The sequence below is a fragment of the Homalodisca vitripennis genome, chromosome 4, assembly GCF_021130785.1.
Source record: "Homalodisca vitripennis isolate AUS2020 chromosome 4, UT_GWSS_2.1, whole genome shotgun sequence".
NCBI lineage: Eukaryota > Metazoa > Arthropoda > Insecta > Hemiptera > Cicadellidae > Homalodisca > Homalodisca vitripennis.
Window position 1 is genome coordinate 30,965,542 of NC_060210.1, and position 113,469 is coordinate 31,079,010.

Genomic DNA, 113,469 nt, shown 5'->3' on the forward strand with positions numbered 1-113,469 from the left:
ATTTGACAGGACAAAATCTTTTATATAGTGCAGGACAAATGTGTATCAGATGAGTTGAATATAATATTTATAATGAGAAGTTTCTTCAATGGAAGGAGACAATGCCAGGTTTTTACTGTGTTTTGTAAGTACCACTTCTTGTATGACATGCAATCAATCTAACTTATGTAGAGTAAAGCAAAAGTACGTATACTCCATATTAACACTTTTTCTGTCAAGCTGTACACACTTAAACTGACAGCCAGAAGTGTAATCTAACAAATGTTGCCAGAACCACACTGTCAGCGTATACACCTGATTCAACCTGTAAAACCAAACACAGTATACTTTGTAGTGTAGAAAACTATACTATTTAGTTAATATCACAATTCTGCCTATGTCGAAATCCCCAATTTCGAGGAAACTCTACATCTATAAATTAAACCTTTTATTAAATGACAAATTGTTTTAAAATCTTCATGAAATAAAATGAATAGATAAAGTCTTACTTATTATCTAGGTTATTTTCATCGGTTACTATTCCATTACTTAACGAAATGGTGGCAAATAAAAATTGTAAAATATTTTTAAACAGTTTTTAACATAGAAGAAGAATAAAACATTTAGGATACATTATTTTTAATAAAAAAAACATAAAAGAGTTTATATCTTATTACTAGGTCCTGTAATAAAAATTAATTGACATAGTACATGACTAGTGAGTTCTGTTATTGTTCTGGTCATGATAATAATCTCAGTGAGCATGGACTATTTTTGATATGCAATATCCTGAAAAGTTAAAATTTTAGCTTGTTACGAGGGGTATTAGAAAAATAAGGTTCCCATGATTTTTTTAAATAGACAGCTCTATATTTCTACTTAGTGTTATACATCAATTTAAAACTTTAAAGTTAAGCTATTTTTCCACATAATCACCGTATCTGTCCAAACACTTTTGTAGGCAATGCTCCAACTTTTCTATCCCCATGTTGTAGAATTCTGCCACCAATCTTTTGAGGAATCGAGTAACCTCTTCCTTGACTTCATCATCGGTACTGAAGCGTTGGCCACCCAAGTGCTCCTTTAATTTTGTGAATAAGTGATAATCACTTGGAGGCAGGCAATTTGAAAACAATTTGTAGATTACTTACTTTTATATTATTCTTTTTTGTAACTGTTCTTTATGTGTTTATCCTGTGTTTGATTTATTATTGAATTAAACACAATTTTGACTGCTTATTTGGCACCGTGATATTTTAAGTAGACCTTGTTTTCCAATACTGATTCTTTAATAACCAGTAGAAGATGAAAATAAAAGTAACGTTGCATTATGTCATTTTAAAGCCCACAAAATGGGCAAGTTTTTTGTGGTATTAGCCTCTCTTCAGAATTAACTTCATTTAATTCCTCGGGTCTAATATCTTTTTAATGTTTTTTCCGAAAACTTAAGAATTTGATTTATTAGCAATTTGTTTGTATCAAACTTATTTTCAAAACAGTTTTTCTCCATTATTCCCATGTAAAACTTTGTGTAGATTTCAAAAATGGATTCATAATTAAAAAATACATTAAAAATAATGGAGGAAATTGAGTTTTATTGAAACAAAACATGATTTTTTAACAAAATAGCGAAATTGGTCGTAGTTAAAAGATAGATAGGCTAGGGATTTTTTATTTTCATATTTTGGTCTATAATACTAAGTAGTATCACCCAAAACATTTTTTGACACTAACTTAAATTCACCCTGTATGAATCACTTTGTTCTTTTGTATAGGAGTAATTTTAATACTAAATATTATCTAGCAATACTGCAACAGTGGATTATTCCAGCTGTGGAACTAGAAATTTCAATCAAGGATTCCTGCAAGATGGAGCACTTTCATACTATGGTTGGTATGTTTGCATATGTTTGAACAACACTTTTCTTAATCTTTGGATTGCTATAAGATAAGGTATTAACACGTTGACTGTAGCAGATACCTTACACAACTTACCCAAGATTACTCACTGAGACTATAATCAGAACCAGTCAACGTAACTATGTTACGTCAATGAGAGTTCCTAGGTCTGATAGTGCTCAAGTGAGACTTTCCTATGTTCCTATATTTGTGTAATCTGTAGTACTGATTTAGGAAACAAATTATTGTAATTGTTATGGTTTTAATTTCATGGACCAGAATAACTATAATACACTATAATACTATATCTACTGAATCAAAAATATCAATCGTAACAAAAGATTATTTTTACAAGTATATAATACCAACTGAAATGATTATACTGTATATAAATTGGTTTAAGCATAATTGACACTGTAGAAGAGATTAACCAGCCTCTCCCGAAAGGAAACAAGTTTGATACCATAACTTTGTCTTTATTTGTGCTGGTGAGTGGCATTTACTTTTATCATAATAATTCCTTCACCTTAATCACTCTTCTGTGAGTTTATACGTAATACTAAATTCTAAATGTGTGCTGCTTCAAAATGTCTAATCAACGTGAAACCACTGAAATAAAATTATAATATCCATGACCAATTAGTGATATACAACTCAAAATCAATAAGCGTTTATACTGAATCTGAGCTGATAAGTGACACCAATTACCAATTTTAAAATATATGATACATCAGAATTAGTCTTAAAAAACTAGTAACAAATGTATAAGTGCTGATTATTGAATGAATTATTAATTCTAAACCTTAACTTTAACCCTTAAGAAGCAATATGTTTCTAAGTATTTTGTTACTGAATGATCCAGGTCCAAAACGTCATAGGGTGCAATATTGTACTAAAATTGTCAACCTATGTAACCACTAATATTTTTGTCTAGCTTTACTAAAATAGCAGGTGGATTTTTTAAAAGTTATTTTGCAAAATTTATTTTAGTAAATCACTGATCATCTGTTTTCATAATTTTTAGTTTGAATATTTGTAATAAGTCCAAAACTCTTACTACCCTATAGACTTAATCAAAAACTCAAATAGTTCAAATATTGATGAGGGAGAATTTATTTATTTGACGGAAAACCTTCTTTACTACTATTACAATCGTGATAAATAACAACACTATAATTGGCAACAAACTTCAAAATGCTCTAACACAATATCAAAAATTAAACATCACAACAATATATACAGTGTGAGTTAAAAGTATGGATACACTCTGTGTAGTTTTTTATGGATAAAGATGGAGGGATGAAACTCGGGACATCTTTCTAGGAAATGGAAGTGAACTTGTCACTGTTACAACTTTGCCTCTTTCCCCATTATTGGGAAAATTTTTAAATGTAAAGGCCCATTAGGTGACATCTCATTTGATAAGTTTTGATTAAAGTAGAACAGCGGAAACTAGAGCTTTACATCTCAACCCAGTGGCAGCTCATTGAAATTAATTGATTTAAAACTTGAACATCCACATAGAGAAGGTAAATAACTTCAATAGACAACCACTTTCCTAACAAACTGAAACCTGTTTTACAGTTATTACCTGCTGCAGGGCAGACTCCCTTATCTTATCAGTTTTGAGGAAGTTCAGTATTATGTTCAGTTTATGGTTGAATTAACAAAGTTAAGACGTTTTTTTGTGATACTTTACGTTGAAATGGAGAGTTTAAGTGAACAAGAACGTATTATGATCATCCTGATGATGCGAGGCTACAGAGACCAGGTGAGATCTTATGATGAAGTAAGGAATTTATTGAATGATACTTATCACAATCAAAATCCTGTATCTAAATCAGGAATTCAAAGAACAATCTAAAATTTCCAGGAAACAGGCAGCGTTAAAGACCGCCCCAAACCTGAACTGCCAAAATTGGTTACAAACGATGCATTGTCACTTGACAGAAAAAACATTCTGTTTTCAGTCTGAAACAAGAAACGTTTCTCAAATATTAGGTACGGCATATCTCAAACTCCAGTTTGTAAACTTTTATATAACAGTGGTTATGAAGCGTGCAAAATTTGTTTAGTTCGTGAGATAAGTGAGGACGATTTTGATTGTCGAGTAGAATTTTGTGAAATAATGATGCGGAACATTGATAATAATACAATTAGATTAAACATTGCTTTCTCAGATGAAGCAACTTTCATGTTAAATGGTAATGTTAACAGACTTAATGCTTATTATTGGGCTGATGTTAAGCTTTACTGGATGAAAGAGAACATATTCAGAACCCTAAAAAATTAAAACGTTTGGCTTGGCATTTTGAGGGATCTGTTTGTTGGGTCCTTTTCACTGATGGAAACATTAATGCCGTGGTATACCAGGAAATGTTACAAAATCAGGTTAATCCAGCCATCCAAGTAGCAACCAATAACTGTATTGAAGTTTGGTTCCAGCAGGATAGAGCACCTCCACACTATGGCTTGCATGTCCGCGAGTATTTAAACAATGCTTTTCCAAATCACTGGATAGCCAGAAGAGGAAGTATCAAGTGGCCACCAAGGTCGCCAGATCTATCTTCTCTTGACTAATTTGCGTGGTGTCACATTAAAAACGTCTATGAAACTAAACTCCAGTGCACTAATGACATTAGGGACAGAATAGTAGCGGAAATGTAAAAAATTCCCAAAGTAAAATTCCCATTGTATGACAATGTTCCAAGTTTCTACAACAGGTTTGAACATTGTCAAACTATCCTGGGACAGCAGTTTGAACATCTGATATACAAATCACAGGTTAGTAAATGTAGCCGTTTTATTGTTTAACGTAATTGTAATTACTAGTGCTACTGTAACTTTACATTTAAAAACCTTAAACTGCCCCCCAAAAAGTCCATTTTGGGGAAATGGTTTGCTAGAGGGGTATCCTCAGTTTAATTTTCCTATCCTTGTCCATTTAGGGTTGAGCAGGATCCATCCAAGCTTTTAACTTAATTAATTTCAATGAGCTGCCATTTTGAACTGGGTTGAGATAGAAAGCTCTAGTTTCCACTTTTTCTTCTCTTTTTTATCAAGGCCTTTCAAATGAGGTGTCACCTAATGGGTCTTTACATTTAAAAATTTCCTCAAAAATGGGCAAAGTTGTAACAGTGACTAAAATGTTCACTTCTATTTCCTAGAAAGGGAGTTCCATCCCTCCATCTTTATCCATTAAAAACTAAACAAAGTGTATACATATATTTAACTCACACTGTATGTATTAGAATAGAATACATTTTATTACGTTGACAATATATATTACATTGTATTGCAATAGTCAATAATACTAATTTTTTACAGTATCTATCTTAAAAACTAAATCCATTCACTCGACTTTCCATACAGTTACACACAGGCACACATTCATACACATACAAAGAAACAAAATTCATAATTCGTGAGATTAACCCCCAGGATTGCAACACCGCCGTGAATCCCAAGTGTGCTCCATGAACTCGCCAACTGAGTATAAAGCACAAGACACCAGGTTATATTACATTAGATAGATTTATTATATTGTTTAATTTTATGTATTTCAATTTAAACATAAAATTAAAAAACTATAATAAATCTATCTATATATTATAAAAAACAGTCTAAAAATTATACAATATTAAGAATAAAATATACAAGAATAACAGCTGTGAAAATAAATCATTATAACTACTAACTACATGATGGATAATAAATGCTAATAAAAATATTAATCGTATGACTTAAAATAGAATATACAATCAATAGATGATATATGATAATAAATAGATTCTTAATCAGTTGTCATGAAATGAGAATTGTTTAACAATATGTGTGCTTGTTTATATATACTTTTTAGACAATTAGTACTTTTAAGGCAGGTAGATGCTTACGTAAATTGATTTCTCACTGTTATCATTGCACTTGAAATGGGTTCTGATATGATATGGAGTGACAAGTGCTTTTGCAACACATACCTTGGCAGTATACGTGTAAACATGGGTGTGAGTATATCATCACCCAAAATAAATTCAGTAGTATTAGTGTTTATAAGTTTCATCAGTGGTGTTTTTGGTATGTATTACAATGCTGAGTCTAGACTGTCTTCCTTCACAAAACCTTACGCTATCATAAACTGAAGCATTAAAAACCTCTTTACATTATATTGACACTGTACAAATTTAAATAGGAATAATAAAATTCTCATAAGATTAATTGGGCATTCCAAATTGAACAATCTATGGATATGGTCATTTTGTTATATAATAAGAATTTTGTACAGTAAAAATCCTTAAAATATTATTTTCCATGAAGAAAACTTCATGCTAAATGACAATAAGGTACTAAAACAACAGATTCATTGCATTTAATTTTGAAAGAAAGTCCTTTTGTTAATGGTGTCATGCACATAAATGCATACAAAATTTATTCTGATGAATTCCACGCCATCCAAACATTTCCCTTATTGCATTCAATATTTAACTAATATACTTCTTGATTTTATCTTAAAACTAATGGCAATTATGATGTACATAATAAAATGTAATTTATGTAGAGAGATAAAATGTTTTACTTATTACTCATTCCAGTACTTGAAACTGTGTTTCTAGACACATTCTGTCCTACGACAAGCTAATTTGCTCACACTTACTTTTTTTATTATTGTGATTTTCCTCCTACCTTCCAGAAAAACTGTGTAATTAATTTTTGAATAATTGCCTAGAATATACAAATTACAATAAACTGTTTATAACATTCTGTCTATAGAGAGCATAATAAAAGCACAGTACAATTTAACATAAAATGTTACTATATAGCAGGTTAACATGAGCAAGTTGTGCTATTTGAATATAAATTAAAAATGTATTTATATTTCAAAATGAAATGTGTCTAATAAAAGAAAAACAGCATTTCAATCAGAAAATTAGAGCATAGCCTATTAAAAAAACCTACAAACACAGTCTACAATTATTCAAATTATCCATCCACTTTGACACACTGATAACAGCGCTTAACAAATTAATCATAAGCTCTTACAAAGAAATTATGCAGTATCCGGAGAAGTTCCTCTTCAATTAATTGTTTTAATTCCTCATTGAGTATAAACTTGTTCCTTTAAGTAAGCCGATAGAAAGAAATCACACACAGTTAAATTAAATCTGGGAATCGGGGTGGCCAAACTAAAAAATCACTTCCACGGCCAATCCAACGGCCATGAAGGTTGTCATTTAGTAATCGCTTGACAGGATTTGCGAAATGAGGAGGAGCACCATCTTGTTGGAAGATTGCTGATCCATTTCTGGAACCGTAAAATGAGGCAAGACTTGTTCATTTAAAACCTGTTCATACATATTCCCAGTCATTGTACTGTCTGAAATTTCGTAAGATAGCACCCCACTACAACTGACATCTGCACAAAGAGTAATTCTTTTTGATTTGAGTAAATTTGAGATGCATTTTGTTTCAACAAATGCTAGAGAACTGACATTTTCACAGAATATTTTAAAAATCTATTTGATGAATTGTGTAGAGTTTGAAAATATTCTGTGCATAAATGGGCGAGTAATATAAAATCAAATGTTTAAACCACTTTGTCGGACATGCAGTATATTAAATGAATTATAAACATCACAGCTTGAAAAATCTTTTAATTTTCTTTCATTCTTACAGGTGATCCATTTGATGATGATATGTAAGTATTATAATCATAATTAATTTCAGATTAATATATTTAATTTAGATGCTAATTTCACACCTATTCACGCATTTATGAAAATTTAATAAAAAAAATTATTGGTGATTTCTAGTAGATACAATAAGAAAATATGTTCTTGTGGAAATATTCTTTATGTGATTATTGCATATTAGAAACTAAATCGATTAACTAATCTAAACAATTTTATTATTAGTGATTTCTGATATAATATGGAAAATATGTCCTTGTGAATATACTATTTGTGACCATTGAATTTATAACCTTATTAAATTAACTAATTGGCTGAATGATAGCAAAGCTGGTGGGGCGGGAAACATTTCATTTCTGCCTTACTATCCTCATTTTTATAAGAGGAATACTGAGTTTGATTGTGGTACATGTCACGCCACGAAATTTGGTTGCTGAGCAATATAGAATATTTTTACACTGGTCTTTTGGGCAGTGGTGCACCCAGAAATCTTCTGGGGTGTCCCGTACACCATTGAGTTGGGGGTATGGAAACACCCCCAGACCAGCGGGGGGCCCCAGGATATCTTTGATATGTTAGGTGCTAAAATGGTTGTTTTACAGTACTTTTGAAAATATTAATAAAAAGAGAAAGTGGTGCAAAGTGGAGGGTCAGGGTATATAAAGTTTGAAGTAAAACTACTCTACCACCAATCACCAGTATGCATATAATGGGATAATTAAAATGTTCTGCAATAAATTCAGTTTATATGACGTTTGTCTGTCGGCACATTTAACTTAATGTTAAATTTGTCATATATCGGTACCAGTAATTTAAAAATTAATATATCCAAGAAAGCCAAACTTGTTGTAATGATTCTTAAACTAATTGTTATAACTCAAATTTAAGTTTTTATACCTTGAGAATTAAAAAAAAAATATATATATATATATATATATATATATATATATATATATATATACGTTATGAATTAAAATAACATTAAAAAACTTGAATATTTTTGAAATTATACTTTTTAATGGTTGTTATTGAGTAAATTCAGGTATATCATACAAAGGAGATTAAAAGAAATATGTGGTAAAAAAAGCACATTTATAAAGAAACTGTACTTAAAGTTTAAATTTTGAAGTTTTCGGGTAATCAAGCCCAAGAAGAATTAGTGTCTTTATTCAGACATCATCAATACCAGGCCGATAAAGCCCTTATTATTCTTCCAGTGTTCTACCTTCTTCTTATTACCTATATCTTGCTGCTACTCTGACCTTTTTAGTCATTTCTCAGCTGTTTTATAGAGTTCTTGCAACACCTTTACCCTACCTAAGTAACCAGAGCTATCAATTACTAACAGAATCCTGCAGCTCTCTGTAGATAGGCTTGATTTTATTCACAACTACCAAAGCTAGTAAAGAGCAATATATCCATAAAGTATGGAGCAAAAACTTGATATGTCAAAAGTTACTTTATTAAACACATAAGCCATAGAATATCCATGCCAAATTTGGATAATATATGCCATAATAATAAGAAAGTCAGACCAGTCACTTAATCACTGAATGTATTGATATGTAAACATACTGTCTACATAATAACTACATTCTGTATTCATTAGGATAATCTCTTGCTCAAGTCATTCCACAAGTGTTTTATCAGATAAAGCATTAATTAGTTTACACAGCTTACCTGACTAATGCAATAAATTTTACTGAAGATCAAGTAGAAGAAACATTTCTTGAATATAAAAGTTTTGGAAACTATCTTAGCATTAATTAGAAGATGTTTTATTGATAGTCATTCTCGCTCTGTTACACAACCTTAAGAAAGGAATCTGAAATTATATTGATTCAGAAAATAATATCTACAGATTTGTGTTTCATTTTATCTTATTATTCTCCTTAAAAGTATTGCACATTGATCACCAATCTACATGGATAATGAAAAAAACATGAATTTTGTTGTGTTTTGTAAAAAATTTGTTTTATTTCCAGGATAACAAGTAGAAACATAATGATGGTGCTCTTCGCAGTGGTAGCATTTGTATTTCTTCTCACATTCATAGTTATTCTCTGCAGGGTGTGCACAGCTTTCAGACAGGTTGAAAGATGTCACCACCATGCTGGTATGTTAACATATGATCCAATACTGTATAATTAAACTATATTAGGACTACCTAATTATATCAGATGTTTGTGCAATTACTAACATTTTCCCCTAAAAATCGTTTCTTGAATCAAATGTGTTTAATTATTTCAGACCATCACACACCGGCCCCTGTGGTGATTTCTTTGCCTCCCCAGAACACAGTGTCAGGAGGATATCCCAAGCCTCCCCCCTACTCAGCAGCTCTACCTTCAGCTCCCCCACGTAAGTTAACTGTTTATCAAAGATCGGAACAGATGACCAAATCCAATTACTTTAAGTTGACCAAGTTGAATAGAGTGCACTGAAATCAATCTTTCTGTGTCACATGACATCCAAATTAATCCCTTGCACAACATGGAGACTCAAAAAGGTGTACAGGTGACCTTGAATATTGTACAATAAAACAGAATATAACACAGGAAATCCAAATCCAGAATCCTAACCACAGACCAACATTATAATCCTTGTAAGCATGACTTAATACAAGACAACAAACAATTTATCTGCTCCATATTCTGGGTACATATCGGCTATATGTACTAGTATACTAACACTTTAAATGTACTAGTACACTAATACTTTAATCTGTATAACCCTATGGGATAAATATCAACCCTCTACAAGTACAACCGTATGTTAGAGTACCAGTTTATCTGCTCCATGGGTACATATCGGTTATATGTACTAGTACATTAATACTTTAACTTGTATAAGCCCCTGGGGTCAGTATCTTCTCTCTACTAGTAAAACCGTGTATTAGACAGGCAAACAATAAAAACAGAATAAGGAAATGTATAGCATCTCCATCGGGACGCTTTACAAAAGTGTACATTTACAACGCGCTTTATGAAAGCTCGTTGTGTACCCAATTAGGTACACAACGGCAGTTGTGTAAGATCACGTGTATCCGATGGGATACACATAGTCATGAATACGTTAAAAGGCTGTCTTGATGTATTGTTATATTCTCCTTGCATAAAGAGTTGAATTATTTATTTGCTTCCAAGGAGAGTTGTTTAGCCATATCACTGTTAATCTTCTTATAAATAAAAATGAATCGCAAAATGTGTTGGTAAGCGCTAATCTCGAGAAAGGCTGGACCAATTCGGTTGATTCTTTTTGTAAAATGTCCATTGAAATCAAAGGAAGGTTTTTTATCAAGAAAAAGTTAAGAAAAGTTAACTGGAATATTTTGGAATTCAGAATAAATTGTAGGTTTTACGTTTCATAATTCAAATTAAACTGGCACTAAATAGCAGTTGACAGCTATAGTTCGACAAACTTACTGAAACATCTGTTTACATTTAAATTTTATCAATAATAAGTAAACAGTGCTTTATCGGTAGTGTAATGCAGATAGTAAATAAAACATTAATATATAAATTTTACTCCAGATTGCGCCAGTGACGAATTAAAATCATCTAATGCATTAAATACTGTAATAAAACTAACCTTAATGAACAAAGTTATGAATTTTTTCACATAAGTTACTTTAAACTGGTGGGCTTCCTTGACATTATGATATTACATTTTAACAATGGCTTATGGAAAAACAGAGAAATGAATTCTAACATGCCTCAACGATTCATTCTTTCCCTGGCTAGAGTCCAAAAAACAAGTGTAACACAAAACTTTAATAACGATTACTTTGGAATGTTGCAAAACCTTAATAAGGATTTCCCTCTTATACCGAAAGTACATAGTAAGTAGGTAGGACTTCCCCCTAGGTCATATTAGGCTTTTCAGTCCTACTTATGTGTGTATTTTCTTCATCAGGACAAGGCAAACTCAGTTTGGTCAAAATCATGTTGACATAGTTATGTCAACACGATTTTGACCAAAATAGATTCCCAAGAACTATATAATCGAATGTATTTACTGTTTTGATCGAGGTAATATGGCAAGCTAAACTGTGACATAGTAGGTAAGTGAATTTAAACGGTCTTAAGTAGGCACTTTTTAACTGAAGTAAGCATCTCGGTCCTACGTAAGTATATTTTTTTTTCTTCGTCAGAACAACAAGGCAAACTCTACTATGGTACTGGAAATATCTTAGACATGAAATATATGACAAGGACTGGAAATATACGCTTTTTGACCTAAGTAAGTTTCCGAGACCTGTGTGATCCGAGATTTTTGTTTTCTTGATCGGGATGACAAGGCAGATTCAGCTGTGACGTTATGTATATAATTAATTAGAACTATAAATACTCCTACACGTGCTAAACATGATATAATAATTAAGTTAAACTCTGACACTATTTACCATGAACTTAAATATCTACCTGATGTATGACTTTACGTTTTAAAATTTGTATACAATTTCCATCATATAACATCATAATTGCTTTTACTAAGTAATATAAGGACTTCGGTTCTAAAGATTGTGAGCGAAGCCGAGGGTAATAGCTAGTTTTCCTATAAATTAATAATCGAAACAATTTACACCTAAAAGCAAGACAGTAAAAATCAAACCAAGGCTGTTTTCTTTTTATTTTGACAGTACAACTTTTTCTGCTTATAGCTGTATATGTATATAAATGTGTTTTGACTCATTATGTCTAAAAAGTTTAAGGCAGTAATTCTAAGTAGCATACTCAAATTTATAAGCTTTGTCAAATCAAAATGTATACTTTTTCTCTGAAAGCTAATTAAAACCAATAATACCAGTTCTTTGAATGCATATCTTATCTTATATTTTATGTTCCAGCTTACGGCTTCAATCCAGAGATCAACCCACAGAGTGGCAAAACCAACTATTTTTAACAAGCATTTACCTAGTGGATTAATACAAACTCCATCATGACTCCATTAAATTAGGAGTCCTAATCTTCTATGTCTGATCCTATAATGGTTCTAGGTTATTGAGGGCAAACGTTGAAGTAAAATGTAAAACTTGCATTAAATATAAGGCAGACATACACTTCACTAGTAAACAATTGTAACAATATCATGGTTGCAATCTGGCCTCTTTTCTTGTTTTGTCTGAAAAGTTATGCTTGAATGTACTTGTTTCTTAAAAACTTTACCAAGTGTAGAGGCATTAGAATTGCCCTAATATTTCATTGTGTTTGAAAATGACACATATATCACATGATTGTTGATACTTCAAACAATATTTTATAAACATTTAAAATATATACTATTCCTTACTTAATTCTAAAGAAAACAAAAGCTCAATATTCTAAGACTTACATTTTGTACTTTAAAATTTGTATGCATGTGTGTCTGGTGGTGATGGTTTTAATTTAAAGATAACAGAGCTAACCTTTCTGAAATAGAGAATGTTAAACTATTAGAAAACAAACTATTCTAAATAATAATTATTCTCAGAAACTTATTTAATGCTATTTTTGTAACTTGAATAGTCATGATGAAGATAGAATAAGTATTTTCTTATTGGAAAAACAAATAAAATTACTAAAACACATTTAAAAATAAAAACACACACCATTACAATTTTGTAATCTTTCCTTTATAAATGATGGATTAAATCATTCCTAAAAAATCATGAGGGCTAGTTTTAAATAAATAAAATACCTGTCTCCGAGTACTTAATTTCATACTTAAATAACATGCAATTGAGCTAAAACTGTGAAGAAAGTACTATGGAAGCTGTAGATCTTTGCAGTTCCCATTGTAAGCTTTGGAACCCATGACAATGCATAACAATGAGTACTTTCCAATATAACTAAAATACTTGTATCCTATGTAGCCTAACTATTATTCTTACGACCACTTAGATGATCCAGGAACTACACATGACTGTGAGAAAAGGCAGAGTGGACAAGCTATAGTAAAATTCTTTAATTTCTTTTACCAAACTAATGATTGTAAACCTGCAGAAAAAATATTGCTCACAACACTTATACATATAGTCTTTGACATAATAACCACCTGACAATACTGAGTCTTGAAAATAAACATCCAAATATAATTATTAAATCAAATAATTAATCATTGATTCAGACTTTAACACGTTTATGACGACAACTTATTTCCAGACTTTTTATTTGTCGTCAAATTCTTCAATAATAATGACCAAAAACCGTAATAGATTTTTAACGTTAAACGTCTAAGTATAACGTATGTAGGGTCTTTTTTTACACAAAAAAAATTATTTGAATGTGTTTTTTCTGTGTACCCCAAGTAGTACCTAAAAAATTAATTTACCTTAATAATAAATTAAGCAACCATGCGCCCGATGCTGTACATGATAGTCTAAGTCATTTATTTAAGCATGAGATCACATTTAATAAACCACCAAGACAGGCAAACAATAAAAACACAATAATGAAATGCCTAGTAAAGTGTACCCCATAAGGCGCACTACGCACTTAACAAAAACCTGATTGGTTTTAACCAGTTGTGAAAGATTGCATTTACCCAGTGGGGTACACGTCGTCATGTGTACATGTTCATCCTCTAACTGCTGGTTATTCCCCTAAAAAACTAGACTGTTTCTATGGTTACAAGCATACTTTTTTTACATTTATGAAAATGTGAATATTTATTGAAATATGAAGTCTGGAAGCGCCTCTAAAGTGTGTGCTGATTTTTGGAAGATTTACACAGTCTCTTTGTAAATTTCATAATAAATTGTATAATACTATTTGTATAAATTGTTACTTATCATTTTTATTGTTAAGAATTACAGAGTAAAACTCCAAAAGTTTGAAGTAAAAAAGTAATAATTTTACAGCATATATTGTATTTACTATTTGAAAATGATAAGCATTAGCATTAAGTATCAGTATTATAATAAAAAATAGAATGTTTAAAAAGTCCAAACCAAATTATACAAAATTTACACAAAAATATTAGAATTATGTGCTGTTCAGAAATAAAAAATGGTAACCATTTTTATATTTACAGAGAAAAGCATAAATTTTACCAATTTTTAGTAGCTAAGTGACACAATGAAATAGGTATAATAAAATTCTCCCTCATGCAAATTAAGTCTTTGACCGCCAAGCAAATAACGGGTACGAGTGTCAGAGTGCAAGCCATTCCAGTGCTATGCGTCGGCTACACACCGGCCATATACTGTAGCCAGTGCACTAGAACACCAAACATTTTGTGCCGTTTTTGTACCTTTACACATAAACTATTGCCATTCTCATATTTTTGTTTCATAGAACAATGTTTTTGGTACCATTTTTTAATCTTTTTTAATTATTTTTTTGTGATAAAAGCGGCAACATTGAGAAGCACGTTTCTTCTAAAATTATTACATAAAATTAAATAAAGCAAAAAAGAATTCATAAAAAATCTATTTTTAAGTTTGAGGTAATTTTATGCTACTAACCTATATTACTACTTTGTCATAAAGCAAAAATAACCAAACGACTAACATTGTAAACAAATGATACCGTGTAAGACAGACCAGCATTCACAACGTGTTGGCCACTGCCTTATGGATATCGTGAATGTTTAGAACTTGTATACTATATTAAAAAATGAAAAGGACCAAAGAAATTTGTTGTATTATAATATCAATAATATTAATTTTATCCAGAATTTTATGAATGATTTGTATCAATGTAACTAAAATAGGATTAGAGTATTTGTTCTAGGTTATTTTATTTTGATCCAAATTTGTAGTAACTTTGTATTTGTTAGAACTCTATCTGTAATTACAATTTTCTACTAGTACACTACTATAACATTAAAAATAATCAAACAATATCTTGTTAGTGTATTTTTATATTTTATGATTTTAGGGATTTTTTCCAAAATGTTTGCATGTTTATAATGTGCTACATGACTTATTAAAATTAGTCACCATACAAAACTTCCAACAATTTTTCTTGTCATAAATGGGTTGTTGTGCAATAAAATATTTATTAATAAAGTAAACAAACAAAAATTAAAATATTTAAAAATATTAGGTTTTTTATACAACTTTACCATTTCTTACAAGTTTTAATTCCTTTGCTGGTTTTCTTTGACATAATAATGTAGAAGAGAATATACTTGTAAATATGTAATATAATGCTTACTATGTTTTAATAAAATTGTATGAAATCAAATAATGTTTTAACAAATTAGTTAGACCCCAACATGGATGTATCCAACAAGGAGCATGAGAGCAGCTTCTCCCCCCTCCCCACCACAGAAGCAAAGAAATAATTAAGCCTTTATAAAGTAGCCTAATGGTATGAAACAAAATTAGGTATTATGACAATGAATAATCAGTTTAATGAATATTACATTTTTTATGTTGGTTTCATTTACCTTTTCCGTTTTACAATATTAGAAAATGAACTACCATGGCTTGCTTACCCTCCAACACCTCCAATTTTGATTCTGAATACGCCTACGTCTACTATATTAATTCACCTGGTTAATGAGGAATGCCAAGAATTTCATCTTTTCATTGAGAATATCTGAGTAGGGAAACGCATCTTCTGTACCCGTATCTAGACAAGCAATTGCTCAGTCCTTTTCTCTATCAAATCAAGTTTAATGGTACTGTCATTTTTGACCGTAGGTAATAAACAAGAAATTTGTTTGAAACTACCAGGTGAAATTTTGTTTAGCTACTTTTTCTAAACACTGTCAAGAGACAGTGTCATAGCTATGAACTTTGTACAACAGAAATAACCCTAGAACTAGCAAAGTTGTAATTTATGACATTTTTTACCACCATGAGTATAGGCTTGTGCATATTGAAATAAATTGTTTCAATGGAATAAATGGTTTTAACTCTTACAAGCTATTATTATGTATGGTCTTAATTCAATAATAATAGACAAAAAACAAACTTTCATCTGCAGAGAGCTCACTTGGGACATCTGTTGTTGCTGTTTGTTTCAACCAGATTGCACGCCAGTTTTTTAGGGTTAATATACAAGATGAGATTAAAAAAGTCCCAGAATAATATTCTATATTCAGGCGCAGTTTACAAAAATTATAATTCCTCTTAGTCCACAGCAATGTTTGTGAGCACTAAGAATTCTGTTGCTTATTTCCACTACAAACATAAAAGCTACAAATTATTTCTGGCAAGAGCTGTATTTATTCTTTTGATTTTGAAATTTTGGCTTTAGAGCAGCTTTTTAACATCAAGTGCGTTTTACTTAAAAATATTTTTTAATGTTCTAAAAACATAATAATTTTTATAATAAGAGTTGTTTAAATTTTAATTAAATTTGAATTACATTTTCCTACATTAACCCTAGTAGCGACAGTTATTTTAAAAGTACATACAGGCTTGTTTGGGATGCCATATAAGTTTTTTTTTATCACAAAAAAAATATACATTGACAATTATGCATCATTACACATCATGATACATAATACAAAATCTTTTTAAGAATAACATAGATAATAATAATATAATAACATTATTTGCATATTACACTGGATGAAATAAATTAAATGTTATATATAATTTTTAAACATGTTTCTACACAAAATAAAGTTGTTACTATTATAATTTTCATTGCTATTAATAATATTAATAACACAAAAACATAAGAGAGTAGTAGCTTAGAAATATATGAATATAAGACATGTATAAAGTTTTCATGAATACACTTCTGTATTTGAAAATACAACTCAAACTGTTTACCAAATATGTGTATACCTTACAAGACCTGACATTTTTGTATATGATTGAATGTTGACATAAAACAAGAGATTCTCCTTATAGAAATGTAACTTGATACTCAAGGGTTATTAACCTTTAACCGTGTAAGTGCTGTAGGCATATATCTACGTGGACAGCCAAGAATCGCATAAGTACTATCAACATATATATATATATATATATATATATATATATATATATATATCGTAACAAGTGACTCATAACGTGGAGGGCGGCAGCGTATGGTGTATGGTAGGACAGTCTCTTCCCTCTCCTCACAAATACCCTGGCACAATAACAAAGGACTAGTTGGCGTGAAACATTAGACAAGAATGTCAGAATCTCTTCATATATCAAGCACAATGATACAATCTTTCGTTTTTATTGGGAAAATATGAGGAGTATATATATATATATATATATATATATATATATACACATACACCTCAGGTTCTGTTACTGTGTTGTAAACAAGCGTGTCATTGACTTTTGAATTTATTACCTGATGTTATCATAGTATAAGTGTTTCTGTGTATTATCATTTTCATAATTATATTATATAAAATATAGTATATTGCTCACCAGTAACTGTTAGTAGACCTTCCACCCCTACACTCCCTCCCCCCCCAAAATAAATCTTCAACATACAGAGTATTTGTAATTTGTATGGTTATACAACCTATACTTAGGTATAATGCCTTGGTCATAAGTTTAAAAAATTATACGAATTTTAAAATTAGATAGTACATGAAGACATTTTAAACCAAAGAACTCCAGCCAGGACATAGTACAGGTCTGAAATAAGCAAACACTTAAGGTATTAAAGTGCTGTATACAGAGATGACCTAACTATTGGAATCACATTAATCACACTATATGAAAATATAGTATTGTCTTACTTTAGTTTATGGTGAACATTACAATTCACGTAAATGCTGCGAATGTATAGCAATGCTTAAATGTAAAGATTTATGACAATCAGGAAACAAACTGGAATGTGTGTCATGCAAAAAAATCAATAACCAATGCTATTCAATTATCCTCATTTTTTCGGACATAATTTGATGATGTTTTTAAACTACTGTCATAAATATAAATATTACATACTGAATTTTAAAATCTTTGATAAGATACTGTTATAAACAAAGCCTTGTATTCAACAAAAAGAGTTAAACAGTTTTTGACAATTTTATTATTAATTTACACAAAGTTATTTTGTAAAAAACTATAATAATTCAATATTTTACAGCAATTTCCTAATAATTAACTGTTATTATTATGTAACAATAGCATATTCTGTCAACTATAAGACTAGTAAACTCCAACTATAACAAAGAACACTGGAGCTTATGAAGAAATCTACATATTTAGAATAACCTATTTTTATTTGAAAACACAGCTAGCTTAGTTATATTCTTCCATTTATCACTTCGGTCTGTGGAAAAGATGTCAATAAATACTAAATGTTAACACACCTAGAGTCCTCTACTGTTCCACACTCTGGTGGCGGCCCTATGAACTATTGTATGACGCAGAGCCAGCTGGTCAATGTCCTCACTGTAACCTCCACCAATCACAGTCGCAACAGGAATGCCTCGTTTCAGCACCTGGTCCAGGACGTACTCGTCTCTCTTAAAAAGCCCTAAAATATATAAAAATTATCACTTTTTTCTTTCACATAAGGTTATTTAAATGTATATTCATAGTTCTTATTTTTATGTACACTTTTTAATGTTTTTCAACTCTCTGTGATCAGGACTCCACTGATTTAGCCAAAACTTATCTCTTGCTCAGTTTGGATTTAATCTTAGATGGTCGTCATCTCAGCTCGCCAGGTCATGCATAGTGACCGGCTGTGTTCTGCATCAACATTTGGGGTTTGAGTCATCATATATGTCACTTTTACCAAGATTTAAATGGCAGTATTTGACCTTTGGCTCTTTAAATTACTGAGATTTAAATTAACTTCTCAATTAATTTACAAAGTTTATTAGCTTCAAGGTTGAAACTTTATCAACTGGTTATTTATTATTTGCTTTTATATGAACCAAGTAATATGTAATTAAGGTTGACCTGTTCCAAAAGTATTTTTATTTGCAGACTAGTATTCAATGACGGGATACACTATAGCAGCTATAGTGACACTGACACTTACATAAAAAATAATTTTGAACAATTTTTACTATACTATTATTACTATATATGCTGCAAATAGAGAAATATTAATTCATTTTTTTTATTTTATCAAGAGAGTGTAGCAATTTCCAGCCACAACTGGGTAAGTATTAAATGTTATAACTGCGCAATACAGTGGGCCACATGTAGTGGCCTGATGAGCTGAACAGCAAAACAACGAGGGCCACTAGGTGTGACCCACCAAGCTGAGGGACAGGACACGGTCATTAATCACAGACCGATCTGAGACAGAAAACAGTTGTGGCCTGGCGAAATGAGAGGCCAATTATATGAATTTAATGCTGATCCAAAAGGGGTAATATAAGTTTCCATTATATTATCGTGAGAGTTTTAATGGTATAGGCGTTTTAATGTAACACTGGACACTTCAAACTCTTTCTTTGCTTGACAAAATGCCCACTCAGCCTGACCCAACTATCTTCATTATTGAAGAATAATTTCTAAAATTCACCATTTGATTATTGTGGTAATGATAAACACAAAAATCATATAACACAGCTCCTAGTCATATTACTATCAAGGGTGGGAGAGTTAATTACCTGCATCAGTGAGGTTTAATCTTCCCAGTTCATCATCTATGTGCGGGTCAACACCTGCATCGTACAACACCAGTCCTGGGCGGAAAGTGTCCAGGATATGAGGCAAGTGCTCCTAAAATTAGGCATTACAGCTATTAACGCAAAATGAGCCACATGGTGGTTTGACCAACCCAGTGATAACAAACATACATTCCCTATGTGACACTAAATCAGGAACCACAAATTATAAATATATTTTCATATATGCTCAACGTTCTTGGTCAGGTTATTTTGGTTTAGTGGAATCAAGGATGAGAAATGGCACCATATCCTGGTGTTCATCGCCTCCAATAATAATTATGTTCTTTTCAACATGTTCTATCTTCAGAATAGACTAAGTGTTTTGGAGTATTTGGTAGTGAAACAGCTAGAGCACTTCTGAATTAGTGGTATTCCAAAATGTGCAGGCGTACTAATTGATCAAACATGAATATTTGTTTTAACATAATTTATTTATTGTATTTAGACCACTCACACAATACTAGGCAAAGGAAACCTATTGTTTCAAATAAATTCAAGCTATTACTTGAACAAAATTGTAATACATTGTTATAGACTCAAAGTTTAACCCTTGTTAAAAATAATTATAAAATAAAAAAAAACATTCTTATGATAAAAATAAGAAAATATCTATTGAAAGATAGTGTGCATGAGGACTTCAGTAGACAGAAGTGAGTTCAGCAGTGCTAAAATTAATAATTTTATAAATTGTAAAATTAGTTCTGAACAATCCTATAAAGTATAATATTGTTAGAAGTATTTATTTTGTGATTTTTATTTTAGTTTAGGATTTTAATGTATGAAAATTAGTTGATGTGCACATAAAATGTGCTTGACATATGTTCAAAAAAATTAAGTTCGTAAAAGATTATTTATTCATTAAAATGTTTTAACAAACAAGAAATGATTTGTTTACTACAAATACTTATTCCAGGTTGCTGCCAATTTTAGAAGCAAATATTAAGGCCTCTTTCAGAATAGACTTCTGTAAAAGCCATTGCATTATGCCATTCCTAGCCTCAATTTGGAACCCTTTAAGGGCCAACTTTAAATGAGAGGACAACAAGAAATCTCAAGGTGCCATATCAGGGTAGTAGGAAGCCTAATATAATAAAAATATGCTATTTTTGCCAAGAAGTTTTGAACAAGATAGGAAGAGTCCTGATGAAGAGCAATATAATTATGAATCTGCCAATATCTGTCGTCGACAAGTCAGGACATTGTGCCACACTGAAATCATATAGGCAATATAATTCTAAGTAGTTCTTCTTCTAGGTAGTACTCCTTAGTGATATTCCAACTCTCGGATACATACTCATGATGATTCCACTGCTGTCAAAAAAGACAATCAGCATAATTTTGAATTTGCTCTGAAAATATCATTTTTTTCAGATGGAGCACTAGGAAAGACCTGCACTTTTGGATCTGTGTCCTGGATCACATGCATATGCCACAATTCATCACCTGTTATGAGTGTTTGGGAAAACTAAGGTCATTCTGAGTGCATTTTCAAATCACAACTGCTTTTGTTCCGATAAAAGTTTTTAGAACAAATTTTACAGCTGTGTGCATGGTCTCTTCAGTTAAAATTGAACAAATATTTATTTTAACTAGTTGCTTGTCTTCCCGAACAAAATTCAATACCTGCTAAAAAAGCAATGATCTTGGAATCTATTATACTACTCATTTATCAATCACGCTCAAAGTGTCTTCTCCGAAATCATATTGAACTTTTTTAATTATTTACATTTGAGAATCCCCTAGTTTGTGACAAAATCTGATGCAATATCACACAATCTATACTGCACAAACAAAAATTGCAATAATTACTCAGTACAAATTGTGATGCCTGGAGCCGACTGACACAATGTCAAGGTCATTTAATTAGCCTGTAAATGCGGATTATAATTGGCTGCCTTCATTATGCATGTGTGTACACTCCAATTAATAAGGTCAGGTACTTTAGATTTTGTGTTCTACTTAGTAAATAAATTATATATTGCATCAAATTCTGCAACTTTCCATCTTAATCTGTAAAGAAGAAGAGGTTAGCCCCCTTAAGTGCAGGCTTATTTCAGATCTATACTGCTTGGATTGTTTATGGTTCCAAATATTCTTGTACTATAGAACAAGAAATATCATTGAAAGCCTGGGTTGTGACAACAAACTGTTGTTTAATACACTTACGCCTAAGATATTGTTTAAATTTCGCATAATTATAGAAGATTAGTTTCTTGTGATACACTAGTATTAATTACATTCGATGGACGGAACACGTTCTTGATATCCGATCCTACGAAAGCAGCGGGTGGCTTGGAAATTCCTCGAAAGGAATGGGTTTTATTGAATCGTTTTTGAACTGGGGTTGGGAGAAGCAATCACTGGAAATTTAAGTGGGGTATTACTGACGACCAGACGTGTGATTGTGGTGCAAACTCTCAGACAATGGAGCACATTGTAAACGACTGCCCTTTGCGATTGTTTTCTGGTGGTCTGGCTGGTCTAAGTGGTTTAGAGGATGGGTCTCTAAACTGGCTCAGTAATTTGGATTTAGCTTTGTGACTGGAGATCTTAATATTATTTTTAATTTATGACTCAAGAACTTTGTTCTTACGTACTTTTTAATAATTGTAATTTTTAATTTATTTATTTATGGATAGCTGCCTTTGTCCCCCATACGATATATATATATACTAGTATTAATATTATTAATCAAAATCCCTTTACATTATTAATATCATAAATAATAAAACCAAACATCCAGGCTTGCAGTGGTATCTCTTTTACAATAGCTCATTTAACAAATTATAAATAATTTTTAACTTATGATAAAGGCATTACATAATTAGACAACTGTATTTGCAGGTTTTGAGAGAGTTGGAAGAGGGTAATTTTGGAAAGTTTTATTTTGTTAATAACTATTTATCTGAGGAAATTTACGATGTTTTGAAACTCCTGAAAACTGCAACTACTGAACCACTAAAATGGTGACGGGTAGGGAATGTGAAAGGGAACAAGGTCTAAAGAAGTTTTTGTAAAATACAAAAATAGAGTGCAATGCTATTTTATTAGGACTTGTGGTTATAAGATAATAATAATTATGTTACATGGTAACAAATAAAGCACAAATAGTATTGTGTTAGACTTAAAAAAATATATATTACAATGAAAAAGTAGTTCTAAAGATAATGTTTTTCAGACTTGGTCTGAGTTCATAAGTGCTTGAGAAAGAAAGATGATAATAAGGAAAACAATTCATAATTATACCAACAGATAATAATTCCCGAACAATGAAACAAATTTTTACAATACAGTATCAGAACATGCAAGGCAGTAGCAGATAGCACATGGTGGAAGTAGCAAAACAGTTTGTTCCCTAACCCCACCCATATCCCGAAAATAAGGGAAAGTTGCCACGATGTCTGGTAACCAATAGACAAAGATGTGTGAGTCTCCTATATATAAAGCACAACGATACGATATTCGGTTTCATCGCAAAAATACAAAGAAAAATATCTACATTGTCAGCACTTACCCGATCCTTGACTGCAGATGTAGATTTGACACTACAACACTTAAGAGATTAATCTAGTAAATCTAGACATAAAAAAACTGTTATAAATCAAAATTCTTTTGTATCTGACTTACAGACAAGAAAGAATAAAAGTGATCAACACAAAATAAGAGTGGATAGACGTATTATTCTGGAATAATTTATTGTTCAAAGTTTTAATTATGTTAACTTACCTGTAAATTAGAGAGAAATTCTTTATCATCTGTCCCAACTTCCAATGAAACATCTAAGTCACTATTTTGTTTCCGAAATGGAAAATTTTTACCACAGTGCATTGAAAAGGTGTAGACTGCTTCTGTATTTCTAAATATAAATGCTGTGCCATCTCCCTGAAAAATAAAGGATTTTTCTGCATCACCTTACTGCAATTAATGCAATACTAGCCAAAGAATTATAATCTTTAAACAAATATTAAAACTATTTGGATCCAAGATTTTTGTATTCAATCTAAAAGTTTTCTAGTTCCTCCTATCCCTACAATTCATAAACTACGAGGACTATTCGGAAAGTTGATTACGTTTTGGGCTGTGGCCGCTAGGGGCGGGACTAGCGCAGCCATCTTGGTGTCAGGACGTCCCACCGGTCAGTGGCTATCCAGCCGTGCTAGCGGGAAGTTCGTGTTGTAAGACATCTAGTCACAGTGCCTGTTTGAAATGTCTGCCGCAATTGAAAATCCCACCAACTGTGAGGTGCGCGCAGTAATTAGGTTTTTGACTGCCAAAAACTGTAAGCCTATAGAAATCTATCGGCAGTTGTGTGAAGTTTATGGGAACAACATTATCACTGAAGGTGGAGAGCGACAATGGGTCATTAAGTTTAAAAATGGCCGAACATATGTTCATGACGAAGAGCAAAGTGGAAGACCCAGCATAGTGACTGACGAACTTGTTGAGAAAGTTGACGCAAAGGTCTGAGAAAATCGACGGTTAATCATAATGGAACTCACGCTTAGTTTCCCTCAAATTTCACGAATTTTGTTATATGAAATCGTCACTGATAAGCTTGGCTTCCACAAGTTTTGTGCAAGATGGGTACAGAAAATCCTGACCGACGTCCACAAAAACCAGCGCATGGCTGCAGCGTTAACAATTTTGGATGCTTACGACAAAGAGGGTGAATCACTACTCGATCGCATCGTAACTGGTGATGAAACATGGGTGAAACATGTTAACTGCGAGACCAAATTGCAGTCAATGGAGTGGGGACACACAAGTTCCCCTCACAAACCAAGAAAATGTTTGCAAACGATGTCGGCAAGAAAGGTTATGGCGGCCGTTTTTTGGGACAAGAAAGGTGTAATTCTTGTTGATTTCCTGGAACGAGGCACTACAATCAACTCAGAAAGGTATTGCCAAACGTTAAACAACCTCAGAAGAGCGATCCAAAACAAACGTAGGGGAAAGTTGAGCTCGAAAATTCTGTTGATTCACGATAACGCTCGACCTCACACGGCAAATCGCACATGTGAAGTTCTCGAATCATTCCAGTGGGAGTTGTTTCCTCATCCACCGTACAGCCCGGATCTTGCACCAAGTGACTATCACTTGTGCCCAACAATAAAGAAGTGGCTGGCAACGTAGCGCTTTGACGACGACGCAGAGCTGCAGCAAGAAGTGACAAACTGGTTGAAGACACAGGCGGCAGAATTTTATGAGGAAGGCATTGTCAAGCTCATCCATCGATATGATAAGTGCCTAAATTTGAATGGCGACTATGTTGAAAAGTAGTATTTAAGTGTGGCTTTCAAATGTATATAATAAAAAAAGTTTTCCTATACTTTGTTAATTTTTAACGTAATCTACTTTCCGAATAGCCCTTGTATACAATTTAGTGGGAAATTGTACACACTTTTTATTTATTTAACAACATATGGGGGCTTTTTTCAAACAGTTTGCATCTTTGACTGGACAGGATAAATCCAGTCCATTTCTTGTACAGTAGCTGTGAAGTTAGCCAGTCCTATATTTTTGTACTTTATACGTTTAGTAAAAAAAATTACATAGCTCAATTTTGTACATAGAGTGTCTATATGAGCATTCTATGATAAGCAGTTGTCAATTTTCATACCAAGCTGTTTTGTTGATTTAGTCAATTTAAGACCAGGGAGTCCTTATGCTGCATTCTTGTGTAAACCAAGCATAATTTGTTTGGTTTACATTCATTAAGAAGAAGGTTGTTATTGCTGCAATATTCCTTGGCCATGCTGACTGAAATAAAGGCTGTGATATCTAGACTTTCAGCTTTTTTTCAAATGGTAAGGAGTATATAATGCCATCAGCGTATGTGAGGATAAGAGTAGATTTCAAGGTACAATGAAAGGTCCGAAGTGAAAAAAATGTACAACACAGGTCCTAAAACTGAGCCCAGTGGAAAATCTCAAATTATTTTTAACTTTAATGATTTATCAGCATTCACTATTGTTTGGAAGGCTTGTTTAATTTTAAAAATCTACATTCTTCCCTCTGAGTACTTAATAAATTACTTTAGTGGAATGCTTCTAATTCCAAAATTGGTTTAAAATGGAGTTGACAGTTCACAGTAATCACACTAAATTATACTAATTCTAAACTAAAATTATTTTAATCTGTTAGGTTCAGATCCTAATCTAAATATCCACCTCTCATTTACTATAGGTTCAACACCATTTTCCATACATACTTTCTACTGGCCATGAGGCATAGGAGGGTAGTCTGAAAAATTTTTGACTTTGGCAATGATACAAAACATTTTTTCTTAAATGTTTTAAAATTTTTCAACAGAACCTCCTTATAACTCTACACCTTTTCTCAGCAATGCTCCCATTTTTGTAACCCGTCCAAATAGTACTCAGCATTTTTCTCTGCAAAATAAATGTTCACGAAGGTGATTGCCTCTTCGTTTGACGAAAACTTTTGTCCTCCAAGCGCAATTTTTAGATGAGGGATTAATTAATAGAAGTCACTCGAGGCTAGATGTAGTGAGTAAAGTGGATGGTTAAACAGTTCAAACAGTAATTTGTGGATTTTTACCATGGCAACCGCTGAGATTGTGTTGGTAAAACAGGATTTTCTTTTTCTTCAAATGTGGCCATTTTTCCACAAGTTCTGCCTTCAGCTTATTAAGTATTGATGCATAGTATGCTCCTGTAATGGTTTTTCCTTTTTAGAAGTTAATAATTGATTTAAATAAATCCGTTATTATCCCAAAAAAACAGGCACTATTACTTTCCTAGCCAAAAGAACCGTTTTTGCTTTTTTAGGAGCCGGTTCCCCCTTTGTAGTCCATTGTTGGTCAATAATCGTATTATTGTTTTGGGCATATAATGGTACATCCAAGTTTCATCTACAGTAATTAATCAGTGCCAAAACTCTGATTTATTTTACCTAAACTGCCCCAAAAGAGCGTTGGAAATGTTTATTCAAACTGTATTTGGTCCAATGTGAGTAAACGCGCCACCCAACAGGCAGACAGCTTTCTCATGCCTGAATGTTGATTTAATAGTTACAAACACATTCTTTTGACATGTTCATAACCTCTGTTATCTCTCTTACTTTAATTCGGTGGTCGGTGGTCGTCTAGCACAATTAGGTGAACTTTGGTGATATTTCCATCGATAGTTGCAGTTTTTAGATGGTCCGAATATTAATCATCTCCCAAGCTCTTACAGCCACGTTTAAATTCAGCAGCCCAAAAATTTCAATGTGGTAAATGATGGTGCAGAGTCTACACACATCCAACTCATCTTTGATTTGAAAGGCGTATTGTTTTACAAAAACAAATATTTAATGACAGCTCGATACTCATTTTGTCCAATAACAGCAACAATTTGTCCATTTTCATAAAATAACACATCAACTCACTCAAACGACTGTTACACAATAACTGCACGTCTAAAATGGCTGAAACTTTGGTGAGTAACTGTCAACAGATAAACAACGAAATTTAGTAGCTTTTATTTACGAATGCTGCCATCTTCACGTTGAGGTTGGAAACTTTTCAGACCACCCTTTTACATGGCTCATCCCTTAATCTACTCGTACAAAACTCTGCTTACCTGATGGACATCCAGATCAACGATCAATACCCGGCTGACAGCTTGTGAGTTGATCAGTTGCTGGGCTGCTATGGCCAAGTCGTTGATGAGACAGAAGCCTGCTCCACGATCAGGGAATGCGTGGTGAGTTCCTCCAGCCGTGGAGCAGGCCAGACCCCTCTCCAGACACAACTGGGTAGCTAGCAGTGTACCTCCTGTTCATTAAAAAAATTATAAGTGTTTAAATAGTATACAGTAGAGTCCCGGTAATCCGAGGTGAATGGGACCGAATGTACCTCGAATTGTGAAGAACTCGAATTATACGGAACACTTTGAGAAAAATTGGGTTATAATTAGAACTGAAGGCAAACAAAAGAAATATGCTTTTATTACATATACCAGCATTAATAAATTACTTACAGAGGTCCAAAGATGTAATGTTTACTTAAAAAAACTCTCTAGAGTTTTTTGTTTCACCACACTGCAGCATTTGCGGGCAGCCATGTCTCTCCACCGCCGAAGCAATAACGTGTCTGCCGCTGTCGCCTCTGCTTGCTGCTGTAGCGCAGGGCCGCATCCAGTGCTGCGTAGCCGTCGCTGTGAGTCATTGCCGGGGTCTGTCTCCTGCACACTTTCTTCTTCCTCACTCCCGTCAGCTGTCATGTCTGTGACCATCTCAACTATGGTGTCATCTGTTGTCTCTAACTGTTCGTCCCTACTCATCCACTCTCCAATATCAGTTTGATTTGTCCCATTGCAACCAGAAAGTCTGTTTATTAAATTTATTAACGGTAGATCGTCATCTTCATCATCATTTTCAATTTTACACACTCCGATTTTCTTCCATGATTTCTGGATTGTTTCTGGTTTAATTTTGCTCCAAGCTTCAGCGATCCAATAAATTACATCCTTGATTGTGACTCTTTTCAGGAAATCTTTTATGGTTGCCTCTCCTTCAATTGTTTGAAACATTGATTGCAACAAACGGCGTCTGTACTTTTTTTTCAAAGTTTCAAGTACGCCTTGGTCTATAGGCTGAATGAGGCTGGTCACGTTCGGTGGCAAAAACATTGTGCGTATGCCATCGCATTGCAGTTCCCCTTCATCTGGGTGTGATCCTGTGTTATCAAGTGTTAAGATGGCTTTAGAGGGTAGGTTGCTTTTCTTCAAAAACTTTTTGGTTTCAGGAACAAATTCACTAAAAAATCAGTTTTTAAAAATTTGTTTGTCCATCCATGCGTTTTTTTGGTTTGTATAAGTTGCTGGAAGCGTTGAAATAGACATGTTTTTAAACGCACGAGGCTTAGCAGACTTGCCAATGACAGTTAGTTTTAATTTATGGCTTCCCGAAGCGGCTAGCACAGTCAGTCTCTCTTTGCTTTTTTGTGACCCGGAGCAGCTTTTTCCTCCCGTGAAGCTAGAGTTTTTTATGGCAAAGTTTTAAAATTCAAACCAGTTTCATCACAGTTGTAAATCTGATCAGGTGTTAAATTTTCACTTTTAATAAGATTTTTTAACTTTTCACAGAACTGAACAACTGCCTCGGAATCCGCCGAGAGTTTCTCCCCACAAATTTCTAACTGCCTCACGCCATAACGTTTTTTCCAACGGTCAAGCCATCCTACACTTGACGTAAAATCTTCCTCACCTTCATTGATTTAATTGCGAAAGTACAATGCCTTTTCCTGTAAAATAGGTCCGGAAATAGGACAACCTTTGTTTCTTTGTTGACAAAACCATAAAAATAGGGCCTCGCTAGTTTTTTCATACTCTGCTTTCTTCATAGACTTCCGCTCATTAGTACACTTTTCTTATGCAAACTTTTCAATTTTATCGCGATTCCTTCGCCAGTCACCAACTGTCACTTCACCAACTCCGTACTCGGCAGCTAATTTTTTTAACGTTTCACCTTTATCAAGTATTTTAAGAGCTTCTAGTTTTGTTTTTATCGGTACAAACTTTCTTTTACTTTTGAAACTCATAGTTCACTGTACAATGAACACATAAACACTTCAGAAAATACTTTTTTACTAAAACTTAATATTTAGACAACAAGTACTGTACGTTGTAAATAACAGACGGGTAAGCGCACTGCGATCGTAATCTAGAACAAACGTACCGCAGTCGAACGTGATGAGCAACGGACTGATTTATTTTTAGACAATACGGGGCGCGATGTTCCGTGGCCTTGACAATAGGGTGGGGGTGGGGCGGTGCAAATGAAGTGGCACTGATGAGTCAGGCTGCTGGCTTCTCCAAGTAGCCTAGTACTCAGTTTACAGACATGCGCTCGGGTGTGTTGTACAAATATGTCAATATCACATTTTATTTTTTTTTACATGTGTTGGCTCGGATTTAACGGAACCTCGGACTATCGAGACTCGAACTACTCTACTGTATATAGAAATACATCATATTCAATTGAATGTGGGATAAAGTGCTTTAGAGGACTTTATAAACCAAACTCTTGTATCTTAATACAGTATTTTTCTATTACATTTCAAGTCCAAATCCATCACTTTATATATATATATATATATATATATATATATATATATATATATATATCTTAACACTCGACTTTTGCAGTCAACTAAAACCTTGTTTTAGAAAGTGCACCAGGTGCAGTTCTAAACTACTGTCTCAACCTTGGCCCCCTGAACATTGTCCTTCAGGCTATGGCTAGGAGGAGCGCCTACTGTCTTTAGCAGGCAGAGCTTTGGTCAGCCTTGGACTCCAACGGTGGGCACTGCAAAATTAGTATCCTGATTCAGGGGAATACTTTGCACATAATCTCTGATCAGATGCCTCAAAGATTTCCCTTGGACCAATCCTTCAGGGTTGTGCTACTTCTAGGGAGGCTTGGTTGGAGACAATGAATCCTTTTGAACCACCAGTGGAGATTGTATGGTTCTAAAACAAAAAATGGCACGAGAGGGATTGTGATAATGAGACCATGCAGGAAGCTGGTGGTCCTTTTGGGTCCTTATCCCACACTTTTTCAAGCAAATGTCACAGCCATTATTATGGAAAGTGTTCTTAAACCCTTTGCGATCGGATGCAGTATGTAATAGTATGTCCTCTACGATCGCGTGGCCAGTGTGACGGGCCACAGCCATCTGCGCATCAAGTCGTATTAGTTTTCACTTGAGTTGTCCCCGGCGCTCGGATGGCCAGTGAGACTGGCCAACATAGAATTCCTTCAACGGTCGGATGGCCAGTGCCACTGACCAAGAAATACATTCTGCATTTAGAAATACTTTATCAGCGTTAAGATGGCTATAAAAGTGCTGAAAACCTATCGAGTAAACATTGAACTAAATGAAAACATCTGTTTCATTACATTTAACCATCTTGGATTTGAGGAATACTAGAAATAAACAGGTGTTTGTCCAGTACCATTTGACAGTGGGAGCATTTCAGATTTGTTGAAGTGTCGTAAATATTGTGATTAACCTAGTTTACTTGTTATTGTGTTAGATATCGTGCAGTTATTTATATTTAGATAAATGCAATTTATTAACAGTTGTCAATATGGATAAACCTTTAGTCCCTGACGATTTTGAAGAGATACTGTTTAATGAAAATAGTGATGTTGACTCAAATCATGACAGTGATGTACAGTCTAATTTCAGTGGTGATTTTGATAACTATGTAAACTGTTGAAGAACTATTTGAAGAAGATTCAGATTATATTGAACATAATGATGAAGTAGACCAGACAGACAATGCAAATATAGTAGGCCCTAGACGGGACAGACAATGGAAATATAGTAGGCCTAGACGTGGCTAGAGAATGGAAAGAATGGTCTGAAGGTGATGGAAACTTTTACAAATTTATTTTGGACACAGGTTAGTGGTTTTCAACTTGCAGGTAATGAGAAACCTTCAACCCCTTTAGAGTTTTTTCAGCTTTTCTTTACTGATAGCCTATTGGTAGAAATCGTAAAAGAAACAAACAGATATGCTATTGAAAAAAATTCAGGAAAAACACACCTTTACAAAAGAAATCAGTATGGTGGTCATGGGTAGAACTAACACTTTCAGAATTGAAAGCTTTCCTTGGAGTTATTATAAATATGGGAATGAACGGCAAAACCAGAAATGGCTGATTACTTTTCCACAAATTGGGTAGACTACCAACCATTTTTTAAGGATGTTTTAAGTAAGGAAAGATTCTTACAAATATTCTGGAATTTGCACATATGCCCACCTCCTTCTGGTCCTGTCGCTGGGACATTGACTCGTTCCGGTAAGGTAAGAAATGTTTCTGCGTATCTGGATAAAAAGTTCAGAGAATATTATGTCCCACAAAAAAGAAGTCAGTGTTGATGAAAGCACCATAGGCTTCAAAGGACGTATAGTCTTTAAAGTCTACAATAAAGACAAGCCGATTAAATGGGGGATTAAGGTGTTTGTGTTGTCTGAGTCCTCAACTGGATTATATCTGCGCTATTGAGCCATACTTTGGTTAAAACAACAACTGACCGCTTGAATAGGCCAGATTTTAGGAGTTACAAGCCGCATTGTCCTACATCTTGTTAGCTAAGCTTAAGGAATCTTATGGCAACATTGAGGGGCCTCCACGTCTTCACTGACAGGTGGTTATACAAATATGGATCTGGCAGCAGAACTTCTAGAGTGGAATGTTTATCTAACAGGTACTGTAATGTTAAACAGAAATGGGCCCTACCCGCAATTGTGAAACCACAAAGAAAAAATGCCAAAAAACAGACTCAAAAAAGCTTAAACTGAAACAAGGGGACATAAAAACCTTCAGGAAAGATGAAAAGTTTTCTCTGTTACTGTGGAAAGACAAAAAGGTAGTGTCAATACTAAGTACACTGTATGGTGATAACACTACCGTGGGCAGTTAGGCGACAGCAAAAAGATAACGTAGTACAAGAGGTGAAAAAAACCGACTGTAGTTTGCAATTATAACAAGTACATGGGGGGGAGTTGATCTTGCGGACCACTACATATCATCATACTCTTTTACCAGGAAGTCGATCAAGTGGTGGAGGAAAGTTTTCTTCTGGTTGTTGGAAACCGCCATCGTCATACTCATTTGTACTTTACAATGCCAATCAAGACCAACAAACATCAAGTTAGACAGAGAAGTTACAGAAAAATGTTGATCACAGAATTAGTCGGGGAAGTGCGGAATATGAAGAAAAGAGGAAAGACCGTCTAACAGTGTAGATGATGAAAGACTTAACGGAAAATTACATTTACCCTATCCTCTACAGACTGGCAAAACCAAGGACTGCTCTGTTTGCAGTGACAGAAGGGCCGGGGATGCAAAGAAAAACGAACAAATTTCTTTTGCAAAACATGCTCCAACAATCCAGGGCTCCATATCGGCGAGTGTGTTTTGAGAAATACCACTCAAGCAAAAAGTTAAAAAGAACAATGAAACTAAAGTCGGCCACAGTGATAGCATAAGTAGCAATATAAAGTTTTAATTTCTTTCATTATTCAATAAGTATCTAATTCCAATTTCAAATTAATGTAAACCAAATGTATATTATAATTCCATTAATGTGTGTCTGTATAAGCAATAAAACAATTGCAGTAAAAGTAATATTAGTTTTTAAAAGAACAATGAAATAAAAGTCGGCCATAGTGATTGTATAAGTAGCAATATAAAGTTTTAATTTCATTATTCTATAAGTATGTAATTTTATTGCAACTTTCAAATGTAAACCAAATGTATATTATAATTCCATTATTGTGTGTTTGTATAAGCAATAAAACAATTGCAATAAAGTAATATTAGTTTTTAAAAGAACAATGAAATCAAAGTCGGCCACAGTGATAGCATAAGTAGCAATATAAAGTTTTAATTTCTTTCATTATTCAATAAGTAGGCTATCTAATTCCAATTTCAAATTACTGTAAACTAAATGTATATTATAATTCCATTAATGTGTGTCTGTATAAGCAATTAAAACAATTGCAGTAAAGTAATATTAGTTTTTAAAAGAACAATGAAATCAAAGTCGGCCATAGTGATTGTATTAGTAGCATTATAAGGTTTTAATTTTATTATTCTATAAGTATGTAATTTATTGCACTTTCAAATGTAAACCAAATGTATATTATAATTCCATTATTGTGTGTCTGTATAAGCAATAAAACAATTGCTATAAAGTAGTTTGTTTTTAATTATTTAAATTTTAAATCCCACATGTAAACATTGCAGGTTTTACTACGAAATAATTCCGAGTTGGAGGAGGAAGGCCGCTACGATGAATAACAGCTGACGCAGCAGAGATCGCCGTGGGCAGTGACACTGGCCACCCGAGCGGCGAGGACAACTCATGTAGTAGTCATTCTGAGCTGTCTTAGAGTAAAACTTGGCCAGTCTGACTGGCCATCCGATCGCAAAGGGTTAAGAATCTTTGTCTGTAGTATAGAAGTAAAACTATTAGCACTTTTACATATAGCCAGGCAGCATTGAGGGCATTAAGACTCTTATGTGTTTAACTCCAAACTTGTCTGGGTTTGTTATCAAGTTTTTTTCTTCCCTAGACAGCAACAATGTAACCGTCTGTTGGGTTCATGGTCATGGGAACAAAAGAGCTGATACCCTGACTACTTGGGCTCAGTGTTCAACAGACAGGGCCTCAAAAGTTCTGTGGTAGTGCTAGGTGTGCAGCCTTTGGGATTGCCCCTATGTAGGTTCACACTGAGCATGAGATAAAGTGGAGACAGCATCCGGGTCTGAGAATGAGTAGATTGGTCTTGCAGTTGCCTTCCTTCAGGTTGGCATCTGATCTTCTCTGCTTAAATAGATCAGTGTCTTTTCAGGTTGTGGGTCTAATCAAGGAACAGGTCACCTAAGGAAGCATCTTCACAGCGTTGGCATTTTTGACGTGATCCGCTTTGTAGATTGTGTGACGGACACAAGGAAACTGCTGAATATCTGCTCTTTGATTGTTGAGCAATAGCTACGCCATTTTTGGTAGTCTGGGCAATGAAGGGTGATGAATTTTTCCAGGAAAACCAGATCAGTTGTTTTTGGCAGTTTGTAGAACTGATGAAATTGTAAACTGGCTGGCCTTATTTTCATTAAATTCCGGTGTACGCAAAAAGCTCTCAACACTTACAAACATGACAATAGGCCGCATCTTAAAAGAAGAAGAAGGTACTCTCTTGAAGGATATTTTTGTTTTTGTCATCAGAAAAGCGGGATTCTTTTGGCCGCACTTCTGGTCAGGGGCATTTCCGATCAGTACTTTCCCATGCTCAGATCATTTTAGATGATTTGGTACAGAAAGTACTGATTATAAGTGCCCCTGATTTGAAGTGCAGACTTCAGCACCACCCCACTCTTCTAGCGATTAAAAGAAAAAATCCCTCAAAATACTGTAGTACTTTAGTTCTCATAAATGTTAGGTTTTTAAATAATAAATTACTGGAGCCAACGGAAATGGGAACACAGAAATAAATTGCAGTAAGCAACACGACTACAGTGGAAGTGGTATCATAATCAAGCTGCTACTGGCAGCTATAAGATCTATCTGCATTATCTGACCCAAACTGGCTTGGCGTTATATAGTTACATCAGGCAGCGACCTTGACTAGCGCTACTTTAACTGTAACAATTGCAGACACCCAACAATAATCAGAACTTATAGAATATTGTCTTTACCCCCAGTAAAACACCATGCATCTTTATAATTAACAAGTACTATATCCTGTTCTATTTATCAAAGATAACTTTTTGTTGAACCCAATATAGAATACTGATACAAATCTTCATTTTTCTAAATAATATGATTGGTATACAAATTATGTATTGCAGTTAGCCAATTGAGACCCACCACCACATTGTGTCTAAACTCTGGATTTTTTACAATAATAAAAATGGGTATTTAGATCAGAACTACTCTATGGTCTTTTAGTGATTTTTTATTTTCACATTGGATGTAATAAAACTTATGAGATTTATTGGATTAATGTAACCTTAATATAGTTTTTACCTTTGGATTTGAATATAATTTAAGATAATAAACTGAATTTTAGATGTTTACCTTAACACTATGAAATCTGACAAACAGATACAAACTAACTAAACAAGACAAATTATTTGAAATTAAACAAATTTTATCAACCTTTTTCATCAATTTCAGTAGTAGGTTAATATTACTTATTTGAGACAAACGAAGGTAGTTTACAAATATTACCTGTTTCATAACGGACTCTCGAGGCTAATCCTGCTGTCCACACAAATCCTGTGGTGCGTTGTTCAACTTCACTCGTCTTTCCATTGAAGAATTTATCAATATACTCTGGGGTATGGACATTGCAAGCTATGTCTTCTGTGATCTGACTAGGTTCAACCAACTGTAAAGAAAATTAACATCCTGTAACAGGCGTACCAAAGTATTAATATAAGAAATTGTTGTTTCTACATCTATTACTATTATGATTTCTGCTAACTTAATAGTTGTCGTTATTAATCAGAACATGTCAAAACAATGCAGCCTAAATGGTAACTTAAAGTGGTAACTGATAGACCCTGTCTATCGGTCCAATGCATGCTTACACTTCTAGATTTAATGTTTTAAAACAACAAGAAATTGTATAAACTATATAGAAGGTGGGAGTACGCCACAACATGTGTCAACTAATAGGCTTCACATAAGTTGCTTACAACATTTTTAAATCTATAGCTCATTTCACTACTGGAAAGGTTCTGTGGACAGATAGACATACAATCGTAAAGAAAAAAATGTTACATCCCTGGCGGAAAAAGAAGGAATAGTGCCAGCCTAATGAGTGAAAGGCTTCAACTACACTCAGCTAAATTTCATTGGTAGGACATACACAGTCATAGAACTCATTGTCATCTATGTATAAACTATGTTTTAAGCAAAATTATACGTTTACAGATGAAATCATTCTTAAAATATCAAAATGATACATTCATATTATTGTTCATTAAGATGTTTTATAGCAGTATTAAAATAATACAAGTTTCAATGTGATAGGGTGGGTACTACTACTTGCACAAGAGTGTGCTGAAATTATCTCCTGTTACTAATTATTAACATTGACTTTCCACTATTATTTCTTTTATCTTTATGAATAAAAACGTAACATGTTAAAATTTCATATGACTGACTTTGTTCACAAGTCATTTATTCTGCTATTTCCTAGTTTCCATCATGGTTACTCATAAGACCAATGTAAAAATATCTGCTAACGTTCAGCCAAATACCATGAAGTGACATGTACCATCAACGAACTCAGTGTTGCTCATATAAAATGAAGTTTCAAGAAAATTTTCAAATCTGCAGGACAGTATGTTTTTGAGATATCATGCGGACAGACAGACAGAAATTAAATTTTTCCAACCTCTCCACGATCAACTAAGGAGATTCTATGCTTATATTATTATGAAAAAACATATTCGATGTAACACATTGGAAATTATAAGTAAAAAGACTTGTATATCCCTAGAGAACGAAGTATACTTGTAGGACGAAGTATATGAAATCAGTTTAATTTTAAAAGGAGTAAAATTATTCATAAACTTATATTACAATAAAAATTTCCTTTCGGTTTAAACCTTTGTTCATTTATACAAAAATTTGTATTTTTAATCTTTGGCATTTCTGATGAAACATCAGCTGTGAGGATTGTACTCGTGTTATAATACATCAGATGTCATTTACTATAGATGTAAACAACGAAATAAAAATAAAAAATATTGACTGTAGCAGTTTGTCATTGCTTGAAAACATGGATAAAATGTTGCCTAAAAATGAAATCTAGCGAGATCAATTTATCGCCTATAAGGAAATAAAACATTGAAGCTACAATTATAGAATTTATTTGCATATTATCTATCAGTTTTTAGTTTTTAATCACACTTTACCTGTCTCTCCTTCGAAATAATTCCATCTTTCTCCAAAATCTTAAAGACTTTATCGAATTTCCGCATGGGAAACCTGTGTTTTGGTGGTAGTTGACAAACATATCCATCGTGGTGAATAATTGGAAGACCTTTTAGATGTGAGACTTGGTTTTGCTGTTTCTCTGTTAGGAGCCATGTCTGAAATACAAAAATTAACTTTTACCTCGCCAGAAAATCATCTAATGGTCTAGTGGAAGGTTTGATTGTAGCAGCTGTAGTGATCCTCTCTTTGAAGGGTGCTTTGCTTGCAGCAAATGTGGTTTACTCTGAAAAAATATAGTAACTTTTGAAAAACTTAAAAATGCTTTTGAAAAGAACGCTGTGCAACAAATTTAAATAAATAAATATGGATTTGAATTAATTTGTATTAAAACAAATAATAACTAGGAGAATTAATTTTTAGAACATAGGTAAAAGTTAAAAGAATCTACATAGGTGTTACTAAAACAAAATTCATCATGAATTAATTACTGTAAGTATAAAAGAACATATGAAGGGGTCAGAAGCCAAGGGGTACAAGTGACTTTATGGTTTTTTCTGAGTTAACTGCAGAAGCCATATCCTGAGTGTATTAAAAATGTTTGTGGCCAACAGGTATAAGTAAAACTCTGTTAAATGCTGAGATCTAGCGGCAAAATGAAAAACTACTTTCAGCATCAGCTGTTTTAGTTAGAGGCCAAGGGGTACAAGCACTTGTATCCCTTGGCCTCTAACAGGTACAGACATTTTGTTCAGGAATGTGTTTTGTTTACTGTATTGTTCATTCAGTGTAACCGCAGAGAATGTCCGAAGACAGTATTCCAAGTATTTTTGGAGGTAAGTGTATAAGTTCAATTGATTCTTGATAGTTTCCAAAATATGTGATTATTGTTAATGTAATAATTTGCCCCTACAATTCCTTTAAAATATGAAACTTTCCATTGCAGTTTTTAGGTTATGTTTCATTATTAAAGAGTCAGTGTTTAAGTGTAATGTTTTTGTTTTAAAACAGTGATTTAATATTTACTACATACTTAGTTTTATTTCCAGATGACAGTGATAACGATCCTGACTTCAATCCGATCAACAAGGACTCAGGCGATAGTTCCGATGAAGGTGAGCCTAGATCCTTAATTTTATCTTTCCTTTGGAAATAATAGGTATTTTGAGGCATATGGGATGAAGGTTGAGGGTTGAATTACAAGGTTATAATCTTGTTACCATACAATAAGGGCTGAATATCCCCCTTAAGGATAGTGGCCATGAACATTTAGTCCCATATCTATAGGCATAGCGTCCCCCCTACAAAAATGTCATGTTAAGCCTATACAATCATCTAGAGAGCCTCAATTAACCTTTTCTAGTGTTGGATACTACATTACAATATTTTAAAGAATTTCCAATAGACCTATTACAACAGTTTAGAACAAGCTGTTCAAAATAAACACAGTTTCCACAGGTGTATTTCGAGTCGCTAAGACACTGCAAGACAGACAAACGATACGCCTCCTACTGATTCTCCTACTACCTCGGTGTCTGCTATACTTTTTTTTTTATTTTTAGGTGGAGTCACAGAACAGGTCCAGAGAACAGAGGGAGAAGATCAGCGATGGACGAAGAAGAACCCCCTCCTAAACGCACCAAGCACCCTGGAAGAAAAAGGACTCGACGAATTGAGTCATGGAAAAGGAAAAAATCTTCTATACTTCGCAATTCGGGGCACGAATACACTGACCGCAAAGGTAAAGTACACCAAAGAAAGGAAGCTTAAGCCGTACAACCATCAATGTCGTTACAAATGTAATGAAAAAATTGATGAGGAAAAGAGGCAAGAATTTTTTAACAGTTATTGGTCTTTGGGAAGCTGGGAACTACAATCTTCTTATTTGAACTCGGCTGTTAATATAGGGGCGCCTAATAAAAAGAAAGATGGCGCAGTGCGTGGGAAATCCTTTTCTTGTCAATATAATCTAGGAAATGTCAGAGTTTGTAAAGAGTTCTTTTTAAAGACTCTTGATTTGTCCAACAAGCGAATTACTAATGTTGCTTCTAAGAAACACATATCTGAAACAGGTATTCCACCTCGAGACAAAAGAGGGCGTAAAGTTCCTACCAACAAAATTGTGCAGGAAAAAACTGACTTGGTCAAGGAGCATATTGCAATGTTTCCAAGATACTCCAGTCACTATTCTCGACATCAAAATCCGAACAGGAAATATCTTGACAGTAACCTTAACATAAAAAAGATGTATGAATGTTACAAGCTTTTCTGTGAAGATCGGGGCGTACAACCTACTACTGTATCTTATTACAGACACATTTTCAATACCTGTTTCAACTTTACTTTCCATCGCCCGCACACAGACACTTGCAATACGTATGATAAGTTGCAAAACACCATCGAACATGGAGATAAAGAAGCAAAGGTAGCTGCTACTACAGCTAAAGAATTTCACCTCCGTCAAGCTGAGAGTGCTAAAACTGAAATGGAACATGTGAAAAAGGAGGTAAAAGATGACCCAACCCATGTTGCGATATGTTTTGACCTCCAAAAAATGTTGCCAACCCCAATACTAACTTGTACTAGAATTTACTACTCTCGTCAACTTTGGACCTATAATTTCAACGTCCATGATATCTGTACAGGTAATGCGTTCATGTTCATGTGGCATGAAGCACAAGCTTCTAGAGGGTGCGAAGAAATTGTCTCTTGTTTGTTGCAGTATATAAAATCATTTCCTCCAACTGTAACCCACTTGACAGCTTTTAGCGACAATTGTGGGGGCCAGAACAAGAGTCACATCACAGTAAAGTTCTGGTTTCACGTTGTTAATACAACTAACATTGAGACCATTGATTTGAAGTTTCTGCTTACTGGGCATTCTTACAACCAATGTGACAGGGACTTTGGGAATATTGAAAATATGAAGAGGAACACGAAGAGGGGCGTTTATGTTCCTGACGATTGGATGGAGATTATTGCCGGAGCAAGTAAAAAGTTCATGGTAAAAAAGATGTCAGATGAAGATTTTGTTTCCCTGGAAGCCATTCACAAGTTCTATGTTAAATCTGTGAAGGGTATCAGTAAGATGCAGTGGTTACAATTTAGAAAAAATCATCCTTGGACTTTGTTCTACAAAACTACTTTCAATAAAGACTTACCGTTTTCAGAATATAGCATGATCGCTAAGAACCCAGGAAGGATTCCGACCCAACTGCCACCTTTGCCTCCAAAAACAAACAAAAAGAAAATAAAGGCATCTAAGTACAAGGATCTTCTTGATCTGCTGCAATTTGTACCTCCGGTTCACCACAAATTTTACAGATCTCTAGACTACCAAGGGAATACTTTAACAAGACAGGGCCAATCAAGAGAAGATCAACCTTGTGAGGAACACCCTCATCATGAAGAAGACAACATTGAATTGGAAAACTTTTTTGACAGTGATTCTGACTAAATATTTAAGATAGGAGCTTACTCTTTGTAATAAAATGTGGTTTTCAATTGACATAAAAGCCTGTGTTCTTAATTTTTTCCTAACTCCACTTGGAAGCCAAGGGATACAAGTGGCACCTCTTATCAGATAGTAGCCCATATCATAAAGAGGAAAATTCAAACCAATATAAGAATAGGTTTTTTTAGCATTTTGAAATACCAGTAAAAAATAATGTGCTAAATTTACTGAACACAACAAATGTTGTACCTGGATTTGATTATATAACTTAAACTTTAAACCTTGTTTTCTCAAAACTCAAAAAGAGTCAATTGTACCCCTTGGCTTCTGATCCCTTCATATAGTGCAGTCATTGAAGCATTATTGGTCCGAATTTTTTTACTGTGAACCGAATTGCATATAATTTTGGAATTAGGTTCATCTTACCCTTAACTTCAAAAGTGAAAATGATTCGTACTCCGCCACCACCCTGGGGGTGGTTGCCACCCCTTCTCGGGGGTGACTTTTTGTTTTTCAAAATAACCTCGAATATCGATAGAAGGACTAATTTTAAGCAAAAAATTATCTATAAAGTTTTTCGAAAAATCCAATACTTTTATTGGCAATTACAAGTTAATGGCAATTGAAAATTCGCAATTTTTTCACGTTTTTCATCGGGTTTTTGCAAATATCTCCAAAAATATACGTTTTATCGAAAATTTTATAAAGAACTAAATTGTAGCAGGTAAAAAAATAAACAATTTGGTTTTTTATAAAGTATTTTAAGTGCAATATTAAGCTAGATATTAAAGATCAAAGCCGTTTTTTATTTTGTCTGAAATTTAATCGATGTGGTCAATACCATCTAGCGGCGAGCAGATGCATTTTAGGCATTTTAATAAAAAAGGGTTTTGTAGCGCTTGAAATAAGCTTTAAAATGAGCACTATTAAAAGTCTTTTGCACGTAAAATAAGTGAGCTGTATTGCAAATAAGAGGAGAATCTAATGTTTTTTTCTTTTAAATCAATGGGTTTCATAAGTGCCATTTCCACCAAAATTAAAATTAATCGTATTCCGCCTAGAATTAACTTTATTATGAAGAGTTTGATAGATTGTGTCAGTTTGGCTGCTTCAGGACACACATTTTTCAAAACAGTCACGATTAAACAAAATTCAAATTAAAAAAAAAACCACCTTTTTTCATAATATCTCAAAAATGACGACAGATACATATAAAAGTGTAGGAATGAAAAATTTAGGTATTTTTCTGAAAAACAATTAGGTGTTTTTGTTTTTTGTCTCAAACAAAAATTGACGGAGATATGATTGTTTAAAGAGAGCGTGGCAGCGCAATCACAGCCTCTCTTAAGCCCTTTAACCCTTCACTGTTTGAGAAAAAGGTTTATTACTATATATTGCAATAAAGGATATTGTAACTCTCTTAATTACCTTTAAAATGGTTTTTTATAAATTGTGATAGCATGAAAATTGAAGGAGTTATGGTCCAAAAACTTATCATATTTCTTTCTACTTAGTAACTGAAAATTTCGGAGTGTGAATATTTGGAGCAATGTGAAAGTACGCAGTAAAATAGAGACCCAAAATTATTATAATGTGTATATATATGTACATAATATGGCTCATATATTTTGGAAACGTAGGCATGAATACATACCAACGTTCCTATATGTATATATAACACATTTATGTGAATTTTGTATAATTTGTAAATATTTTATTCAATAAATGGCAATTTCTTACTCTAAATAAAACTATTTTTAAATATGTAATCATATATATTTACTGTTTTAATTTAGGGGTAGTTTTAAGGGTAGAAAAGCTTAAGAATACGATAATAATTTTCGATAGTGTGGAATAAAATATTTAAATCCTTTTCATTTTATTAAAAAAATTTAACAATTTTTTATCAAGGGGTAGTTTTAAAGGGTTGAAAGGGGGTTAAAAATTTGATAATTATTATAGAGAATATAAAATATTACTTACTCTATACTTTTTATCTTTTTATGTCGTACCAAAGTATTTTTTTGTGATTTTTTCAATTTAGGGGTTGTTTGCAAGGGTTGTACGATTTTCAAGGGGTTGAAAATTGATTTAATATGAGGTAATTGTTTTAGAAAACACATTACAATTTCACCACTTACTATTAGACATGTTTTCTAGCGATAAAATGGCTCAATGTCAATTTTTCCATTAAGGGGTTGTTTATACCCCTTAAAAATAATAGGCGGAGTTCAGATCATTTTCACTTTTGAAGTTAAGGGTAAGATGAGTCTAATTCCAAAATTTCATGGAAATCGGTTCACAGTAAAAAAATTCGGAGGTAAGACCGTATTTTTCGCTTCAATGACTGCACTAATAAGTTCTAACTATTTTGTATTTTAGTATGAACTATTGCAATCGTTCTCATGAACAAAAAAATAAAGTTTTAGGGAATGAAAATAACAAATAATGAATTTTACGTTAAAAGTGGAGCTACTTTTGCTGTAAGATAGTAAGAAGTGATGGTTGGGTGATTTTATAATATTTGTTTGCTTTGACAAAGCATTTCCTAGAGCAGTAATGGCCAGAGGCATTTGTGATCAGACACTCAAAATTTTATCTTTTAGTAAAAGGTACTACCTCAAGGCCTGCTATCGTTTGTTGCCATCAGTGCTGACGGCCAGAGCCATTGTGTCAGCCCGATATGAACTTTTATTCTCAAAAGGTCTAAATTAACAAAAAATGCCTTTTATTTGGATTAAATTCTCCTGATTTCAGTGTTATTGTTATTTTACATATCAAAGGATGGTGTAACGGCTAACGTCAGCAGCAACCAATATGAGGTTGACTCATGGTCATAACAAGAACACGTGACGCCCAGCACAGATGTATAATAAGGAAGTATTACTCAGCGCAAGAATAGTAATTCCAGTTTTAATATTCTATAACTCTATAATTTGCGTTATTTGCCATTGAAACCTTATATTCTTTTGTATACAGGAGAACTGTAGCAATTGGTTAATAACACAAAACACGTATTAAGCCACTTTGGCCATTAATTTCACATTTACTGATAGTTGTAATGACATTTCAGAAAGACCTAATTGTTTATCCCTTTAGGAATATGTGATTTGGTAATTAGATGTATGAAAATCGCATATAGTTTTAAGAATTTACTCGTAGAGATGTTTATACGAAAAATTAGCCTACAAGTTCTACTCGTTGGGTAAAATTGATGTGAGACTTAGAAGAGTAGGAATAAGTGGAATTATCACTATTTTTTTTCATACTAAAACATTTATTATTGTATGCAGTAATTTTATCTGTTTTATTAAATAGTAAAACAGATACAATTATTAAATAACATAATAATAAAACAGGAACTGGTGTCGATGAATTTACTTTTTATATATAGACATTTATTAAATCTATTCTATCCTTTAAAATAATGGTCAAGTTTGATATATGTCTGTAATCACAAATATTTTACATATAATGGATTTTCATTTTGATTTATTAGTATGGTAGCCCATGTGATGTACACAAGCATTAAGTAAAAGATTTTAAAAACTAAATTTTACAATTTTTCAAAAGAGATATGTAATACAAAAATTGTAAGTAAAGATTAGTTAATTGATTGAAAAAACAATTAACAAGACGCAAAACAATTAACGCAAGGCACAAATAGTAAAAATGCCTCAGCACTGGAAACAATAATTTTATCAGCACTTGGAAGGTTTAAAGGATGGATCTCTTACCTTCTGTTTACATGACACAAAACCGCTAAAACTTACTGATCCTAACCTACACTGATTCCATAAACAGAGAGTCATTTTTACTAAAAATAATTTTTTGAACTGGTACATGATATTAAAATATAAGACAAAACCGATTGGAATACTAATGAAATTCGAGTGAGTAATTAACCCCACTTTTTTACACTAATATTAATGATTACTGTCGATTTTCTGTCTTTCTGTTTTAGTTTGGTTATGTTATTGTTAAACAGCTGTGAATTAGAAAACTATGACCTACAAAATAAATGAAGTTTTTTTGTAGAGATGGAAATCGTCGTTGTTTTGTATTCTGCCAGACGACAACAGATTGAGGCAACGTATTATTTCAGCAACAGTTGTTAACATATTACCAAAACCAGACTGCGTTAGTGAACAAGACAACTAATCTCTTTTCTGCTAGCTCTTCCTTTCTGAAGAATGTAAAAGCAGATATTGTTAATAGTTATATCAGAGGTTCGTTACAAACCCATCAGACTCGCCTATCCGAAATTAAATCTGGCGCACGGGCAACGATTGAAGTAACCCGACTGGATTTTTCTGTTTTAACCCTCGGTTCTTGGCTATTGGCTACCTGATTAATCTGGGTCATATTAGAGATGGGGGGTTTATAACGTATTGGCGTCAGTAACATCGTTACTCAGTGGTAACCTATTACCGGGATAAGAAAGAACAGAAGAGGTAATTAAACCTCCATGTTGATTACGCCAAAAAGCCCTCTTTTGTGGGTACCATGATCGTAATATTATTGGTTTATTAAAATAACAGTTGTTTAACGACCAGCAGACATACTCGAGATGCCAGTTAGTGCTTTAAACTGCACTTGACTGGAACAGATCCACAATCCGGATCAGTGAAATTTTCGAGCAACGACAGCCGCCCAGCTAAAGAGTTAAATTGCAAACATTTACACCAACCAATCTTTATATCTTCTTAGACTAAGCATTAAAACTTATGACATTTAACTTATACATAAGCTATAGGAAACTGATGGCTATGTATTTAATTTTATTTGCTTAGAACGCGTCTGCCTTATATTTTCAGAGCCAAAGTTGTAGACTATATTAATAATTGTATTCTACAGCAGCCCGTACGAAAATGGTCCAATGATAACTAGTGCACTTGAATTTTACCACCCCTTTTACAATATGCTTCGAGCACTGTTTTTAGTTTTACTTTATGGAAAGTTACTGATCCGTCTCAACATAAATTGTAATAAACAAAGATCAGATGTTATGACAAATAGTCTAAGAGCCCGTGACGCCCAGATATTCGTTATTTCGTAAAAGCTGACAACTTGTCAGTATACGAGTACTATACAGGTATAAACGTACCTCGAGTATGGAGCCTGGTTCGCGGTGGCTTCGGCAGTTAACAGGTAGTAAAGGTGAGTGAAATCACAGTTTAAATTCGTAATAGTGTAAAGCTCAGTTTTTATACATTTCAACATTAAACAACGATAGAAAGCTGCATGTGCTATGCCGGACACTTAGTATAGTTCCAACCCCCTGCCAGACACCCCTAAAGTACGATTAATAAAATTAGTAGCCTACTTTCGTCATATTATAAAACCTGAAATTTATATATGTTATTAGGGGAACTATAAAAAGATGTTTTCTCAGTTCCCAGACACTTTCTATAGTTCCTTCATGCAGCCAGACACCTCAAAAGTTACTCTAGGTGCGAGCGCGAGAGATATGCATACAAGCGGGTGCGAGTGAGATAGTACGTAATGTCTACGGCGATCTTTTACTGCGCATCAGCTGTCTTAACCGTTCACACTACTATGTATTCAAACAAACGTTCGGAATATAGTTAATCTGTTAGCAGTGGGCAAGCGCCAAGTATTGAGCCCTACAACTGACTTTCGGTGTTGCGCTGCGCCATTGATTTTCCAGCCGTGCCACCGGTAACACTACAGCGGCTTTTCAAACGATAGTAGGACGCTAGCAACTCAGCGGTCTATCATACAGAGTGATTCACGAAGATATGTACAAACAGTGGGAGCCCATTCTACATGTAAAATTAATGGAAAAGTTTATATAAACATCGGCCCGGAAATGCTTTGTTAATGATTTACGACTAGCGAAAGATTTCGCACTTATTTCATCTTCATATAAAACGAGATCGTCCTGAAATTCTGATAAGATAGATTCAGGGGGAAATTCCTTCGTTTGTTTGTTTTTTTTTTACCTGATAAATTTAATAAACAAGTCGCAGAACTGTAAGTTAAGTAGTTTTTTTTTTTTTTTTTTAGAAAACTCGTCTTAAATGCAAAATATTGAGTGAAAAAGCAGAGTTTTACATCTTTGGCCAACAATCACTGTGTTTTCTCACCAAGAACATACCAAAATACTTTATAAGACTTGTAGAAAATTTATTCTGAACAAAACTGTGCAAATAAAGTACACATAAAGCAAATAGATGCTTAATTAAATTAGTTTTTATTAATAAGAGTACAACACGCCTTTTACATTTGACTGACGATAACTTTGTTAATTACCCATTAAAAATCAAATCTCTATTAAGTAATAGTAAATTTAAATTCTTAAATGAAAAATTATTTCATAGAGTAGATGCATTTTAGCAGTTCATTCAGGTGCTGCTAAGATACTGTCCGGCTTGTATTAATTTGATTTAAAAATATAGAATGATTTTTGAGGGAAATTATTATTTTATATGTTGGCAATACAATAAGCAGTTGTTCAACGATAATATGATTTGAATTGTAGAAATAAATGATTTTAAGAGCTAACAATTAAGTTTCAGTCCGTATAAGTATTGTTTTGTCCATAGTAGTTATTAAATGTATTATTTGAGTAGTAATGCCACACTTATTTACAATTCACAAATACGCCTATATGGTGTTTATTCATGTTGTAAGTGAAGGCAGTGCTACGGCCTGAAGAAATACAGACAACGTTACCCTTACCGCAGAATTCCAAGTGCTACAACAATTAGTTTTACATTTCATTTTACATACATTTGGGAGTGCCGATGGCCGAGTGGTCTAAGACGTCGGACTTTGAGTCTGAGTTAGAGATAGCGCAGGTTCGAATCCTGTCTGTGACCCTTGCACTTTTTATCAGTACCATTGACCTTATACTGTATCGACTCTCCCCCTTATTCTGTTTGATAAGATCCTCGCACAGGCCAGTGGCCCATGAGGACGGGCAGAATAAGGCTTAAAAGGGGATCGGCTTCTCCTTTGATTACAAAAAAAAAAATTCTTACGTTACGGGAAACAGGATCACTTTCAAGCGCAAACATTCAGTATGACCGCTCTTGCCAACATGATGTTATTGAAGAGGGAAACATAAACATTGTTGCTGCTGTTCAACACAATCCAGGTATTAGTACAAAACGTATTTCCGCGGTTCAGGGTTATGCAAAGTAAAGTGTGGAGAACACTCAATAATAACAAGCTCAATCCCTACCACAAACATAAAATGCAGCATTACATCCAGGAGACAATTTTCATTGCTTAGAGTACTGAATTTTATTAATTACTCATCACTAATTCTTTAAGTATATTTTATTTACCGATGAGTCACAGTTCACTCGTGATGGTATCAACAATATAGCCTACGATACTAACATTCATGGGCAGAAGTGAACCCTCATACAACAATTGAATGTAACTTTTAGCACAGTTTTAGCATTAACGTGTTATTATTGACCAGCTGATTGGACCGTTTATTGTTCAAGAGCGCTTAACAGGCTAGTAATACTTAGTTTCTTCAATAAGAATTACCGCCATTAATTGAAGATGTTCCTCTTGCAATGCGCCGCCAGCTGTACTTCCAACATGATGGCGCACCGTTCATTTTTCAGATTGTTTCCACCTACTTGAATCAACAATTTCTAAATAAAAGCATCCATCGTGGAGGTACTATATATTGGCCACCCAGATCACCAGATCATGCGCTGTTGGATTTTTGCATATGATGATGGATGAAGAAGGTTTGCGAAGTCAAAGTTAATTCCCGTGAGGCGCTACTTTAGACGTATTAACTGTGTAAAAGCTTCGTTAAAGGAAAGCCCTGTTGAACTACGGAAAGTAACAAGTGTCATCCTTAAACCGGCAGAAAAATGAAGTCAGCGGAGATACTTTTGAAAATGTACTGTGATTCGGTTGAATAGGTTTAGATTTTTTCTGGTTAATTTTCTTTGTATTGTTATGAATAAAAATTCATTTACTCAAACATCTGTTCGCTTTTTGTGTACTTTATTTACACAATTTTTCAGAATAAAACTTTTACCAGTTTTGTTAAAAATGTGTATCTGTTTTTTGTGAAATAACAAAGTTTGTGTTGGCCTAAGATGAAAACACACGTTTTTTCACCCCATATTTAGCACTTGACACTGATTTTCTCAAAAAAGTACGTAGCTTACAGTTTTGTGAACGGTTTTATTCCATTTATCAAATCAAAAACCATAAGTAACGATGGAATTCGCCCTTAATCTACCTTACCAGAATTTCAGGAAGACCTCATTTTACATGGTGAGCTGAAATCCGTGCGAAATATTTCGCTAGCCGTAACTCGCTAACGAAGCATTTCCGGACCCATGTTTAATGAATTTATTCATTATTTTAACATGTAGAACGAGCTCCTACAGTTTCTGCATATCTTCGTGAATCGCCCTGTAGTGCAGGGGTCTCCAAGAGTTTTCGTTCGAAAGCCAAACTGAAAGATGTTTGGAGGCAGGTTTTCTATTGAACCATCACTTATCTTTCTTATATATGAGAGAGACTTGTACAGTTGTTTTTTGCTATTATATATTAGTCCATCTTGGCTCGAACTTTGAAACCTCTATCACCAAAATATATTTTAGGATTTCACGTGAAATATTTAGATATTGGTTCACAGATATATGTTCACCAAAAACTATTTCATCAAACTTCTATTTGAAAAATGTTTGTTTCTCTTGAAGTCCTCTCTCAACGATCTGCAACGAAAAATGTAAAAACGTGGAATATAAAAATTTGGTTAATGACTACTAAAGGATTTTCTATCAAGGAAATTAATTAATAATCCTAGGTTATAAAATACATTTGAAATTATACCAGTAAAATTTAAGAATATCGGCATTCTTGTTCAAGTTGAACGTCTGAAGATGCGTTTTCAATTTCAATTTTTATACATTTTAAAATGGTACCTGCGTCTTTCTGCTGTTGCTGCAGCATCCAACTCAGCAAAGCGAGTGGAGAAATTCTTCAACTAGCACAATGGTATCAAGTGCGTAATGCGAATGGTAAGGTACAAGAGTTACATTAGCAAACTTCTTGCACGTTTAAAAATGGTCCTACATTTTCTTTCTCCACTGATTTTAAAAGGGTACAAAATTGTTCTAAGAACTTACAAATGTTTGAACAAATCGTACAAATGACTTATTGCTTTAGAGTTCGTCGTTACAAATGCAAGGTTTCCAAAGCTAATAATCATCTTAAAACTCCTCTATAGGCTTGTCATGTTAAACCATAAACATGTTTATTGCTTTTAAAAATACAGTAATCTTTGCAGCACTATTCCTCTGCTTAGCCAATGTAGAACACAATGGTATTGAACTTCTGGATATCCACTCCTCCCCTCCACCCGAATCTGCAAGAAAATGATGAACTAAGAAAAGAACTAGTGAGGTTTGAGAACGAGAGCTATATTAGTCAATGTTTTAACAACAGCCTGCATTACTTCTGCAACCTTACTAACCTAACATCGCTAACCTTTTTACAGCACAAGGCTTGATGGCGCACTGACTTAATCCCGTCCCTGATTAAGTTCGAAGACACCATGAAATTTGAATGACATTCGATTGTTTTAGATGTGTCCGATTCAGTATAACTGAGACCTATAAGTGAGAGGTATAACTAATGATTTAGAAAATGTCGAAGAATATTTTGATGTTTCTTTTCATGGAAAGCAACGTTACTGTGGCAGAATTTTGTAAAAGTAAATTAAACAATTTAAACATCCAACTTGACCTTGATATAAAAAAAAACGTAATGAAAAAACTGGTGGAGTTAAATTGTGTGTGGTCCTAATAGAGGCTTAATAAGATATCTGGAATGCATTTCAAAATTAAGTGTGTCATTTTGGGACTCGGTTTGGTATACCGGTGGCTATGGTTTGTGTGAAACAACCTCTCCCTCCATCAGTGCAACAGTTTTGAATGGAGGAAAAACTTTTCATAATTCAGCAGAAGTAGTACTACTTTTTATAGGTCTTGTAGATGAGGACGACTAAGGTTGTGTTAGAGAGGGCTTCTTAGCCCTAACCTCGTCTGGTAAAATAAGATATCTTTACTTTACTTTACAGCTAAATAAGTCTTTTTAAGAATATGTGAGAGTTCGGGAAACTAGAGTTTTATCAAAGGAATTCGATTGTTGCGATCTGTATAATAAAGTGAGACTTTACCATTTTAAAAGAATATAAATATTTACCATTTTAACTTATTTTTCTTGTTAAAAAGGTCAAGGCTTACTAGTATAATAAAATACGACAACACAGCGATGCCGTCGGGCAGCAGTCAAGAACTGCAGGTTAGAGGCCGAGACCAGTAGGCTACACAGGATTCGTTCGGTTGTCAAAATTAAAACAGCAAAACTCTCATCTGAACTTTATTTTTAAAACTACAATAGTATCCTCTATTTCAATTTATATATTATTGATTATTAAATTAGATTCCAAAATCATATTATATTCCGAGAACAGATATATCGGTATAGCTCATACTATCAACTTTAATTCCAGGAAATTTAAAGCACCAATATTCACGATAAAAATCTTATACCTAGATGTATTTGTATAGATAGTATATTTATGGGAGTTTACATAAAATATGACGTAAAATAAATATTAGTGATCGTATTTTTACCACGTGACGTCCGCATATAGAACCAGCAGACATGGGTAAAACCGGGAATCTTCCGCTACAGTTGCAGTAGTTTTAGTTGCAGCCGACGACAACGGTTGCGTGGAGCCGTTGCGCCGCAACTGCTCCACAACACGACGGATCGCAACTGTGGGGAAGAAGCAGTTCTCTGCAGCGGTAAGCTTACATATTCCCTCATCATCGCAGAACTTGTTTTTCGGGAATTGTCTACAAAGAATAGTTGTTTTGAAACTGCTCCACCAAGAGTTCTAAAAACCGGTTACAGTAGTGGGTCAATTAGTTGTAGTACCATTAAAACAAAGCAAGCTCAAGTAAACAAAGTACTAAAAAAATGAGCAAATCAATAGGTTTATTTGATATTTTAACCTATTATTAGAGCTGTATTCAATTTTGGCGGGCCCCGAAAAGATATACTCGTATATGGCCGAGCCCCGTCATGTGAATAAGTCCTTAATAATAACTACAATTTGTTTTTACTGTAGGTAACGATCATTGATGACAGTTTTGAGACTAATTTCAGTTTCAATTGTGCAAATTGCAGCGCATCGTTGTATACATCGACAGTACCACCATCGAGTTTGCAACTGCAACTAACATCAGACAACGGTTGCGAACCGAAATCGTTCAAAAACAACTGTTCCACTTTATTTACCCATCTCTAAAAACCAACAGACACGGCATTGTAAGGATAAAGCATAACAAATACGAACTTCAAGTCAAACATGATTTAAAACCTTAATATTTACACAAATTACAGTACTATGGTTATTCACATGCAGTTTTCTGTACACGTTTAATGTTGTCGCAAAATAAATGTAAATCAATTGTAGTGTAACTACTGACATACCGGAATATCTTTTTGCTACAATTAGACCCTATCGACTTGCAACATCGACCGTTTGATACCAAGGTGTTAAGACATTGTAGATATACTCTCGATATTAAAAATGCCCCAACTATCAAGGCGTTTAAAACGATGTTTAGCATTACACGCATTTTACAGTGTGGATGAGATTTTGCAATAAAATGGGACACCATATAATCATTTAAATGATCATGGATTGAAATGGGAGTGTTTGATGATGAATAAATGGAAGAAACAAAATTTATGTCTGTGTGAGGTGTAGTGGTAAGGAAGTTCAAATTTTAGTATAACTTATCCAACATGAAGTTTGCTATACAGTTGTATTGTCACTGCAATAAAGTTTTGACTATTGGCTATTGATTACACATAGGAGGCAACACGAATTAATTTTGCCAGTAAAAGACTTTTATAAAGATTCTATTTATAAATCCAAACAAAGGAATGAGCCGGAACTGCTTATTAATTTTTTTACAAGAATGTGTGGAATATTCTTAAGAGATTACTTGCTTCATGTTCGGTTAAAGTTGTGAAATATTAATAAAACATCTTTAACCCATTAAAAACAATATTTTGTGATATGAAAATGTAATTAGCACGGTATATCTAAAATTTAATGATTATTACTTTGTGTATGCTTGTATGATGTATTAATTTAATAATACCTGACATCGAAACTCACATGTATTACAATACTAAGCTAATAATTTAAAAGTTCAGCACGTACATTATGACTATAGTTATAAGTTTATATTGGTAAATTAATATAATTTATTTTACAGTTCTAATCAAGCTAAATAGTTAAATAACAATATACCACCAATGTTTGTTACATTATAAAATTGATTTGAAAGCATTCCAAGTGCAATTTCAATAGGAATCTTAAATCTTTGTAACTACTCTTTGTGGATGATTTGTAGTTGTCAGCTGAAACTATAAGTAAACAAAATGGTGCAAATCTAGATTAGATCCATATTTAAGAGTAAAAAGGTGATATAATTAATGTCTTACCATTTGATTTAACAGTGCCTTCGTTACACATATGTAAATGTTACTTCATTTGTAGTAATAGATGTATAACCATAATTACCATTAGCTTAATTACTAATCACAATTTTTTCATTTTTTTAAAAGGATGCCATTTTCATATTCTCTATACTTTTTCGGTATTTAGTTTGAAACAAAACAGTTCTGTGTGCAGCAGAAAGAGCACAGTATAATTTTACCACTTTTGGAACTAATAGGTGAAAGACCGCATCAGACCAGAAGAAATTATTTCTGACAACAATCCGGTTCATCACAATATGTGTACGCAACTGTTTTGAGGCATAGAAGTCTTAAATATAATTCAGACAGCTGATTTTTTTTTGTAGCAAACACTATTTAACAAACGCTAAGCAACAAGATTTTTCCGGACATTTGCCATCGTTCAGTGAAACAAGAAAACAGTAAACACTACGTTTCGAGATCTGCAATCTGATCTCTTCTTCAGGTAAAGAACTAACCTAATACATAATTACAAACTAGGGTTAAAATAAACAAATCTTACTAAAGCGTTGTGGCAACGCCTAAGTCAGGAATCACAACCTACATGTTGTTGTCAACTTCACTAACACTAAAGACATGCACTTAATACAAAACTATACAAAACACTAATCATTAAAAACTAAAACTACGGAATACAGGTCACAATACGTCTTCACTCGTCTACTAACCACCTACGACTGACCAAAGGGACTAGCCAATGGCAATCGTGACGGCTGGCTAAAACAAGATGGGCGGAAATACAAGGGAAGGGGAACAGAATGGGCCCTTTCGTTATTATTGGTTCATGCGAGATGAACTTCTTAAAACCATATTGTGACTCCGCATTGGTTTATTACAAATATCCGATCCGTTTGATACTTTTGGTTTTCTCTTTAGTTCATTTTTTAGAATTGGCAACCAAAGCGGGCCTAATCTCGACTGATGGTTGACTGATTGGTTGGTCTGCCAATTTAATGTATGTTGCCTCAATTAATTTCCTTTTGAAGAAATGTGGTTCCCGATGTATTATGTGGGCTTCATCCCAATTCATAATGATGGTCTTCGGACCAACAATGGTATGCAATTTTTGACTTTTCTGTGAAACCCTTTCTCGTGTTTTCTTTGTGTTCTTTTATCCTTACGTTTAGTGGTCTTTTTGTCTCGCCTATGTATTCCCTATTGCAGCTACATTTTTATACTGTAAACACAGTTTTTGGAATCCTGTGTGCCATTTTTTGGTTTTTGTTTTTACGAGACTTTGTCTAAGAGTGTTGTGTGTTTTAAACGCGGTTCTAATGTTGTACTTTCTACCTATACTCTTCTAATTTTCTCCGATAATCCCGGCACATAAGGGATTGACATAAACGCAAATTTATCACAATTCTGTTTTTCTGACTCAGGAATGATTCTTCTGGTTCGTTTGCACTTATTAATTACTAATTGAGGGTATCCATTGCTTCTGAGATCCGATTCAATTTTCTTAAATTCTTCTTTTAGTCCATCTTTATCTGAGCACAAGCTCTTTGCTCTATCAAAACAACGAGTAGGCTACTCCTTCTTTGACAGATTTTTTTGATGGTTGGATTGATAATTTAAATATTTTCCTGTGTGTGTTATCTTTCGAAAAAACAGTTGTCTTAAGGACATCCCTATCTCTTAATACACACACATCCAAAAAAGGGAAGCTTGTTTTGGACTTCCACTTTCCATTGTGAGGCGGATGGAAGGAGAAATACTATTAATGTGATTCAAAAAATTATTTAATTTCAATGTCTCCATGAGAAAAAATAACAAAGGTATCATCCACATACCTCCACCAAATCTTCGGTTTGAACTGAGCTGAAGCCAAAGCTTTTCGCTCGAATTCCTCCATAAAGATATTGGCGAAAATAGGAGACAGTGGAGAACCCATTGCCATCCCCTCATCTTGACGGTAAATTTTACCCTCTAACTCAAAATATTGCATTGAGTGCATAGTTCTAACAGTTCCATAATTACTGGCACGGGAAGTTTAGTTCTATCCTTTAATGTTTGGTCTTCTTTGAGACGTGAATTAATAATTCGAGAGTTTCTGGAACTGGTACATTTTGTAAATAGACTTTCGACATCAAAACTTACCAGTTTGTCAGTTTCAGTCAACTTTAGGGACTTTGACTTCTCTACGAAATCCCTGGAATTTTTGATGAAAGAGTCAGTTTTTTCCTACCAATGGCGTTAAGATGTCCAAGAGGACTTTAGACAATTCCCTGCAAGGTGAATCACGAGAACTAATGATGGGCCGAAAGAGGGATGGTAGGTTTGTGGATTTTGGGAAGGCCATACATATGGGGGATTTTTGAGTGGTGAGGAGTTAATTTAGATCTAAATTTATCTGAAAAAAAATTCTTTATGTTTTCTTAAGGTGTTTGCTACTTTGCGTTCAAAATGAATCAGTTGGGTCTTTATTTAAAACTGTATATTTGCCAGTATTTAAAGTTTCCGCAATCTTTTCTTTATACGCTACTGAGTCAAGTACCACAGTAGCCCATCATTAGTTCTCGTGATTCACCTTGCGGGAATTGTCTAAAGTCCTCTTGGACATCTTAACGCCATTGGTAGGAAAAACTGACTCTTTCATCAAAAATTCCAGGGATTTTCGTAGAGAAGTCAAAGTCCCCTAAAGTTGACTGAAACTGACAAACTGGTAAGTTTTGATGTCGAAAGTCTATTTACAAATGTACCAGTTCCAGAAACTCTCGGAATATTAATTCACGTCTCAAAGAAGACCAAACATTAAAGGATAGAACTAAACTTCCCGTGCCAGTAATTATGGAACTGTTAGAACTATGCACTCAATGCAATTATTTTGAGTTAGAGGGTAAAATTTACCGTTCAAGATGAGGGGATGGCAATGGGTTCTCCACTGTCTCCTATTTTCGCCAATATCTTTATGGAGGAATTCGAGCGAAAAGCTTTGGCTTCAGCTCAGTTCAAACCGAAGATTTGGTGGAGGTATGTGGATGATACCTTTGTTATTTTTTTCTCATGGAGACATTGAATTAAATAATTTTTTGAATCACATTAATAGTATTTCTCCTTCCATCCGCCTCACAATGGAAAGTGGAAGTCCAAAACAAGCTTCCCTTTTTGGATGTGTGTGTATTAAGAGATAGGGATGTCCTTAAGACAACTGTTTTTTCGAAAGATAACACACACAGGAAAATATTTAAATTATCAATCCAACCATCAAAAATCTGTCAAAGAAGGAGTAGCCTACTCGTTGTTTGATAGAGCAAAGAGCTTGTGCTCAGATAAAGATGGACTAAAAGAAGAATTTAAGAAAATTGAATCGGATCTCAGAAGCAATGGATACCCTCAATTAGTAATTAATAGTGCAAACGAACCAGAAGAATCATTCCTGAGTCAGAAAAACAGAATTGTGATAAATTTGCGTTTATGTCAATCCCTTATGTGCCGGGATTATCGGAGAAAATTAGAAGAGTAGGTAGAAAGTACAACATTAGAACCGCGTTTAAAAACACACAACACTCTTAGACAAAGTCTCGTAAAAACAAAACCAAAAAATGGCACACAGGATTCCAAAAAACTGTGTTTACAGTATAAAATGTAGCTGCAATAGGGAATACATAGGCGAGACAAAAGACCACTAAACGTAAGGATAAAAGAACACAAAGAAAACACGAGAGAAAGGGTTTCACAGAAAAGTCAAAAATTGCATACCATTGTTGGTCCGAAGACCATCATATGAATTGGGATGAAGCCCACATAATACATCGGGAACCACATTTCTTCAAAAGGAAATTAATTGAGGCAACATACATTAAATTGGCAGACCAACCAATCAGTCAACCATCAGTCGAGATTAGGCCGCTTTGGTTGCCAATTCTAAAAAATGAACTAAAGAGAAAACCAAAAGTATCAAACGGATCGGATATTTGTAATAAACCAATGCGGCAGTCACAATATGGTTTTAAGAAGTTCATCTCGCATGAACCAATAATAACGAAAGGGCCCATTCCTGTTCCCCTTCCCTTGTATTTCTCGCCATCTTGTTTTAGCCAGCCGTCACGATTGCCATTGGCTAGTCCCTTTGGTCAGTCGTAGCATAGGTGGTTAGTAGACGAGTGAAGACGTATTGTGACCTGTATTCCGTAGTTTAGTTTTAATGATTAGTGTTTTGTATAGTTTTGTATTAAGTGCATGTCTTTAGTGTTAGTGAAGTTGACACAACAACATGTAGGTTGTGATTCCTGACTTAGGCGTGCCACAACGCTTTAGTAAGATTTGTTTATTTTAACCTAGTTTGTAATTATGTATTAGGTTAGTTCTTTACCCTGAAGAAGAGATCAGATTGCAGATCTCGAAACGTAGTGTTACTGTTTTCTTGTTTCACTGAACGATGGCAAATGTCCGGAAAAATCCTGTTTCCTTCACAATCCTTCCATCGTCAAAAATAACCTTTAAACAAAGAGCTAAGCAACAAGTCAAATTTGCAATAAATTTTATTAATTGCAATAAAGAACATTTAAGCCCAGATGTTTCGTTTTGTGTGTGATCGACTGTGGGACTTAATTGGCGATCTGTGAAATAAGGAGGTTCCAGTAACGACTAATACTTTCCATGGTTACCCCAAAATATGAGCATATTAACGTTACCAGTTATTAGCTCTTAAATATTACATTTCGTATTTGCCTTTAAATTATACCTTACAAAAGAATAGAATTACTCCATCACTACAACAGAACCAGATGTTTATTTCGATAGCTAACAACACCTCACAATATTTGCTGGTTTTGGAGACATAACTTCTTCATGGCCTTACAATGCAAGTTTTTATTAACTCATCTTTAGAAAAAGGCTTGCCAGCTAATATGTTAAAAATATAAAATTACCACTTATTCTCAGATCATATTTTACCTGGCTTGATACTCAAAACAGGAAATTTGGCATAGTAATATCACTGTCAGACAACTAAATAAAGGCTTTTGAAAAATCCTTACTCAATAGAAAATGTTTGTACAGGTGACATTAGTTTTTAAATTATTGTTTCTCTCCATAATAATAAAGTTTTATATTTATAGAAGCCTGAGAGGAGCAGAACTAGGATCAGATCACTATCTAGTCAAAACCAATATTAGACAAAGAATAAAGATAGAAAAGAGGGACAAAAATAAAGTGGAAGGAAAGATAATTTTTTAAAGACACAAAGTGGTAGAGTACCAAATAGAGGTGAGTAATAGGTTTGCTGCACTACAAACAAAAGAAGTAGAACCTGAATACAATGACCGGGAAGGACAAGTAGAAGAAGTTTGGTCAAATTTGAAAATGGCTATAAAAGAAGCAGCAAAGAAAATCTTTACTCAGAAGAAAATTCCAAAGTAACCATGGTTTAAAGAAGAATGCAGATTGTTAGTGGAAGAAAGAAGGAACATAAAGAAGAAGATGCTGACAAATCCAACAATCGAAAACAAAGAAGAGTATTAGAAGATCAACAGATGTGTTAACCGTAGATTAAGAACAGAGAAAAGAAAATATATAAATAACACCCTCCAGAAAGCGGAAGAAGACCTCACTAACAACAATACAAAATATTTCTATAGAAGAATAAGATTCTTCCAAAAAGGTTTTAAACCAAAACCCCAGGGTGTTAAAGATGAAAGAGGAAGAATAATACATGAACCTAGAGAAGTACTCAAGGTCTGGGAAAACTATTTCAAAGATCTTTTAAATTCGGAAGAACAAGCAATATCAGAAACAGAAGAAGAGCAAGAGAAAGCGGAAACAGAAGAACAACAAGAAAGACCACCAGGTTATGACAAACAGATATCAGAACCTACATTAGAAGAAGTAAAGGTGCTAAAAAGCTTAAAACAGGGAAAAGCACCAGGAGATGATGCAATACCAATAGAGTTAATAAGACATGGAAGTGACTCACTTTTAGAATACCTCCACAAAATGATAATAAAAATATGGAGAACGGAATTAACCCCGAAAGAATGGAAAGAGGCAGTTATTGTACCTATTCACAAAAAAGGCGACAAACTGGACTGTAAAAACTATAGAGGTATATCTCTACTCAACACAACCTACAAAATATTATCCAAGCTAATATTGAATAGACTCAAAGAGTATGCGGATAGAAACATTGAAGATCATCAAGCAGGCTTCATGAAAGAAAGATCTACAATAGACCAGATATTTATAATGAAAGAGCTAGCTTCTAAATACTATGAATACAATAAGGATCTGTATATAATATTTATAGACTTTAAAAAAGCATACGATAGTATCTCTAGAAGTAGTCTATGGAACGTGTAAGCAGCTCCAAAGGAAAAGTACAGGTGGGAAAGGAGTACACAAACTTGTTTAATATAAATACAGGAGTGAGGCAAGGTGATGGAACATCACCAATTCTATTCAACTTTGCTCTGGAAGAAGCACTAAAAAAGATAAAGGGGATGCCTGAAGGAGTAAAATTAGGAGATAAGTTCAATATCCTGGCATTTGCAGATGATGTAGCCATTCTAGCTGAGAGAAAGAGGGACTTAGACAGACTAGTAGAAGCCTTTTTAGTTGAGGCTGCAAAAGTAGGATTACAAGTAAACGAAGACAAGACGCACTACATGAAAATAAGCAGAAGAATGGAACAGGAAGGAGAAAAGCTAGAAGTACTCAACCATGATTTCAAGGCTACAAAGGAATTTAAGTATTTAGGAGTGACGATAACACATGACAATAGAGAAGAAGTTGAAGTCCAATGTAGATTAGCAGCAGCAGATAGAACATACTGGAGCCTTGCAAAACTTCTCAAATGCAAACTATTAATGAGGAAAGTTAAATTAAGAATTTACAAAACCATGATCTTGCCAGTTTTGATGTACGGGTCGGAAGTATGGGCACTCACAAAGAAATCCCAAAAAAAGTTAATAACCTTTGAAAACAAAATACTAAGAAGAATTTTTGGACCAGTTCAAGAAGGAGACATATGTCGGATCAGGAAGAACAGAGAATTAAGAGAAATATACCAAGATCCCGATGTGATTGCACTGATCAGGAGTAAAAGAATGAGATGGATGAGCCATGTTGCCCGTAGGGGAGAAGATAAAATGATAAAGAAGGTGTGGCAAGGGGAACCAGAGGGAGTGAGGCCATTGGGCAGACCTAGGATGCGATGGAGAGATCAGGTGGAGAAGGATTTAAGAACGATTGGCGCTACACTGGAAGTGGCTCAAGATAGAGGAAGTTGGAGAGACATTGTTGGCGAGGTCAAAAATCATCTGAGTTTCGAGTGGCCACAGGAGTAAGAGTAAGTAAGTTATATACTACATTATTTTTATTTTTATATCTTTCATTGTGCAACATAATTATTTGTATATTCTAAAACACTACTCTTTGTTACAATCATCAGATTAGTATTTTTTATTTAGTGTGACAGCCACAAATGCTAAATGTAACTTCATCAATGTTTGGTAATGTAATGACAATAAATTGAAGAGGTGGATTCCAAACAACCTAAGTCAAGAAAGACATTTTTTCAAGAATTCTTTTTTTTCTAAATACAATGTATTTTGTTCTTTGTATAAAGAAGAAATACATATAAGTACTTCACATGGTATCTTTAAAAGATATTATGAAATTATCTTGATTCTGAGTCCATTAGAATATTTAAAATTCAGTACTTAAAATAGTATTTTTCAAGTCATGATAAAATAATATTTTGGTAAAAGTTAAATTATGTTCAACCATTTTTATACATTTTTTATTTACAACTATGTAATACAAATGTTCTAAACACATATCACATATGACTACATTGTTCTATTCATCTCCCTCCATGTTGTCTGACAGAGCTTTTTGGAACAATACCTTAAAATTGTCACTAAGTGTAACTAACTTCAAACGTTTCTCCATGTTCTGCTGTTTCTCCTGGCTTACATAATTGAATTCTGGTAAACTAAGGACATTGTTGTATGACTCATCCATTAAGGTAGCTGATTTAGCCACTTTGATAGTAGATAAAGGGTCAATATATGTGTGTTTATATTTGAAATTGGAACCGAGAGAGATTTGGAAGGATTTTTTAGATGGGCTATACCTATATTCACACATCAGTGGGGATGGTATACAGTTGTAACTTCCTTTCTTATAGAATTAAAGTAGCTATGGAATAGTAAACACTCTATTTTGAAAACAATTTTTAATATGAAGTGTAAGAGTAAATCAGTATAGAGACATACAGAGAGGCTGTTGGTGTAAATTTGATGTTAGTAGCCTAAGATATATTAGTATCCACAACAATATACTATTTATCATATTTAATAACATCAGTTTATAAAATTAACTTAAAATTAGAAACTAAAAACAAAAACTGCTTTTTAGTACAGTTATTATAATTTAAAGAACCATAATATACCAATATCAAACAAATAACTGTATTTACAATTATTAAGGTTACAAGTAAAAATATTCTACAATAAGAAGTCAGTTCGAGCTAATTCTGAGTACCCTTATTTTATCTTGAGAGACAAAGATACAGGCAGCCTCGTTTGGTCCACCGCAGTAGCCTGAGGAAGAAAATACAGTCAGCAACCTGCCGCCTTGCTGGATCTGTTGAGAGAAAAGTACATGTAATGGAGACATCAAAGAGGGAAATTAAAGGTAATAGCTCTGTGACTGTAATCTGAGGAGTGAAATACAGTCAGCAAATTGCTTTCTTGCTGAACCTCTGAAAAGAAAAGTACATGTAATCGTAACATCATATGAGAGTAAATTGTTCTGTTGCTGGAATCTGAAGGAGTAAAATACATTTAGAAGACTGCCTACTTGCTGGATCTGTTGAAAGAAAAGTGCATGCAATGATCACTACAGAGAGGGAAATAAGGACAAGTTGCTGATGTAATCTAAGGAGTAGAAGCAGCCAGAGTTTAATTAATTCACGAGAATAAAGTGAGTGCAATTCACTCCATGGTGTAGTCTGAAAAGGATAATGCAGGCAGTAAGTTGCTTCTTTGCTGGATACAATCAGAGAAACAAGTGAGTGCAGTGATGCGCTACAAGAGAGTGAATAATGGACAGTATGTTTTACCTCAGTAACCAAAAGATATGAATACAGCCAGCAGTTTGCTTCCTAGGTGGATCCAATGAAAACAATTTCAATGGTGTGTCCATTACATGAACAACTGTTTACAATTTGTTATAATGGTTTTCTGAATAGAATATAGTCAGCAAACTGCTTTAGTACTGGGTCTATAAGAGAAAAAGTAAGAGCAATGGTTCATTACAAGGGAGGAGGTTTTCAGTAGTTTGTACAGTAGTTTACAACAAATTGTACTGTTTCGGTAGTTGGAGTAGTAAAAGACAGCAATCAGACAGCTTCACTCGTTGGGGGAATTTGTTCAAAAAATGTAAGTGCAATAACCAGTTATATAAACATTACTGAGTTATATAAATACTTATACTAAATTGGTTTTAGGCATATTTTTCTACCTTAATACACTAGCAACAATAAGATTAGACTTTATAAAAACTAAAATTAATACATTCACAATAAATATGTTTTTAGTTGAAGGATGTACAACTACAGTATGAATTAAAATATTTATAGTGCATATTTTATGAGGTTGGATAATATTTTACAATAAAAATCATGATGTAACCCCAATAAAAGTGTAACACAAGTGATTTTTGTTGTAAATGATGACTAAGATCACCCTTAACACACTCGCAGCAGGAAGTAAGTAAGTAAAGTGAGGCAATGTGGAAACCTAAATTGTGTGGAAAAATATAAATGGGTTTAATCATCCAAAAATGATGTCTGGATATCCAAAAAGTTCATTACAGATATCCAGGAACCCTGTTGACTGGAACTGATGCCGTAATTTCCAACCCACGGCCATTAGAACTAATGCCGTCATTTCCAACCCACAACCATTGGAACTGATATCGTCATTTCCAACCCACCGCCATTGGTACTGATCCTTGTCCAACTGGACCTCAATATTTCACTGAATTTTTTGGCTCCCATCCCCATTGGCACACGTGAATCAATTTATGCTAATTTAAAAAATATTTATGTAAAACAAAATTTACATATCCTTACCCCACAAAAATTCCACTCTCACACAAGTCATCATCTAAACTGTCTGAACTTAAATTGAATTCCTCTTTGACAGAAAGCAGGTGTTGAATGAGTTCAGTATCTTCCTCCACTGGACTACAGTTACACATACATAGTCACAGTGTTATAAACACAATAACAAACACTATACACAACAGAGAAAACCAAGATGGCGATCCGAGAACAGTTTGCATGAAAAGAAATGGTGGAACCAGCACTACACACGGTAAGGAGCAAAACCTTCCCTACCCATTACTAGATTCACATTGAGGAAAATAGTCAGAGTAGAGCAAGAGGGTGGATTTCCAGCTGGCCGCAGTAAATGTGTTAACCATAAACAATTGCCATTAACTGCACCTTGGCAACATGCCCAAAATTCATAGTTGTAAATGCTTTTGCATACAATTTGCATTTTATGAACTAACAACTTATAATTGTTATTTTCAGAGATACAGCCATTTAAAGTAAATATTTTTGTTTTATTGGAAAATGAACATTTTGGCTGCCATCTTGGTGGCCATTTTTGAATTTTAGGCCTGTGTCTGGGTGTGATCGGTGGCAAATTTTAGGGACTACTTATATCTATCATTTACACAAAAAATCAATCTGTTACCAATGGATTTTTGGGGTTCAGAACAAAATTGTTTATAATACCAAATTTTTTCAAAATAATGGGTATATTTTTGTGGCCAAGCAAGCACACTGCATGTTTCCAAATTATAAATGCATTTTCAAAAGCAGGCCTCTTATCGACTGCAATGGATAAACATTAAAAATGTTTAGTTTCTTCACCCTCAACGCATTACAGGCTGGAGTCCTAAAATCTAGTATGTGTGACATTTTATACTATTTACGTATTTAGTAAGTTTATTAAGGATTGCTTTAATTTTTGAGATGGGTTTAAAAACTACCTTTCGTTGATTATTCATACAAATAATAGATTATAACACTTCTGCCCCACAACAATGTCTTTGCAATAAAAACTAAGAGAAATTTTAATTTTGAGGGCCTAACTACATGTACACTTCACACCTAGTGTAATGGAAATTCATGAATACTTGGTGAGTATAAATAAATGCTGAATAAGTGCTTTCTCAGTCTGTGAGTCACTGAATCAATCAAGCTGTTTAGCATCATACAATAGCAACGGCAATATCACTGCAATAGCAATGAGCAAAACTATGCAAAATTCTTAAAATCAGCCTAATATTTGGCCAGTCCTAAAAAGATTATAACATAGACATCAGGTAAAAATTTCAACCTGAAAGCCTGCAGTTTTGACCTCATGTGCTCGAATTACATGAGACAACCCATTCCGTTTCAAGAATGTATCCAAGGCATCTAGACTGAATACTCTGCCAGTCTTTCTAACCAAGTTAACTGCAAAACCTTCATTAGCTTCCATCTCCTTGGCAAGTGCTGCAGTCACTTGGTCGCTCCTACAAAACAATTGGTTTTGAATTAATTGTTTGAACATAAAAATTCATGTTAGAGATGTAGCCTCTAAAAGTGTTTTATAATAATAACATAATATTAATAAACTTTTATAACTTTTAAACTTTTATTTTTCGTACGATGTACATTTCGGAATCATTGATTCCATCTTCAGGTACAAAATAAGGTTAAGTTAAAATAAATAATTAAAATCAATTTGTCATGTGTTTTTTACTACCTTGGTGGCTAAATTTGTTGTATTTAATTTTATGTGATATCATTCATTGTATATTGTTTAAAAGTCTATCGAATAATAAATTTTTTGTTAGAAAATCTTTGTCATTTAACATAAAAAACACATGACAAATTGATTTTAATTATTTATTTTAACTTAACCTTATTTTGTACCTGAAGATGGAATCAATGATTCCGAAATGTACATCGTACGAAAAATAAAAGTTTAAAAGTGATAAAAGTTTATTAATATTATGTTATTATAAAAATTCAATTGCAAGTATCAATTCAAATTTAAATATATGTTTATTTTCCAGACATCACACAGAGCAAATACTTTACTATATTGGTTGTACATAACATCATGTTCCTAAAACAAATTGCCAACTAAAATAATGAAATTTATTTTAAAATATATATGATTAATACACATTAACATTCTTACTTTAATATTTTGATAGCAAGTCTGTCTTATAAAAAATTTATTAATTAATACATTTTTAAAAATAATTGTTTTGTTAGTTGTATACAAAGGGAAAGGGAATGAGAGGATCTGGGGCTCTCAGAAATATTCCAAATTTAGCCTTTAGAGATAGCTTGAGCTACTTATGATCCTGAGCCAGTCTGTTCACTGGACTTTAGCTTTCAGTTTGGAAAACTGCCACGCCCATGTTAACATGGACGATCCCGCTTTGCGTTCAACTACCGTGCCCTTGTTAAAACGTACTAAATCGCTGTTTCACTACAAAAAGCCTGGCAGTCATAAGATGATACACATGGGCCTCTAGTATTGTTTATTTGAACTAATACAAATCTACAGTAGTTCTATTTAATTGCTACTAAAATCTGACGATCAACTAAGGAACTATCACAATAGCGCAAGGTGAAGTTTTATCTGGTCATTAGAAACAGAACTACTGGTTTTTTCAATTGTGTTTTTGAAGTTGCTACAGTAGATTTTTCTATTTTGATTGTGGTTGAATCGAAATAGCAGGAATTATTTATAATAATGATAAGGTCTTTATGTAATTTTTTGATTTGTCCAGATACGTTGTTGTGTTAGGCGTTCAGTTGTTTGTAACTCTTCTGAAAATGATAGCGATTGGGATGTGGACTCAATATATTAACCACAATCTGGCATGACAAATCAGGAGATTCTGGTGGCAGTTTGGTGAATAAAGATGTTGCAGAAGTTGATCATGGTAGACGAGAAACACGCTACATGTATGCTAACTGTGGAGCAGCTATGTGGGCGGCACATAAAACCGGCAGTACCGGATGACAGCACCGTTGAAAACTCTGCACTTAAAAGGTCAAATCAAGCACAGTCATAGTCGAGAGAATCAATCATCCTACAAACCCAGTTAAAGGTCCGAGCAACAGTTTGTGTGACTTAGTGAAGAGCAACATGGGAAAGATGATAATAATAATTATAATTATTACGGATAGCCTCTTTACCATTCATTTCACTAAAATTGAGATCTATAGTAAAGGCTTCTTTTAAATCTAAGAAGACGGAAAGTTATGCCTATTGACCCCATGGCTTTTCCTCACTACAAGATGTGAGAACAAAGGTTCAGAAGTTTTGCTATAACTCAGAAACTAACATCACTGTTTTGTTTATAAAAATATGCCTGATAAGAGGTATTCTTTAGTTCTAATCCAAGTTTAAGTTCAAAATTGATAGTATGTTTGGTTTAAGTTTTATGTGTTTTTCAAAAGTAACCTTTTAGTGGTATCGTGATATGAGTCTACAAGGATATATTGTCCTGCATTCAGAGAGAAGCTAGAAATTATATGAGCCAGACATCCACTGGAGATGAAAGCTGATATTTTGGAGATAATATTTGAGTATAACTCCAAGACTCATCCATAAGTTAGCATTGAGTAGAAAAGGCTCGGGAGTAGCCAATAAAACAAGGGTGTAGAAGGTGAGATTGATAACCTTGATAGTTTTTCAAAATCTGCAGCATCATTGATCATAAATATGTTGCTGCCAGCCAGTGACTGAATAGTTCAATATTGTATTCTGAAGCAGCTCTGAGCATGCCAATAAAACATGTCGGCCCAGTGAACGTTCATTGTGCCAGAGATTTTAGCGAAGGAAGAGATTCCAGTGTTGCCATATCCACACTATAGTCCCGATATTGCCCTCTGCTACTTTTTTTTATTTCCCAAGATGAAATTACACCTCAAGGGAACTCACAATTGTGGCAGACAGATCAAGGAAGCTGTAACTACAGAATGAATGGGATAAAGAATTAATTAAACTGGAGAATTAAGAAGGATGCTTTCAATCATGGGAGCAACGTTGGTATCATTGTGCAGAGTTAAAATTTATTATACTATGATGAAAGGCAATAGTAAACTTTTTCTTGTAACTTAAATTGATAGTGTTTTATTGCCAATTTCCGAAACTTAATTAAATCTCCTATACCTCCTAAGAGAAGAATATTCATAAATACTAAATTCATGAATGCCAGTAAAAATTCCAATGGCGCAGTGTAGCGGGTCAACAGTTATTGCAAGACAATAAAATCAAGCAATGTCGAGTGTGGCTGCTACTTGGATGGGCAACCACTGAGCGGTTCTGTCCTTGCAAGCAGTCCGCATGCCTGGCCATTGGTGGTGAGTGATTCACCTTTAAGCCGTTGGTTCCCAGGTTAAATGTAAGAGAAGGCTTATAACTTTGCCTGGTAAAATAAGGCATTATTTATTTACTTTACTTTTAAATTACAGGTGGAAATGAAAAATATTTATGACAAAAACCTTCAATCTTCGACTTTCTGAAGAGATATTTAGCTGCAAGATAATATCAAGAAGGATGCTATAATAAGAGAATTTATTAATATACTAAACCTCTCAATTCTGAATCTATACCTTTGAAATCTATTTTTTTGAATTTATAGACATTATATGCTATGGCTCAATCTGACTACCTACTTGACTGGATCATTCCACATTAACTCCCAAGCCAATATACTTTCTTCATCTGGAGCTGCGAGTGGACAAGGAATGGTGTCAATCACTTCAATACGGCTGCACAGCCAAGGTGATGGGATACCGCCATGGCAGCAGAACAACTGAAATATTCAATTCAAATCATTTTTTTAATTTTTATAAAATCTTACAATGTTTGATATCGCTTTTTCATCTGCCACATAAGAGACTTGTGAAAAAGATTGATCTGCTCTTCTGAAGGTTCAAATTTTGCAGCAGATTAATCTTCTTATTAACAGTATGAAAAAGTTTCCCTTTATATACTTGTACAAACAGTATTTTATTTTATTTTGTTGTAATATACTAAAAGTCAACCTAAGCTGATTATATTATAATGTAATATTTATATGAATGTTTAAGGAATCAGTCTATTGAAATGCTCTATTTTATAGTAGTGATTCCTAAAACGTTTATCCTATACAAAATGGATGTCGTTCAAAGTTTTAATATTGGTCATATTTTAACAACTGACATTTTCTAATGAATAAAGATTAACGATTCTGATGTCAGATTTTAGCTACAAATTCTGGTTTTCTTGGTACCGAGCTTGGGAGAGATGACTAAACTGGTCAGCTGTTGTGAATTGTGTAGGGCAGTTGAAAATGAAAAAATAACCAGGTCTCAGACTGTTTCTGGAAATTACACAAGCTAAACTACAATTGTACCAAATTTTAAATTTCGAACATACCAAGAAATGGGTTAGACTCTGTATAAAGAGTAAGTCACACCTTAGAGGGTTAGAAAACTCTCTGTCCGTATCTACTAATTGTATTCAAATTTTTATTACAAGAGCATTTGTTTGGGTTAACCGTTAAAGATATGGGAAACATACACTGTACCTTATTTGAGTATTGCTTCATTTTCTAACAGGCACTGAAATTAAATTTGAGTAACAATCATTCAGCCACTATCAAGCTCAAATAATTATTTTTAACATGAAAATATCTGGAATATCAACTATGCGAGCATTTTCTCACCTAACCTTTAAAGATAGGACAAATAGTCAATCATTTTGTCAATTTATTTGTAATTCACCTCATTCCCCACTAACGATTTGTTGTAAGATTTGAACTAGTATCTATGTTTTGGCAGCCATCTTTTAAAAACCCAATAATTATCTGGGCAGCAGTCTTTTTCTATTTTCAACTTAAAAGTTTTTAATTTGAGAATGGCTCGTTATAATACATTGAAATTTAGTATATAGCTTATCCACCCAGAGATATAATTACAGAGAAGTTTTTACAGGCTTTATTTTTTAAATGATGGCTTCTTAAAAACTTAAAAATTTATATTTTTAAAACTAAAAATAAATCTTAAAAACCACATATGAAAAAAATTACAGTAATTATGTTTATTATAAATTGCACTTATTTCTAAAAGGATCTGTGCGCTGATTCCAGATTGACAGGATATTCTGGATGATTAAGTTTGGGGGTAGGGGTCGCCACCAGTCAAGATCCATGAAGAAGGATATAGGGCATTAATCTCAGTCATGTCTCCTCAATAAAAGGGGAAGCCAGCTTTGAACCAGCCTCTCCAGCCAAAGCAGGCATGGGGCGGCATGCCATTGTACCCTTATGTCCAGGCTAGCAACAGCTCTTAAAACTTGGGAAGCCCCACCAACTCCAACAGTCATCTCCAGCAGTAGACTAGACCTATTGATCTACTCGCACCTCAGAATCTTGACATTTGTGGTTAGTGATGTATTGCTCCTGGACATAAATTAGGTTGTCCAGATTTAAGTGACACATCAGTTTTTGTTGTACTCAGTGTAGGTTCAACTAGATGGTACAAACCGGCCAGCACTTGGGAAAAGACAATTTAATTTAAAATCCAACAATACCAAGTTTAAGAAAATATCTTAATAACTAAGGGAGAAAAAGTAGTTTAGTAGCCGTATAACATTGCACAAAGTACATAGATTTTTATCTGCTATGGTTCAAGCCTGTATTCAGACAGAGTTTTTTGGACAATTTTATTGCAGCCCAGGCCTTGCCATATGTATATTTGAAGGGACTACATCGGCGGACAGTGCGCGGTGATGGAACATGACAGGACCCGACTGAATATCTTTTCAGGGGCCCACCGAAACTGAGTAGAGCCCTGCTAAGGTTACAAAATATTAACGTGTTTTCAGACATTTTACACAACTTGTATAATCATCTATTTAACTTCTAAATATTTTCCTGAAGGTATCTAGACTATCACTGATCCGAATACTTGACACATGGATATTCAATGCTCTCTTGTAATGTAGAAAAAGATAGTATAAAATGTAATGAGTGCAAAAATAGTGACTCAAAATTGTTTCTCTACAACTAACAAACCTGGTTTTCAATGACAGCAGCTACAGGCATAACATCAAACACTCTGTTAATTGTATTCCACACATCAAAGTGATGTTCCTCACCAAACCGGCGTTGACACTCTCTGAAATAACACAAATTTAATTTAAGTGCAAAGCGTAAATATGGCTATAAAATAAGAATTACACCAATTTTTATACGTCATAACTTTAATTTTTTAAACATTTACTTACAAATAAAATGTAAATGCTTTTTGTATCTGTCGTATTTCATGGTTTCCTCGCAACAAAAACATCTTCGTGGGATTTTTCATTTTTTGAGCAAACAGATAAGCAATAATTTCCACGCCATAGGCTCCTCTGTCCACGTAATCACCGAGGAACAGAAGATTGCAGGGGTTGAGAACCAAGCCGAGATTCCACAGCACCTGCTCGAATGTTATCAAGTCTGGGTAATTCCCATGAAGATCACCTGGTTATGAAAAAACATTAGCTAGTAACAATTTCAATATGAGAGCACTACATCCAAGACATATGTTATCTCATCTATCACATTAATAAAATATATTTTCTTTAGGGCAAGATGCTGAGGAAACCTTTTATGTAATGATACCTAAAAGGTTTTCTAAGCGGTTTTTCAGAGACGGGGTATTCAGAATGGGTAAGGATGGGAAATTAGGGCTGCCTCCTGTAGAGATACTATGGTATAGACACCATGAAGGGGATATAAGGCCTGTAACACTAAGGGAGCTGCACCCATTCCAACTATCAATCTGCTGATAAACTAGACATAAGTCAATTGATCCATTTACACAAATATCTCAACATTTGCAGTGTGATGCTCCCAGATATCCATGGAGTTGCCCCTATATAAGTGACAATATGTTATATACTCAGTGTAGGTTTTATTGTCAGATATAAACCAGAAGCCAGAAGTGAACCCCTTTTAGGGACTTCTCTATCACACTGTCACTGATGAGCAATTCGAGATTCAACAACAGCTGTTTGATTGTCATACAGTCAAGAGATTTGAATTCATGCTCCTGAAAAACCTTTATTTTGTAAAACTTTCGCTAACATGAAAGAAACCATGATATTAACCTCCTTAGATATGGAGTTGATGTAGTTCACTGTATTTCTCAAAGAGTACAGTACACAATAGTTTTAGTGGTTTTAAGGTTATGTCAGTTTCCCTCATCACAAGAATGTGTCACCTGAAGCTTGCACAGCAGTTTTACTTCAAGCATGTCTCACAGAGGTTAGTGTTAATAAACAATAACAATTAGTTGGCCCAAAACATTTTGTATCTATTTGATTGACCAAACTAAGGTTTTTGATAGTACTTAGTATCATACAGTTATTGTAATTAATGTTGTGTGCAGTTTAATAATGATGTAGCGTATTTGCTACACTGGGTTCTAGGATTTGACTTAAGTTTTTTGGGGATGTAGTGTATTTGTTACATTGGCTTTTAATCTCCAGTGGTAGTTGTAAAAGGCTATGTTATGTGTAGTTTTTGCCTGGAATAAAAGTTAATGCTTTTTATTTTATATTTCATTTATTTACACATGATTTAATGTTTTCCGGACTATGTGACAGACTTACTTCATGATGACGTCTCTGATGTTGAAGATTGTGACTCTGATGACACAGATGCTGATCCTACATTTATACCTCCACACTAGCAAGAACCAGAGTAAGAAGAAAATTAATCTGTGGAGGAAGAAGATTTACAACCACCTACACCACCAGATCCAATAGAAGAAATCCCCAGTCCAAGGAGAATCATTTGGAAGCACAAGAAATCCTTTGAACCTTTGCCACCAGCACCTAAGCATGACCCAGACAATAATTACTGGTAATCCCATTGACCACTATAAAAGATACACACCTGAGTTCGTCTATGAAGTAATAAGTACAATGAGTAACCAAAAATTCCTGAAAAAGGATGGAAAAGAACTAGACATCACCTGAAGAAATAAGACAGTTTTTTGGAATGGTTATAGCTGTCCTAAACTTTCCAAGAATCTGCATGTACTGGGCCAATGCAACAAGAGTACATATGATCTTTGAAACAATGAGTAGGAAAAAGTACTTGCTCCTTGAATCATTTTCCATTTATTTGAATTTGTATTAGTGGCAGCTTGGATTGACTATAGAAGGCAACAACAGTGACAATGAAAAACCAGAAAAGAGGCGCACACTTCCTTATCCCCACCAGACCTTAGGACAACAATGGCCGTCCTCTTACTTGCAATACGTGATGCAGTCTAATGCTATCGCTGCAGGATGTCTGGTTCCAAAAGTTACCAAGATTGCTTTCTGTGCACTAATTGTAAAATTGACCTTTGTATTGCTAAAGGTGTCAACTGTTTCTAATATATCATGAAATGTAACTTAAAAGAAAGTTCCTACACATTTATGTAACATTCCATCACTTATAATGTTCTGTTCATACACTTCACAAATCTGAGAATTAATTTCAACTGCCTTCATGACTTTAGTTCTAAAAAATACAATAACAGTGTATATTTCAAAGTTGGTGAAATATTTAATCAATGGAGGTATTTTAAATAAGCATAAATATGTATGAAAATGATCGAAAGAGAGTGGAGATTCATTTTCCTTAAGTGAATAGCTTTTGGCCCCAAGCTATTAAATAACTTTTCTTTACAATATTTTTCTTTAAATAATTTAAAGATAAAACTGAGTTATTAAAACTATTATTAGTTTTTATTTTTTATGAGTGTTGTTTTGAGAAATAATATTAAAATTGATACATGCTTGCAATAATAAATACATTTTTATCTATTTATGTATTTAAAATGATTTATTCAAAGTTTAAATGTACAACTGTCCTTTTTTAAGCACTTGCATACAGTATAGAGTTATGAATTTAATATGAACTCATATTTATATGAAGTTGAATTAAGAATTACCTGGTAGTTTTCTTATACAATTGGTAAATTACGTGTACAAAGTTAAAAGAGGCACATTGACTCTCAATTAAAATTCATTATTATAATGAATCATGTATTACATTTAAAATGTACAGACATAAATAAAATTACCAAGAATATAAATAGGAGATGTCAAACGCAACATCCTTGGCTCTTTCTCCATTATGGATATACACTTGTCACAAACACTGAGCAGGTTGGTTCTCAGATGGTCAATGTCATACTGCAACATCAACATAAATTTTATCACAGGAATAAAGTGTTGTAATATACAGAGTGTTAAATATATGAAACTATCCTTGACCAAATTTTGTATGTTTTAACTCATAAAATTTAATTCCTATATCAATATAACACTTGAAGAAATAATCAACAAGATGGTTGAAGAAAGTCTTAAAGTATAGGCGGCAAAGGTCAGTGGTATGCTAATTTTAGTTCCTGGTGAACTGAAATGAGGGATAAATAACAAATGAAATTTGTAAGAATGGCTATTTCAAGCTTTTATTTAACCTCATATTCAAATTGTACTATCATAAACACCACATAAATGACCTTCATTAGCACATTAATGCCTATTAAAGGTGTATTAAAAGATATCATCTACTAATTTTTATATTGATAGCCATAATTTATATTCAGACGTTAGATCTGAGTGTCCACTTTTAGAGATACTAACTACTCATCTGCTGGGTAACATATTAATGGAAATTTCATACTAAAGGAACCTAAGAGTCATACAGAATGTGCCAAATTTATGGAGCTGTATGAGGTTTAACCTGGTTTACTCATGGGACTGGTAATATTTTGTCTGTCTGTCTGTCTACACAATATCTCAAAAACGAACCGACCTATAGACTTTAAATTGTGCATGAAGCTTGTGTTCTACACGAGAAACACTTGGTTCGATGATGGTGCATGTCACTCCTTGTGATTTAGCTGAACTTTAGCGAATATTTTTACATCGGTCTTATTGGTGCCTATGATAGAAAAGAGATAATCACAATATATAAATTTGTAAACAACCTCAATATACCCATCATTACAAAGTATATAAGGCTAGCCAAAAGGCAAATCAGAAGAAAAAAATAGATTTAAACATGTGACATATTAACACTTGTAGCCTAACTATCTTAACACATTCACTGCGGCCGGCCCCATATGGGGACGGCAGACCTGCGCGCGTAGTACGGACGTCCCCAGATGGGGCCGCCTTGCTGGCTGCTCTACACACAAAGCCTCAGTGTGATTCAGCCATTTATTGTATACTGTTAAATCTCTGCCGCATTTTAGGTTATGACCAACGCTTTATTGTGATTGGTTTTGTTCGCTTTTACCCGTTACGGTTCTTTTTCAATAGGAGCCCGTTGTAATCTTAGAGTGTTTAGTGTGTTGTTTCTGTGTATATCAACAGTGTAATTCTTTATCTACGTTATTTGTGTGTTTCTTTTATAAAAATAGATCCTGCAGTGCCAGGTACCTCTGGTCAGACTTGACAGAGCATCAGGGATTTATTCTTAGATTCCTCATGTACACGGGCAAATCAGATACTACCGTTGTAGGTGGTGTAGGGCATACTGGGCATACTTAGAAGGTTGTCCTACACCTTTTGAAGGATTATTTGGGGCAAGGCCATTCAGTGTATATGGACTTTCAATGAAACAAGTAAGTGATATCAGCAGCAGAGCGCTCGTAACAACTTTCGACAGTACGGGACCAGCACAATATGCGGCCGGCCCCAATAGGGGCCGAAAATTGTGACATCACAGTTCCAGGAAACTCGGCTGGAAACGTCATTTAGACCTTTAATCCTGCCTTTCCACCTTACAAGGGAAGTTTTTTCTATATAAAAAAATTTTCAGCATCCGGTAACCCTAATTGTGCTTTTTGCCGCAGCGCATGTGTTAACATGTACAACACCATTTTATAGCGACTTGATGTGTAGACTTTTATTATAAAACACTGATATGAAACCTATTTTAATGAACAAAAATCTAAATGCATCATGGGGTTAGATATGTCAATAAAGATTAAAGATTACACATGGGTAGACATTAATTTTGCATGCAACTTCATTTCCACTAGAACAAGTTCTATGATGGGTCATTTTTGTGTCTTTTCTGTAAAATTTTTGTTTAAATATGATTGTTTGTCTGTCTATCTGTCCATATGACACCTCGAGAATGAAATAAGCTGTAGATTTGAAATTTTGCATGCTGCATTTGCAATTGTACTATAATAGCACACAGGCTATAACATGGGGGGTGTGAAATTATGTTGTTGTAGTTATCACTAGCAATAACCATTGCGTTATTGATAACACCACACTCAGAACTATCAACAGACCTTGCCCCAGTTAAATGCAGGCTTGTAAGTTGTAATTTTTGCTTTGGTCGAAATTTCACTTGAGAAAAACTTCAAGGCTGCAAGTAGTTCATTAGCTGGAGACTTTTCATCATAATATTGTAGTGAGGGTAGTCTTACAAAGTGATCTTGGCCTCCAAGAGAAACTGATTTTCCATCTGCACATAACATGAAAGACAAGACATAAAATGACTTAAGTGCAAACATTATAATCTATACATACTTTAACATATAATTATATAAATTAAATTGTATCATTGTTTTTCATTAGAACAAATAATTATTGTAAAAAGTGAAAATATTTTATATATACAGTCTAATTGACATTTTAATGAAGTAATATGATCAAGTTATACACAATTATGCACCTCTGTATTTTTACTGTCTCATAAACAAGGCATTGTTTAATGATCAGAGCTGCACAAAGCAGCCGAAAAAGAGCTCATAAGATTAAAAAAAACTTGCTATTGGCATATACTGTGCAATGAGGTCAACCATTTACCCTTTTTGGACAAAGGTTACAATATGACTACATATGAAATATTTCAGCACATAGTGGGTTTCAACATTTTGAAAAAGTAACAATGTGGAAAACAGTGAATACTCTCATCCCACACATTTGCTCAGAATGGGTCCAGATCCCAAATGAGTGAGGAGAACACTTGACTCGTTACTATGAGAAGAAGAACTGACAGCTGAATTTTGCTGTCAGTTCTTTTAAGCGTTGGGACTAGACCGCATATTTAAGATGGTTTATGGAAGTCGACTGCCACTCCTTTTCAACATATATAATCCAAAAACTGTTTCTTTTTCAATTCTTACAATCACATCAACCACACAAATACTAAGAAATCTAAATTTTTTCAATGTTTTTGTTTGATGTTGATATTGAGGGTGACATGATGTTATTCATTTTCAATCTTATCTTATCATCAATTGAAGCTTATTTCAACAAATTAACCACTCCACCTGATGCCCTTCTTCTTCTTTGTCTATCACAAAGCCATCTTTGTAAATTATTGAGGGAATCTGTGGCACTGCATGAGGTTTTGAGGAAGTCGGAGTATACGTGGGTCATCGCACCGGCGAGTAATATCAACGGTGAGGAGGAAGGTACGCATTAGAGCCTACTGGCGTACCAGCAAACTGTGGACATCTTCTACTGATGGGATTCCATTTCCATAATGCTGTACATGCTGCTGCATGGCATCCAGCCTTGAACTGAGCACCGTTTCCCAACATCATGGCGGTCTGCTGTCTCCAGCAGCAATTTCAAGTAGAGTGTGGAGCTTATGTACTGCACATCATTTGACTGCTCTGCATTCTTATCGAGGAGAACCATCCCATGACTGGTGAAGCATTCAGTAATGTGTTCTCTATTGATAGTGTTGTACCTTTCAATAAATGTAGATAGCAAAAGTTGTAGATATAGTCACAATAGCGATAGTGAGTCTCTTGTGGACTCTATGTTCAGTGGGATCAATGGTTTTTATAAACCGGAGCATAAGGGAAATAGAACCCATATTGTATTATTGGAGATAGTCACTGTAGGAAATTGAACTCTGGGTTGCAGCGGTTTATATCTAATTGTAAGGTTGAGAGTCACTTTTTCCAGGGAGATCTTATTCTTATGTCATTCACCAAATATATCGGGTTGATTAGAGTTTGAATGAAACTGATTATATTGTACTCTTTGGGCTTACCACTGATACCATTTCTGGTCATTGTTTGCATATTAGAAGCCAGTTATCTGAACTGTTTAGAGTATGCACAGTGAGACTCGTTATAACAGAGTCCCTACGCTAATTAGAGAACCTCAGTTAACTCATTTCTTTTGTATATCGGAGACACGGCATAATGAGCTTAGCCTGCACTTAACTTAACTTTGCTGACTACAAATCTTGCTAGTGCAATTTGTAGGTCATATATTCATCGTGGGGTGGCGGTATTTTCTAAATCATGCTATTTTACATCTGAATTAAAGTTAATAAATGATCATTAGAAATGTGTCTTAAGTGAGCGAGTATTTCAATACCTAGATAAAATTAGTTTTAATTGTTATATAGGCGACCTACTGAGCGTTTTAACTCCTTACTTGAGGTGGTTAATTCCACTTTAATAAGAGTCCAAGGTCTGAATTATAGATCTGTTATATGTGGGGACTTCAATCTTCAATTCCTAAAACCAAAATCGTAGTAAAAAAAGTCACATGGACCTTTTTCATATTATTTTATTTAAGGACTGTAATTAACAAGCCAACCTATATAACTAATCATAGCGAATATACTATATATAATGTGGTTACATACATTTTTGATTATAAAATATCACATTCTGCTAATTTAAAATATCATTTCGGACCATGACTCAAAGTTTCTCAAATTCTGAATCAATACCGTAACTTTGAAATTTAAAATTGGTCGATCATCACCTATAAAAGGCCTTTTTCTGTTGTAAATGTTAATAGTTTTCATTTTAAGTTAGCCCAAGAGTTATGGCCTGAGATGTTTAATGCTAGCTCAGTTGACGATTAATTTAGATACATTTTGAACCAATTTTAAATACCAATATAACTATGCTTATGCTTTCAGAAGAAAATAATTAACTTAAGAAACAGATGTAAACAAAACTGGATATCGTACTAAATTAGAGAACAAAAACCAAATTAAACCACTTCTTATCACTGCCTAAAGGATTGGTCCCATCTAAAATATTGTCTCAACAACAAAATTTGTATAAAGCATTATTAAAAAAATAAAACTAAATTTCTATGACATACACATTTTGAATCCAGATAACATATTTAAAACCATTGGAATATAATTAATAAGAATGTTATAGTAAAGAAAATTTAATTTAATTTCTGAAATTTAAATTTAAGGCACTTTTTCCAGAGATAAAAGAGAATTGTTAATTATTTTAAAAAACAGTTTACAAATATTGCAATAAAACTATTATCAGATACTTGGGTTGATATTGATAGAGCGACATCTTTCATATCCTCCAGCCTGTATTATGGCACTTATCACATTTAAAAACAGCCTTTTGTATAATAGAAAATTGCTACCTGATTTAACAGCAATTACAATGCGATAATTTTCATGCTATTGTTGTTGCACACTGACCTTCATGATACTTCTGATGAAAAAACACGGTAGTCACTGAGTGCTAAATTGGGCGCTGTTTGGTGGTTTAACAAACAGTTTCTAGCAAAATGCTGTGATAAGCTCTTGAGATTGTTTTTCTGCATATAGTCGGATATATTGTCAGACAGCAAAACATATTTCTAGATAAAATGTCATAGAGAACACATCTTAAAAAATGAGGAAACTCTTCAGATAATGAAGAAATTGTGAATTGTCTGTCCATTGTTTCTTTACCATTCACTTTCTGTACCAAATTGTTGGTGATCATAGATGGTGGTTGTCCACTCCTGTTCTCATCATTATTCTTTTGACCATCTTTTAAAGCTCTTACCAATTTGAATGCCGTTTCATAAACTTCAAAGTTTTGTCCATACACTTCAAAATTTGGATGGGGAATTTCAACTCCTTTTACACCTTTAGCAAAAAAAAAAAAAAAAACAAATAACAGCTCGTACTTCACAGTCAGCGAGCGGGATTCTCAATTGAAATATGGGTTAACAGATGTAAAAATAACTGACAAATAATAATTGAGTCTGTCACTTGCTAACAGATGAGGATGCACAGAGCACAAGCACGGAACACTGACCACAGCGCTGCAGGAGCAGAATTTTAAAATAATACTTACTTAAAAAATATGCCTCGTATTTCACCTCATCCAACAATAATTTAGCTTCTTACAAGTATGTTACAATGCTTAAGATCTGGCTCAGCAAAAAGATAAATTTATGAACAAAATAATGTTGATTATAAATCTAACAACTAAAAAAATAATAAACAAGGATATAAACATGAATTTACATGTTACTTTATCAACAGGTCTCACATCTTCTAACACGCCATGTTTTGAGAGTCGAATGGTATGTGTGGCGATTTCAAAGTCCTTTTTATCTGAGCTCTTCAGGTGCTCTGCAATGATAGAAACAAAGAAAGCATGTTTGTTTATAAACTATAACAGTTATAATTAAATTCTAAACTGCTTGTTTGTGGATTTTACAACTTCAAAGTCAGATATCAAAAGTGCAGTGTAACTAATAATGTGCACACAGTTTCCTATATACATTTATACCTAGTGTAAAGTTTTTCAAAACTAAGAATTTAATTTTCAGGGACCTCCACTAAGTATAAATTTATACCGAAAAACAATCTGATAATTAGTTATATTGAATTTCATATTATTCAAATGCTCCAAGAATCCTTCGGATGTTAAAAGGATAAAAAATAGAACATTAATTTAATTTGATCAATGTTTACAGAGTTTAATGATTATCGTTAGTATTTTAGTGCTTATTGGAAACTAATCACAGTATGGAATTTAAAGTTTAAAATATTTATACTCAATAAATGAGTTTATATAAGTGTGAGTTCTATACAAAGTATTTCACAATACAACTGAAAATTTTCATAAATGGATTTCTCGTACAAAGAGGAGAAAGATTGTTACAACAACAAAAGTCCTGAAATGACCTATTTAAAGAGCTATCCAAGTATGTACTTTACAAAGCATGTACTGACATGTCTTATTCTCTGCAGTAAATGAGGAACTGGTTATGACTGTCACACAAGCAATTATGTTGTAAATGACCTTGATAGTCTAAACACCCATAGGTTGCACATTTGATTATTTCCTGCAAAGCCTCATCTGTCATCTGTGGTTTGTGTTTACAGTCTGTTTTGAAGTAGTAAATAAGTTAAGTAGCCAAATATTTTGTGTGCAAGATGTATGCTTCATGTGGTCGACAGTTTATTCAATTGTAATTATGATATACATTAGTCTAATATATATACAGCCGCATGTGTAACTCACTCACGTATACAAATTCTAAGGTACTTCTAGAAGTGCTGAAACTTGAAATTTGGCACGCAGGTACCTTTTGCCGTATAACCAACAGGAAAAGTCTGAAAACCGGGAATTTTTAATTTTAAAAACCCCTCAAAAAAATTCGAGAAAAAAACGCACATTCCTTTACCCTTGCAGGCCTTTTTTGTAAGCCCGATAGCGGACGAAACCGTTGGAGCTAGCTCAGAATCTGACGAAAAAATTCGTTTAGTCAGGATGAAGTTAACTACAAAAAAAGGTCCAGTGACTTTTTGCTCTAATCTTCCATGGTTAAGCGATAAAATGCTCGAATATTTGACATTCCAGAGATTTTTTTCGCTAAACTAATGTTTCGAGCCCGATAGCGGCCGAACAGTTCGTCGTAGCTCAAATCTGATTGACCCATCAAATTAGCAAATTGCGCGATCTACAGAAAAGTTCCAGTGACATTTTGCTCTACCTCCAGTGGGTTTGGCCTAAAAACGTGATTATGTACAATTTGTTTTTAATTTTTACGTGGAAATTTAGAGTTTGGGGTTAATAGCGGGGAAACCATTGTTCGGAAGTCAACATAAAACAAAAGGTTGGGTTTTAGGAAATAAAGTGATCTACAAAAAAGTTCCATTAACTTTTCACTCTATCTCTATTGGTTTGGCCGCAAAACGCGATTAGGTAAAAATATTTGGAAATTTTCGCCTAGAAATTTACCTTCCGGGCTTGATAGCGGCTAAACGGTTGGTCGTAAGCTCAAAACACGTATTTTAATAAGTTTTAGTAAATGACGTGTTCTACAAAAAAAGTCTAGTAACTTTTGCCCTATCCTAAATGGTCTGGCCAAAAAACCTATTTAAATGGAAATATTTTATAATTTTTACGTGAGAGAATTTTGCGTCTGGAGGCGGTAGAAGCTGAACCATTGGTCATAACTTAAATCCTAAATTTTCAACGACTAGAAACTCTAGAGTTCTAAAACAAAGGTTAGGTAGCTTTTTGTCATATATCCCTTACGTAAGCCCTAAAATCTCTCTTAATGGAAAATCTTTGTCTTAATTAGAAATTTCAGGAGTTATAGGAATACTATGCGACTATAATTTGTGCAATCCATTTCTAGTTCCGGATTTAAATTGTATCACTACGTTAACGAGTGACTGTAACCCCACATCGTCAATTGGCTGACCGTTAGCAAAGCGGCAATAATAGATAGGGACAGAGTACTTTTTAATTAATTTAATGAAATAGTGATTCATTGTCAACACTCTGGTACTAAATTATAATTTTCCTAAGTAATATAAAACCCCAGACCAATGTTTTATCTCCATAAAAATTACTATACACATATTCTTGTAGCACAGACACACATTTCCCAGAAAAGTAACTTCGCGTACTTATAACCCCCAGATAACATAAACCCCCCTCTCGGGTACTTCCTGGTAGAAGAACTCCTGATTAAGTTAAACCCTCTGATCAACTTAAAAATCTATTAATACAAAATAATGCGATCTAAAAAAAGGTCTAGTGACTTTTTGCCCTAATCTCCATCGGTTTGGCTAATAAATGTTAATATTTTGTATTGTAAAATTTTGTTATTGGAGACGATAGAGGTTGACCCGATTGTGCTAGCTTAAATCTCTCAAAACATTTATAAATAGCTATTGATAGGATCTACAAAAATTATCGGTACCGTAGCTTTTTGGTGTATATCTTTCCGTAAGCTTTTTATACGCTCTCAATGGCAAAATCTTTTTTTTGTGAATTGGCAATTTTAGGGATTTTTTTATATTTTTCCGACTTAACATTGTGCAATTCATGACAGTTCCAGATTTAGTTTGTATTACCAAGTAAACGACTTACTAGTATACGTCCTACTAGAGTACACTGCAAATTGACTCAGCGTTAGCTAAGGTCAATAGTAATTAGTGACAGAGTGAATTTTATTTATGCTCATAAACACAACACCCTCCAAAGGAGGCCCACGTGTGTCCTTAACCCTCGGTAATATACCCCCCTGGAATTTCCTAGTATGACCAGATAATATCCTGAGTAAATTTAACCCCCCTGATGTCTTAAACCCCGGTAACATTAAACAACACCCCCCCCCCCCCGTAATTTCCTTGCATGACTAAATAAACCCCTGAGCAGATTAAACCCCTAAACAAACTTGAAAATACTGACTTATGGGGTTGGGATTTTTTATAATGTTTTACAATAAACAACTCACAAAAGCTGACCAGTGCAGACTTTTCTTGCAAGCTCTGTGCCGGCTAAACCAAAGGTCCTGTGACATCAAATCCAACGGCAGAATGGAAACACAAAATTAAATTTCGACAGAAAAGGTCCGTTAATTTTTGTCGTAACTCCAACGGTTTTAAGCCACAAAACGCCCTCAAACTCAGAACTCTGGTTAAAATTAAACACTCCAACTTACCGCTCTCTGGCGAACCTAATCTCGGACTTTAGTGATCTCCCCAATTCTCTTGTCTCCTAAATATGCTAACACGTCAATTAATTTTCACTGACATCCATTGTTTATTTTTATATACCACACGCAATTTGGCTGAGCGTTAGCGAAGCATTACCACCCGTACGATTCTCTGAATCGGATGCAGCAGGGAACATGAATCCTCATGTCCGAATTTAACCAATCACCAAATCTATCTAATCTCGAATTTTTATGCACTCACTTTGGGGGCCTGGGGGCGTAATTTTCACGTGTAATGTTAGACTCCGGGCTCCATATCGGCCAAACCGTTGATCGTAGCCCAAAATAGATGTAATACTGGAATTAGAAAATTACGTGATCTACAAAAAGACTTCAGTTACTTTTTGCCCTATCGTCAATGGTTTGGCTGCAAAACTCGTTTATATTCAAATTATTTTTGTAATTTGTACGTGAGATTTCTGTTTTTGGAGGCGGTAGCGGTTGAACCATTGGTTGTAACTTAAAAATTAAATTTTTTTATAACTAGACAATGATTAGATCTACAAAAATGGTCAAGCCCTTTTTTCGTATATACTTGCATAAGCCCGATAAACGCTCTCAATGGTAAAGTGTTTGTTCGTGAATTGGATATTTTAGGTGGTTTTAAGATCTATGTGACCATAATTTGTAGAAATTGCTCCAGTTTGGGATTATTGGTCAATAAATTTCCTCCAGAAAAAAACGTATTCTGATAACCCCGATAACACTAACTCCCCTCCTGGGAATTATTCCTGAGTAAATGAAAGCCCCTGATCAACTTAATAAATCTGATAAGGACCAAAAATGCGTGCAATTCAATCCCGGTTCCAGATTGAGTTTTTATTGCTATGTGAACGAATGACTAGTATACGTTTATTAGCCCATATCGCCGAATTGTATGAGCGTACGCGAAGCGTCAAAAGTAGATAGGGTCCAGAGTGAATTTTAATTATGTTCACAGAACACCCTCTACAAGATGCACACGTGTGTCATTAACCCCCGGTAACATGAACCCCCCCACCCGGCATTTTCTGGTATCACCAGATAAACTCTTGAGTTAATTAAACCCCCTGATGTCTTAACCCCCGGTAACATTAACCTCCCCCCCAGGGAATTTTCCTGGCATGACTAAATAAATTCCTGAGAAAATTAAACCCCCTAAATAAGTTAAAAATACTAACTTAGTGGATGTTTTTTTTTATTATATTTACACTCAACAATTCACACTAGCTGCCCCGGGCAGACTTTTCTCCCAAGCTATTTCTCTGATTTAATCTTACACTTTTCACCCTTGCAGGCTTTTCTTTGAAGCCCCCCGGCCTTCTAAAAGTATCTTTATTGGTTTGGCCGCAAAACGCGATTATATCTAAAAATTTTTTAATTTTTACTTAAAATTTAACTTCCGGGCTTTATGGTGGGTAAACCGTTTGTTGTAGCTCAAAAAAATTTTTATTAGCCTACGATATAGAAAATTAGTTGATCTACAAAACATATTTAGTAACATTTTGCTCTATCCTCAATGTTTGACCGAAAAACTATATCTCTATCTGTCTATATCTTATTAACTTTTCTCTATATCTTTATGTATTAAACCCTCGGTAACATTTACCCCCCAACCCGAAATTTCCTGGTATAATCTCTTGAGTAAATTAAAGCCCCTGATGTCTTAACCCCCGGTAACATTAACTCCCCCAAAGGGCGTTTTCGTGGGATAAATAGTTGAAACTCCTGAGCAAATTAATACTCCCTTAATATTTTAAAATTCTAACTTAGAATCTGTTTTTATTATCATTACACTAAACAATTCACAATAGATGACCAGTACAAACTTTTCTTCCATGCTGTATATTGGCTAAACCGAAACTCGGAAGCTAAAATCCAAGGTCAGAATAAAAAGATAAAATTAAAAATTCCGACAAGAAAGGTCCAGTCACTTTTCTAGTATCTGTAATGGTTAAGCTACAAAACGCCCTCATAGTCCAAAGTTTGGTTGAATCCGGAATGAATCAATAAAATAGATCTAGGTACTTTAAACTTCTAGATCCCTAATCTAATGATCGGACTTAACCTGTCTCCGAATTCCGCTTATCCCCGCATTTAGCCAACTCCCTAATTAGGGGCCTGGGGCGTAGCCCCCAGCGAGCCGAAGGCGAGTATTACATGTAAGCTCTGGTGAGTAGTAATGCATTGAAGTAAGTTGCTTATACCATGAACATTACTCAATGCATAGACTCCTGGTTGAAAAACCTATGAATTCATCCTACACTTCTCTGAATGTGAGTTTCACACATCTATCAGGAACCAGCAGAAGGCCAAGAAACATGATCCCTGGGGAAGAGAAAGCTGTGACTGAAGTCCTACATCAGTCAAATTAGCCACATAGTTATATTAGGAGATAATATTTTTGCATCCTATTTACCAAATTATTAATATGTTATGTTAATATGGTATTCCCTGCAGGCTATTGAATTTACATTACCATAACAACTGGATATAGGTAAACATGGAGTGATTGCTTGGTTACTTCTGTTCTAAGTTGAACACCCTCGACTTTTATCTGTGGGGACACTTTGTCTCTTGTTTCATCGATTTATGTTAACGATGAACCATCCCTCCATGTGCATATTACAGCAGCTTGTAAGACAGTGGACACTACACTGAGCATTTCTGATCTGGTGAGTAACTCCATGTAATAATAAGTGAAAGCCTGCATTAAAGCAAGGGGAGCTCATTTTGAACATTGACGTTTACCAGCTGCTGTAACAGATGATCTAGTAACATCTGCAATAATTTGATGTAAATAATTTGATTTTATATCATTCTAGTTAAAATACCAATACTTAGTTCTTATTGGAGAATCCAACATTCATGTATATGGTATTTCATAAAAAAGCAATAAACCTCAGTATTACTTAGTTCTTTAGTTTTTTAATGTGAAAAATTCAAGAAGTTTATTCTTTATTCACCTTAAAAAATGTTTATGGGGTTGATAATATAAGAGGTGTGATAAAAAATATGGTGAATAACTTTTTCTTTAAAAAGGAACTTACATAGAATTCAATTTAATCTTCTTCAAAGTACTGTCCTTAGCTAGCAATGCACTTATTCCAACGTTCATCCATGATTGGAAACATTTCTGGATGGCTTCTCTCAGAAGGACTTTTAGCTGCTCGGTTATGGCCCTCTCAATGTCAAGAATGGTGCCAAAACATTTTTCTTTAGGCACAGTTTTAATTTTTGGAAGAGCTAGAGATCGCATAGTGCATGTGAACAGACAGGAACACTTTTATCGCCAAAAACTCTCGAATGAGAAGTGAGGTGTGGCACAGTACTTCATCGTGATGAAAAAGAAACTCGTTTCGCAAAAGTTACAGTACACACTAATAAAATTCGGAGTTCACAGTTGTTCTCCTTAGAAAGAACTCTGGTTTTTGCCCTTACTATAAAAAAATTTTGATAGCTTTTGAATCCTTCACTGTTTAAATGAACCATTGTTTTTACTTTTGGCATCACATAGGGCTGTTCATCTACAACTGATTCTTTTTCATTTTTAAATTGGTCCAACTGCTTGTATACAGTCTTCAGAGTTACCACATTATCGCAATACATGGATTTTAACGTTTCATGAGTTTCTTTAGTGTTTTTGTTTTCAAGTTAAAACAAAACATAATGTTAATGCATTGTTCAAAATCCATGATACGCGAACAGACAAGATAAACACGAACTCATTCTAGCAGCTCACAAGTTGAAACTTGTTGCTAACTGTCTCAACAGATCGCGTTACTAGGCAAATTACATCATATGGATGTAGTGTCAGAAGTTGCTGCTATAAAAATTCATTGTACAGTAACATAAAAATATTGAACTGAAAATTATTTGTGCTTTAATGTTTCAAAAAGTTTTTAAAAAGTAGTAGAAAAAAATCTGATCTGATTTACAAAAAATTGATTAGCATACCATTATCAACAGGTGATGACATGGGAAAAGCCCCTTTCCATGACATTCTGAAAAATGAATTAATTACAGTAACTCAGATAAGGAGAATAACCAAATGACTTAAAGTATTATGCTGCAGTGGTTTATATTATGTAACTGACCTTAAAAACTTTACTATAAAAAATATTATAATAAATTGTGAAAAAGGTCTGTTATTTTTATGTTGACATTCGTAGAAGAAATTATCACATTTATTCGATATTAAAATAGTAAAGTTCAGAAGGAAAGAGGCAATTTGAATTGTATAAATACACAAGTTGGTTTTTCTTCAAATCAAAATATGAATTTCCCTTAAGAAATAAATTGATTGTCAACCATGATTGTTTTCATGGGGATCAAAAGGGTCAAAGATATTAAATAATAGTTTCAGATTTTTCTTTGCTTAACACACTTAAAACCAACCAATCAGACTTAAAAATTAAAATTAAATAGCGTCAGCCGGCTTGGTCCCATAGCGAGGAATCTCACAACGAAGAATCCCACAGCAAGGCATATAATAGCACACAGCAACCATATGAAGACTGACTTTTAGTCTCTTTGCCATATTGTTTGTGATATAACTATTAATTAATCACGTGTCTGGCAATTAGTTAGACTTTAGTTTTTTAAGATAAGAAAGACAGAAAAAAATTACATAATGAGGTAATCTTAACAATTATAGATTTCTTAGCAAAATACAGATAGATATTGTATTACACAAAAACAAGCTATATTACCCTGGAAACACTGAAGCTATCTTGGGAAGGGGTGAAACAGGACTGGGCGGCAGTTGCTGACTTCTGAAAAATTATTATTTTGTATTAAGTAAAAAAAAACCAGTCTGTATTTCAGCTACAAAATATTATTTTAAGATATAGTACCTCACATGAACAGTATAAACAACTACATAAAAACTAAAAAAAACATGATTGTAAACACAGATTTTTGAGTTTTTTATGACACCTTGTTTAAGAGTGTTGTGTGTATTAAGCACAGTTTTATGAGTACTGCCTACAACAATCCTAGCACATGAGGGATTGACATTAACACAAATTCATCTCTATTCTGATGTTCTGACTCATGGCCTGGCTGAGAGTATCCATTCTGTATGAAGTCCGATGAAACTTTCTTAATTTCATCTTTTATTCCATCTTTATCAGATCTTAAATGCTCTATCAAATAGCAGGTAGATAATTCTTTCTATAACAAAAGAGCCATGTTACCTAATCATTCATAATCCTTTTATCATTACAAATAAACTTTAAAAAAGTATCCATTTATGTTGTTATCAATATGAAACGTATTTGCTTCAATTTATGTAATAATGAAATAAACAATGAATCTTCCAATAACTCACATGGAGCCGTATTTGTCTGATAGTGGTGGCACAAGTTTTAGTACACTCGTCGATGATCTGAACAATGAAGACGTGCCTCGGAACTTTAGCTCTCCAACTCTTTTTATAAAAGTTCCCATCGACATCCTTGGTTTGGATCCAAGCCCAAGTTCTCTGAAATTTTATAATGGCTTGCATAGAACTTGATTTGAAAATTATAAATATGCAGAGGATCAATATTTTTGAACAAACTGAAAGTACAGTTTTTCACAGGCATGTCAAATTAAAATACTCACTGTATCAATTAAGCATTGTAAAACACAAAATACACACCTGAATTCAACTGATGTGTATGAATTTATTAATTCTGAAAATTGTAAAGTATATTTAGGTTATTACATACTGTGCATAGGAATCCACCACTTTCTCTATGTCAAGTGGTTTTTGACTTCCCTTAGTTGAGGATATAGCCAAAATAAGATTTCGGAGTTCATTTCTATCCAGGATATTGTCTCGGTTTTTGTCAAAGTATCTGAAACAAAGGTTTTAATTGTAATACAAGAAATAGTAGTTTTTTTAGCCAAACAATTTCTTCTTGATTCTTAAGTCAATTTGGATGTCACACAGTTTTAGTTTAGTAGACAAAAAACTAACATAGGTACAATCATGGGCGTGCGCAGGGTTCATGATTTGGAGGTGCCTAACATACCAGGGGATTTTGGGTGTATTGAATACCATTCTTCACTAAAGGGGAATCCAGAAAATTTGTTGAATTTGTACTTAAAATTATGAATGTTGAAGCTTTTTGAAAATTGTTTTTAAATATAGAACTCTTAGAAACCACAGCACTATTTGCAGTAGACTTATAGGTAGGCTTATATACTGACAAATGCTTCATAGGAGAGAAGCTTTTCTAAGCTAAGTATTATTAAAAAAAACATGATGCAAGAGAGTTTGTAGTTTTTATATTACTATATGTTGTTAACAAATTCACTGTGATACAAACCAAGGACCGACTTAGAACAGCGGGATAGTAGCAATGTGCATCCGCTTAAGTCAATGTGTTAAACTATAAACATCTCTAGATATATTATATGTTGTTAACACATTCTCTGCGATACAAGCCAAGTACCAACTTTAGGACAGCGGGGGTAGTAGCAATGTGCGTCCGCCTCAGTCAGTATGTTAAAGTATAAACATCTCTAGGTATATTATATGTTGTTAATACATTCATTGCGATACAAGCCAAGTACCGACTTTAGGACAGCGGGGATAGTAGTAATGTGCATCCGCTTCAGTCAATGTGTTAAACTATAAACTTCTCTAGCTATCAGAAATCAGAAATCAAAATTCTTTATTACATGGACTTTGAGAACAGTAATAGTGTCAGTTAATACAAATACATACATACAATGACAGTACGTGTTTTCCCAATGGAAATCAGAATAAAAAGATAATATAGTCTCTATGGCAGTTTTCTTATAAACTCCTTCTCTGTGTAGACTGGATTCTCAGTCAACCAGGCATTAAGCTTGCGTTTCAAGGCATCACTTGTCACTCGTTTAAAGTCTGCAGGAAGAAGGTTGTACAGTTTGGCACCAATAGAAGTGGGTTTCTTGTCATGAAGGGCCGTCCGGTGTCTAGTGACTGGGATTCTTGACGCATCTCTGGTGTTGTAATGGTGTCTTCTGATGTTGTTGGGGAGACCAAGTCGGTCTACGTGGAGGATGACTTCTTGAATGTAGATTGCTGTGGCAGTTTTAATTTTTAATTCCTTAAAAGCATCTCTACAGCTGTCACGTGGTCCCAGGTTGGCTAGGGTTCTGACTGCTAGCTTTTGCCCTGTCAACACTCTCTTGAGGTTATAGGCTGATGTACTGCCCCACACTATAATGCCATACCTTAGATGAGTTTCTAAGAGAGCGTGATAGGCTACTTTTGCTGAGTCAAGACTACATATATATGCTTAATTCTGCGTATTACGTAAACTGCAGAGTTGATTTTTTTGTAGAGAGCATTGATGTGTGGTCCCAAGGTGAGATTGGCATCCTAGGTAATTCCCAAAAGTTCTGTTTTTTCTACTTGAGTAACATCAGGTAGAGGAGGAATTTGGCTTCCCCGTCTTCCAAAGTTTATTTGTTTGGTTTTGGATGGGTTTGCAGCCAAATCATTCATCGAGCAGTATTCATACGTCATATTAAGGGCTATATATGCGCTTATGCTTAGGTCTTCAGGATCGTCATTCTGAAAAAGCAGTGTTGTATCGTCCGCATACATTACTGTTGTACTGTAGTCCTTAATTATATTGGGGAAGTCATTGGTCAGCAAAATAAAAAGTACAGGCCCAAGCACCGATCCCTGGGGAACTCCTCTTGTTAGGGGAAGTAGCCCAGACCTTGTAGCTTGAGAGACTCCATTGATATTGTGCCTCAGCTCCACTAGCTGACTTCTGCCAGTCAGGTAGCTGTCAAACCACCTGTTTGCAATTCCTTGAATTCCCATTGACTGAAGTTTAGCTAGGATAATATCGTACCCTAGGCAGTCAAAGGCTTTAGAATAGTCCAGTAGGACAGCTGAGGTGTATTTGCAGTTGTCGATTTGGTCAATGACATACTCAACCAGGTCTATGATAGCCGTGCTGGTAGACCTGCCCTTGATGAATCCATGCTGATTTTGAGTTAAGAGGTTAAGGCGAGTGAGATGTTCTACTAGTCTTTTAGGGCAATTTTTTTGATTATTTTTGAGAAAGTGGGCAGGATTGATATTGGCCTATAATTATTTAGCTGAGTTTGGTCTCCTTTCTTAAGTTTAGGGTACACTTTTGCTATCTTGAGTGCAGATGGGAAGACGCCGCTGTGAAAAGACTTGATGATTAATTGCAGGGGATAGGCAAGACTGTCAGCACAATGCTTAACCAGTTTAGCTGAGATTTCATCAGTTCCACTTGATGTTTTGTTTTTCAGGGAGGCTATAGTGTCCTTAACTTCCTTTTCATTAGTTGGAGTTAACAGGAGTGTTTTCTGAGAAGGGACTGCTATTGGCGGTGTGTTTCTTTTTTTTGTGGCATGTTTGAGTTGCAGCTCTCAAGGTGTTGTCAGCAATTGTAGAGAAATAACTATTGAATTCGTTTACAATTGTTTCAGTTTTCTCCCACCTATGGAAAGTTGAATTGGCCTATCTTCTCTTTCACCACACTTGGTTCTTCTTTCTTGGTTGATGATCTCCCAAATCGCCTTTGGTTTATTGTCAGCTTGGTTAATATGATCAGCTGAGGCCTCATGACGCACTTTCTTCAACCGGAGGTCGTAGAGTTTCTTTTTCTCCACCATGGTAGCCTTGTCTTCTTCTTTTCCTGTAAACTCATATTTTTCAAACGTTGTAAGATAGTCTCGTCTTAGTTGCATTGCTACTGGATCTGAGTACTTCCTTGATTTTCTTACTGATTTTAATGTTACTGACTTTGGTGGACAGGTGGCATTCAGTTCCATTGTGACTATATTTATAAAGACATTGTATGCCTCATCAGCTGTCTTTGAAGATTCAACATCCTTCCAGTTGCAACCTTTTAAACTCATGTTAAGCAGGTTAAGAGTGTTTGAATTTATTTTTCTCTTCATCTGGTGCACTTTTGAATTTAACTTTGCTTTTGTAGTCAGTGTGCATAGTTGTGCTCTATGATCTGACAGGCCTGTTTTTATTACCTCTGCCTTAATGTCGGTTAAGGGAAAATTAATGCAGACACAGTCAATTGAAGTTGCAGTGCAGTGAGTAATTCATGTAGCGGGGGGGGGGTAAGCCTTGTGAGATCGTAGAGTATAAGTGTTTCTTCACAGCTGTCTTTTGGTTTGCTTGGTTTCAGGCTGTCGATATTAATGTCACCTAGAATTATCACCTTATGTTTATGTGTGTTTAAGTTTTCAAGAAGGCGTGATAGAATTTCCAGCCCCTCTCCCAGGTTTACATTTGGTGGCCTATAAACCCCAATAACAAAGATGATATCAGTCTCAGTTTTAATCAGAGACATAGCCGTTTCAAAGACCATTTCTTGACTGGGGTTTTTTATGTTTATAGGCATTTCTTCCACTTCAGTATCATCTTTAAGGTACAGAACTACTCCTCCATAGTCGTGGTGTGATCTGCAGAAACTAGTGAGCTGCCTATATCCAGGGATAGTGGTGTTGTTAAGGTTTGCCTCTGGGAGGCCATGTTCGGTCAGGACCAATATGGTTGGTGAAACTTCACTGAGAAGGTGGTTTAGTCGCTCCCTTTTGTTTTCTAGTTTCCTAATGTTTTGATGGAGTAGTGTAATATTTTCTTCCACCTGTTTATGTTTATGTAATTTTTGTTTTGTATCTTCCATTTTTTGGGTTGCACTTGCCTAAAAAAGAAGCTTCGTGCTAACTTCGAGGTTTGTTTTCTCTTTGTGGCAGTTTTTAGCAGGTGACGTTCCATGAGTAGTCTTAGTACCAGTTGGATTCTTTATTGTACAAGCAGAGCTTGTGTTAGAAGGTGTGTTTACCTTGGGAGTGTACAAGGAATCTGTAACGTCTAGGTCTTTAGCCAGAGGATTGATTTTTCTCTTCAGTTTGAGGGCTGGTAGCCCTTGGTTTTTTGGTAGCTCTGGCTCAGTTCCATCTATGTACCTATGAATTTCTGGCTGGACTTTGATGATATTTGGGCCTTGTTCTAGTGAAGACATTGGGCTATTTCTAGATTGCTGGTGTATTAGATGGCAGTGGCTGGAATGTGTCCTGTTTGTATGGTCTGTATTCAGGAAAGTGTCGCAGTTTTTTAGGCAGGGTTTGTCTGATTCCCTCACAGTCACAGGTGTTAAGTGTTTTTCACTGTTTTTTTGGCAGGGTCGGAGACAAAGGCGGTTCCGTTGGCTGTTCATTAAGTGTGAAGTCTGTTTGATGTTGGTTTCGTGGTGTAGAGAATTCATTAGGTGGGAGTTTGAAGTGTTTCGCTAGGTCCTGTTTTCCATATGACTTGATCGCTTTTATCCATTTACTAAGGGTGTCTCCTCCTGTGGGGGTGTAGTACCTAAAAACTTTAGTGTGCCTCGAAATGGCAACCGAGCAGTGTGGGATGGAGTCATAGATGTTGTCTTTTGTCCTATTCACTCTTACAACTGCTACGTGGCTTGCTTGCTTTCCTTGAAACTCGTGGATTGTTGAAGCATTGAGGCCTAGGCTGTTCAGTGAACGTTTCTCTGCCTGTTTAAACACAAGAACTTTGAAGAGGCTTTTGTTAAGGTGTAGTTTATTTAAGTCATCAAGGTACACTGAATCAACTTCATTCTCCACTGAGTTGCAAGTTGCCATTCCTTGTTCGTAGTAGGGTGATAGGAGAGTTGTTACACTGTTTGTACACCTATAAGAAAAATTTAAAACTGTGGTTGTTTTGGCTATTTTTGTGATGTCATAATGGATCATGTTGCAGGTAGTCCTATTAATGAAAGGGATTTGTTGTTTGTCTCCTACCAGCAGTGCTTTTTTTACTCCAGCAAGAGCACAGGCAAACAGCACTTCACCTGCGTGGAGCATTAGTGCTTCATCTATGATTAGTCTGTTGTACTTTCCACCGGATTTAATGTGGTTTGTGGAGTTTATAATGAAAGAGTGTATCATTCTACATGAGTCTTTAATGTCATTGTAGCTTGCAGTTTGATCTTTTTGTTTTAAACGGTTTCTGAAATCAGTTGCGCCTTCTCTTGTTGGAAAGAGAACCAGGTCCCCTTTTGTGTGTTTGTTGATTATAAATGTGGTTTTTCCACATCCTAGGACGCCTTGGACAAGTTCGAGTTCAATGTCGGTGTTCTTATTGATATCAACATTTTTTACACAGTTGTCAAAATTGCTGTGTAAAAACCAATGCATTAGCTGGTTCATTATTTCTGTTTCCTCCAAGACGAGAATAATGTTGTTTGCAGGTTTTACTGAAGTTTCAACAGAGTATCTTTTATTGCTGTGTGATAGTTCTACAAAACGAGTGCCGTCAAACCCATAGTTGTAGTGTTTGCCTGTATTTACGCTATACAAGGGTTCTCCTGTATTTAGGTTAATTACGTTGTAGGCTGGCTTTGAGCCCTCAATTTTTCCTTTTAGTTCTTGATGTGAAAGGGAGGCTTTGTTTAAAGCGTTGTTTTTGTAGAAGTCAGATAGCCTCTTTAATAGGACTCCCTCTGTTTGCTTCCACACCTCTTTTTGTTCCACCATTGCAGCTTTAATAGCATTTGTGTTTTGGTTTCCTGTGTTTTGGCTTTTTGAATCTGAGAGTTCCGAGATTTCTGGGGCGTTGAAGTCTATCCCTTGCGTTCTCCATGAGCTGTAGATGCCCGGGCTCTTTTCAGTTGTAATGCGGGATACATTCATTTGGTGCTTAAAACAGATGTCAAGTACAGAGTCAATAGTTTTCTTCAGTTTTTTGTTGCTTGTGTAGATTCTAAATCTGTGTAGATATGCATTGCTGTTGAATTGAAGGATTACTTGAAGTAATGCAGACAAAGTTTGGCAGTATAGGCTGCCACAATTCACTGACATTGAGGGAGAAGAGCGTCGAAAATTTGATGCAATCATTTACAATTTCTACAGCTTTAAATAGCTTTGACCTCCAGTTATTCTGTTGGGATCTGTAGCAAATTATGATGTATGGCTTTTCCTCAAGAGTTATAGTGACAAAGCAGTTAAATGACACTTCATTGACTGTGACTCTATTTTTTATTTCTGTTAAGGTTTCTGGGGGCAGTGTTAAGGAGCATTTAGCTGAGTCATAATCATAAAAACCTATTCCACATGCTCTTTTCCAATCTAGGTCTGAGTGGAGTTGCGAGGATACAAAGGGAGTTTGGTCAGGCGCAAAACAGACAAGATTTAATTTGCTAATGTTAGTCATATCTTTGGGGTTCAAGAAGGATACTCGCCCTGTATTTGAGTTCACTGAGGTGTCGCGGATTATCTTTCTAACTACTGCTCTTGTCTGACACGTGACCATGTCCTCCTCATTGCTTATCTCTTGTTGCTCAAGAGAGTCGACTGTAGGGTTGTCCAGGTAGATAACATTAGTATTGTGTTTCAGGGGTTTTTTGGGCACTTTATTGGCATTGTTTGTGTTTGAGGCGGTGAATACATTTTGGTTAATTGATTTTAAGGGAGGGTTATTTTTTATTTTTTTTGTATTTTTTAGCTTTTCCCCCCTCCTTTTTCTTAAAATTCTTCGATACTTTAGGAGCTGTGTCTACTAGGTTGTTTTTATTACCAATTAATGTCTGTAGTCTGCCCTCCATAGCAGTTATGGTGTTCTGCATGTCCTGGATTCTGAGTAAGATTGTTGGGATAGTGTTCAAGAGAGGGTCATAGCTTTCTACTGGTGCACGCTTTGTTTGAGTATGAGCATCATTTACTTCTTTACATTCATTTAGGGCTCGTTCTCTTTCAGCATTTCTTAGCTTCAGTTGTAGCTCCTTTATCTCTCTTAAGTTAGCTTCTATATTTTGCACTTGCCCGCTATCATGCTCTTCAAAAATGCTTTGTAAGTCCCGTTGATTGTTTTTTTCCTTTTCCAAGGTGTTGTCTAGTTCAATTAGTTTTCCTTGTAATTGTTCGATTCGTGTAAGGTATGAGTGTTCTTTAGTTTCCAGGTCTTCTATGATGGCCATGTATTCCTCCTGAGTTATTTTGAGAGTGTTTAGTATGGTTGTCAGTTGGTCACACTGCTGTTTTAGGATCTTGTTTTCCTCCAGTAGAGCAGCACCAACTTTGGCTGCAATGGTTAGTTCATCCTCTTCACTCAGTTGTTTGTCTTCCGCCAGACTGCTTTCAGGTTCAGTCAGGATGTTGGTACACAGATGAACTCGAGATATCGGTTCTGTGTCAGAGTTAATACTATCATCAGTAGCTTTTGATTCAAAAATTTCCTCTGCAAGTGATTTGTTACAATTTTCAGAGTTATTTCACAAATATTTGGATTGCTTTGGAGTTTCTGAGCCACATAGGGGTATTGCTGTGGGCGTGGTAGTAGTAGTTAGCTAAAACCTATCTTCAGCTTGCCTAAGGGCTTCGTTGAATTTTCTGTTTTCGGTATTCTGAATATAGCTTTGTGCTCACTGTAAGAGCTTAGAGCACTTCTATTAACTACTGCTGTTGTGTAGTCTCCAAAAAATTTTATGCTGTATTTTAGTTTCTTATTTTTTTCTTCCAGGCTTACGGATTCAATTACTGCTGGCCAGTTTGGAAAGCTTTGATTTTTGCAAAAACCAGGTCTCCTGTAGAGAGGTCAGACTTAGTATCTACTGCCATTTTATTTATCTGCAAGTCGTAATGAATGAGTAATGGAAGTAGTGTGTTGAGCCAGACGTAAACACTGCACAAAGCTAGGTCGTATGTGGGTCATCAGCTGGTTATGATGTCACTTCCAGGTGTTTGTGTTGCCAGCTGTACAGCAAGTGATGTGTTGGAAGTGATTCTATGACGTCATCCAGGGAGCAGCTTGTTTTATAATAGCTATGGATTATAATGTCAATTTTTACTTTTTCTTTATTTTTTACTAATCTTACTAAGTCAAAGGCAGAATCTATGTCACTATAATATGTCTGTCTAAATATGTAAAAATTAGATTGATTAAGATCAGCAAAATCCAAGTCAAAATACGTAATATACTAGGCAAGTATTTTATTAGGCGTGGATCACTAGAAGTAGTGCAGTACAGCCTTGTCTGAGGTCCGCACTTGCAGTGTATTGCAGTTTTAAATATTTTCAGATGTGTTAGACGGTAGCACCAGTGTACTGGTGGGACACTGTGGAATGCGCTGAGAGCAGCTGATGTCAGCGTCTGGCTAAAGTGTGTGAGAGGGACAGAGAGTGTAACAATGACACAGCTGTTACTCAGCAATGTAACAGGTGTGAGTTGGAGCTCCATGTATCCTCGACTGTGACCTGGCTATAGTGACGTCATATAACATATGTGTTTATCACTGCAATAAGTACATATTTAAAATTTAAATTTTCATTTAAATTCTTCTTAATTCTTGGTAAAAATAAACTAACAGTTATTTTGCTGGTGTTTGCATAGTTTTGTTGGGCAATTTGTTGGATTAACCATTTAAAACTTCACTGAATTGTCAGTTCTTTAAAAGTGCAATTACTTGCAAAATAAAAGTTAGTGTTTTGTGAATTAATTAGGAAATGGACTTCCTAACTAACTTCCTAACTTCTCCAACTCAGCAATGTAACAGGTGTGAGTTGGAGCTCCATGTATCCTCGACTGTGACCTGGCTATAGTGACGTCATATAACATATATGTGTTTCTTCACTGCAATAAGTACATATTTAAAATTTAAATTTTCATTTAAATTCTTCTTAATTCTTGGTAAAAATAAACTAACAGTTATTTTGCTGCAGTGTTTGCATAGTTTTGTTGGGCAATTTGTTGGATTAACCATTTAAAACTTCACTGAATTGTCAGTTCTTTAAAAGTGCAATTACTTGCAAAATAAAAGTTAGTGTTTTGTGAATTAATTAGGAAATGGACTTACAGTTTTCCAGAATGTTTTTGTGCACAGTAAGTAATATTTGTTGATTAATTACCACTTTAAATACACTTTTTATCTTGAGCCACTTCACTAATTTGTTTGGCAGTCAGCCATGTTTTCTATCTATTCTATCTACAACTATATTATATGTTGTTAAAAGATTCACTGCCATACAAGCCATGTACCAACATTAGGACAACAGGGAAAGCAGCGTGTGTCCACTTTAGTTAATGTGTTAATTAACATGATATATTTCAAATGGATATCAATGTTTTAATTAAAATAATGTACAATACCTCCAAATTAATTACTATAATATAATCAATACAAATATAGTATTTCTGTAATATACTTGTATGTTCCTCTTTTAGTTGATTTCTCTCATCATATTGCTCAGTTTCAACTACAAAAATTATTTACGTATTTCATTATGGCATGAATAAAACTTCATGAAACAGCTGGTACCTGAAAATGTACTGACAGCGAATCTCACCAGTACCAACTCCATGTGGTGTATCAGGTTCAGTGGCCGCCAGGAAGAGAAGAAGGTCACGGAAGGTCATACCTCCTCTGGCTGTCACATCAGCACATCTTTACCATTAACAAAGACAAAAATTATCTGAGTATCTAGAACACTACTTTATAATTTGTATTTTGGTTCTGTCTGGTAAGAAAAACAGAACATACCTTCACTAGCTCTAACATCAGACTAAGATGAGAATAATCTCTGTGTATAAAACACTACTTTATCATTTTGATTTTGTATCTGTGTTTGGCAAGAAGAGATGAAGGGACACTTTCCCTTGCTGTTATATCAGTACATCTTTTACACAAAGACAAGAATTATCTGATTATTCAGAGCAACTTTCTATTTAGCTGAGTGTTAATGAAACGTTATCACTCAGGAAATGGCAAAATTTTCTTTTTTCTGTGTCGTCTGTCTAATTGTGATGTATCAAGAATGAATTCAGTCATACATGCCCATGGTCTCCAAAGAGCAAGGTATCATGATGGTTGAGCAAATATCCAAAATCTTGTGATCCTTTCACAACATCCATTGTCAACAGCAAACCTTTCTAGTTCTGTTTGAGAAGAAACTTTAAAATTAAGAATATAAGATTATAGAGAGTTTGCAGCACTAACCCTATTTTTTGGAGACTTAATTTATTTTGAACTCTTTGATTTAAGTTTTCCCATGCAGTCAACTAACTCTCCTTATAGGTTAGAAAATGCTATAGTGAATCAGTCTACCACTTCAAGCTAGTTAAATTTCATGTGATAACAAGTTGCTAAGCAAAATTATAGTCGATTGAAAATTATTTAAAGGAAATTATCGATGATTACTTATTTTCTACCTTATTTTGGATATTTAAGAGAAAGTGTAAAATTTTTTGTTAGTACTCATCTAGAGCCTATAAAGAATATTTGTTACAAGTGTTGTGGTCCCCAGCCTTAAGACTTACAGATCTTGAGAAAATATGATCAATCAGTTAATGGTATTTGGCTTTCATATATGTAGATAATTCCTATTCAACCTAAAAATTACTGGATTACTATGATATCAGACATACATACATATACATAAGTTAGAGACATAAGTAAGACATATACAGAGTATTATAATATAGTTGAGCTTACAAAAATAGATCAGGCCACTCAGATTTCTTCCAACCTAGTTCTGCTGTAAAGTTTTGAAACTGAACTTTGTTCATTAACAGGTTGGGGAATGTACGCACTAAGAACTCTTTATAAATTCGCTTTTGTTCTGAAAGAAAAACATATATCGTTTAAGCTATAAGTAAAAATCCCACTAGAAAACATAATCTTAACGTATGTTTTTAAAAATGTGCCTCTTTAACGCTTATGTTGCAGACATCAATTTTCAGGATCTTTTCTGTGGAAATATATTGTACATCCAGATTGTTATTGGCTGCCAGAGGGCTAATACATTAAATGCAAATAAATTATTTTAATTTATTACATTTTATATTATAAATAATACCTATATAAATAATTTTGTAAAAAAAAAAAAAACAGTATGTACAGTACCCAGTATTAAGTTATTGGCATTGTAGAATTTTATTACTGTTACTAAAATAAAACGCAGCTAAAAATTACAAGTTAAAGAGACAAAATATTTGTGTACTTTTAAAACCATGCCATTAAATAATTTTGCTTGAGTAATATTTCAGACGTGGTTTTTAGAAGGTCCTCAAAAAGTAACATGTACAAACGCACCATTTATGAAAAGATCCATACCATTTACCTTTAATAGCTATGAAGTCCAGCTGCAGTAAATACATTCACTCTTGACAGTTGCACAAATTTTTGTAAAGAATGAAATCCAACTAAATCAGTGTGGGTGTTAATGTGAGCAACAGGCCTATTGGATAAAAGCTCATGGTGTCTCTGTGGATCACTCGACACAAGTTACCAGTATGATAATTAAAAAATCCCTTTCGTTATTCAGCAGTTTGGCTTAGGCTTATACTTTATGGATAAACAAAGCTTTATGCTTGTATGGTTTTGCTCTTGTATTTCCTATAGCTGATAATTCTGTATAGTGTTGGAACATACATCAATTAATTATATGCCAACAATTTTTCTAACACATCCTAGAAATCACAGACAAATGTACATTAAGAGAGAACAGGTTTCCTGCCATCTACACATCTGAAGCTATGCTCATACTTACTTAACTGCTCATAAACTTAGTGAATCAAAATGACTTGAGAAACTTGAAAAAATGTTGTTATTTAAACTTCTAAGATTCAAGCAATGATGAGTTAAAAACACCCACAACTGGTTAATGGTTTATAACTTATATTTAAAATAGATTTTATTATGGGAATTTATAATAGATAATGGTATATTTAACTATCCATTAAATATACTGTGACAATAAAAGCTACATTTCTGGTTTTAAGATAAGTTCAAATTTATACCACAGTTTTAAACTGAACCTCCATGTTGTGAGCAGAGCCTCAGATACATACGTGACTAGCAGCTAACTTAGTGTACTCTAATTTTGAAAAGGTGATAAACTAAACATAGAATTGCTCTTTAATGCTTGTTAAATATTTTAAACTAAAACCAAAAAGATTTGTATTTAATTTTTTTAACTACTTAGTTAAGTTCAGTCTAGTTCTGAGTTATTAGTCACTATCACTAATTATAATAAACATAGTCCAAGATAACGAATATGACTTTGAATAGTGATAAATTTTACCGGGAATAGAAAATCGTGCCATCTTCAGCAGTTGCTCTTGTGGTGTTAAGTAGGATGATTCCACATCTACGAGGACATTACTTTCCAGGATCTCATTGAGCATATCAAAACCTTCCTTGCTGGCCTCAGGATCAGAGGTGATAGGATAGAAGTTGCGAGGTTGTAAGGTCTGGGCAACATATTCCATCAGCTCAGGACTGCTTAGCTGGCCAGATACACACATTTGCTGCACTTGTTCTAATGTATACCATTTGAGGTTGGGAAAACTGGCACCCTGTCACAAAATACACGGCCTCAGTTTCAAGATTGATAGGATAGAAGTTTTGAGGTTGCTGATAGCAGTGGTAGTGATCAGAGTTGTGTATACTAACCATTCCAACCTAACCTCAAAATGAGTAAGTCTGTTCTGTTTGCAAAGATCCAATTTCTGAGGATGTTGATATTGCTTCAAGCTATACAGATGATTGTAAGGTGCATTTGAATTGTGCTGGGGTTACAGTGAACACAGGAAAAGAATTGTTGCCTTGAGAAGGAATGAATGGAAGTGCAAACTTTGTTCCAGTATGACTCCAACTTGATATATTATAAATAAATTAAATGAAAAATGTTTTTATTGAATACAACGAAAAGCATACTCAATTGGCAAGGTTAGGACTATTAAGTACTCTCTTACACCTAACCATAAATTAATAAACTATACAGGTACTATTAGTGTAAAACAAGAGTCACAATATAGTCTACATTACTATTTTTCATTAAAAAATTATAATCTATATTTATACAAAATAATAAAATTAAAATTAAAAGAAGTTTCTTTATGAAACTAAAAATAAATAAATAAAAGAAAACTTACAAGGAAATTAACAGACATTCACCCATCACCATTCATACAAAGAATGATTATATATATTATGCATGCATTTCTTTCAAACTATTGAGGCCACAATTAAAGGACAGTTTGCTTTGCAATGAGTAGAATTTAACAAGGAGGATAATCAATTAAACTTTTTCTAATAAAATAAAAATTTAAAACACTGGTAGTAGAATTAACATTTCCTCACGTATTAAAGATATCTAAGGTGATTCCAATTTACAAAAAAGAGGCTACTAAATCTGTGTAAGACCAGTATCATTTTTACTGTTTGTCCAAAATGTTGTGTATAAGCAAGTTCTAAATTATTTATAGAGAAATAATTTTTTTGATGACAACCAAAACTTGTTTAGACCAGGCATTCTGCCACCAACTTGTTCAACTTTTACTTCTATGGTAGGTTTTATTCAAAATATCATTGATGAAATCGACAAGAGGTATAAATCTTTGGGAATATTCATAGGTTTAACCCGAGGATTTGTTAGTGTGGCTCATTATAAATTAATCAGTATCTGTTCTGACTTTGGTATTAAAAATAAGGAACTACATTGGATTTGTTCATATTTGATTGACAGTAAATAGAATATAGATAATATATACAAACAATTAAAATAAATATATAATTATACCGGATGCTGTCAAGTGGATAGTAGCCCTCCTAAAAAGGAGACAAGTTAAAACAAAATTTGGGGACGAATCGGTCACTATTACGGCCCGAAAAGGTTGCCTCCAGGGAGGATTTCTGTCTTCCTGTGGGCAATTGTGGTCGATGTACAAAAGAGTATGGTCACCTTATTTTAATAAAAGCAGAAAAGAGGGGAATAAGTCTACTATGTTTTGCTGATGACCTAGTGATTATGGTCAAAGGGTGCTGATGACCTAGTGGTTATGGTCAAAGGGAAAAACAAAGACATGTTGGAACGCCTCATTCAAGAAGAAATAAATTTCATAAACAACTGGTGTCATGGGAAAGGTCTTCGGATTAACCCATCAAAAACAAATATGATAACCTTTACCAGGAAAAGAAAGTTCCAGCTAATACAACTTGTTCCGGAAGGAATCAGGATAAAACATTGAAAATAAATCAAGTATCTGGGTGTAGTCCTGGATGAGAGGTTGACTTGGAACCCCCATATTTATTAACAATGATCTGGATAAATCAGGATATTCTGGTGGCAGTTTGATAAATGAAGATGTTGCTGAACATGGTAATGATAGACAAGGTATGGTAATCAATAAATCCTTAGCACAGGGAGTTGGGAGTTTTCCCCTCAAAGTTAAAATTATCTAAGGTCTATCCACTACACGAAAAAGGAAATAAGCATGACATATCAAACTTCAGACCGATTTATTTAGTTCCAACTGTGTCTAAGGTACTAGAGAAAGTAGTACTTTCAAGAATACTTGAACACCTTAACCACAATGACCTGATACCGAAAGGACAACATGGGTTTATCCCAGGAAAGTCAACCATCACTGCTCTTACTGAACTCATTGAAAAAATAATAGATAATATTGACCAGGGGAACACTGTTACAACTATTTTTCATCGCTTAAGTAAAGCTTTTGACTCCTTGTCATAAACTAATTCTCACTAAAATCAGTGCCCTTGGAATAAAAGGAACAGCTCTTAGCTGGTTCGAAAGTTACCTTACTGGGCGAGAGCAAGTAGTGGAATTAAAGCAGTGTGTGAATGGTGTTAATGAAGTTTTACAGTCTAGACCACAAAATATTACAAGAGGAGTCCCACAAAGGTCAGTATTGGGCCCTGTATTGTTCATATTGTTTACAAGCGACCTGTCTGAAAAACTTGAAGCCTATAATCACCCCTTCATGTATGCAGATGATACTGCACTAGTTACCTGCAAATAAGTCAGTAGAATCACTGGAGATCAACACCTTCATTTCAGTTAGCTTAGCACAGCTGTATTGTTTAAATAATGACCTGGTGTTTAATCCATCTAAAACCAAGCTCCTTGCAGTGGGAAGGCTTAAAGATCACATATCAGGACCACCTGATTAAGAGAGAGTGGATGAATTAAAACACCTTGGTGTGTTTCTTGACCAATGTCTGTCATGGAATTGCCATATAGATAATCTTTACTCGAAATTAAGCTGTGCCATCTTTGCTTTTAGAAGAATTAAAGCAACTAGCACACCATCCGCCTTAAGGATTGCCTATTTTGCCCTTTTTGTATCTCACCTACGATACGGAATCACCCTATGGGGTGGCTCCTCAGTTGGTATCTCCAGAGGGTATTAATTCTTCAAAAGTGAGCAATAAGGGTTATGGCCAGCCTCTCTCTCTCCTTGACAGCTGTAGAGAAGCCTTCAAAGACCTAGACATCCTTACAGCTACCTCAATCTACATAATGGAGGTAATTATTTATGCTTCACAACAAAATGTGTTATGAAATGAAGAGGTACATGCTTATCAAATTAGAATAGCTCAAGCATATTATCTTCCAGCCCACGGAACTACTCTCTACACCAAAAAGCCATCATTTGCTGGAGCCAAGCTTTTCAACAAACTTCCCGAGGACCTTAAAAGTTGCAAAAAGAAGACGATGAAAAGACAACTACATGACTGGCTGGTGAAGAAGTCAATCTACACCATAGAAGAATTATATTACATCCTTGACCTTTAATTTTTACCCTCGTGTTTAAAGTTTCGTCTCTTGTAATGTAACCAAATTGGACTTCGAACTATTCTATGATGTGACAAATATTCTGTTCTCAATGTTCATGAATAAAGACTTCTCTTTCTCCTTCTCAAGGAACACACTACATGTATGCTGACTGTGGAGCAGCTCTGTGCGCAACAAATACACCTGGCAACAAAGATGACACCGTTGAAAACTCGGCACTTAAAGGGTTAACCATTATCAGTGTCATACTGGCTTTTTCGTTTTCCAATAGTATTAGTTATTAAATATCCTTGTATTATAATTACTGTTGTAAATTTACATTTGCTATGTTTAAATAACATTTTGTTAATATTCTACAAACCAACAAATATTATAAATACCACTTTGTAACAGGTGATATGGATATTTATATAATGAAAGAAATTGGATCAGATATGAAGTGTATTAAAATCTGTTAACTGGAGATAGTTTTCCACAGCGAAGTCAAAATATTTCAATATTATAATTATGTAAGCAATGTTTCAATAATGTGAACTGGAAGACTTTGATGTTAGTTTCAGCACTGGGTGTGTAAGCTTAGAACAAAAATTTAAGTTTCTGGTTAAATGATACATAAGTTCACCAGTGAACGATAATCATTTAAATTATCAATAAGCTATTTTGGAAGATGAAATATCACAGTATTTTATGATCTGGTTTAGCCCCGAGTGAATATCTGTTGGTATATCTTGAAAGATGGCAATCAGAGTATTCTCTAGCCTGTATTGAACAACATTTTCACATCAACTTTGTTCTTATGAAAAATAAGTAAATAGAAGAGGTAAAAAATATTAGAGCTTACCTGGAGTTTAAGGATTTTTTTCTCACTAAAAGCACTTTTAACTTTGTACATTACATGGTAGACAGGGTTGCTGTTGTCTGGAATCCAAAATTTAGTAACTCTCATTATGGCTATCTCCTTACTGCCCAAACCTGATATCTGTTAAAACAAATTAATATACAAAATAAAATTTAAAAATCAATCCGTCATAAATTAAACACTGAAAATAACAGGTTTAAACAATACAATATTAAAAAATAACTCCTGTCATGTAATTTTTTTTCTTTTTATAATACATATAAGTAGTGAAAACTGTTTGTTTGGATGTTCTAATAACTTATTTGTAAACCAAAGATATACTTAAAACTAAGCATATAAGTTCCACCCAGTACTTTGTGATAAATAATATTTTCATGCTCTGTAAGGCAATGTAGATATGAAGGTTAAGGTCAATGGGTTCTTGTAAATGATATTATTTACTGTTTGTGATATGTAGTGGGGGCTTGTCCATACAGGCTCTGGGGAAGCTCCCCCTCCCCCAGTAAAAACAAGAGAAATCAAAACTATAAAAGATATTTATGTAATAAACTAAATATATAAAATGACAAAGTGTCTATAACACTTAATGGAAATTGATGAAAAAAATTAGTCATAGCAAATAGTCAATAGCAAAACGTTCCCAATAATAGACAAATTTTCCACCACAATCATCACAAAATATCAACCTGACAGCTATCATTGGTACAACAGTAGAGACTTAATATAAGGTATCTCAAGGGTTCCAAAAGAAAAAAATCATTATATCAGGAAATTGTCAATAACAAGGTTTGTTATATTGAGGTTAAAAGCAGCCAATATTCCTTACAAGGGAGTAAATGCTCAACGCAAACCTCTATGTAACGGAGGTATTTTATTAATATGTATTTGACACCTGTTCTAAACTTGATGTTTATGAATAAAGCTTTCTGTATTCTGTATCTCAACACTTAACCTCCATTTAAAAAATGATTTATAACTGTAGGGCCTATGTAACATATAGAAATACAGTATTTAAAACGGGAAAAAACACAAATGCTTTTGAAAATGATGATTGTTTACCTTGTGTTAGCATATCCATTTCACAATCCAGCACAATTATAGACTTGAAAACATCATAATTCAAGTCTATAACTGTCAATTCATAATTGTCAATTCAAGTCCATAAAGCACACTTTTTAAAAGAAAACTTGTGTCCTCTGGTGTAAAATTTAGCTGATCACTAATGGGAACTTTTATTGTCATCGTCTTCTGCCTCTTCGACTGCTTCTTGCTCCCCTGCGATGGAAGATTCGATTTCAGTATCAGTGAGCTCTCCGCAGGTTGCAACATTGTCATCAAAGTTGATAAACTTTTCAAAATTCAGGTCCACATTTAAAGCTGCCCTCACTCATTTGGTTGGTTGTGGTGGTTGAACTCCTGAATCCTTGTAATTTTGGTTTTGGTTACAATCATTCACTTCAAAGCCACTTTTCTTGAAACAATTGACAATAGTTTTGTCGTTAATATTGTTCCATGCTTTTGTAACCATCCACACAGCATCTAACACACTAATTTTGTTTGGTCGTTTCATATTCTAAGTCGTTTATGAATTGAAGAACAACCTACCTTCTGTTTTGACATATATTTTTATTCCTTGATCAAGCGGTTGGAGTTTAGATGTTGTTTTTAGATTCACAAACTGAACTTTTATCAAAATTCATGGTTTGTAACCCCAGAAGTGTATAATTAACTAAAGTATGGACATTGCTTCCTTCGTAATTAAATCAGCTGATTTTCACTCTCTCCAACATTACCTTCTCTATGTAAACATCTCTTTCCCTCAATAAAAAATTGAAATTTGTAATTAATATTGTACACCTATGTTCAAACACCTGAATTTCACACCAAAATGAATGACAAAATAGTGTTACATTTCATAAGGAAGAATAATTACTAGAGTATGAAATGACTGATAATCCTTTAAAAGATTTCACATTCTTTTTTAAATTATCATGAAAAGTATCAGTCAATACTTTGAATTTCTGTTGTGGGGTTTGATACTATTTTCCACACTTACCTTCACCTTGCTCCTATAACTAATCCTGTAATTCTATAATTATTATGATTCAACTCAGTATGATAATAATGTAGTTCAAATAACCCTCATATAGCTAAATGTAGGCTAACATTGTATTAGGAAAATATATTTTATTTAAAGCCCATTTCCCAAAATAACTCATTGCTTTACCCAATACTTTTAACTTATTTTATACCATGAAAAACATTTGTTTGAAATAGCCTGAATATGGTTTATTTAAATTAAATACTAATAGTCATATTTGAGTATGAACCTTTAACAACCGTGGCATGACTAAAAATAATAAAGTTAAACACACAGTTTTATTATACCATCGTCGAACCATCATCAAACCAAAATATGATAATGTCCAGACATAGAAGTTATTTTATGAAATAACTCAAAATTTAATGTTAACACATGTCTAAATGTCCTAAAATAATATTTAATCGCTAATTCAGAACAGTTTCGCTAACGGATTGTCGTTGACAACGCTTGTAGTAATAAAGGCAGGCTGTCCTGTCACATTTCCGTCACTGCCATCAAAAGATAATCTTTTAGACAATTCAGGGATGTTCTAATCTAAAAGCTACCTAATTTAAAAACTTTTTTAGAGTGACATATCAACACCAGATTCTGTGTTTTTCTTGAGAAAACACCTTTATCACATGTGAGAGTGCAAAAGGTTCAAGTAATTAATTGGTAATTGGTAAGTAAATTTAAAATAGAAATATAATATTACAGTTTCCTGTTGATTCTGAACCATATAGATATTACCCATAGTGTGATTGTACTGATTAGTGACATAAGCTGTGAAAAATCTAAATCTGCCATAAGGGAAGATAGACAGAGAACAGGAATATTTGTGGATAAACATTATTCTTCATCGAGAAAATTCATTTTGAATTTGACAATTTTAATACACACTTTAAATTCCAGCCTTTGGCTACAATTGAGATAATAGGGACCATGTTAGAGATGTAGCCTCGAAAAGTGTTTTATAAATATGTATTATATAAGCCACCAAGGTAGTGAAAAATTGACAAATTGGTTTTAATTATTTATTTTCATAATTAACTTAACCTTAGTTAGTACCTGAAGATGAAATCCCAGATTTCGAAATGTACAATGTATGAAAAATACAAGTTTAAAAAAGTGTTAAAAGGTTTATTTATATTGTTATACAAATAGGGACCAGCTATATTGCCACACATGTCTAAAGTAGATCGTGTTGTAAATAAGTGGTACAAATAACTTTATAAACAGACACTAGGGAGCTGGAGATGTGTGTTAAGTGTGTTGGTTGTGAGGACTTGGCAATACACTAAGGTCAGCTAGTGCTTAATCACATTGTGAAGGAGACAAACTACCAAACTGAAACTCTAGTCAGTTTTTCCAAATCATCAAAAGAAACACAATTATATAGAAACCATTAAATATATATATATAAATGGGAATTACAAACAGTGCGAGGAAATTAATGTACTTAAAGGAAAAGACAAGCTGACAATGTATCAGTGTTTACTGTATTACAGAAAGATGAGTCAGATATAAGGAAAATTACGTAATAAGTAATAGAACTGGTACAGATTTTTCAACAGGGGACAAAAAAATCATAACTTTTTATGGTGATAGAACTTTTCCATCTCCGGTGTCTATCTTTAAATTTGAACCTTTTTTTATACACTACTTTATAAATGCAGGCCAAGAAAGGTTTTATGATTATTTGAAGAAGATCAGAAAGAATTACACTGGAGGTTGCTGCAGAACCTTTGATGCTGCCCCATAATAATGCAGAGAAACCAAAATAATTCCTCTAAATAGTACCTATTATGTGAAACAGATCAAAATTCTAGCAGATCCCTATCACGAATATATGAGAGAACTAAAAAACAATATATAATCACCTAACATGGAAAGAAAAGATTTTGGGGGTACACATTAGAATTTAACCATATTCTCTTAGTGTTTCAAAATACTACAAAAATATAACTATACAACTATATAAATATAAGGCTTTCTCATTATTTTAATGATGAGAACAACACATTACCATGCCTATCAGCTTCCGAACAGTAAGCCTCCAACTACTCTTGATGACTGCTAAGGTCGGGAACTTGGTCAAATCCTCTTCAGGCTGAGTGTACATCAGAATGGTGGCATCCTCCCTACAGAACACACACATACTCACCTCGTCTGTCCCAATGTTACGGGAAACTTTGGACATCTTGATTGGACCGGTAATGGTGCTTAAATTGCAAAACAATTTGTTTATTCTGATAACTGTACCTCAAATTGAGAATTATATAATTCAATATTATGTTTATTTCATCAGCTGTCAAGTGTTACATCAATGGTCAGGTTGTAGTTTAAAATCTCATCTGTCTTAAAACAGAAGTACCTGATTACAATGACCATTATTAAGAATATTTGTTTAGTTTCATACAGTTCTATGTAATAGAACATTACTTGTGTGTGTGTGTGTGTGTGTGTGTGTGTGTGTGTGTGTGTGTGTGGTGTGTGTGTGTGTGTGTGTGTGTGTGTGTGTGTGTGTGTGTGTGTGTGTGTGTGTGTGTGTGTGTGTGTGTGTGTGTGTGTGTGTGTGTGTGTGTGTGTGTGTGTGTGTGTGTGTGTGTGTGTGTGTGTGTGTGTGTGTGTGTGTGTGTGTGTGTGTGTGTGTGTGTGTGTGTGTGTGGTGTGTGTGTGTGTGTGTGTGTGTGTGTGTGTGTGTGTGTGTGTGTGTGTGTGTGTGTGTGTGTGTGTGTGTGTTGTGTGTGTGTGTGTGTGTGTGTGTGTGTGTGTGTGTGTGTGTGTGTGTGTGTGTGTGTGTGTGTGTGTGTGTGTGTGTGTGTGTGTGTGTGTGTGTGTGTGTGTGTGTGTGTGTGTGTGTGTGTGTGTGTGTGTGTGTGTGTGTGTGTGTGTGTGTGTGTGTGTGTGTGTGTGTGTGTGTGTGTGTGTGTGTGTGTGTGTGTGTGTGTGTGTGTGTGTGTGTGTGTGTGTGTGTGTGTGTGTGTGTGTGTGTGTGTGTGTGTGTGTGTGTGTGTGTGTGTGTGTGTGTGTGTGTGTGTGTGTGTGTGTGTGTGTGTGTGTGTGTGTGTGTGTGTGTGTGTGTGTGTGTGTGTGTGTGTGTGTGTGTGTGTGTGTGTGTGTGTGTGTGTGTGTGTGTGTGTGTGTGTGTGTGTGTGTGTGTGTGTGTGTGTGTGTGTGTGTGTGTGTGTGTGTGTGTGTGTGTGTGTGTGTGTGTGTGTGTGTGTGTGTGTGTGTGTGTGTGTGTGTGTGTGTGTGTGTGTGTGTGTGTGTGTGTGTGTGTGTGTGTGTGTGTGTGTGTGTGTGTGTGTGGTGTGTGTGTGTGTGTGTGTGTGTGTGTGTGTGTGTGTGTGTGTGTGTGTGTGTGTGTGTGTGTGTGTGTGTGGTGTGTGTGTGTGTGTGTGTGTGTGTGTGTGTGTGTGTGTGTGTGTGTGTGTGTGTGTGTGTGTGTGTGTGTGTGTGTGTGTTGTGTGTGGTGTGTGTGTGTGTGTGTGTGTGTGTGTGTGTGTGTGTGTGTGTGTGTGTGTGTGTGTGTGTGTGTGTGTGTGTGTGTGTGTGTGTGTGTGTGTGTGTGTGTGTGTGTGTGTGTGTGTGTGTGTGTGTGTGTGTGTGTGTGTGTGTGTGTGTGTGTGTGTGTGTGTGTGTGTGTGTGTGTGTGTGTGTGTGTGTGTGTGTGTGTGTGTGTGTGTGTGTGTGTGTGTGTGTGTGTGTGTGTGTGTGTGTGTGTGTGTGTGTGTGTGTGTGTGTGTGTGTGTGTGTGTGTGTGTGGTGTGTGTGTGTGTGTGTGTGTGTGTGTGTGTGTGTGTGTGTGTGTGTGTGTGTGTGTGTTACAAATAATCAATTTTGTCATAGATTTTATATCACATAATCACAAATAAGTGTATTCAATTAATTTAACCAGTTAAACTGAACAAAGAAAATAAAGCAACAAATTTACTTTTGAAGATTTTGACTAACATGGACATTTTATATAGAACTACAACACAAAACCTTTAAGTTGTAACACTGGTCTTTGTATTTATTTAAGATGTATCGAAGATTGGGCTGTTACATATGGGAATAATGTCCTGGACTGCACAATTGTCTGGATTTTCAGGTTCTATTTTCTTAGAATAATCTTAATTATTATATTTAAAATGTTACTTTTACTGGAAAACCTGTGGTTTTATATTTAAATTTGTGCTATAATGCTTAATTACTAGATTATATTATTAGATATATGAGTAAAACATTTTTAATCAGTGCTATATTTTAAGGAAAACATTTTCTCTCACATTTATAGATTTGATTTTACACCACTATAATACATTTTTGTATAACAAGGTAAATTTGATAATATATTTTTATTAATAAATAATTGTATAAATTTGAAGATATTTAGTTTTCTTAACATACTAAGAATACTTGTTACAGTAAGAATGAAAAAATGCCTAACTACTTGTTGTACTAAATTTCAATGCAGCGCAACTATTAAACTTTAATAAAAAAAACTCAGTAAACTGTAACCCTCTTTAAAATAACTGCTTAAAGAGATAATTTACATATGCTCTGGTTGGCTTTAATCCCTGATAACCTAATCTCCAGTTTCAACAAATCACCTCTTATGGCTTGGCTTTCTGAAAATTCAACTAATCCCTGAATTAAGCAAACACCTAATCATGGCATCCCAGGACCTTACAGCTTGATATTTGGGACAATTATAGCCAAGCTCTTGTAACAGCAGGGAAAATTCTGAAATTTAAGAATTTGTCATTTTTGAATTCTCTAAATATTCAAAATATCAGTCCCGTGCAGTCTTTTCTTGAAAGCTCTGTAGCAGCAAAATCAGAGGTCCTAGCTCAAACCTAACTAAAATTAAATTTCCTTCAAAAAGGTCTTGGTTAATTTTTCTTGTACCTACAGTGGTTAAGCTAGGAAATGCCAAAAAGTAAAAAAAAAACAAAAAAAGCAAAAAAAAAACTATCCTATAATGTAACATTTCTTTTTCATACTCTATTAAATTAAATAAATATTTCATTCAAAATATAACACTGTCTTGTTTTTTCTACCTCCAGGCATGCTGTATAATTAGCTATTTTGGTTTTCATTCTATGTGAAACAGTCTTAAAAGTACTATACTTAAAAGTAGTTTATTTATTTTCATGAAATTATATAATTACTAATGAAAAATAAACAAGTAAAGTGAAATTTTGATGCAGAATTTCTAGTGATGTGCAATTATTGTATATAATTTGTGCATAATGTTTTAAAAGTAACAACAGAGAAATTCAATTTTGAGCACAATGAAATTTAACATTATTTCTTATAGATACATAAGTGGGCTGGCTTCATATACACTGTGCAGTAAAGAAAAAGCATTACTTTTAATAAATTTAAACAAATTACCTCAAAGTAACCATAATTTTTTTCTTCTGGCTATAGACACTTTCAGAAATAAGTATGCTTCTGTATTTTTGGACAGATTTTGTCTAATATGAAATAAAATTTACTAGCCAAGATATTCATAAAAATTATCTGGTTGTTTTATTAGCTCAGG

General features: G+C 34.2%; 3 protein-coding genes across 5 annotated transcripts; 1 reads left to right on the forward strand and 2 right to left on the reverse strand.

Annotated features, from left to right (window-relative positions):
• The first annotated feature begins 5,829 nt into the window (after window positions 1-5,829).
• Window positions 5,830-15,920, forward strand: LOC124359100. Its single transcript, XM_046811543.1, has 5 exons — window positions 5,830-5,952; window positions 7,549-7,570; window positions 9,548-9,678; window positions 9,813-9,923; window positions 12,412-15,920. The coding sequence occupies exons 1-5, from the start codon at window positions 5,877-5,879 to the stop codon at window positions 12,465-12,467; spliced, it is 396 nt and encodes a 131-aa protein (XP_046667499.1). The 5' UTR covers window positions 5,830-5,876; the 3' UTR covers window positions 12,468-15,920.
• Window positions 15,921-18,107: 2,187 nt separating this feature from the next.
• Window positions 18,108-45,022, reverse strand: LOC124359099 (uncharacterized protein SYNPCC7002_A1628-like). The gene is made up of 7 exons (XM_046811542.1): window positions 44,755-45,022; window positions 37,545-37,721; window positions 35,848-36,007; window positions 27,677-27,870; window positions 23,817-23,972; window positions 20,031-20,142; window positions 18,108-18,937 (listed from the first exon to the last, which is right to left on the reverse strand). Exons 1-7 carry the CDS (start codon window positions 44,860-44,862, stop codon window positions 18,771-18,773), a joined length of 1,074 nt encoding a protein of 357 aa, XP_046667498.1. The 5' UTR covers window positions 44,863-45,022; the 3' UTR covers window positions 18,108-18,770.
• A 16,960-nt stretch (window positions 45,023-61,982) lies between these two features.
• LOC124359101 lies at window positions 61,983-110,354 on the reverse strand. 3 transcript variants are annotated; one of them, XM_046811544.1, is made up of 17 exons: window positions 109,960-110,353; window positions 105,833-105,970; window positions 101,473-101,746; window positions 99,882-100,008; window positions 98,709-98,834; window positions 89,118-89,246; window positions 88,736-88,888; window positions 88,116-88,178; window positions 87,361-87,407; window positions 79,928-80,035; window positions 75,966-76,141; window positions 73,734-73,845; window positions 70,897-71,134; window positions 70,685-70,787; window positions 68,301-68,440; window positions 64,951-65,128; window positions 61,983-62,179 (listed from the first exon to the last, which is right to left on the reverse strand). In XM_046811544.1, exons 1-17 carry the CDS (start codon window positions 110,131-110,133, stop codon window positions 62,054-62,056), a joined length of 2,412 nt encoding a protein of 803 aa, XP_046667500.1. In that variant the 5' UTR covers window positions 110,134-110,353; the 3' UTR covers window positions 61,983-62,053. The 3 variants fall into 3 exon arrangements, with proteins under 3 accessions (XP_046667500.1, XP_046667501.1, XP_046667502.1); XM_046811545.1 differs by lacking the exon at window positions 109,960-110,353 and adding an exon at window positions 106,910-108,860; XM_046811546.1 differs by lacking the exon at window positions 64,951-65,128 and having other exon boundaries at window positions 109,960-110,354.
• Between the last annotated feature and the right edge of the window lie 3,115 nt (window positions 110,355-113,469).

Bases quoted from the DNA above. Each gene is read 5' to 3' on its own strand.
- LOC124359099 (XM_046811542.1), bottom strand. From the start codon at position 44,862: ATGTACCAGTTCAAAAAATTATTTTTAGTAAAAATGACTCTCTGTTTA. The intron at 37,722-44,754 runs GTAAGAGATCCA...TTTGTATTTCAG, and splicing joins TTGTGTCATGTAAACAGAAG to ACATGGCTCCTAACAGAGAA. The intron at 18,938-20,030 runs GTAATTAACTCT...TATATATTTTAG, and splicing joins ATTAAACCTCACTGATGCAG to GGCTTTTTAAGAGAGACGAG.
- LOC124359100 (XM_046811543.1), top strand. From the start codon at position 5,877: ATGGGTGTGAGTATATCATCACCCAAAATAAATTCAGTAGTATTAGTG. The intron at 9,679-9,812 runs GTATGTTAACAT...TAATTATTTCAG, and splicing joins AAGATGTCACCACCATGCTG to ACCATCACACACCGGCCCCT. The intron at 9,924-12,411 runs GTAAGTTAACTG...TTTATGTTCCAG, and splicing joins TCTACCTTCAGCTCCCCCAC to CTTACGGCTTCAATCCAGAG.
- LOC124359101 (XM_046811544.1), bottom strand. From the start codon at position 110,133: ATGTCCAAAGTTTCCCGTAACATTGGGACAGACGAGGTGAGTATGTGT. The intron at 87,408-88,115 runs GTAATATAGCTT...TTCATTTTTCAG, and splicing joins ATAGCTTCAGTGTTTCCAGG to AATGTCATGGAAAGGGGCTT. The intron at 68,441-70,684 runs GTTTGTTAGTTG...TGAATATTTCAG, and splicing joins CTGCTGTCATTGAAAACCAG to TTGTTCTGCTGCCATGGCGG.